At 46.7% G+C, this 118,006-nt stretch overlaps 7 protein-coding genes and 1 long non-coding RNA gene across 13 annotated transcripts in view; 3 read left to right on the top strand and 5 right to left on the bottom strand.

Moving 5' to 3' along the window:
- Positions 1-3,101: 3,101 nt before the first annotated feature.
- Positions 3,102-6,804, top strand: nfkbiz (nuclear factor of kappa light polypeptide gene enhancer in B-cells inhibitor, zeta). Its single transcript, XM_084003936.1, has 10 exons — positions 3,102-3,206; positions 4,000-4,088; positions 4,250-4,521; positions 4,605-4,710; positions 4,791-4,937; positions 5,208-5,271; positions 5,350-5,519; positions 5,631-5,741; positions 5,827-5,994; positions 6,073-6,804. Exons 1-10 carry the CDS (start codon positions 3,143-3,145, stop codon positions 6,109-6,111), a joined length of 1,230 nt encoding a protein of 409 aa, XP_083860062.1. The 5' UTR covers positions 3,102-3,142; the 3' UTR covers positions 6,112-6,804.
- A 107-nt stretch (positions 6,805-6,911) lies between these two features.
- LOC311009635 (protein jagunal homolog 1-B) lies at positions 6,912-8,605 on the bottom strand. The gene is made up of 4 exons (XM_084003937.1): positions 8,481-8,605; positions 7,965-8,062; positions 7,766-7,838; positions 6,912-7,689 (listed from the first exon to the last, which is right to left on the bottom strand). Exons 2-4 carry the CDS (start codon positions 8,051-8,053, stop codon positions 7,300-7,302), a joined length of 552 nt encoding a protein of 183 aa, XP_083860063.1. The 5' UTR covers positions 8,054-8,062; positions 8,481-8,605; the 3' UTR covers positions 6,912-7,299.
- Positions 8,606-9,748: 1,143 nt separating this feature from the next.
- Positions 9,749-20,926, bottom strand: LOC311010212 (uncharacterized protein). 3 transcript variants are annotated; one of them, XM_084004822.1, is made up of 4 exons: positions 20,830-20,919; positions 13,923-14,088; positions 12,933-13,194; positions 9,749-12,836 (listed from the first exon to the last, which is right to left on the bottom strand). In XM_084004822.1, exons 3-4 carry the CDS (start codon positions 13,189-13,191, stop codon positions 10,888-10,890), a joined length of 2,208 nt encoding a protein of 735 aa, XP_083860948.1. In that variant the 5' UTR covers positions 13,192-13,194; positions 13,923-14,088; positions 20,830-20,919; the 3' UTR covers positions 9,749-10,887. The 3 variants fall into 3 exon arrangements, with proteins under 3 accessions (XP_083860948.1, XP_083860947.1, XP_083860949.1); XM_084004821.1 differs by having other exon boundaries at positions 13,923-14,091; positions 20,830-20,909; XM_084004823.1 differs by lacking the exon at positions 13,923-14,088 and having other exon boundaries at positions 20,830-20,926.
- Positions 20,927-29,463: 8,537 nt separating this feature from the next.
- On the bottom strand, positions 29,464-85,507 carry ect2l (epithelial cell transforming 2 like). Its single transcript, XM_084004027.1, has 23 exons — positions 85,290-85,507; positions 84,597-84,709; positions 84,353-84,515; positions 84,020-84,275; positions 83,718-83,907; positions 83,074-83,179; positions 82,797-82,962; positions 82,290-82,418; positions 82,113-82,205; positions 81,772-81,972; positions 81,594-81,697; positions 81,411-81,516; positions 81,253-81,335; positions 81,071-81,180; positions 80,852-80,999; positions 80,705-80,778; positions 80,470-80,626; positions 80,319-80,384; positions 80,037-80,125; positions 79,769-79,941; positions 79,514-79,683; positions 29,586-30,099; positions 29,464-29,505 (listed from the first exon to the last, which is right to left on the bottom strand). The coding sequence occupies exons 1-21, from the start codon at positions 85,389-85,391 to the stop codon at positions 79,550-79,552; spliced, it is 2,763 nt and encodes a 920-aa protein (XP_083860153.1). The 5' UTR covers positions 85,392-85,507; the 3' UTR covers positions 29,464-29,505; positions 29,586-30,099; positions 79,514-79,549.
- Positions 32,830-77,679, top strand: filip1l (filamin A interacting protein 1-like). Of its 2 annotated transcripts, XM_084004074.1 has the most exons (6): positions 32,830-33,179; positions 49,087-49,447; positions 49,527-49,700; positions 49,776-49,954; positions 70,618-73,438; positions 77,336-77,679. In XM_084004074.1, exons 2-6 carry the CDS (start codon positions 49,097-49,099, stop codon positions 77,549-77,551), a joined length of 3,741 nt encoding a protein of 1,246 aa, XP_083860200.1. In that variant the 5' UTR covers positions 32,830-33,179; positions 49,087-49,096; the 3' UTR covers positions 77,552-77,679. The 2 variants fall into 2 exon arrangements, with proteins under 2 accessions (XP_083860200.1, XP_083860201.1); XM_084004075.1 differs by lacking the exons at positions 32,830-33,179; positions 49,087-49,447; positions 49,527-49,700; positions 49,776-49,954 and adding an exon at positions 65,927-66,059 and having other exon boundaries at positions 77,336-77,673.
- Positions 41,012-42,800, top strand: LOC311009887 (cysteine-rich venom protein ophanin-like). 2 transcript variants are annotated; one of them, XM_084004316.1, is made up of 7 exons: positions 41,012-41,441; positions 41,654-41,763; positions 41,856-41,946; positions 42,016-42,158; positions 42,250-42,344; positions 42,447-42,529; positions 42,629-42,800. In XM_084004316.1, exons 1-7 carry the CDS (start codon positions 41,375-41,377, stop codon positions 42,754-42,756), a joined length of 717 nt encoding a protein of 238 aa, XP_083860442.1. In that variant the 5' UTR covers positions 41,012-41,374; the 3' UTR covers positions 42,757-42,800. The 2 variants fall into 2 exon arrangements, with proteins under 2 accessions (XP_083860442.1, XP_083860443.1); XM_084004317.1 differs by having other exon boundaries at positions 41,431-41,573.
- A 256-nt stretch (positions 85,508-85,763) lies between the features above and the next one.
- On the bottom strand, positions 85,764-88,208 carry ccdc28a (coiled-coil domain containing 28A). 2 transcript variants are annotated; one of them, XM_084004099.1, is made up of 6 exons: positions 88,054-88,208; positions 87,693-87,919; positions 87,357-87,544; positions 87,116-87,270; positions 87,005-87,027; positions 85,764-86,884 (listed from the first exon to the last, which is right to left on the bottom strand). In XM_084004099.1, the coding sequence occupies exons 2-6, from the start codon at positions 87,839-87,841 to the stop codon at positions 86,830-86,832; spliced, it is 570 nt and encodes a 189-aa protein (XP_083860225.1). In that variant the 5' UTR covers positions 87,842-87,919; positions 88,054-88,208; the 3' UTR covers positions 85,764-86,829. The 2 variants fall into 2 exon arrangements, with proteins under 2 accessions (XP_083860225.1, XP_083860226.1); XM_084004100.1 differs by lacking the exon at positions 88,054-88,208 and having other exon boundaries at positions 87,693-88,032.
- A 2,725-nt stretch (positions 88,209-90,933) lies between these two features.
- Positions 90,934-118,006, bottom strand: part of LOC311009918 — a 53,950-nt gene continuing 26,877 nt past the window's right edge. Inside the window, exons 2-3 of the long non-coding RNA XR_014596711.1 lie at positions 91,442-91,555; positions 90,934-91,072 (exon numbers count right to left, since the gene is read on the bottom strand). This is a non-coding gene — a long non-coding RNA (uncharacterized lncRNA). The remainder of the gene's footprint in view (positions 91,073-91,441; positions 91,556-118,006) is intronic.

Genomic DNA, 118,006 nt, shown 5'->3' with positions numbered 1-118,006 from the left:
TCAAGTCGCCGTCGTTAGTCTGACAATCTAATTCGGTGTCGAGGGGGGGAGAATTCTGTGACAAAAGAAGCATCGGGTTACAGTATTTTAAGTGTTTTACTGCATTTGTTTGCCGAGAAATAATCACTTCTAATCATTAGTCTCAGCATTCACTCCAAAACAAATCCAAAAAAAGGTGCTTTAACGGTGATTTACTCTCAGTTTGGGATGGACAAATAGATTGTGGCATCTATAAATCAGCAGGAAGAAAGGAGGAGCTTCAGTCCGGAGGGAGCGATCCACTGTGAGGCACGGCGAGGGGTTCAAAGTCAACCTGCTTAGACGGATTAAAATTAAAGGAAGAGGCGCTGCTGAACTCAAGCCTGTCTGAATTTAAGCCCATTAGACTGTTCAAGTCACCATTACAGACCCACTTATCTCCACACTCCGACAGCTACAGTTGCCGTGGTAATATTACCACTTAATGTGAAGCAGTTTTTGTAGGCCAACCAGGAAGCTTCCCTTGGATTTGGGTAATGGTAGAAAATATGTGGGAAACAAACGTTAAAGAACGCCATTGACTTCAAGAGGAGGGGACAGGAAGTGCAAACATGCCGACTCATTTCTGGGCTTAGGACTTTATCTGTCTCCAAATATGGCAAGCTTGTTAGCTTAGCATAAAGAGTGGATATGGGGGGGAATAGCTAGCCTAGCTCCTCGAGGTAGCTTCATATCTACAGATGTTGAAGAAGTGTGAATCTTACGCTCAAGAAGAAAGTGAATTCCTTTAAGGTAACTCTGATTTCAAGTCTAATTAAAGAATTAAACATGACGGTCTCACAGTTTGAGCTCTTCAGGGTGTGAGCAGTGAAAGTGTAAAGTCTAACCTCCCACGTGAGCACCTGGAGGGGAGCCGTGGATCACAGAGCTCATCACTGATTAAGAGAAAAAGCTTTGATTAGTCGGAGACAAAGCTGCTCAGCCCTCCCTCGTCTCCACGTCTGGGTTTTTTTATTTATTCTGCTTTATAGCGGAGCAACTGGGACCGGCCACCGGGGCAATTAACCCAACATCTGCTGGCTCTGTTCTCTGGATGTTCGTCACACTTCTACCGATGACAATGCAACATGTTAAAGGACTGTGTGGGTAAATCTGATTATCATACATTCTTCACTAAACTAGTACCTTTACAGATTCAGGTCAATAATGCAGTTATAATGAACAAATCAATGGAGAGAGAGACAGACACACACACACAGAGAGAGACAGGCAGAGAGAGACAGACAGACAGAAAGAGAGACAGATAGGCAGAGAGAGAGAGAGAGAGAGAGACACACACACACAGGCAGACAGGCAGAGACAGACACACAGAGAGAGACAGACATGCAGAGAGAGAGAGAGAGAGAGAGAGAGAGAGAGAGAGAGAGAGAGAGAGAGAGAGAGACAGGCAGACAGGCAGAGACAGACACACAGAGAGAGACAGACATGCAGAGAGAGAGAGAGAGAGAGAGAGAGAGAGAGAGAGAGAGAGAGAGAGAGAGAGAGACAGGCAGACAGGCAGAGACAGACACAGAGAGAGAGAGAGACAGACAGACAGAGAGAGAGAGACAGACAGAAAGAGACAGGCAGAGAGAGAGAAAGAGACAGACAGAGAGAGAGAGACAGACAGACAGACAGAGAGAGAGACAGACGGAAAGAGAGAGAGAGACAGGCAGAGAGAGACAGACCGACAGGCAGAGACAGACACACACACAGAGAGAGACAGACACAGAGAGAGAGAGAGAGAGAGAGAGAGAGAGAGAGAGAGAGAGAGAGAGAGACAGGCAGAGACAGACACACAGAGAGAGAGACAGACACAGAGAGAGAGATAGACATGCAGAGAGAGAGAGAGAGAGAGAGAGAGAGAGAGAGAGAGAGAGAGACAGAAAGAGACAGACGGACAGAGAGAAAGAGACAGACAGAGTCACAGAAAGACAGAGAGACAGACAGAAAGAGAGAGAGAGAGTCAGACAGACAGACAGACAGACAGACAGACAGAGACACGGAAAGATAGAGTGAGAGAGACAGACAGACAGACAGACAGACAGACAGACAGACAGACTGTGAGACAGACAAATAAAGACAGAGAGAGAGACCTTAACAGTACTTGTGTGGTAGTGAGGACAGAAGTGCACACTAGTCCAGTGTTAGGGCGCCCTCTAGTGACAAACCAAAGACTTGCATTCATTCATGTACTACTATTTAAATTCAGGGACTCAACCTGAGAGTTCAAGTCACTTCTAACATTTTAAATGCTTCCTCAAAGAAACTCACACTCAGAGAGTTCTCTTGGCTTTTTGGTTCCATTTAATTCTCTGAAAAAATACCTCATTCTAAGGGAGAAACACATTTGTTAAACCAATGCCCTTTGCTGTGTGGTCATGGCTTTCTATTAATTCATGAATTAATTGGGGGATAAGTCATCTGTGCTGGAGTGGAATTAGAGAAAGGGAGGTACGATGAAAGCAACGTGCTACAGATAAGAGATTAACTGTGGAAGCGTTGAAATCAACCAGCCTTTATGCTACTCCCTCTGCCTTGAACTCACCGGCGCTCTGAACAGGAAATGATGTGAAGAGAATAAACGGAAACAATACACATGGAAACAGGTTATCTGGGAGGGTCCACGTCATGAAGACTGTTGCACTTTGGTTTCATGCGGTGTAAAGCATAAGTCATATCCAATAGAAATGATAAGACGTGAAGCTCAAACAAGCACTCCCTGTATTCCTTTAGGGGAGGAGCCTCCAACATAATAACACTTCCATCTACTCTACGTCAGGTGACTTGTTCTCCTGCAGATGTTCCAGGTGTCCAGCGAGCCTTTAACAGGTGTGTAAAACTAAATTTTTCCTATTTTTTCTCCAGTTTAATCTGCCAAATGGATAACTAATTATCACCCGCTATCTGCAGTCAGGTAACTGATTCACTTAGAGGCTTTTAGTACATTTGCATATTAACAGTCAGTGGACTTCAAACTGGACCTGACGTTTGTCATAAGGTTCCTTTATTTTGAAAGCTTCACCTTGGCAACCCGTCAACCAGGAAGTGGAGGCGTTCGCTGACATTCCAGGTGTGTGGGAGGAGGGAAGGCACGTCATTTCCCAGCGTGAAGGATTTCAACATGTTTGATCCGAGAGGGAACGACGCCCTGCCGACGAGGAGCCGCTTCAACCAGAATAATAAAGGTCAGTTTTTTATGATAATGGTGATCAGACATCAATACCAGCCTGTAAATCTATCAAGATGGAAATCCTTTTGTTTGGGAATATTTGACTCCGGTTTTATCGTTTTCAATACGCTGGGGAATGAGGAAGTCCACCTCCTAACTGCTTGTGTTTCATGTCTTCCAATATTGACATTAGAGGACACTTGAGCAGAACCAAACCTGTTTGCATATCGCAAACAATAACTCAAGTACTCTACTTAAGTACCGTTTCCAGGTACTTTACCCAAGTATTGATGCTGTTACTGAAGTAGAAGTACAGATACGTGCCAGGCACAAAACTAAAGTAAAGAGGCTGTTTTGAAGAGTAGAAAGTAAAGATGTTTGATTTTAAATGTAGGAAGTAAAGTAAAGAGTACAGATACCTGAAAATTCGATTTAAGTACAGTAACCAAGTATTTGTTCTTTGCTACTTCCTATCTCTGCCTACTACTTATACAATATAACGAATACAAAATAAAATCAATTGATTCCTCTTAAAATGCTTATCAAAAAATGTCCATAACTACACTCACTGGGGCTATTTTTCCACATGACGAGGACGGCTCATACTTAAATAATAAGTACTTCTAGTAGTAATTATGTATTTATATTTCTGACAGTGTATTAGTGTTAGAATACACTATAAATATACCAAACTACAACAACTAGAATATAAAATACACTACATCTACATCAGACAGAAGTGTTTTTGTTTAACGTGTATATTAAACGACGTACATGATATCAGTTTATGACCATTTTTCTCCCCTCAGACCTTCTCATCACTGATCCCAGGCCAGCGGAATATGACCACGCCGTGCACGGGAAGACGGTGAAAGAGCTGCTGCTGATGAGACGGCGGGTAAGTCACAGGTAGAACACGATGAGAAACGCTTGAGATACCTTCTAGGGTTTGGAATCATTCATTCCTGTTTCATCTATTATATAGATTATGTCTTTCTTGAGCATCAAAAACAGAAACGCAAACCAACTCAGGATTCAAACGGCTTGTTTCTCTTTCAGAAATGGAGCGGCTCTCAGGATGACCACACATTTAAACCTGCTAAATCCCAAGCTTTTGCCAGCGACCTGAACCCTCATCTGCTGGGCCCCTCGGGACCAGTGACCTCCGACACAACGCGTCACTTCCTCCCTGCTTCTCCTGCAAACGGTCACGTGACCCCACGGCAAACGCAACAAGCGTCTCTCCTGCACTGGCAAGTCCAGCGAGAGACCCAGAGGGTCGGAGGGATCTCTGCCGAGATGCTGCACGAGCAAGACGCCGATGGGGACACGTGTGTACAACGCAAAACTGTTGAGCATCACTAAGCTGAGTAAATGTGGATTTAACTGGAAACGTGCATTTTCTCTGTGCCAGGTTTCTTCACATAGCCGTGGCACAAGGGAGACGGGCTCTGGTTTACGCGCTTGCAGCCAAGATGACTGAATGTGGCTCTCTGGACATTAAAGAACACAACGGGCAGGTAACACCAACGCGTGGCGAGGTCGTATGACATCATCCAACACGACTACGTTGTTGTAAGAGTCTCCTCTTTGTGCGCAGACGGCTCTGCAGCTGGCGGCGGCCGCCGATCAGCAGCTCATCGTCTCCGACCTGCTGGCATTCGGGGCTGAGGTCAACGTGCAGGACCTGTGGGGGCGCTCTCCTCTGCACACGTGCGCCGAGAAAGGTCATTTCCTCAGTCTGCAGGTGAGGATCGTTTATCTATTTGCCAAAAACAGCCCATGCACCTCGCTGTAACCTAGCAACAGACACCTTTAACGTACCTCAAAAGTCCAGATGTGTTGTTTTCCAGCAGTGTCTCTGTCCTCGATGTCTGTATGCAGGTTTCACCCGTCCAGTCAGGAGTTCACATGCCTGGTCCAAATGAAAACATGTTTAATATTACTCCATATTGATATGATGATGATGCATTGAACCCACAACCTCACATATGTGACTGTATGACCTGCTTTCCAGAGCATCCGGAGGGCCCTGACTGGGAGCTGGAAGCCAATCGATATGGAAATGTTCAATTATGACGGTGAGCATGTTTTATTGAACGTACATCCTGGTATTTGTGAAGCGCATGTGTGATGAAACACTCTTTTTCTGTCTGCAGGTTTAACCCCGCTGCACACAGCAGTCTTGTCTCACAACGCTGTTGCTAAAGAGCTGAGGAGTCTGGGAAATCCCAGTGCACATATGGGGAAGGAGCTGATGCAGAGGGGACAGATGTATGTGGAGTGTGTTAAGACTCTGCTGCTCATGGGCGCCTCCTGTGGGACAAAGGTTAGTATCAACGTCCCTGCAGTCACTTTTGAAATGAACTTTTAGAAATGTTGCATCACCGTTAAGCTTGATATTGTGAGGAAATTACCTTTTTTTTTTCCATTTCTGCAGGATCTGAAAAGTGGAAGGACGTCTCTTCACATGGCTTCCGAGGCGGCGAACGTGGAGCTGTTAAACATCCTCCTCGACCAGCCGTCCTCCCCGCCACTTGTAAATGTCGCGGTAAGCCGTTTAGTCGTACTGAAAATCGAAGTGGAGTGAGGTTTAACACACGGGCTGCGCGTCATGTGTGCTTCTCGCGTTTCAGACCTTCAGTGGAAACACAGCCCTGCACATCGTCAGCTCGTTGCAAAATCACGACACCCAAGTGAGAGCGGTGAAGCTGCTGATGAGGAAAGGAGCGGACCCCGGGACCAGGAACTTTGAGAAAGAACTGCCGTGTCAGCTGGTGCCTGAAGGGGCCATCGGTGAACAGGTAGACCCTTTTACACCAAATAGGAAAACATTTGAAAACAAAATGATTCACAAACTAATTTTGTCTTTTCTCTTCCAGGTGCGGCTGATCCTGAAAGGGAAATATTCTCACGCTTAAGTGAAGCTCAAAAACACTGTCAGTCAGACAGTCCAAACTATCATATTACTATTTGCCTAAACAAGGCAGATGCTGGTTGTTTCTGTGAAACATCACATTGTTCATTACCAAGTAATGTCCAAAAAAAAAAAAAAAAAGTATGATTTGTATTTTTTATTTTTTAGATCCTCACAGTTTAAGTCATGGGTTTTCTTTATTTATAATGAAAATAGTTTAAATTTAATTCCTGTAATTGGAAACACATTATCTGTTTGTTTAAAATTAACTTTCGTGTCTATTAATTAAAGAAATGTATTTTCTTAATAGTGTAGTTCAAGTAGAAATCATTGGTGCTTAAACACCAAACACTACCGCATTTTATTGTGAAAAGCTTATTGTGTACATTTTTAATTGTACAGTTAGTGTAAGCAAATATTCAACATGTCATTTTGAACTATTGTATAATTTTGTGGTTATAATAAGTAACATTTTATTGTGAAACTGACTCAACTAAATCAAAATAAAGTCCCATTCCACTCTAAACTTGAATTTCTTTCCTTTCCTTCACTTTAAATGTGAGATCACTTTGGAAACTTATCTAAAACTGTCTAGATCTATAAATACTCAAAAACAACGCTTCTATGACCTTGTGGGCTTTATCAGCTGTGACCTTTTGACTCCTCAACTCCCTCCCCCACTTCTCTCCCCCACATGTCGCACTACAGGGTGTGTTTTAACCCCAAACAGACAAAAGGGCGCGAGAGAAACGATGGAAACTGTAAAAATAAGAATTACGTTTAGCCTGTTCTGAGATCTTGCAATCCAGTTTAATATTTAAATTTATTTTTTGGCCGTTTCCAAAACATCAACTTACATGTGATTACAGTCTTCCTCCAGTAAGCCTTGGTGTGTTTACACTGTCAGTACCTGAAGTAAGGTACAAACAGAAAACATTTACAGTTCATCACTTTGAATGCTGGAGGATTTAAAGGACAGAGTGACGTAGGCAGTCCAGGGAACGATTTCTGCACACAACGATGTCATCAATGTCAAATAGAAATATAGAAAAAGACAATACTTCTGAGAGTCTCTTCTCTTATTCACGGCTGGCTCTTAGAGACCGGTTTCCTCAGCTCTAAAGATCCTCCTGTCCACACTTGGCCTTCACACCAACAGAAGATCTCAGCCCTGAGCGTCCTCTCCGGGAGCTCATTTCTTCTTCTTGTCCTGCGTGCTGGTGAACCACTGGTCCAGCAGCTTCTTGCTGTAGTAGATCTGCCAGGCGTGCACCTGCACGGCGATGACGATCACCAGGTACATGACCGTCACGGCGGAGAAGCCGAAGATGAAGCGGTAGGCTTTGCCGTGCCGATAGAGCTGCTGTGCCACGGGGAACATCTCCATGCTGCCGTAGATCAGCGGGGCCACGCAGAAGAGCCCGGAGCTGATCATGGAGATGACCAAGTAGCTGATGTTGTTGCGGGGCAACGCCAGGAAGCTAAAGACGGTGGGAGCTATGCTCAGGAGGTAGGGGTACTCCCACTGGTACGGAGAGGCGACCACCTTGTGGGACACCAGGCCCAGCAGGCTCACCGTCACCTGAGAAAGGATTGAGAACACAGATTCACAACGAGCTCAGCAGTTTAAAGCAGTCAAAGGATAGTGTTACCCTTACCTGAGCCGCCATCAGCACCCAGATCAGCACATGGACTATGTTGAGTTTACGGATTTCAGACTTCAGGGCAACACTGTGTTGAATGAACATGTTAACATGGATTCAGTCATTGAAAGAGTAATTAGAATATTATTTTTCCACATTTACAACACATTTTGTGTGTTTTTTCCCCTCATTTATGTATGAAGGGAGATCCTACCTCATCTGGTAGTGAGAGGCGACCCTCTCCCGGTGCTGGAAGTCGCTGCCGTCGGTACCTGCAGCTCTCGGACCTGCTCGAGAAGCCATAGCGGATATCTGGTAGCGAAACATAACACGTTTAACATTAGTGTTTCATATCAAATTATAAACAAGAGAGAGCATTGCCTCTTCAACAGCTTCGCACCTGCTAGCATTGCTAACTGAGCATGGCTAAACTTTAGCAGATGCCTTGCTTGTCATGTCCTCTCAATAAGCATGTCATTCCAAAGATGTTATCGGAAAAAGCTTCTGTTAGCTCCAGGCGTCATAATTAATGTTGGCAGGTCGAGGTTAATTATTTATTCAGGGGGACACGGCAGCCGACGGTTGAGCTAACATGCTAATCCTCGCTAGCTGTTAGCTCGTCATCCAGATGCGAGTCTTAGCTCGGTAGCTTGAGATAAAAGGGGGATTTGCTGAGCTGTCACGTTACATTCGTTTAAAAAAATATGCACAAATGACTCGTAGCACTCACCCTTTACTTGGCGTTGTTCTTAAACACCCTTAAAACATAAATACGATGGTTGAAACGGGGAAACCAGCGTCCTGACTCGTTCCATCCACAGGAGGGGTTGGACCGACAGGCAGCGTGACGTGTCAAACCCTGATTGGCCAACCTCTTTCTCGCAAATTCGCCTCAACCATGGGATTTCACCCGGAAGTGGAAGGAAGCGCCGACGCCGTCATCAATTGTAATGTTATTGCCGGGAGAGTCAAACAGTACCATGGCTTCGAAGAAGTCAACAATTCAATTCTGGACGGACGAGGAGACCGAGTTCATGCTCCAGCAAGTGCAAAAACTGAACATTCTCAATTTTATGGACGGTCGCAAAACGAGGAACGTGAATCTATTCGAAAAAATAGCAGACGCGATGGAAGAGGAAGGTTTTGCCAGGACGCCGGAGCAGGTGAGGATTAAATGGAAAAACACAAGGACCGCATACAACAACGCGAAGCGGAGTGGACAGGGCCGAGTAAGTTGTCCGCATTACGAACTCATGGAGGATCTCATAGGAGGGCGACCTCTGTTCCAAGCCACACAACCCGGGGTGGACGTCGGTGGCGTGGAAGAAGTTGACATAAGTGAGTTGCCTACTTCACAAAGCCATGTCTCATGCTAGGTGGCCCATTGTTTACAGTACAAACCTGTTAAATATGTTGATACATGTGTAGCTAGCTAGCCTTACTGGTGTGTAAATGGTAATCTGTAATGTAACGATTCTTTTGTGTAACCTTTGGTAGAAACGGAGACGGAAGAGAACGACGAGCAGCATCTTGACTCCCTAACAGAAAGGAGCAGTAGCCATATGCCTGGTAAGTTCATCAATATTCTATCTGTCTGCACCAACCACTGCTACATGTCAGGACATGTCATAAATGTAACACCAATGGTTTCTTTAGGGACACGTTACCACCCCACCCAACCCCGCCGGAGACAAAGGAACCCTGACCTCTTTGCTCAACTTTACCAGGAAGTGAGGGCGACAAGGAGAGCTTTGCTCCAGCAGCTGAGGGAGAGCGATGAGCATCTCCGAGAGCTCACCAACGTGATGAAGGAAAGCAGAGCGGACCATAACCTCCACATGGCAGCTGTTCTCGAAGGAATCAACAGCCTGAAACCAGCACCCTCGCCCCACATTCAGCAGTTTGATATAAAACAAGAATCTAACCTGGAGTAAGTGGAATGTGGAGTATGTATATTCTGTATAGTGTGATTGTAATAAAAAATGCAGTCAAGACAAGTGTTTTTATTTCTTTATTAAACCACTATTTAACCAATTAAAGCAACAAAATTCACATACTTCAGGCACAGTTTCCCATTTAATGCTGTGCACCATTGTCCAAAGTGGAAAAAAAAAAGGAAAATAAAAAAGAATTTCATTCCAAAATGACACATCCACAGATTAAAGAAAGTACATAATAAAAAAGAGACTGACAGCTGGTCGTACAAGTCCGAGTATGAGCCGTTTTTTTTTTTTTTTTCAATGTTTGTGTTATGTTTTGCCACAGAACATGCACGTTCTGCATTTTGGAATGAATTCTGTCAACACACGGAAATGAACACAATCCCAAATAATCAGTAGTCAAACAAATAAATTACAGAGAATTCTGACAAACTGACAAAAACCTTTTTTTGTTTTTTTTTAAAGGATTCATGTCTACAAACAAAACAAGACGTTTAAAAGCAAAAAAAAAAATGACAAAAAGAGAGTTCAACGGCCAGATTGTGGACAAAACGGTTCTGTTGTGGACTTCGATATGGTGTGAAATTGGATGAAAAAACCGTCAGATCGACATGTAAATATGTGTATAAAGATTTGATTGGATTAAAAAGCCGCATTTTCAAGATAGCACAAAAAAGAGCTGTGAGTAAATGCATTGTACACTGAAACCTATACGTTGTATGTGCCCTGTATACAGTTTATAACTGTAAAGCAAAATAATAGTGAAGAGTGAATACAATTCTGCTACACAAAACCTCATAGTTCCAGGAATTATTCAAGCCATGACATGAACACTTGATATATTACGTGTGGATGGATATAAGAATAAATGCACAATGTAAACATACAAGAATTATGACAAGTGAGATTTTTTTTTTTTAAACTTCTGGTCTCCACAAACGCCACATCCTGTTTCTCATCATCCTCAATGACCAGACATTATTTCGTCACTATCGAGCCTCCATCGATGTTTGCATACGTGATGCATGTAGCGCTAAGAATAATTCAGTGAAGCGTGTTGCTACTATATATAGAGATTATTCTGCCGCCGCTCTTTGTAAACCACTTGACCTCCGTGGTACCTTCGAGACTGCGAGGTTTCCCATACATGTGATTCCACCATGATGTCATTATCATCGCCTTTGAGAGCCCAAGTTCTTACATCGGGTACAATAAGAATCCAGAAAACGTGGAGTGGACGTATTGACCGGCGTAAAGTCCTGCGGCCTGGTCGGACGGCAGCTGCATATGCACCGAGTCTCCTTGTCTCAACGGGAGCACGGCGCTCCCCGAAGCCTGATCCAGCAAGCCCTTCTTGTATTCGTCGTACGTGTACATCACCGGCTCGTTGTTCTTCATCAGCGCCACCCACACGTTGCCGCCTTTGCAGTGGACGTGGTAGGCGAAGTAGTACACCCCTGGTACGCTGCAGGTGAAGACGCCATTTTGGGGGTTGTAGTCCTGGTTGCCGTTGTGCAGGAGTTTGTCGAAGACGACGGGAGAGCCAACGGGGGGGAACGGATTGGTGAGCTTGGCCGTGAACGACGGCATCTCCACCGCGCTTCCGCCGAGGTCGCCGCCGTTCTTTTTGTAGCCTTGTTGTTGGCCGGTGTACGGGCCGCTAACGGGGAGGATCTGCCCGAGGTCTGGTGACACGGAGGTTAGTCCTGGAGGACCAGGGGGTCCAGGTTGTCCCGGTGCCCCTGGAAGTCCAGCAGGGCCACTCGGCCCGGGGTTACCTTGAAGACCAATACCACCCGTGGGTCCACGTTTTCCCTCACCGGGATAGCCATGTTTGCCAGGTGAGCCTGTCTCACCTTTTGGCCCTGGCATCCCAGGAGGTCCAAGTGGTCCCCCTGGTCCTGTAAGCCCTGGGATACCTTGTGGTCCCTGGTAGCCTTTCTCCCCATGTTGCCCCCCCTCTCCTCTTGGTCCAGTTAATCCTGCAGCACCAGGGGCACCAGGTGAACCCCTAATACCAGATTCTCCTTTAGGGCCAGTGGGCCCTTGTAAACCTCTTTGTCCCGGTAGTCCACCCCCACCAGAAAAACCTGGCTGTCCTGGAAGACCTGGGGGCCCTAAATCACCCTTCATTCCTGGATTTCCTTTAGATCCCCCAACACCATCCTCTCCCCTTTGCCCTGGAAAGCCAAGACTACCAGGAGCCCCTATTGGTCCTGGTGGGCCAGGCATACCACTAGGACCAGTGGGACCAATGACCCCTGGAAGACCTGCATGACCTTTATCACCTTTTAGGCCTGTAGGCCCAGGAAGCCCAGCATGCCCCTTGTGACCCTTAGGACCTGGAAACCCTGCTTTACCATAACCTGGCAAGCCTGGACCTCCTGGTAAACCAGGATGCCCTGAATCACCTTTTCCTCCAGGGAGCCCTGGTTGCCCTCTGAAACCATCTTTTCCTGGTTTTCCAAGTCCTGGCAAGCCTGGCGGTCCTGGTAGACCACTTTCACCTGTTGGCCCTGCAGGTCCTGACTCTCCAGGAGGGCCAGGTTTTCCTGGTATTCCTGGTTGTCCAGGGAGACCACCCAAGCCAGGTTTGCCAACCCCATTCATGCCCGGATTTCCAGGGGGACCTGGTGGTCCGCTAGGTCCTTTCAAACCTGGCAAACCAGGTTGACCATATCCATTTTCCCCCTTGAGGCCTGGAGGACCAGCAACCCCAGGGGGGCCTTTTGTGCCAGGCTCCCCAAAAGGACCTAGCTGGCCGGGCAGCCCCTGACCTCCAGGTTTTGAAATCCCTGGCAGTCCAGGGGGACCTGGGAGCCCTGGAGGCCCAGGAAGTCCAGTAGGTCCTTCTCCACCATTAGGACCAAGATCACCTTTTGGTCCTGTTAATCCGGGTCCTCCAGGTTTTCCTGGCACACCTGGCATGCCAGGTTTTCCAATTCCCGGATACCCTTGAGGACCAGGAGACCCTGGCTTTCCCGGTAGCCCTGGCAATCCCTGCCCTGGTAGTCCGGGGGGGCCTTGTGGTCCTGGCGGTCCTGTTGGTCCTGGGGGGCCCTGAACTCCTTGTGGTCCCTCTCTCAGACCTTCTACACCAGGACCAGGAGGAGGTGGACCTTTTGCCCCTCTGGGGAATGTTTGTCCTGTAAACCAGAGGCGATATTTGGTAGATAGACGTGAATAATTGACTCAATCAGCACGGATCAATAACATTAGTGTGATTAACTAGTTGCCCTCACCTTTGCCCTCCATCAGCGGCCTCTCTTTGGCCATTTGCAAAGGCAGCTGAGGAAGCTCCTGTCCATACTGAGGCAGCAACGGCAATGGCATGTCGTTGCCCAAGAACTGCTGCTGGGGGTACCCGTCGTTGTACTGTGGCAAGGGCTGCTGAGGAGGCTGTTTGTGTCCATAATACGCCCCGGCGTGGGCCAGCTGCAGGAAACACAGCTGGAACACGGCGGCGAGGAGGCGGGACGAGTGGCGGAGTCCAGCAGCCATGTTCTGCAGGAAAATGGGTGGAAACGGTAGAAAGCAATTTAAAAGTAAAGTTTAAAAAAAAACACTACAGTTCCCATAATGCAACATTTGTAGTCTAAGCCATGTGGGTTATTTTCTCCCCCCAGAGCCTTAGGAGACATCTGTGTTTGCACGGCGAGTAAATGGATCTTAATGTGTCAAATTGGCGGCGTGATCCTTTAAATCCAATATTCCTTTTGTCGAGTTCAGCAAATATCTGGTCACGGTCCGCTGGCAGTCCGTGCTGGGAAAAAAAAGATCTGGAGTTCATACACAGCTGCAGCTAATCTGCACCAGGGGGCGTTCACGTTCACGCACAGGCGTGGAGAAGAGGAGCTGTACACCTTTCGTGTTCATCCAGCAGGCGGTGCTCTTCGATCTGAGTCAGGAAACGTGAAACCCACTGTGGTGAAACCCCCCCAAAAAAAGTCCTCGCAGTCTCACAAGCCGCGAGGTGAAATATACACACATGCTGCTGAAACGTATTGGGTAATTAAGAGGCTCCACAGGGGAGGCGGTCAGTTTTGAACATAATCCTTTAAACATGTCTGCTCTAAAGAGATTGGCTAAGTGCTGCCAAGAGCACAGAGGGAAAACAAACAGTGATGGGGCGCTTGTGTGTCCTGAACCAGCACCGAGGAGATCAAAGATGTTGGAAATGTGATCATATTATCAGGTTTTTTTCTTCCAAATATGAAGAAAGATCCTCTTACTTTGGGATTTCTCCTCCTCTCAAGCTGAAGGTCGTCGCTCCCTCCGGCCTGCGCCTCCCTTCAGCCTCGACTTCCCCTCACTTTAGGTCGCTTTTCTGGGTCTCTTCCAAAGGCATGAGTGGGACGCCGGCCATGCACGGGATCCAGCCAGGTGTGAGCTGCAGTCCTGCTGTGAAAATATGAATGTCAGGTTGGATGAATGTCAGCGGGTGACCTTTTTCGCAGAGGCCTGGGGTTTGTAGCACCGAGCTGCCATCTCCACCTGGTAGACATATTTTGGCCTCGATACAGTTATGCCGAGACACACCTCTTTTCCTTGAGGAATGCGGGGACAGAGGTATTAAAAATAAATGGAATGGAACTGTTAAATGATATGAAATGCTCGGCTTTGGGAAGGGGAATGTTATTGAGACGTCTCGGGGCTACAATGTTCAACTTGTCTGTTTAAACGTGGAACGGGAAACCAAATATTCAAGCGTCTTAGTGGTTTCTCCTTATGGCCATGAATATGTATTCATACAGTCAATATACAATGAGCATGTGACTGAATTCAGACGACTGGATGTAAAAGAAGCTCCAAACAACGTATAGATCCAGCACCATGGACAGAGCCTGCACACACTGTCCACCTGGAAGTCTGTACACTCCTGGAACTGACCCCGGATCTGTTTCACTCTTACATAACCACATCAGTGACATGATATGTAATAAATAGTCCCATATTCCTTTTGGTTTTAATGGACTGAATGTGTGCTTTAATTCCCGATGAATGTCTGGAGAGGAAACGCAGCTCAAAACTGAAAGCTCGTCTCAACACAACTACTTGTGACCAGACTAAATCGCCTTTCTGTTTGTTTTCCCAAAAAACCCCAGCGCCGGAGCAGAAACATCTTTGTCGGATATAAAAACCAGCTGGGGGTTGATCTTCATGTATTGATCTCCTAAATTGAACATGATTTCACACATGGGGATGTTAAACGTCTCATCGCTGTGGTCCAAACTTGTATTCCCACAATGCAAGAGGAAATGAGACGACCTCCGTAAAAAACAATGAGGAAAGCAAAAGCAGGAGGACGGAGCGGTGCTTTGAAACACATGTTCCCTCTAACCCACCAACGGATACGTCAGGCCTCCAAGCCGCCGTGGTTTCCAGAGGAGAAGCAGACAAAAACACGTCCGATCCCATCAAAGCGGACGAGATGCATGAGATCATTGTGGAAGTTGGCTGCAGCTTCAGAGCTTCTTCAGAGGCCGCCTGACGTCTTGAGGACGCTGTCAACTGTGGGGCGGCGGAGCTAGAAGAAGCTCTTCTGCTCTTTATCCACTTTTTGTATCTGAATCACACGTTGTTATCATATCATTGATTTTAGGAGTCGAAAACGGCCTCGATAACAAGAGCACCACAGCCCACAGACATCACCTGTTGTGGGTGAAGCTGTGGGGAAACAGCAGGTTTGTCTCATTCCTGCCAACGTTTTTGGAAGTCAAGGCGTTTCCTGTTCCATCCACGCAGCCGGAGCCGTCGGCGTTGCTCCTGATGTGATCCGAACAGCACCAGGAGTTTGTGTTTCTGATCATCTAACTTCCTTCATAAAATCTCTTTATTTGACCATTTCCATTCGGTTTTGGCACACAGGCTCCTCCTCCTCCTCCCTTAACAGGTCATTCGCAGGAAGTCCTTTTTCCAGCGCCACATAAGCTTTCGATTAGAACTCAATGATCAGCTCAGCTTGTAAGATTTGTGGAGCTATTTAAAGTGAAAGCCCCGCACACGGCCAACGTCTGGAACAAAACAAGTCTCTATTTGCAAAACTGGAGGATTTTTAGACTGGGATACTCACATGGTGTTGGAGACTGACCAAAGTGCATCATGATAACCAGATTCCTCATTAAAGTTATTAACTCCACCTGTGATGATGAGGGGACGGATACGGTTTGTTTCTGCACCTGCTAGCCTGCCTCTCTCCAAAACTAAATCTGCATACCAGCAGCTCTAAAGTGTGTTAAATACATACATAACAACCAAAAAGTTGACTATTTCTTGGCCAGGAGCAACAACTGTTGTGTGTATGGACAGGATAAAGTGATTTATTTTAATCTAGATTAAGAAAACATGGTTTCTGAGAGAGAAGATAAAGGGTTTATATGTATATATAGTGATTTTTGCATTATTGGCTGCTATGAAAAGGCATTAGAACTCACTGCAGTTGTACTTTACATGTATATTCAGAAGGTTGAAGTATCTGCAAAGACGGAGCAGACTTCCTGCTTCTTTTTTTCCCTCATCTTGTGTCTGGATGACTTGGACGCAGCCTCCAAGTCCAGGACACCTCCTCGCCCTCGCCTGATGACAATCCCGTGATGGATGCGGGTTCCTCTGAACCGCTCTGCCAACATTTACAACTACAGCCGGGGCCCCGGCTTGGTGATGAGCCACAAGTCTTTTATCACCTCCAGCTTTGGCTTTGAAAATAATCAAATCTCCACTTTCTCCCTCTCCTGACCGATTCCAGATGGGGGGAGTCGACCGCTCGATAAACAAACGAGGAGGAAGAGAGGCACGTTATTGCTTACAGATAAGGGCGCTGAGACGCAACAAAAAGGGGACGAAAAAGCTCAAAAAATGCGACACACACACACAAGTTGCATAAGCACTAAGACAACATCTGCACCTGTGTGTGTGTGTGTGTGTGTTATTGCCGTTATCTACTAAAAGCACTCCACATCTACAACAACAATTTCCTGCTTCCAGCTCTTTCAAAGATATGGATTTGCTGCTTTTCTTTTGAGTTATAAGACACACAAACTACACATATTTGGGATCTGAAATACACAGATTTCCACATGAATCTTGTAAAGTCATCACTTTTATAAATAACAACATTGAACTCTCCATAAATAAATACATACTCTCTGCAAACAAAGCCGGCAGTGATGCTGGTTGTTCAATAGAGGGCGCCAAACTCCCCTACCCTGACAAAAGACCAACCCTTTTGGATAATAACATTCATTTGTGGATGTTTTTAGAGCCACTTCCCATCGACGGTGTCTCGTTAATCCCTCTGACAACCGCTCACATCCAGAGAATATTCGGTGTCGGAGTTTCCCACCACGCCTCGGCTTATCACGGGAAGGGAAAATCGCCGAGTCCAAACTATTTTGCTCTCCTGCAGCATTCCTTCACACCTACTCGACGTCTCCACCTTTCGGAGGGCGTCTGCGGCCTCCGACGAGGGGTCGTCTGACCTTTAGGCGGATCGAGAATCCTGCTTTTTAAAAGGCGGTGACACGTTTCAAACCCGCAGCGAGAGGGGAAGTGGCGTCCGGTTGCAGTGTTTGCTTATTGCCGCTTTAACCTTTGACATACACGTACGTACATGCACGTAATTGCACCTACACCTCCCTCCAACACACACACACACACACAGTCCGACCTCCTCACCCGTCTCATTGACAGATTTTCCCTCTCCTGCAGCTCTGGCAACCACAAGTCAACCCGATGTCTGGCCACAATTTTCATTTCAGGCAAAAATCAGAGCGGGGAGGAGAATTATTTTCCTATTAGCTTCGAGTTCAGTCAAAACAGAATATCTGGTGTCAGCCGACGTTTAATAGCGCTTCAACTAACAGTCGCTTTGAGTTTTCAGGTACTTTTAAATGGTTTGTTCATATGTTTAGAGAGGGAAGAATGAGGAGTGTCTCTGCAGAGAGCTTATCTTCACGGCAGCAAGGAAACTTGCGGTTTTGTCACGTTTTTTTTTTCCTCGCTCCCTCTCATATTTGCACTGGCTCTCAAAGGGACACTCCACTCGCGAATGATTATTTTTATAGGCAATAACAACGTTTGGCCAATAATCAGATCTGATCACTCGCACTGCGCTTCGAACCACAGGCTCCAGTGGGGAATTCTGCAGTTTGCAGCTGCGTAAATATAGTTTATGTACGGAGTAAAGGCCCGTACTGAGCAAGAAGCCACATGTTGTCTTCGTTCCAACGCTGGAAAGTAACTCCAAAGATTTGCTCCAGTAGATTCAGATGATTTTACATCGAAACAACAACACAAGTACATAAAAGCAGCGTCTTTTTTACATTTCCGAGTCTATAAGTCCCCTCTCGGCTGCTTTTATCACAATCCTTGTTCAAATCCCCAAAAAGGCCAAAATATTCTGTTTCACAAGCATTAACAATCTGATTATGTCTTATAATAAAACATACAGTTCACGATTGAACTAGTATTTTTACTGTACTGTATTTGTCCGCTGTGACTTCTGAAGCATTGGCACTCCTACTAGAATAAAGCATCCCAACGCTTCCTGCCAATTCATCTAATAAAAGGCACAAAAATGCCAAAAAAAATCTCCATCGCAAATTGACCACAAATTCCTTGCAGCGTTTCCAACGGTCTACAATGAATGTTTTTGCGATTCCAACACGAGACATCGAAAATATCGTACAAGCGAGCAAATGAGAGCTTCCAGAGGAGTGATTGGTGAAATGTGGAGGGCGAGAGTGTCATATTAAAGCATGACTCAGTGTTGTTTTAGGAGGGTTTATAGCTGACAGTTACACTGGGACTCTACTTTCTCACACAGATACCAATTTCCTGAGCTCATCAAAGTGCAGTTATGATTTAGTTCTCACAACACGCGTGCATCTTCTGACCGGTGACAGTAATGGGATATGACGACGGTCCCCGGGAAGCTTAATGTGTTATACAGTCACACTGTAAAATATGCCACTCAGAGAGAAGAAAATGCGATCCTCCCTTTTCCCCGACTGTCCAGATGTTTTTGCAGTGGAGTATTTACGAGGGATCATAAGAGCTTCCACTCGGTCTACTTAGTAGTTTAGATAAGAGATACTTTTTTTTTTGTCGTGGAATCGCTTACAGAAACATGCATATAATAAAAGACGGCAAAAGCATTCGGAAAGGTGATTTATATTCCGTCTCTGCAGAGGTTTTGCGAGGCCGTGCACGGTAGCAGGAGAGTGCTTGGACTCGAGTCACCGAGGCTGCAGCTGCAGGATCAAGAGACACATTCCCTCTGAGCTACATAAACACTTCCTGTTCACTAGGTGAGAACTGGGAGGGAAAACACCGTCAGGAGACATATCTAGAAAGAAGCGTCTGATTGGCTGACATTTGACACTTCAGCTCGAGGAGACGGTTAGCTTAGCGTAGCTCCTCACGGCTTGTATCTAAAACATCCCGCGGTGATGCTTCTTCTCTGTGCCTCGAAGTGAAGGGTTTACAGTGAAACACGTGTCTGGAGAGGTGAAGCCGATCCGTGGCCAAACCTCAGAGTTCACAGGAGAGCTCCAGCTACTCGCAGGGCCCTGGACACACACGGCAACAACCATGTTTGCCAAAGATCTTTAGGTGAGCGGCTCACCCTATACTTGTTTTCCTGTGTGGGAAAAAAAAAGCGCATGCATGTGTCGTGGTGGGTCCAGACGTAACACCACTGCGGAGAAACGACCCGTAAACTCTTCCATAACAAGCAGACATTCCCCGAATGTGCTGCCCAAAAATCCCAAAGCTCTAGATTTCCTCGATTGGAGCTTTTCGTGACCTCCTCGCGTCTGCAGAACGGTGTTGTGTGTGTGTGTGTGTGTTCCCTACCACATTCCGCCGATGCCAACCGAGGATTACACTTATGGTAATCAGAAACCATCAGCAACTTATTTAACCTCAGCTATGTCAGTTCAGCCACATTTTCCCCTAATTAAGAGTTTTCTCTCGAAGAAAGGGGAAAAACATGAATTCTCTAAATGGCAATAAAGAGCTGGGAGTTAGAAACAGATGCAACAAAAAAAATCGGACAAAGTTCCTCTCAGGCCCATAAAAGCTGATGTGGTGTATCTAACATTTTATGATGACACTTATCACCTCAGCTCATCAGACAGGCTGTGAACCTCATTAGCCATGGAAGAACATTTCTATTTGAACCAAAAACAGATGCCAGTTCCTTTTAAAAGACATTTCCAGCCACTTTCACCGGCAAACCGAGACAGGAGTGGACATGTTTAACATGGGGATGAATCCACATCCGTGTCAAACAGGGATTCCCTGTTTCCTGGCAGGTGCACACTCCCATATTCTGTATCATGAAGAGGACAGAGAGGCCAAAACATCTGGCTCCTTTGGGATTCGTCATTTCAACTATCATTATGGCAGCCGTGTGATGTTTGTCTGCATTGCTGCGTGAATAATGGGCTTTCAGCATGCAACACAAATGGGTATAAATAAGAAGATTGGAAACACTCACTCCTGCATGTTTTCGGCAGACAGAAAGATTTCCCGAACCCCAAACTTTCCATCTCTGACTCATTTCTCAGAGCCAGCGTGCTGCCAGAAAGCCTCTTTCTAAAACGGACTTTAATCCTGCCTTCTCCCATTTATTTAGTAGAGTTAAAACTACGATAACCTCCACACGGAGTCCTTTTTTCTTCCTCAAACCAACAAGTGAAATCTCAAGAAATGTCAAGACATTCCATTAGCTGGTGCTAAATCCTGTCAAGATGCGGCACCGTGCATTTGTTTTAACAAGCTTAAGTCGGAGGTTATTCTTCCCAGGTGTCTCTTTTGGATGTTCTTTGCATTTGGAATAAGGTCAGACATGATCTGAGGAGACTTCTGTCAGCAGTTTTGTTGCCTTGCCTCACGTGCCACCCCCAAAACTTACTCGTGGATCGTTCCAAGAATTTAAACAGGAGGTGATTTGTCCGTTTTTTTTCCAGGAAAAAAAGGGATCCAGGCGAGGCATCGCAATCTGATAACTTTGCAATAAAATCACAATCCACAAGCTAATGAGCGCTGGGTGGAGGTTAAAAAACCTAAACATGGCGGCCTTGCCAAGCACAACACCCACCCAACCCGGCGTGTGAGCGGTGACGCATCACTTACCTTGTGTGTGCTGCTGCTGCTGCTGCTGGGTGGAAGTATCACAGAGCCGTGGAGCGACTGAACAGCAGCTCCGGTGAAAGTTTTGGCTTTTATCTGCAGGTGGGTGGAGCCGCACGAGGCGAGAGAGAGGGAGACGCTCTGGATCTGTGCATGAGAAGGAGGGAAAAGAGGATAACAGGATCTGTGTGAGCGGGGAAACCACTGGAACGGCATGTTTGCGGCATTAGGCGTTATTAGAGGCGGAAAGGCGCCGAGGCCCAATCAGCTGCACGGCTGGATATTAGCAGGAGGAAGATCCTTGTTGGACATTCTTTGCACGCAGAAAGAGTCTTAGTCTGATTGTCACAGATGTTAGAGCTGCATAAAGAACAGCTGATGCTGATGAGAAAGTCATCACTTACTCAACTGTCAGCAAAGACGTGAGGATGTATCCTCTGGGCACCATGAACAGCTTAAAACGATGGTAGTGTCCAAACTGTGTGGAAGCAGCAAGCCGAGGCAGCGGGGAGAAGCTCCAGTCCGCACAGCTGGTTCACATTTGAGGAATTATTCTTTGTGTTTTTGTTTGTGCTGCTTTTTCAAGCTCTTTAACATCCCCGGCGCAGGGACTGCTTAGAAAGAAAACATTTGGGTTTCCCCCCTCCTCCTCCGAGCCATTTCACCGCCGGCCCCTTTGTGCTGAAATTCACCGTGCTAATTTCTGCTTGCGAGAGTCATTTGCAACACAAATAATCATCCGTCGTGCTGTTAACCTCCAGAAAAAGGAGAAAAACAGTCTTTTTTTCAGCTAATAGATGAAGCTAATCTTCATTTGTCATTGTCCAAAGTCCAGAGCAGTTTTCCCAACATGCACCAGAGAACAACAGGCCCGTGCTGCTGCGTGGAAACACTGACCTCATGCCTGTGTGCGTGCAGACTTCCTGTTCGTGTAGTTATTAACCTGCGACTCAGATCTCCACGCCAACATGCACACAGAAAAGCCTGGCGACGACTCTTATTGCTTCCTGTTTCCCGTTTCACCAGCAGCTCGTCCTCATCTAATACAGACAGGTGGATGCTTTGTCACAACCTTTCAATGCATTCTTTTCTGTGATCTGATTGGCTGAAATGCTTTTCAACAAGTAGTCGTGAAACACGTTCATGTTCCAAAAGCAACAAAACACTGAGATGAAGTGAAGTGGACATCGGAAAGAAAGAATCTGTGTGGGCGCTCTTTCTCCATTTCTTTTCCTGGCTCCTCTCTCCAATGATCGCTGGAGGGTAACGGGAACATATATATATATATATGTTATATATAAGTAAAGTTAAGGCCCAAACACTCGATTTAAACCTCCACTCTGTAGTTTTTGTATTTAATGGTCGGTTTATTATGAATGAGCCATGCATACGCTTATTTATAATAGAGAAAGAAAAACAAGAGGCCGACGCAGAAGGGAAGAGAATCTTGGCCGTCGATGGGAGCCGTCTGGTCGAAGGGCATATTAAAGCCCGTCTCTTGGTTCCTCGTTGGAGGACGGAGATCTTTGGAGCGTTTTGGACGAAGACGTGCTCATTTAAGCGGCTGGAAAAGCGTGAGCCAATAACCTTCCCAAGCAAGGCCGTAGCAATCTTCTGTAAAATGACTTGGCAAAAGTAGTTGACTCCACTAGCTCGAGATCGGATGAAATATGTGGCTGCAGCAATCACACGATGCATATGTGGGAAACGGTAAAAAAAAAAAGGCTTGCTTAATGCGTCCCCGGGTCCTCAATCAGACGGACATTAAAGGATTTCCTGTTGCCAGAACAAAAAGGTTCAACTGTTCGTACACCCGGCTCGTATACGGAGAAAAGGGATTTCCTTTTGTCACCTCTTGTTGACGGCCTGCCAACGTGAACACGGGACGACGTTAGCTCATTTTCTCCCTTGTGCTTTTGTCAGATTTGGGCAGATGCTCACTTAGTATGGTTGTAGCTGTGGGCCAGGAGACTGTGAAGATCACCACATCCATACTGAAGAAAGTCAAGGTCACTGCACTTCTACTGATTCCTGCTGGAACCACACTCTCTCTCCCATGACCACCTCTGGATTCTTCTGTCTGGCTGTTAATCCGCCGCCTGATTCGACTCCACCGTTCCTCTCCATCTTTGGTGGACGGTTGGAAAAGTTTGGCAGCCGGTTCTGGAGACGGAGAGCCCTCCGTTAAAGCCGGAAGGGGGACGGGGGGGGGTCTAACCGACAGAGGCGTGAAGTCATGTGATGGCTTAATGGGCTGAATATAGAGCCAAATAACTTCTCAGCATAGGTACCAGCCTTTAAAACTGGACCGAAGCCATGGCAACGCAAAAACAACAGCGAAATAAAAGTCTCCAATTCCTGCTTCATGGGGCTTTTTCCACAGCCACAGCACAGGTGTTCCTAATTACGGTGACGGCGGCTCCCACCCAATCAGGTGCCAGCATGAAACCTGAACCGGAGGCCGCTACGTTCACGTTCATGTACACCTGAGCCTGCAGAGCTTCTTCAATCGGTCTTAAAGGTTGGTTTTAATGTAGCCGAACTGAGAAGCGGCTAGCTAGGCGCTAACGGAGCTTCTCCAGAGTTCAGAGACGGTGTCACAGCTGCCGCTCGCAGGAAGAACCTCAGACAACATGCATTTGATTGAATCAAGAGAAATGTGTTTGTGATGAACAGAACCCTGGGCTTCGCATGTGCTTGTGATATCAGAACGCACTCCGACGCTGTCAGAGTAGCGAAGGATCACATCAGGAATACCTCGCTGTAGCAGTTTAAGGAGTCTTGGACTGGAATACTGGAGCTTTGGGAAACAAAGAGGCCCCTCACAAAAACCCAACCTTTCAAAATGCTAATTGCGCCGAAGGTGAAATATTATCGTTAGCATCTCACGATGGAGAACAGAACGCACATAACGGCGGCCTTGTTGGTTCTTTTTTGTCACCGCCGTGTTTTCTTTCTCGCTGAAGTCAGGCCAATTACGGAGCACGCCAGCTCCACGCCATATCGCAGGAAAAGGCTCATTAGACGGCGGCCGCCTTCGCCAGCGTTTCCCGTGGTCGTTAAGTCTGACGCGAGGACGGGAACAGTTGCACGGGGAAAAAAAATCCCCCCAAAAAAACGGCGAGCTCTCTTTATTCTGGCTTCGTCCGTGTCGCTGCGCTGGAAACATGTGGACGTGTGGAATGTGCATGGATGTTTTCCTAAGTATGACGCAAGCGTCTCGCTTTCAGCAGACCAGGAATAATTAATCATTCTGCATCAGTCCTCTGGCTGCTTGGGTTAGCAGGCAGTGTAATCCAACCTGCAGCACAACCTCACACAAGACGACTAACGGGACACAAACATCAGCCTCCTGGGTGAAAGTCCTGTGTTTTTAGAGCCATCTACTCCTAATGTGGCTATGACATCAGATTTCCTACATTTCCCAGAATGCAGCTCCTTGTTTTTGTGAAAGATTCTGAAGGGTTTTTTGCTTTCAAGCGATTTCCTAATGAACTTCCATGAAGTTTGCCAGAGACGGATTACAGAAATCCCCAGACCCCAGAAAAACCGGCGTCCTACAATTCCCATAAAGCAACTGGGTGGACTGTTTTGCCTACAAACCCCCCCCACAGTGCATTCACACAACACAAGTCTCCATCAATAGAGCCATTGTTCACACTTTTATGGCTGCATGTCCTTGACTTTCTCCCAACAACAGAATTACGAGTAATTACATTCTGAAAAATTATCCATAAATGTTCAAAAATGTTCAACGTCCGTCACCAGCTTCTACACATTACCTGGCCCGACGCTCATATTTCCACTCACACCTGAACACACCGCCTGCCAGAAAGGCCTTGTGAATACACTTTAAGATACTTTCATTTATTGGATGACCTTACGGTGAAATTAATGGTCCATGTTAGTGCAAATTTTACATTTTATGGAGGCTAAAAAACAATAACCATATTAAATTGCAGGGTAAAGGCATTTCAAATCTACGCTGAAGAAGGAGCTGCTATATTTTCCATAACATATGCACAGAATTACAGCCCTTCACTTTCACCCACATTCTGTCAATGTTGTCATCCGACTCGGAGTGCTGCTCGCCGGCCTTGAACATGGAGGTAATCTCCGTCCGTGGAGTTCCTGCATGTATACTAGAGAACGCCGCAGCTGCAGGAGAGCCTCCCTCTCAAAACGTTTTATTTATTTGGCTTTAAGTCGGAGCCAAACGCTTCGGTTTGCGTTTCATTCCTCATGCTGCCCTTGGAACGACGGCCAAATATCTGTGTGGACTGGAAACCCCTGCTGTTTGATGGTGGGAAGTAAATTAATCAATTTTAGGTGGCTCCAAAAGAAGAAAAAAAAGAAAAAAGAGCCTTCTCACAGCTTGAAAAGCTGCTGAGTCATTGTCTGTTTATGTGTTCTGCAGTCTGGCCAAAGTCTGGGCTTACTGGGGTTTGGGGCAAACATTTTTGGGGGCAGTTTTGGGAAGTTTGATGCAGCATTTTTCTACCTTCTTCATCATTTAGATTTTAAGGTTGAAGCTAAACGTCACGCTGGATATTTACAGACACTAACTCAGAGAATTCTATACGATCTCGGCGCCAGTTTCTTTATTTTTTTTTAAAGGTTTCAACACTTTCAGCCTCATATTTTTGCGATCCAGACGCAACATAAAGACCGTTTAACAGTCTAGGGGAGCAAATAAATGTAAAAGAGTTGACATGGCTATAAATAAAAACCTTAATAATAATGTTACCAGCATATATGTGCTTACTTTCTAACGTGAACAAGTTCATATTCTACAGTCAGGAACGGCAGCTGTCTGACATTCATGCCACCGGAGGGCCAGAAGGTATGAAATATAATAAGCCTGAGACAAGGAGCCAGAACCTTGTCTCTTTTCCATGAAACATGGCCGTCAGAGCTGTCCAGACTAATTAAGGGGATCATTTTCACATAAATGATGGATTCATTTTCTCCCTCCTCCTCTATAGGTCAAGCTGAAGTGGGTGGGTGAGAATTTTACAGCCTCCTCCTCCTCCTCCTCCTCCTCCTCCACGGGCAATCTGCAGCGAGCATGACGCGCTTTGAACTCCGGGGGGGGAAGCGGACCGCAGGTATTTCGGCCCCATCTTGAGAAACGGTTGGGAGGATCATTAGAGAGTCTTGTCATGAGTGTGATGTTGAACAGAAATACTTTTACTAAAAAGGGGGAAAAAAAAAAAATTCCTTCCTGCTTGTGTGTCGGATGAAGCCACAAAGCCCTGTTTTATTTCTGCGCTTGGCAAAATATTTGCATTAATATCTTCAAAAAACAGGCTCACTTTCGAGGCCCCCGCCAACCCCCGACCGCTGGCGCGCCGCGCCGGGCCAGCACCAGAAAAAAACCCCACCGTCGATCCCAGATTCTGTCTGTTAGGGTTCGATTCCAGCACGACTTCCAATCCAAAAGCCTCTCAGACACCATCGAGACAAACGGGCTCGACATCAAACAACCTGACGGACGGAAGAACGTCCTGCATCGTGTGCATCCAGAAACAGCACCGCTAAGCTCACTCGAAGCTGCAGCAGACAGTGCAAACAATTCCCAGCATTCCTCTGGGCAGCAGAGTAAACTGACCTTCTTGATGCCTGGATGTGTTCAGTGTTGCGGTGTTTCTAAATATCACACATTTTTGACTGGATTTTTAAACTTTTTTCTCTCTGGATATAATAATCTGGAGGTCCCGGAAGCAACAAGACATGCTGATATTGAAGGAGAAGGTCCTTAAAGGGTACAACATCCTTCACTGTGTCACTGTTATTCATAGTGAATGACTTCCAGACGTAGAAACGGCTGAGGTCGGCGGTCCGCGGGGGACTTTGTCAACTCTCGGCAGAAGAATGCAGGAACGACTACTGTTGGTCTTCGCCGTGGGTCTGCGCCTCCTCAGCGAGCTCCGGCCCCCCGGACCCCCTGTTTGTCCAGCTTCCACTGGACTCTCTCTCTTCCCCCGCCAGGAGAACAAGTTTTCATTGGACCGGACGGAGACATTACACAGAGCGAGGGTGTTGACGGGCCAAGTTCACAGACGCTTAAATCCAAAGTCTCAGTCACATTACACACGACGTCCATAGCAACAGTGATCCAGACTTCCACGGCAATAAAGCACGCTGCTTTCTGATTTTCAAATCTACTACAGCTGAAGAAGTGAACTGGAGTCTGTTACATGAGATACAGCAGGCAGCTAATTGGCTACAGGTGTGCTCGGAGGCCGTTTGCCTCCTTTTTTTGGGTTACTGGTATTTATAGCGTTTTTCATATGAGTGTGTTACTGTGTGTCAGGGTGCAGCAGAGACATCCAGACCCAGACAGGGATCCGTCCTCTCACCCTAGCCCTCCACCAGCAAGCAAATCCTCATCAGGAGAGACGCCCCGTAGCTCCAGCTGACATCATAAAACAACACACAGCGTTTAGTCCCGGCCGCCCAGACCAGTTTGTTGCATGTTCGCCTGTCGGGATCCACATTTCGACAGCGACTCAAGTTCTCTAGAATCCTGGAAAAGGTCGCGACCCTTTCCCGAGAAAGTCTTACGAGTGAGTGTGTTGATTGGTGACTTTTCAGGGCAACAACAGACACAACAAGTGCTTCAGATGACACGGCACACTGCGATGACTTTTGGATGAGAGTACAAATGTATTCCTGCCTTGCTAGACTCTGGTCCCTGGTCCCTGGTCCCTGGTCTCAGGCCTGGCTCGTCGTCTTGGCAGGGTCCCGGGGGACCGTCTCGCCTTGGCGTCCAAGCTAAACAGAGACGGGTTACAGAGAGGACAGATGTTTGGGACGGCACGTAATGAGACAGAAAAGAAGTCATTTCGGTGGAGGCTTTAACAGATGTGAGCTCTCCGTCGCATTAAATCGTTTAACGTCTCCTGAAAACGTATCAATCAAAAGTGGAGCCACGGGAATATTTCTTTAGAGATATTAGATATTGTTTTGCTTTTTACAAATATATTTGATAAAATCTTAGTTTTTCCTTTAACCTTAAAAGGAAAATTTAGAGCAAAAAGAAGCAAAGGTTGTACATTATTTGATAAATAAATAGAGGGTGAACGTCCATAGCACTGCCCCCTAGTGGTGACTTACTCTAGCTGCACACATGTTAAAGTATACGAGGCTACTGATACAATAATAAAGTTCAGAGAAGCATCTAAACACAGAGGGAAGTTTATCCAGCCACAAGGCACAAAATACGAGCAATTTGTGTAGAATCCACGACCCACAATTCCTTGGACCGGGACCCCGGCCATCTGCTTGGACTCCTTCCGTGGAACCAGATCTGATTACTGAGATGCATCCGAGGGAACGTTCCCATGCCTCCCATTTTTCTGAAAAGCAGGAAAGTCGGAGCCGCAGAGAGAAAAAGGGGAAATAATGCAGGAATAGCAAGAAAATAAACTCACTGCTCGTGATTCATTTGCTGGAGAGGTAAGGTTGCCTATTTGGTATCAGACTATTAAACTTAATGACAGGATGTGGAGCCATGATTTCCGCCCTGTGATTGTATTACTTTGGTGTTGGCCGGGGTCGCTGGGCTTGACCGTCGGACCGATCAGGGAGGGGGGAATGGGAAATCCCTCGTCAGGTTCTGGGGGATTACAGCCAGACTGCAGCAGGGGTCAAGGGTCAAGACCCCGAGGTGGGATATCTAACAGGCCGCGAGGAAAAAGAGGTCAGCAGCCACTTCAAATCCTGGCAAATGACGGACAAATCCGACCGTCCGTTCAAACTTAATTTGTAACTCAAGAAGGTGCCTCGAAACATTCCAGCTGTCAGCACAGCGGTGCCGCCGCCGCCGCAGACGCACGGACGGCGAGGTGTTTTTCTTCCTCCGCGCTCAGACCCCGTTGATTGGGAGTTAATGCAAGATTAACAACGTTACACCCAAAATTGCCTCTCGGCCGTCCAAGAACTACTACTCGAGGGAAATTGCGGCGATTCTGCAGCGCTCGGTGACTCATTTCCAACACACACACATGGAGAGAGAGTCAGTCACGCTGATGCCTGTGACCTTTGACCTCTCTGCACAGCCTGGTAAATCCTCTTTTTTAATGTCATGTGTAATTGTTCAGTCAGAATTAAAACAAGAGTCACATTTAGTTGGAAAAGAACATTTAATTTTAACAATAAAAAACAGCCGAGTCATTAAAAAACAAACAGTCTGCAGACTACTACGTCTTGGTGGCGAGCCGCTTTGACCTCCTGAGACCGACGGCGGGGATTTGGGCCTTCTTGCCAGCGCCTGCAGCTGCTTGAGGGCTGATGACGGCTGGATTATTTGGTTTCCGCTTCCTGGATTTCGCCGCCGCTGCCTTTGTAGTCACCCGTTCAGTTGCCACCTTTTTAGCCACCACCTTTGTCGCCGTGGTCGTCACCACCACCACCTTTTCACCCGCCGCCGTCAATTTCTCACTCGCCGTCCTCAGCCTGTCACTCGCCATCTTCAGCGCCTCGCTCGCCACCTTCAGCGTCTCACTCGCCACCTTCAGTCTCTCACCCGCCACCACGCTCCTCATCCTCAGCTGAAAGCAGAAACAAATGAACCTCATGATGAAGAAAACGTGACGCCAGTTGGAGCCTACTCCTACCTGTTCCATGACTAAGCGTCTTTCACTCTCCCCGAGGGCGTCGAGCTCCTGCTGACTCCTGTTTGAAAGAAGAGGAATCAGACGTTCACGGGACATTTAACTCAAGGTGTGGACACACAGCTTCCTCCCCGTACTTACAAGCACGCCATGTGCTTCTTCAGCTGGACCAGATGCCTCTGCTCGTCTCCCACCAGCATGGCGATGAGAGCCGTCGCTGATGGGATCCGGGAAGGAGAATGCTATATGAGGGGCAATATAAAAATATGGAAGACATCCAGAAAAAGTTATCAGGGTTTATTTATTTTTATTTTTAACTCACCTTTTCCTCCTTCACCGACAGCTGGGCGCCTTTCATGAACATTTGCAGAGAAAAATGTATTATTTCAACATTTGAAAGCTGCTTAAATCCAATCCATTTTATTCTTCATGCAAGAACACCAGCAGAGAGAATGAGACAGTATCCACATACATATAAAGTGGTGTGTTGGGTACCTGCACTGACGTCCTCTGGGTTTCCTCCACCTGCCTGGGAGGAGTGAACCACACATGGAACCTCCACCTTCTGCTGCAGCTCCTCATTGTCCTCTTCAGAGTCTTCATCAGGAAAGTCCAGGTGTTTCTTCACACTTGTCAAAGGAGGCGTTCTGGGGAGCTGTCGGCCCGACGGGATGAAATTCATGTCTACAGCTCGGGTGACTTTAAAATACCAAACTGACAAAAAGCTGCAAGCTGCCGGTTCAACACTGTGGAGTTCTTCTGTTAACGCCTTTTATTTGGACAGGTGGGAAAAAAATCACTGCATCATTGGTTTCACCTGTGGCTGAAAGCCGGCTGTTCCTCCTTTTGACCACTAGGTGGTGACAGATGCCTTTAGTTTTAACTTAAAAAAGGCTGTAAAATCTCCCCCTTTTTTTAGTTTGTGAAACAATCTGAATAAGCAATGACTTCGTGTTTGTGATCGGTTTAAACTCCATCACTACCAACACTTATATTATATATATTGTATATTATATATTATATTAAACAAATCCTGTTTACAGCTCAGGTCAGAGGAGGGGCAAAGAGGCTTTAAAGGGTCTGTATTCAGATTTAGCGAGGCGCTGAGAGATGAACTGAACAAGAGACAGACAGGCAGACAGACAGACAGGCAGAGAGACAGACAGGCAGATTGCTCCCGATACAAAATAGCCAGCCAGCCAACCAGAAGCCCGTCTATGTTTAAACGGAGCTGCCGGGTCCCACATGGTTGTGGAGCTCCAGGAACTCTAGAGGAGAGCGCTGAGTCGTAAATACCTCTGTTTTTAAACCGCCCGCTCCCATAATGCCGAGGGCGAGAGGGGGAGGAGGCAGAGGTCGGCGAGTGTGTGAGATAAGTTGGCGACTTGGCATCGGCCGAGTGGAAAACATTTGCGTGGTTTTACGTTGCAGCTAACAAATCATTCCTTAATAAAACTCAAATTTAAAAATGACTTTCCCTCATCTTGTTCATAGCAGGGATGCCTGTGGGGTGTTAGTGTCTCTTTCTGCCATGTTTCTGGTTGTTTGGACTTAGCTGTCACCCAAAACGTCATGAAAGAGGAAGTGAAATGTGTGTTTTTGCTTCGGGGGAAAAAAAATGTATCTCTATAATAAAGAAAAAGAGGCTCCTTTGCTTCCATAACAGACATATCATTTCATAAAACTAAATATCAAACACACATCGCTCAGGCACGTCAACCAAAGGGACGTCGGGGCTCTTTCCTCTTCCTGTTGGACCCCAAACGACCCTTAAAACACCTTCTCAGTACCGGCACGTGTACAAATACACTTAAAACATAAAAAAAACCCCTCTCAGGCCGTCACACACTCTTTGCGAACGACACATAACGGACCCACGATGTCCCGTAAAACGCTCCCCGATGGCGAGAGAAGCCGTTTACAACGTGCGGCGTGCTGAACAGGGAGGGCAGACAGGTCGTTAAAGGGCCCATAGAACAGCAGACGGGCTGAGGAGGGAGACAGGTCTGGTCTTACTGGGAGACTAATAGAAGACGGGTTAGTGGTGCTGCCTGGAGACGGACGGGGCAACTAGGTAAACACTTCTTTAGATAACGATAAAAGTGCTGACGAAGCAGGATTCTGCAGCTTGATGCTTCGTCGTTTTTAACGGCAAACAATCTCTCCGAGGGCTGCGTCAAAACAGCTATGAGGGGAGTTTATAGTGTGGGAAAGAGTTATTGTGGAGCACTGAACAATGGCTTCAATGTCACACACACACACACACACACACACACACACACACACACACACACACACACACACACACACACACACACACACACACACACACACACACACACCAGGATGAATAGAGGTGAACGAGAAGAGAGTTGAGCAGGAGATTTACAGCAGCGTGTCAAAGAGAGGAACCACTGACAGCTGAAGACGCAATTCAGGTCTCTCTCACACACATACACACACACACACACACTCAATCCTTATTTGGTTACCTTGACCTGATATGTTTTTCTTTCTCTGAATAGAAACCTAATTCATTTGAAAGCACTTTATTCCAGCGCCGCATGCCTTCCAAAAGGTGAACAACGGGCCCCTGACTCTGACGTCTGACGTCTGCCGAGAGGAAGACGCTGCCTGTGACTCAACAGTCTGGGCCGTCTGACTGCATCACAAACTAACCCAGTTTTTCTAAAAGGCGAACGCAGCGGCTGGCGCTGAGAACGCTACGTATGTTTGGTGCAACCCCACCCCGCTCCGAGCTGAAAATACATACTTGTTAAAGGGGAACTACGCAGATTTTACACATCCGAGCCCATGTCATCGGGAGTCGTGGAAAGCCTTTTATGGCTGCAGAAGGAGCCGCCTCATGTGATGTCACTTGAGGCGGCGGCTTGGCCGAGTTTGCACAATGCAGTTGCATTGTGGGAAATGTGAAGTTGTAACAATAAAGACTCTTTTTTGTTTTGTCTTGTGACAGGTTGTTTTTTAAAAAAACGCATTTTCCCCCATGATGCATCGCTGAGAAATCCATCAGGTTTTCACATATTCTAGATCATGTGACACGTGGTGTTTTATACAAACAGTGCAAGGGCAAAAGGAATGCATAACGGAGCAGTTTTAGGGCCATTTTTTATTTTATTTTCCCACCACCAAGTGAAAAAAGAGAATCCCTGCCACCCCCGCCCCCCCTTTTCTCTCTCCTCAGGGACACAAGAGACTCCCGAGGGCTCAGTCTTCTCTCAAGGGCCATATGGTACCGTCAGAGCTCTTTGTGTGTGTGTGTGTGTGTGTGTGTGTGTGTGTGTGTGTGTGTGTGTGTGTGTGCTGGAGAAGGAAGGCAGTCGTGGCTCAAGGTGTCAAAAGGGAGGATGGTTTAAATTTAACTGCACCAGGGCTGATATCTGCATGGCAGGTCGTGTCTCTCTCCCCTCTGCTCTCTCTCTCTCTTTCTCACGCACACACACACACACACACACACACACACACACACACACACACGCACACACACAGCAGCTCCCTCAGTCTGTCCTCCCTGCCACTTCCACCGGACCACCTGGATTGTACGAGGCCAGCTGAGGACGCTGCAGCAGCAGAGCGAGCGAGCGGCGGGGAAGCAGAGCAGAGCAAACGTTCACGGGGAGGATAACGCCTCGTCGGAGCCGGCAGGGCTGAAGACACAGCCGGTGGCACTGCAGAGGCACGACGGCACGGTGGGCTGACGCCTCGCTGCAAGAGGTAAGACCGGCTGTGTGTGTGTGTGTGTGTGTGTGTGTGTGTGTGTGTGTGTGCTCAATCCCTGACAGAGCAAATAGTCATCTGTCATTCTGGAAATGTGCAAATGCAAAAGGTGTGAAGGGGAACACATGATGTGGGACTATTTCTTTGAAATCATGGATGTTTAGTCTGGCATTTAAATGCTGTTAATGAATGCTATTAATGAAGACAACTTTTGGATTGTTTTCCCTGCAAACGTTCATTGTGATCATAAGTGCAGATGAAATGGATTTAGCCAACACTTAAGTGAGCGGGATGTAATCTGCCTTTTCTGCAAGGTTGCTGCTAATTAGTCAGAGAGCGAGATTAGACACCAGTCTAGGAGGCTGTGGGGTCACTGCTGATCTAATTCCAATCTAATTGGATCTAATTGGGTTCGATGCATTGTTTGCATTCACAGATATGCTTCGGAGCTCAAAGTCATACTTGTGTTTTGCAATAGAATATGCTGACGAAGGCTAACGTGATACATCGCTGGCGGAGGTGACGCCCCCCTGTGGTCGATCCGCCCGCCACATCAAAAGCTGGCGATAATTCATCCACTCCTGTGCAGCGATATGCCGGCGGGCGCTGGTGTTGCAGCCGGGGAATTTCCAAAGGGCAGCGTGTCCATGAGAACCCGTACCCTTTCTATGAGCAGGGAGGCCGGGTGAGGGTGGGGAGGAGGGGGGAGGTCAAGTTACCAGGCCTGCACTGGTGTCTCAGTTTGGAAGCGGACTGAGGGGGAGTGGCAGAGACAACGGGGAAATGTCAGGCCAAGAAAGCATTTTCACTGGAGTTTGATTGTGAAACCCAGACGTGATCATGTTCTGGACTCTGGCTTAAAGTCACCATGGCTCACTTTGACATCCATCTGATGATGTGTTGGTATGCGGTGGTCAAGAAAAGGATGAGGCTAGAGAACCATTAGCTGCTTAGGAACAGCTGCTTTTCTCTGCGGTACAAATCAAACGTTGTGCTTTTGGGCCGTTTGTCGCGATGCATTTCAATGACCACAAGAAACAGAAAATAGGTCAAAAGGTGTTCCTCCCTCCGGGGGGTAAATATCCGGGCTGGCGGAAGGACGCCCCGGCGCGCTCCAGATGCAGCTTTAAAAGGTTTGGGCTTTGGCGTTGGACTAGAAGTGACACGCTAATCTGGTTAAGTACGTATCATGGCGAGGCGGAGAGCCGAGGCCTTCTGGCGCTCGTAATCTGCCGTGAGCCGGCGAGAAGGCGTCCGACGGTGTCTGCGTCTCTGTAGTGTGTATGAATTCATCTGGACGTGGTCAGGGTTCAGCATGACGGGGATCAAAGGCGTCACAGTTTGACGTCGCTGTATTTTTACGCTTTAAACGAGAGTTTTTGGACTTCTGCTTGGGGCTGGAAGCTCCTTCCCTCCCATTGATTGACAGTTTGAGGGAAGTGGGGCAGAGATCATTAAGAGACACGCATTAGGGCGAACCTCCTGGCACCTTGAGCTTCACCAGCTGCAGGTGGGATTAGGAGGCTTTATCGACACGTTTGATTCATCAATGGGCGGTGTGTATCACGCTAGGATGAGACAGTGTGTGTGTGTGTGCGTCGCAAATCTTCCTTTGAATCGCCCTTTAAAAAATAGATCAAACATGCGTTTCATCACAGAACTTTCCCACAGTTTGTCGTTGCCATGGTTTCTTGACAGACGATCCGAGGAGGCGGCCGGTGAGAAGTTCAGGGATCGGAACTGTCATCCTCCTAAGTGTCCTTGAGCAGAACGTTACATCCAAGAGTTGATCGGTTGTCTAGGTGAGACCGGATCGATAAACCGGATCATATTTGAAATAGTTTAAAAATGGATAATTTCCACTTGGCTGTCATCAAAATTATGATTCAAGGTTGCTGGACTTGTAATCTGGAGAATAAAGACTTTCAAGGACACCAGATTTGAACTCAAGGTTCCCAGTGGAACCTTCTCGTAGAGGATTCAGGGTTCCTCAACACAAAGGCATTGTGTATCCTTGAGCTGAGATGTTCTGGCTCTTGTAGTCTTTTAGCTGAATGTTGAGTTCATCCAGTACAAGAAAAGCGTGGACTGAAGCACACGCTGACTCGTTTCAGTAACCAGGATCCTGTTTCTCTCACCGAATACCAGCCGCTCGCAGCTCTGGGAAAAGATCCCTATATATATACACGCCGAGAGAGAGAGAACCGCGCAATGTTGTCCCACATTAGTCTCTTCTGTATCTCACAGCTTGAGGTGAAGTCAAAATAAGTCCGCTGAGATCAGCTGGTGCAGCCGGGGCGGGCTTTGAAAGGTGCTTTCGCAGAACCTGCTCCCATGAGAACAAGCACACGAGGCTGCGGGACTATAATAAGAGAAAAGTCTGTATTAGGAAGAAGCGTTCTGTCACTTTAAATCCACGTGCAGAATGTTATATATGATGTTATAAAACACAGCGTGGACGTCCAGTCCACTAGCTCGATGTTGCTTTTGATTGCCGACACCGTGCGTTCCCTCAACGCCGACACAGCTCGCATAAATAATTCACACACATATCTGCTGTTTGCCGCAGCAGACAGCCGCTGCTCGCGTCTGAGGAAGTGTAAAAGTGTGATGGACGGCCGCTGGAGGCAACGTGGTGGAACTCAAAAAACCTGCAGAAAACCGCGTCGTTCTTTCGTGGTCAGAGTCCGATTTCTTTAGAGCTGTTCCTTTTAGACGGATGATGATCACATCATGTCTGCATTCACTATTTGAACTCTCGGCGCAGCAGATGCTGTGACAGGAAAAACTAAACAGGAAGAGAGCCAGCGGGAGAATATCAGGAGCAGGACGGATTTAAAAAGAGGGGTTTGTGCGCCCTCTGCATCACAAATGAAAATTGTAGAAGAAGCAACAATGAAGAGACTCAATGAAGGTCACCACCCATCACATACGAATGCTCAGTTTGGGGCTGGTCTGGGGTCAGAGGTCACAGTTTGCTTGTGGCAGCCGATTAAAGTTAGCTTAGCACAAACGCTGGAAACGTGAAACAGCAACATGGTAACGATGCTACAGCCTCACATCTACCTGACAGATGTGACGTGTTGAAAACATCCCATAATAAACATGCAGCGTGTTATTATCACCTTCTCAGCAGGTTGGAGTTATTATACTGTTTGTGAACCAGAGCTCTCCCACCGGGCGACTCGGCTTTGGTAATGAAGTTCTCTGCATTCGCAACGTGATTGGATAAAGTGATGCTAAATATGCACCGGAGAAACAAAGAAGCCCCCCCCCCCATTGTTGCCCCTCTGTGTGTTTGCCGTTGCCACGGCGACGGAGCCCAGCTGAGAGGAGAGGGCTTAGCGTGGCGCTGAATGACAGGGTCAATTATCAGGCTATTTTCTGCTGACCCACTAACATTTCCCCTGCTGCCTGTTATTTAAGAGACACGTTGAGAGCACAAGGGAAGCGAGGGAGGGAGGGACAGGTGAGAAATGTCAGCGCTGCCCCCCCCCGGTGACACTTCATTCACTCCAGCCTGAACACCACTGGACAGGTCTGGGGAAGGATGGGTGCTGCTGGGAGGAGGCCCGGGGTGAAGGAGGGCGCCTTCCACCATGAGTCATAAGCGGCGTGGGGGGGCTTCAGTTCGGTTGCCAAGTTGCGAAGGCTAAACTGTGGCTTTTTTTGAGGCAGCTCACCCTGGAAGTGTTTTTAAAGCTGTTTTCTAGCAGAATCATCGAGATACAAAAACACATCAAAACTATGTTTTCACCTGGAACACTCCGCTCTGATGACTCACACTGTAGCGACGCACTGAAACAGAATCGACTTAAGTACACAGACTTTCTGTGTGTGTGTGTGTAAAAGAAAACATGACTCAGCCCATTGAGAAATGTTGTTTTGCTGCTTGGAAGCAGCACAGCAGCTGAATATTAACAAAGCTGGGGAAAGATGCAGAGAGCTGCATCAGTAGCCTCCATTCTTCATATATATATATATATATATATATATATATATATTCAGTATATATATATATTCCAGTAATGGGTTTGCTGATTAGCGTTATCCCGTCGAAGCTCTAATAAAAGCTCACATATTTGATTGAATATATGACTCACCACACATCTTATCGAGGAGGTTGCTGGGCAACTGGCCTGCAGGGACAAAAAGATGGAAGGGAGCGAAGCTAAGTGGACATTGAATGATCATTCTTAAGATTTTTTGGGGTACGTTGATTGAAATTTCAGGGTTCCAGCTGTGTCTCTATTTGACCATTCAAATAGCTCTGGAAACATTACTCCACTCTTCCAATATCAGACCTCCTCTCAGGTGATTTAGGAACACAAGACGAACCTGCAGCATCTCAAACTCCAGCCTACTGGAGTGGAAAGTACCCCAATGACGCGCTAAGTGAAGGACAGATGGACGAGGTCCAACCACCAGGCCCAGCACTCCGCTTCGCCTCACTTCTACTGTGCAGCGGATTGGATGACCCCTAATTTTAGCCTGGGGGGGGCCATTGGACAGATTAGATTACAGGCAGAGAGGAAGGGGACACAACGGTCATTAGCCGGAGGGATAATAACAAGTATTCTTACACTTTTGACTCATTTATGACTCCATATTCTAAGCCCCTCTCGAGCTAAACTCCTATTATTGGATTGTATTATTATGCTGGTGGCGCTAGAGGGGGAAACAATCCTGCCTATAAGATGGTATCGCTCCTCAACGTAACACTGAAAGATGGATTCGGAGTTTCGTGGATGAATTGAGTGACACTGTGGGTGAATCTGAGTGAGAGGCGGTGTGACGGCATGTGGACCAGCTGATGGATGCTGTGACCCTGTAATCCTCTACTGTCAATCCTGTCTGAGTGACTTACACGTTTTCTCGACAGTTGTTTGGTGAAAGGCCAGAGGTGAGCTGAGCGGACAGACTGGGATATCATTATTACAGATACGGGACTTCTAGGATCATATATAACAGTGAGACATCAGATGTGACATGCTTGTTTTTATCCCAACAAAACACGTAAACAGGAAACTCAAAGCCTCAAAAGTGTCACCGAGCACACGAGGAGGCAAAAATAAGTGCATCAAGATGGAACGGCGGCATTGTTGACGAGTCCAAAAGCTCCAGAGGCCACTCCCAAAACTAAAAAAGCGCTGCCCTCTGCTGGCTGAACAGAGATAAGGCCCCAACAAGGAGCCCTGCAGCCTCTGAACAATACTTAATAAAGTTATTCAATACTGAAGAACACTCAGGTGTGTCGCTGAGATCTGAATGAAGGCGGAGTGTAAAGATGGGTGTGGTTTGAGTGTAAAGGGGTGTGGTCTGAGTGCAGTGACGGCGCGAGGGGGGGGCAAGCAGGGTCTCAAGACCCTCCTGTCAAAGGCTGCGCCCCCCCTTTTGCCCCCCCTCCCCCCACAAATATACGGTAGAACAAATTAAGACACTGAGACATTAACAATCAATCATCTGTAGAAATATTGTTTGTAACGTTCCTATGGTGATTGGGGTTTTTTTTCTCTGTGTTGTGCGATTTGATTGGCTGGTTTGCACGCAGACGGCAGGCTGAATTTGACGTTCACGTTAGCGGTGGTTGATGCATAGCGGCTAGTTGTGTCAACAGAGTGAAATGGACCGATTTGTGATAGCCAAAAAGCGAATAAGAGTGGACGATGGTGGAGGTGATTTACGGACGCAGGACAGAGTGATGACGGACTTGGAGGATGAGGATGAAAGCGAGGATGATGAAGGGGCGGTAGTAGGTGAGGAGAACAGAGAAAGGAGGAGGAGGGGAGAGGAGAAGAGAGAAAGACAGCATTGGAGAGCGAGTGAAGCAGAGTTTAGAGGACAAGAAGGGAGGAAGAGGAGAGGAAGACAGGAGTGGGGAGTGAGTGAGGAGAATTTTAGAGGAGAGGAAGACAGGAGTGGAGAGTGAGTGAGGAGGAGAAGAAGGGAGGAAGAAGAGAGGAAGACAGGAGGGGGGAGTGAGTGAGGAGGAGAAGAAGGGAGGAAGAAGAGAGGAAGACAGGAGTTGAGAGTGAGTGAGGAGGAGAAGAAGGGAGGAAGAGGCGAGGAAAACAGGAGTTGAGAGTGAATGAGGAGGAGTTTAGAGGAGAGGAAGACAGGAGTGGAGAGTGAGTGAGGAGGAGAAGAAGGGAGGAAGAGGAGAGGAAGACAGGAGTTGAGAGTGAATGAGGAGTTTAGAGGAGAGGAAGACAGGAGTGGAGAGTGAGTGAGGAGGAGAAGAAGGGAGGAAGAGGCGAGGAAGACAGGAGAGGAGAGTGAGTGAGGAGGAGAAGAAGGGAGGAAGAGGAGAGGAAGACAGGAGTTGAGAGTGAATGAGGAGGAGAAGAAGGGAGGAAGAGGAGAGGAAGACAGGAGTTGAGAGTGAATGAGGAGGAGAAGAAGGGAGGAAGAGGAGAGGAAGACAGGAGTGGAGAGTGAGTGAGGAGGAGAAGAAGGGAGGAAGAGGAGAGGAAGACAGGAGTTGAGAGTGAATGAGGAGGAGAAGAAGGGAGGAAGAGGAGAGGAAGACAGGAGTTGAGAGTGAATGAGGAGGAGAAGAAGGGAGGAAGAGGAGAGGAAGACAGGAGTTGAGAGTGAATGAGGAGGAGTTTAGAGGAGAGGAAGACAGGAGTGAAGAGTGAGTGAGGAGGAGAAGAAGGGAGGAAGAGGAGAGGAAGACAGGAGTTGAGAGTGAATGAGGAGGAGTTTAGAGGAGAGGAAGACAGGAGTGGAGAGTGAGTGAGGAGGAGAAGAAGGGAGGAAGAGGAGAGGAAGACAGGAGTGGGGAGTGAGTGAGGAGGAGAAGAAGGGAGGAAGAGGAGAGGAAGACAGGAGTGGAGAGTGAATGAGGAGGAGAAGAAGGGAGGAAGAGGAGAGGAAGACAGGAGTTGAGAGTGAATGAGGAGGAGAAGAAGGGAGGAAGAGGAGAGGAAGACAGGAGTTGAGAGTGAATGAGGAGGAGTTTAGAGGAGAGGAAGACAGGAGTGGAGAGTGAGTGAGGAGGAGAAGAAGGGAGGAAGAGGAGAGGAAGACAGGAGTTGAGAGTGAATGAGGAGGAGTTTAGAGGAGAGGAAGACAGGAGTGGAGAGTGAGTGAGGAGGAGAAGAAGGGAGGAAGAGGAGAGGAAGACAGGAGTGGGGAGTGAGTGAGGAGGAGAAGAAGGGAGGAAGAGGAGAGGAAGACAGGAGTGGAGAGTGAGTGAGGAGGAGTTTAGAGGAGAGGAAGACAGGAGTGGAGAGTGAGGAGGAGGAGTTTAGAGGAGAGGAAGAGGAGGAAGACAGGAGTGGAGAGTGAATGAGGAGGAGTTTAGAGGAGAGGAAGACAGGAGAGGGGAGTGAGGAGGAGGAGTTTAGAGGAGAGGAAGAGGAGGAAGACAGGAGTGGAGAGTGAAGGAGAGGAGTTTAGAGGAGAGGAAGAGGAGGAAGACAGGAGTGGAGAGTGAAGGAGAGGAGAACAGAAGGAGAGAGAAAACATATTTAGTGAGTTAGGAGACAGTTGTAAGAGTATACTGTATACAACTATACACTGTGCTACAATTCTCAGTTACACTCTTGTAAATCCACAGATGTTCTCTGTGGTGGATTTGTATTGTTTTATGTGCTTGTTGTTCGGCGCTTAATTTCATTAAAAGTAGTTAAATATGCTTGTGTTTGTTTTATGATAAACGTATTGACGATAACGTGTATCAGCACGGCCACGGGAACAGTACATCTATATCTATTATAGTATTATTTGTTGGTGTCAGAATTCACTAGCACCTCCTATAAACAATCAGACCCCCTCATTGCCCCCCCAATAATAATTTTCTGGTGTCGCCGCTGTCTGAGTGTAAAGAGGGGTGTGGTCCGAGTAACGGCGCCACAGGAAGTTGGGCACCTGACCCCTCTCTCTTTATCTGCGTTACTGCTGGTGTGATCAATCTTATCAATGCCCCCACTGTTAGTTCAACCTTTTAATTATCAACGTCCAGATAGCGTGCCCCCGTCTGATACGGTGCACCCTCGCCTCGTGACCTTGCCACATCCGACGAGCGCGACCCCCCCTTTATCGCGGTTATCGTGACCACGTGTGCTGCGTAAACACATGTCCATACATCGCCAAGGACATTGCACAGGTGTTCGCCGTGTGCGTTGGTCCCGCGTATATAAGCGACCCCTCTGCCTGTCGGATGTCACCCGTTCCTGGACTCAACCATGGCCACGTACACTTTCATCTTCCTGTGCACCTTCGCTGCCTCGGCGTTCGCCTCCAGGCTGGTAAGTGAAATCAAACTCTCTAAAAGTACATTTAAATGTTATGTTACCTTTAAAAAATATATATATTTTTGCTTCAAATGTGCAGTAAACTAACTCTTATTTCTCTCTTCTCTGTGAACACCATACCTGAAGGGGGGTGAGTGTATTTATGAATATTATCATCATTATAAAGCATAATCATACACATTCACTGATCTTGTTTTGGGGTTGATCTAGGATCGCCCGCACAGCTGTCCACAGTTCAAACCAACCCGAGTGAGATCGTGAACAAGCACAACGAACTGAGGAGGAACGTCCAGCCTGCTGCCAGCAACATGCTGGAGATGGTAACGCACCCGTCACCCGTCATGTGAAAAGCATGGGATGTCCTGTGTGTGTGTGGAGAGCTGAAGGCAGACCTGTGCTCCCCTCCCCACAGAGCTGGAGCAGCGAGGCTGCAGCCAACGCTCAGAAGTGGGCCAACACCTGCTCCATGAGGCACAGCCCCGACAGCGCCCGGGTCATCAGCAGTACGTCCGTTTAAACACAGATAGAGAAACTACACTTTGAGTAGAAAGTCTAACGCGTCTCTCTGACAGCGAGCGGCTGTGGAGAGAACCTGTACATGTCCAGCTGGGAGGACTCGTGGAGCAACGCGGTGCAGGACTGGTACGACGAGGTGAAGAACTGGCGCTACGGCGTGGGATCCACCGACGGCGCCGTGGTCGGACACTACACACAGGTGCACTTCTACCTCCGTCTGACACACACACACACAACACTTGTTAAACGAGTTAAAACAGGATGCAACGTGACTTTCTCTCTCTGACCAGGTGGTCTGGTACCGATCCAACAAGGTGGGCTGTGGTGTGGCTTACTGTCCCAACTCCCAATACAAGTACTTCTACGTCTGCCAGTACTGCCCACCGTGAGTACTAGTTTAAAAGTCTTCCAGCTCTACGGACCCAACAGTGTGAAAAACATCATTAGCGCTTGGATTTAATATTTGATGCTTTGGCCTACATTACAGGGGAAACCTCCAGTACGCCCGCCCCTACCAAACAGGACCCTCCTGCGGTGACTGCCCCAACGCCTGCGACAACAAACTGTGCAGTAAGTGAGAAGCACTGTAACAATTTCTACAAAACTTTCTATATTTGAGATCTGCCTTTCGGAGACTCTTGTTGTTGATGTTCTCGTCCTCTCTTGCAGCCAACCCCTGCCCCTACGCCGACAAGTACAGTAACTGTGCTTCCCTGGCCAAGCAGTGGGGCTGCTCCAACGGCGACGTGGCCTCTTGGTGCCCCGCCTCCTGCAAGTGCACCACCCAGATCATTTAAACGCCACGCGGGCTTCGACTCAATCGGTCACTCTCAATAAAATATTCTCACCATGGAAGCTTGTGTCCCTCTAACTGATTCGCACTCAAACAGCTAACACACAATAACAACATCATATCAAATATGACGCCTGAAGTTATTGCTGAAATGTAACAAATAATTCCAGGTGAAGGGGATGTTTTTCTCCTCAGATGTGCATAGAGAGCGCTGTGTGACCAGAGATGAAGCTAGCTTTAGCAGCTCAATGCTCCAGCTGGTTTGCTAGTTGTAGTTTGGTGCAGGTAGAGGATAGCGGTTAAGCTAGCTATACATGAACTTCATGACCCCCTGGTTTTGGTGCTCTTCTCTCCCTCATAATCACCTGCCCCATGCAGACACAGTTACAGTCTGCTGACACGGAGCGTGGAGCACCTGCCAACGCGGGGAAGCCGATACGGGATATTAAATATGTTGGGAACATGCGTCGGGGCTGGGCACAGGGGCTAAACATAGCGCCACAGAGCGGCGGTGCTGCGGCGCGTTCGGTTACGCCGGTGTTTGGATCACAGGATCACAGCTCAGGTTGAACTTGTGTGCTGCTGTTTGTTTTCACCAGCTTGACCTTGTTTGAGTGTGAAGACCTTGGCAGGAGTTACATCCCAGATATACAGTGAAGACACACACACTGGAGCCAGCCATGAGATCATGAGAAAGACATTCTCATGGCAACACTGTTGCTCTTAAGCAGACAAACAACCAGACAAGCGTGTGTGTGTGTGTGTGTGTGTGTGTGTGTGTGTGTGTGTTCAGCCAGCATGTATGCTTGGCTACGTTTCAAGGTTTAACATCAGACTTGGCTCTCCTCCCAGACTGAGGAAGCAGGAGTCCGATCACGTCCACTGTCCTCGAGAGCCAACGGCTTCGTGTCATGTGACCAGCTCAGAGAATACTGAGATGTTTCTACAAGTCAAGTCAGTTTAATTAAGGCGTCGCAACCTGCAGCACATGAGACATTAGGGCTGCAACTATTTCAATTACCTGCCACTTTTCATTTTTTGCCCCTCAATGGGTCTGTAAAACGTGTTAAAGTAGTCTCAGAGCCCGAGGTGTTGGTCTGAGCGACGAGCAAAGAGATTCAGTTTACCGTCATTCAAGACAAAGACGAACAGCAAACTCTCACATTTGAGATGCTTTTGCTGTTTTTAATTGAATCCATCGTTCAAAACGAAAGAAAGGAAATTTGTGACAGAAAGCAGCCTGTTACAGAACCAAAGGGGAATTCTGCTCTGCTTATTGTTACTTCACTTGGATGTTTGAGACTCGGCTTGTGTTTCTGTTGACTGGCCGACTGGCAGCATGGTGCCCCCTGGTGAAACACCCATGTCCCTCTTCTGTGTCCACTGGTGAAATGACTTCACTCCCAGCTGGAAGAGCTCTCTTGACATTGAGCAGATTTTATAAACGTTACTGAATATGATCCCCCTCTCTCTGAGACGTGCTCGCTGGGGGGAAATGTTGCTTAAACTGACCCTGAAACAGTTTCTGGCCAGGTCCAGTGATTTCCTGGGATTGCATCATGTGCGACGGCCGAGCTGGAACATCTCCGTCCGTGCGCAGAGGAACTCCCGAAACCACTTTACGCTCACAGGAAATACCTCCGACGGTTATACGGCACCTCATCCAGCCTCGGGGCCTGAAAGGCAGCTCGCTACCTGTTGCTACGGCAACCGCACTGTTTGTAAACATTTCATTGCCTTTTTTTTTTTTTTTTTTGTTCCCCCAGCTAGATGACGGAAGCCCCTCCGGCACGGCATGATACTCTGAGAGCCACCGCTAGCATTAATGATGTATTTAAGTGACTCTGAGTAGAAACACTAGAACTATATTTATATTTTACAATGGAACAAACTAGTCCCGACACCTGAAACATATTCATGCGTGTGCGTGTCATTACGACACCAAGGTGCGGTTATATTTATGGCTTATCTGCTGCATTAATATGCTGCAAACAACATGTTTTCACTCTGATTCGCCGAATCAATTTAAACTTTCCACTGAGTCGAAGGGAAAAGTGGTGATTTGGGCTTTTTTCTCACTGATTTCATGAATAACTGACGTGATCTTTGCGTCACGAGGAGGCGGGACGCTGGCAGTGAAGCGGTAGCAAAGGAAGAGAGGTGAAATAATGTCCAACACCCACAGCGGAGATCTGATTACACAGTCCAGCACCCGGCTGCGACCTCACATCCATCACACCTGACCTCGACCTTGAAGTGTGACGGATTAGCGACATCTGATCGGATTTTTACACGCTTCCTCTGATATTGATGACGCTGTTGGCTTTGAACAATGCATGCTGGGATCTAACCGAACCCTCTGTAAAACAACCAGCCACAAACGAAGGCTGCTCTTGTCGGTTATTTGACAGAATATACAAACTATACTTCTTCCATATTCAATGGATGATTCTGGTTTGGATCTCCGAGTCTGGCAGCTAATCTTTGCCATTGCTGGCGTTGGTTTCATATTTACTGGAAAGAAATAAGAGTGATATCAAACTTTTGGCAGTAAAATGTAAAAAAAAAAACGTCAAAACCAACCATTCTCACAGCAGAATCGCTCCATTGAAGCTGCCTAATTTGTCCCATCTTTTCGATATTCATGCACACATGCTAAAGCAGAAAAGTGCATGTTCCTCTTAATGCTGGTTGTTGGACAAGCAGAGCGTTACATAATCTCCCCAAAGCACCTGAAAGCATTTAATCCTCACCAAAGTCCCCTCTCCAAAATGATGATTCAGTGCACACTTTGTGTACAGTGAGATCCCCCAGAGAACATACTGCAGCTCCTCCATCTTCCCCTCCCCCCCTGCTCCCTTTTGATCCGCCTCTCTCTCCCCCTCAATCACACTGACAGCGGCGTGATGTCAGCCCGCAGGAATCCACTCTGTAATTTTCAGGGTGCGTGCACGCGATGCGTGTGATCCGAGATGCGTCGCGGCGACCGCCCGTTTCCCGTGCGTTTCAAGTGAACGCAAGCGGAGAGAGTTTATTTCTTTTTTTCGGAGCACACCTGCTTCCTGACCTTTGACCTTCCTGCCTTTTAACGGCGCTCCCTCCGCTTTGCTTCCAGCTCTCATGAAAAGTGAAGTCATCCCTCAAAAAGCCATTTTTAAGCTTCCAGCAAGTGTGAAGAATGTACATGAAGGTATATGGAGTAGTTTGTGCAACATCTGGGAAAGTGTGTTGGTTTAGAGTCACAGAAAAGCTCCGAAATCATAAAGCCTCAAAATAATAAGCATAGAAGAGTTCAGAAGTGTGATAAAATGACTTGATGGCCGTTATAGAGGGACTTTATGAGTTGGTTCCTTTAATGAAGGAGCTTTTTGACCCGGTAGCTCGTCGCAGAAACCCTCGGTGGTCTCGGCTAGACGAGTCCAAACTGCCAACTCTTTCCAGTAACAGTTTTGCTGTTGGCTTCGCTGCTTTATGAGAGTTAATGAAAGGGGAGGGGAGGAGAACTTATGAATGAATAAACTGTGTTTCTATTAATAATGCTAATTTGGAGTGGCAGCGGTCCACCACGCTGGTCCAGACAGAAATTATTCACGTAAAAAAAGTCCATGCAGAACTTTGACCATCACCGTGGCAACCGTTAATACGTGCACTCCTGAGCTGCTGTGGCTCCCTCCACCTCTGGAGGAGCTCCTGTGTGCGTCCACGTCTTGTAAACGCACACATACCTGAAAGGAGAAGTCACGCGACCCACTTTCATTAATCCTCCCTCTGCACATTATCGTGCCGCCGCTTGAGCGATTCCCTTTCAACGTGTTGACTTTATTGCCAACGCCGAGCTAAGCACCCAAGTCCCTTGTATAATATCGGAGCACCTGTTATTCATAACATCACCTCCTGGCACTGATCCCCCCCTGCTAACAAAATGAAAAATGATTGGAGTTTATTCAAGCTCTGACAAAAAAGGCCGCTGGCTGGATGGGATTAGTCGGAGGACAAAGCGCGGTGAAGTCATCCCACACTTGTCACACACCCGATCATTCATGCTGTTATTGTCAATGAGCACTTCAACAGATGGGAGTCATGAGGTGTTATTATTATAGAGGCACAGGTACAAACATGACGGCTGGCACTGAAATATCGAGCAGGCTTCTCGCCTAAAAAAGACATTCATTCATCCGTAAATATGAATATTTCTCATTCTGGTACAAAAAGGTCCCTGTCAGGGTTACGTGAGGTCTGGCGCCACAGATGGCGGCTAATTAAGTTAGCGTTTTTGGCAGTTTGGGGTTCACACCTTCGCCAAGCCACGGCGCCGCCGACAACACGGAGAAAATATGTACGCACCCGGCGAACACGAGCGTTTTAACAGCCAGCGCTCGTCCTCCAGCAGAGGAAGGCCCAGAGGACACACCGCTGCTTCCAGGCGTCCATTTACACCTAACACTGTAAAACCCACAGTCCAGGTTCCATCACATCCACCCTACGTCAGCCCAAACCGTTGCTCTTGTTTTCCCCCCAGCTGAAAAAGTTGATTATTTCGGGGTATTTATCCGAAATAGCTTGATATTAAAGGCTCATTATGCCTGATAAGTAGAGTAAATTAAGTGTAATTTAGGCCGTGGGATTCAAATCTTCAAAGGGCGTTTGTGTAATGAAAGAAAGGTGTTTTTAAAAATCAGCTTTGGCCAGAAGTCCGTTCACAACAGAAACACATGAATCCGACTCCCACCGCGACACCGAGGGGCTGATTTGGAGACCCGGAGCTCCCCTCCACGTCCCCTCGCTGAACCTTTTCTGTGAACTAAGTGATGTATTTGTGATCCATCTCGGAGATTCTGCAGATACGTGATACATGCGTTACACGTCTGTGACCCTTCCATGAGCATGGGTGTCTTTGTCATGGCAACGGGCTGTATCTAGTTCGTTGATCCTGTTCTAATGAGTCGTGGTGAACAAACTACGGTTGTACATTACACCCCGTACACGCTGTTCTTGTCTGCCGCCTGCAGCCCAGATCTCTGAGGAACTGGATGTGGAGTCTGTCTCACTCCTGCAGGGGAATGACCTCAGCCCTGAATCATGTGGCGCCTTGCCGAGAGTGTGCACAGCGCAATCACCCAGCCATCTTTCTTACTCATAAACTGTCAGAGGGCCTCACACAGAGGCCGCTCACACACTGCAGGAGCCCCCGAGCACGCCGCTTCCAACCTCAAATTAGGCAATATCGGGATTTGGAGATTTCCGTAGCAACTCTGGACTCTTTAATAAGCCGTTTTTAGAAATAATAGAATAATAATTTTTCATCCATCGATTGCTTTGTGGGGATTTAAAACAAAAGACGTTGAACTTTTATGACAGGAGGAACAAGAAATCAAAGTCAGCCGCCGTGTAATGCCGTCAGCTCGTGAGCTCAGCGAGTTGGAAACGCTGCGATGCGAGCCCAAACGGATGCATGCTGATGTCATTGCCTGTGGGCAGATCCTTTCCTCGCTCGCACACAAATGAGTCGCAGCATGTTCTCATCTCGGGCCCCGCTTTTGTCTTTTGAACATAATGCTGAAAAGTAATACGTTGCTTGGCAAAGGAGCTCACAGTCTGTATTCATCTATTTATCATGCTTCCATTTATCATAGTCAGGGAGTCATTGAATGGGGCATTCATAAACCAGATGTCACATGTCCAAGCTTTTATGATGTTAGAGTCGATGTTTCCCATCATCCCCCAGGTCCAAACGCATCAGACCACCTATCTGCAAGGTACGGAAGAAGACCGCAGCCTTAATCCTCTGGCACGACTCATTCTTGGAGTCAAACATTTCTCCTTATGGGAAAATCCATCAGCCGTGAATGACGGTCGGCAACTTTCGGTAATTCGCTGCGACGGGACTGGAAGTCCAAGAAAGCTCTGGCGCTGTCAGAGGACTTGTGGCATAATGGCGCTTTGTGGCGGGGCTGGTAGGACGTGGCGGCGACGACTCTATTCTGCTGAGTGACTAATAATAACATGACAGGGCGATGATGACATGTGTGGGATTGGACGCAGTGCGTGGGACTAGTTTAGGGCCCACTTACAGTCCGATGACAGAACAGGTTATATCAGCCCCGGCGTGATGAGGTCACATGTTGTGTTTAAACATGCACAGCCTCCGCCGACGCTGAAAGGTCGCTGACTTAAACATTTCGACGTCATCTTCTTAACAAAACATCATCTTATTTCCTGGCAAGTGTCGGGTTTGTGGGATCCATACCTTCTAATCCCTCCAGAAACTAAATGTGAAGTACAATAGGACATCAAAATAAGGCCCTCATGGTTCCATCTTCCTTTAATCCACCAGGTGAAGGAGCATGCGTTCCCGTAGCAACAGCCTGGAGGACGTGACGAAGGCCAAGCCGGCGCAGCAGCAGCAGGCCGACGCGCGGAAGCGATCGGTGGCGCGAGAGGAGCCCTCCGGGAGGGCCGAGCGCCGCGGGCGCCACCGGGAGCCGCCGGACGACACCGGCACCATTCAGAGGAACCACAAGACGGCCAAGAACGGCACGTGTGCGGCTGGGAGCGGGGGCAGCAGCGTGGGCAGCAGCAGCGGGGGCAGCAGCAGCGCTGGCGGTGCTGCAAAGGGAGGACGGAGGGAGAAGGGCAGGGACCTCTCCCGAGATGACCTCGTCTTCCTGCTGAGCTTGCTGGAGGGAGAGCTGCAGGTAAACACGACTCTCATGCTGTTAAAACCTGCTTCCCAGAGCTGAATCTAACCACGCCCACCTTCTTCTCCCTCCGCAGGCCAGAGACGAGGTGATCACAGTGCTGAAGGCGGAGAAAATGGACATGGCGCTGCTGGAGGCCAAGTACGGCTTCGTCACGCCGCAGACGGTCCTGCAGTCCCTGCAGAGGGACGCCATCCAGGGCAAGGCCGACGTCTTCCAGGAGGACATCTACGAGAAGCCCATGGTGGAGGTAACACCAGCTCCCCGTCACGAGTACAACCTTAAGGGTGATGCAGATGTGTGACAGATGTTGTCCTCCTCACAGCTGGACAAGTTGGTGGAGAAGCAGAGGGAGACGCACCGTCGGATGCTGGAGCAGCTGCTGATGGTGGAGCAGGCGCACAAGCAGGCCCTGTACAAGCTGGAGGACGAGAAGCGGAACCACGGCGAGTTCATGAAGAAGAGCGACGAGTTCACCAACCTGCTGGAGCAGGAGCGCGAGAGGTCAGTGTGCGACCACCGCGGCGTCGAGGTGGAATTCAAATCTGCATCGGGTTTCAAGGGGAAAGTGTCATACGTTGCCTTGACAACGTGCTCCATGAACAGAAAAAGCACTTTAAGTACATTAAGTGACGACACCAGGCAGGAATCCGGCCCCTAAGTGCCGAATCAAACCGGCGCCAACGCACAATCATTCTTAATTTAGCAACGACTGTCATCTCCACCGTCCTGACAGATCAAATGTCAGTCTTCTCCCGTGACCTTGAGATCGGAGGAGGTTGTTAAATTACAATGCCTTGCTCCCAGCCAGTAAAAGAGCCGTTTCCAATCCAGCTCCAGCCATTCAGCGCTGCCAGCATGTCTTAATAAAGCCTGCGTAGCATTAGCCTCAAATTAAACATGTTCTTTGGGATTACCGGGGGAAAGACCACCCTAAAGAGTTTCTGTTTTATTCCCATGACCCGGACCAGGTCCTTTACTTTTTATTATCACCCTTTATTGAACAACTGTGCACGGAGCTGGAGCGCACCGAGTTTTCACTGGAGGCCGTCCAGCCGTGTGTTGACAGATCATTTAGATCTGAGCTCAGATACGCAAACAAGCTTTCCATGTACGAGGATGGATGTTTAGCATTCATAGCACGCTGAAATATTACAAACTATGAGGTGTATGGTCCTGGGGATGAACTTACTCTCCGTCCTCCACTCTTATCAGCTCAAAAGTTGTCAAATATTTCAGGTTTGTGAAGAATCGCCATCTCGGCAGGGTAAATAATGGAGCTGCTGAACATCAACCGTGGGTTTAAAGCATTAGTTCGGCCTCGCACGAACCTGGAAACACACACATGCAGCCTCAGCAATTTATTTCACTAAAGGAAACACAGCTGGACGTCGGCCCGTGACCTATTTGGGTGCCGGACCTTCGTCGCAGCAGAATGTTTGAGTTGGACGGGCGAGCTGCGTGTCACCGGGCGCGTCAGGAAGGAGCGGCTGCCATGAAAAATAGGCGTCCGTCCAGGGTCCGGCTAATTACCGCGTGAGAAAAGGGGCGAGGGATTTATACGACAAAAAACACCAACTAACCTCATGGCTCTGAGGAGCATCAATCACACTGCATGTTAACAAGATTAGCCTCGACAGAGCTGATGCATCATTTGAGTCTTATTTTTTACAGTTTGGCATCATTTCCTTCAGTTATAATCCCAGATCACAACAAAATGGAAGAAAAAAAACAACAAACTTGCAGTCCTGCAGCCAATAAATCTGGGGATGTACTCTGTCTCTCTGTGAAAACTCCCAGCGCTGATCACAGAAAGAGGTTTTAACAAGAAGCCATATTTCAGGCCCCACTAATCCTGTAAAGATGTGGAGGTAGACATGTCATCGAGACGGGCCCTCCAGCAGGAAGAAACAGAGGATCCCCGAGGAGCTTGAGTCAACGACATTTTAAGCCTTCGCCCGAGCACGAAAACCCAACGTTTGTTCAGCGGCTTCTGTTCTGCTCTGCGCTCCTTCCAAAACATTATTACAGAGGGCTAGAAAAAGTGAAAAACACCCAGAATAGCTTGGACTTTTAGAGGAAACGCCACTTATCGCTTGTCTGAGGAGAGCAGAAGCAGCTCTTTGTTGTGAGACTTGTGATGTCATCATGTTAAGATGTCAGAAACTCCTCCTCTCCTGACCTTCTGACCTCGGATCAGAGCAGGATGCCTCTGACTGCTGACTGACCTTCTCCTGGAAGCCCTAAAAAAGCGAGTTAAACCCCCCCCTTCTGATTAATTTGCGTCCGCGAGTGATGACCTCATCGCGCGGCGTGTACTGCAGGAGCAGCAGGGGTGTGAGAGCGAGAGCGGCGTCCTAACCACCAACAGATGTTACTTTAAACATGACCTCACACACACACACACACACACACGCCTTTGTTCTTCTTCAGAAAAATAGATCTATATCCTCCGATTTCACGCGTAGAATAACGAAACTGAAATCCTGGCTCGCGTTTGTGAGCGTGAGGAGGTCAGCTGACGTGGTCATGTGATGCACTGCGTGGAAACATGAGCCTCCTGCTATCTTCCCCATGTAAAGCTCCACACGCCGATGCCTCCTGTGATGTCATGGCAGTAAAACGCTCACAGCGCCCTCGTGTTTACCGAGCCAGCTGGTCTGGGATCATTTTGTACCAAAAGGGAGAAGAACTTGTTGCCTTTTCTAGTTTCTTTAATGCTTTTATTCTAATTCTTAATGATAAACACGATCATTAACAGGGAAAACTGCGGTATTTAAGGTGGAAAATGCTCAGAATTACATCATTATGTCCACAATACGCAAAACAAACACTTATGTATGTTTTTTCCAGACCTTTCCTTTCTGTATGACTCATGATCTCAAGGCCATAATGTGTGAAAACTGCTTATATGGACTGAAGGGCTGCTGTTTACATAAGCTGCTTACACTGAGAGTTTGTTACTCTCAGTGTAACTTACTGCTTTACATATTCACGTAATATTAGATAATAATCAGTGTGAGAAATTAAGACAGATTTAATCAATAAGAATTAATCACCTGCTTATAGAAATCCATTAAAAAATGATAAAAAAATGAATATTGGTCGGCTATTAACATCCTTCTGAGTCACGCTGCTTACACAACATCACGGCCTCCACGAGGGAGCCCATGGAATGATGGGAAAAAAACACCCCGAAGGTGATCCGAAAAACAAAGTCGACGTAATCTCCTGGCACGCCTGCGCCGTAATTACCAGCGAGTGACTTTCAGCTCCGGTAGCTGCTCCGACGTGACACCGCATGACCCTCCAATCGCCTAAGTGATTTGCAACACATCTTCATGCCATCTGGTCCGCTGGTGGTGACATCACTCTGGCGGATCAGATGGGAGAACATTCTTTGGTGATGAGATGCTTATTAGCAAGACCTGCCCTGTTCTCTGGAACTGGGACGGCGTTTGTTACGATTCATGAGGTTATTAATTATGTTTCTGCAGCTCTGAGGCAGGTTTCGAACTTCCACGCCGTGTATCTGCCCTCACCTGTGTTCCTCAGATATCATCAGACACATTCATCGACCGTTACGTCCTCACTGCACCTGTACATTCCTGTTCAAAGCCGGCGTCAAACCTCCGATATGATAAACGAGAGGGATGTAGGAGAAATCGTCTGGCCAGTTTCAAGCTATGAGATATTATACATATCTTTCTGGAAAAAGCAGATTTCTTGTTTGTGGAAGTACACGTGTGCGTCAAACACACTTCCTTTTATGGGAAGGAAAAGCTTCTCCCTGCTCCGACCGCCGCACATGACGTTACACTCGCATATTTGCAGTTGTGTGCTTTGAAGCCCCATCAGCCGAGGTCAGGGATCACACCAACACGACACATTCAGGGACAGCCGCCCGCGTCATCACGCCGTCACGTAACGACGCTCCAGGTCGATTCTCACGCATCAAACGCAACTTTCACTTTTCAGCATCTGTTCTCGCCACTCATTAGTCACCGGCGCTCTCGTTGCCACGACAACACCCCTAACAAACAACCCGCTGGAGCTGTGATTAGCTAATGTGCGTTAATTAAACATTTGCAATTTCACAGTTGGACACTCATTCAAAATGATCCACATTACTAGAAGATGACTTGTGTGTGCGGATGCTCGTCGCCATCGTTCCCACAGTAGGAAACAGTGATCCCAGGCCGGTCTGCCAACTCTCCCTCCCCTGCTTTGGCCAGATAACCGGCAGATTGCTCCACAGACTCGTGTGAATCGACTGAAACGAGGCAACTTTCAGCTCCTTTCCCTTCACTTAACATTCAAGCTCTGTCTGCAGTGATGTACGTGATTTCTCCTCATTCTAATCGCCTTTTCCGGAGAGCATATTAAGTTTACGAATTTATTAATTGTATATTCACTTTAATCCACCTGATAAATACAGTCAACTGTCCTGGGAACGCATGTCGATCGTAACCTTTCCCACTGGAGACAAAAGCCAGATGTTCGTGGGTGTTAGTGGGTTTTTTTTCTTGTCCAGTTGGAAATAGAATCAATTTGAAGGAGAATGATATTCTGGTCAGAAAAGTTGCATTTGAAATGTTTGGGGTCTGGAGGGCTTTTTATGAAATGCTTTGAAGGAAAACAGACCCTGCATCTTCTTATTTCCCCTCTCACTAATGGGGAGGATTTCAGAAAAATAAAGCTTTCCTCGCCGGTATGAACACAGAAACTCTTTTTTGTAAATACGGATGTGGGTTTACCTCGAGCAAAGCAGTTCCTTTTCACTAGAATAGGAGAAATGAGGCTTGTTTTGCTGTAGTTTGTGCTCAGCCTCACGTTTTCCTGCGGTTATCTCAGAGCCTAAATATGAAGGTGAGCTCTAAAAAGGATGGAGACAAGGTGCACTGCAGATGTGCTGCATCAGGAGACATTAAACAGACACCACTCACATGAAAGTGCATGCTGCATGTGTGCTCCCCCTCTTTAAAAGTGTGTGTGAGAGACCGTCAGCGTGTTACTCTGCTACATCTGCAGACTCGGTGGTAATTAGGGCCCCGAGAGTCGTCACCGAATGGCGTAATGTGATTACATCTCCCTGACAGAATGCGGCGATTAGACCTCACCGACCACAAGGACGCAGGCTTGCTTGTGTTTTTCCAACCTTTTTCTCCCGGCTCGCTATAAAAGGAGAGAAAACTTAAAATAGAACGCGAGTGTCGTGTGCTATTCCTGTCAGTGTGAGAAAGACTCTTTTGTAAAGAAGAAAGGTTCGTTTTCTGCATTTAAATGTGGGGGGAAAGTAATTTTTCCAACACATTTTTTACTTTAAAAAGTCTCTGTAAAGGTCTCATATCATTAAAACAGAGATAAATTGGACCACACATGAAATATAAAGACTTATCTGAGGTTGATGTAGGAATCTGCAGGAGTCATGTGTGAGCTAATCTTCTATTTGTGAAAGGAAATAGCAGCGAGGGCGGAGGGCCGGGGGGTCAGCTAATGTGGCGTTAGCATGACATTAGCGCGCTGGCTGTGAACCAGAGCTGCAGACAGCGAGCGATGGCCGGACTCACGCCGCCGCGGCCGACAGAGAATGGCATGTGACCCCCCCCGAACTCTCTGATTTACCTCCTTCTCGCGTTTGTTCTAGCGGACGCCTTCTTGAGTTACAGCTTTGGCAAAACATGGCAAAGGGAAGCCATTTCTTTTCACCTCCCGTCCTGTCGGGCTGGGAAGGAAGCGACGGCGAGAAACATGATGTCGTCTGAACAATGAGCCTGCGCCGGCGCTCGCGGCCAACTCGGTGTCGAGATAGTGAGTGAAATATGGAGGCGGGAGAGGAACCGCCTGGTGAACGGGTGGATCAAACTGGTGACATTTTCTGGTGGAGCTCATAAGTCATATTGACAATGGCTCACTAACTGTTGATACACCAGTGATGGAAGCTTCAAATGCATCATTTAAACACTTAATTATATCATAATACAAAATAATTAGTCTTTTATTAAGAATAATACAATTAAAGAATGTAGCTAAATGAGCTAAATTGAATACATATTGCCGATTCGTCCGAATAGGGGGATAAAATGTATAACATGTAAAAGAAAAGAAGGTAATTCAGTAAAACCTTGGCAGATGTGTTCTCATATCCTGAGCTCATATCCTGTTTCGCCCACTGGGAGGAAGAGTCCGTTTAGGGCCTTACAGGCAAACACAACTCGACCCGTGGGAATTCATTCGGATCGGTTATCTTTGTTTCCTCTCTCACAACATTACACGATGGAAACGGTTGCCTCCTCGGCCCTCCCTCCGGTTTGAAGCGGGATGAGTAGAGCAGAGTACCTGATTTACGCCTCCGTGCGCGTAGAAACGTAAGATTGTCATCCATTTAAAAACTCCACTTGGTCCGCGAGGATTTAACGGGATTTGTGTAAATTGAAAATAGCTCTCGTAAGTGTCTCTGGGTGTGAGACGGCACCTGATTTGGAGGTGCTAACTGGTGATTAGGGATGTTTATAGGAAGCTGGGTTTCATTTAGCCTGGAAAACAAAGCCACCGATTTACTCGCGGTGGAGGGGAGTTGGACGTTTTTTAGCATTTATCATCGCGAAGGAATTCAAAGTTGTCAAAATCGTTGCGTAACGTGCGAAAGTGAAAAAAGAAACGAGAGAAAGTAAAAGTGAGTTTATGGTTGGCGAGGGAGTGAAAGGAATCTCAAGGCTGGAGGCGAGGACCTGTCGAGAACGAGGTGGTCGGGTGTCAAGATGGGATATGGAAACCAACGTTTGGGGATTGACTGTTTGGCGGGGGAACAATACGCTGTCGGAGGGACCACCCCGTCGCAGTGCATCCTGGGCTTTGACGAGACCCTCACACCAACCAGGAAATAAGAGCCACGGCTGGGTTTTAAATTCCCCGGCCCAGGTCCGATGATGATTGATGAGAAGGTTTTCCTGTAAGGTTACGAGGCGGGAGAATAGCTGGCACTGGGCTGAGATACAAGAGTCAACATTAGCTTTTCACACACACCTTTTCCCTCAATAGTAACGATTGTTTTCATAAAAGTCAAGGAAATCATTAAAACTTAATCATTATGTATCTGTGAGTAATGTCGTGAGAAATAGATTCATAAAAGGACGTGGAAGCAATATTCCATCTTTAACAAGCCTGCCGAGTCTCAGCAGAAACGTGATTTAACTCTCAATAATACGAGGAACAGAAAACCCAACGCTGCGTTTTCACGGCGGGAGACGAGAGCGGCGCCCGGCTCGTTAATACGACTCCGATGGCCGATGGCTCCTACGCTTTTATTAAGTTACAAGAATACGCGTTTTCATAACAGCAAAACAAATAACATCCACCTTCCCTTCATCCGCCCCAGAACTCTGAACCGCACTCGTCCTCCGAGTCATTTCCAGAGCAAAAAAAAAAACAGCCTTTTTTTCATCCAAGCCCAAAACCTCAATTGCACTGTATTTTTCCAAGATTGAATTATGCAGTCAAGTTCGTTTTCCTCAGAAAGCTCCCATCCTGATGTCGACCTGCTGAGAACGATGCCCTTGTAACACTCGGGGATGAAGACATCTAGGAGATCAGAGTTTTTGATGGGGCTGCAGCAGGATTTAAGCACTAAAAACTTTTTTCTTCTTTTTTTTTTCAAAGTCCAGCAGCTGATATCTCTGGACAAATGTTTTTTGGGCTTGAAACCGAGCAAATCCTTCTGGCAGAGTCTGGGAAGGGTGGGTGGGTAGTATGACTAAAGGGTGGAAAAACGGTTTTAAAGGGTCTATCCAGTTTCAGGAGTCTCTCATGGCTTAGTGAAGTGGAAGAAAAGGGGAAGTATCCATGTCAGCGAGGAGACAAGTGAGGTTAGATACTCAACCCTGACGAGGTAACTGCAAAGAGTCCAGTTGCTCATCTCGTTCCTCCAGAAAGACATTCATGTTTTGTTATATGTCCCAGTGCCAAAGCAGAGAATTTCTCTTCATATCACCTCTAAAAAAACATCCAAAAACTAGAATGTGTAATCATGAGGAGGAGGAGGAGGAGCCGTATCCGCGGTCCTGGACAAAGAGCAAACACGAGAGAGAATAAATGCTATGCCTCGATCTCTCTAATTTAATGTAAGTATAGCATGAGCTCATTCCTAAGGCACACTCGTGTGTTTTTTTTTTTTTTCAAACAAAGAAAATTATGAGCTCACATTTGGAGAAGCCCGTAAATTACAGCCAGTTTTATGCCTCAACCCAAATTATCATAAAAAATCTGATTTAGCAGCTATTCTTTTGCTCTGTCGGGCCTTGGCCTCTTTTCAGACGGACTGCACAGCGTCCAGATTTTAATATTACATTTGAAATGAAAGCCTGACTCTTTGCTCGCGAAGGGTAAAATTAAATGCAATTTATAGGATGGAATGAAAAAAAAAAAAAAACCATGATTTGGCATTTGTTTTAAGCCCAAACATATTTGTTTTGGTTCTGGATGCCCTAACTGGAGGGATCAGCGCCTTTGAGTCATCAAATGTTGAAAAGTAGGCATGTGATGGGAGGTTACTCTGTAGCTGAAGCCCTTTAAGATGTGTTTGCGCTGCAGCAAAAACTATCATGCAAAATTAAACAAGAATTCTTGAAAATTCACCGAAATCTCCAGCTAAATAATCATCAGCGTTGGCAAAACTTTTGATTGGAAAACTGTGTAAAAAAAGAGGGCAGAAGTGCATGTAAAGATCCGTTCATCGGCGCCAACAGATGCTTTTCATATTTTTTAAATATCTTGTAAAAGCTCTCAAGGCTAGGCGCCCGGCCAGAGCTAACTGCGCCGAGAGAAAATAAAAATCACCATCAATCGTCATCAACACTGGAAGCCAGCGGACGCAGCTAAACCTCGTAACCCTCGGTGCTAAAATGCCTCGCTGGAAAGCCTCCAGATGGGAGCCATCTGTTGTGTTCAGTCACTGAGGTGAGACTGCTCGTGTCCATCCAGACGGTGACATCACCGCGGTGAAATACAACATCCAGGCCTTTTTCATTAATAAGGCTGCCGATCCCCTCCCCCCCCCCCCCCACCGAGGTGTCCCCCCGGTGCACTTCATCAACGTTGATGCTAACGCAGCCGAGAGAGCTGGAAACACACGGGGCTGCACGTTACCAAGGGTCCCGAACATGCTCCTTGCTGTACTCCCCTGAGAGGTTTCGGGTTTTATGGAGTGGCGTCGGGTCGAGTCACGCTTTAAACCTGTTGGAACCAGGTGACCTGAAGACTATTCCTTTACTGGCTTCAGTCTCATTCACATTTACTATTACTTTGAGAAAAATGACATGTAGATACGACAAGCAGCTACTTAGTTCCCTCGTAACAAGACGTGCAATCAAGCATCCATCCATCCTACGAGGGGATCAAGCTCTCAGCATCGTCAACATTTCACTTCCATGAAACGGGACAGCTCACTCCATGACAATCATTAAGTCTTTATGAAATAACTCAGGGGAGACGCTGCCAAGAACAACATGTCTTTTAAAAGGGATGAAAATCCTGAGACAACAACGCAGACGACGGGAATCCATACAGAGAAGTTGAAGCCATGAAGTGACGGCCAACGTCTGCTTCTCCTCACTTTAATTCAGAGACAATTTGAGGCCAGTTGCCAAGTAACTGGGATAATGAAAGCTGCACGCCTGGACAGGAAGTGAGCAGACAATAGAAGGAGCTTATGTTCAGGATCCCAAGCCACCACCCCGGCCGGGGTCTCGTCCCCTCTGTGCGGTCTGGGAGGGGAGTGATGTCATCCCCGGCGAAGGCAGACGAGCACGCAGACTCACAGTCCATCACAGCTCCGTCTCGCTGAAGTAAATTCCAGCGTCACACCCCGAATCACTATCATTTACATTCCTGGTGAACACAAAGAGGTGGGAGGGTCTGTAACGAGGCAGCAGCTGGCTGCTCGTGATGGAAAGGTTGACTGAAGAGCCGGAAGATAAGACCAGAAAGGGAAGAGATGCTTCTAATAAATCATCTGAAAGAAGTTGTTATTATAGGCAGTGGTCGCTGAATACTGGAGCATCCTATTAAACATTGTGTTGTTTCCGATGAAGCTTTTATTCCGGGTCTGATCGATAAGGCCATCAACTTTCAAACAGTCTTTGCGTAGGCAGGGCCTTCAGGGGGATTATTGGATTATTTACTGTAACTGGAGAGCGTCTTTCCAGAAAATGTAACAGATCACCTGTCATTTCTTTCCAATCGCTCTAATCCCCCCACATGTGAGCCATTATTTCTGAAAAATGATGCGTGTCATCTGAGGTCTTGTTCTTCTGCGGAGGAGAACAGAGCCAACGCGTTATGAGAGGCTTCAGATAAATGACGAGCGAGGACATCTGGCCAGTTTGGTCAGGGGCGTGTCATCGGCATAGACGGAGAAAAACCTCTCAGTTTAGATACATGGAGGTCCATCCTCTACTAGTCTAACTATAAAGATAACTGCTAATTATAACATAGTTTAATGTGGTTTAACTTTGAAATAATCCAAAAGGAACTAAGTCAAAAGGTTGCAGGCTACAAAACAATAAAGATGGGGAATGTCTTCCTCAATAACAAAGTTGATGTCAGAAACTGAAGAATGGCTTTTATGTGCCAAGGCAAAGAACAAGAGCTCCTCTGGGCCAGATAAGAGCCCTATAAGGCACACTTTTATAAACTCAACAGCACGAGGAGGCTCACTACCGACATGCTGAAAGTGTGTTCTCATGTTACATTAAGAGCTCATCTCTCCTCTGACTCAAACTGACCCCCGGATCTGGATAGCAATGCGGTGACGGCCCCCCCATCACTATTTCACCGGGCTTTTTTGGATCCCTTTTCTCATTAATGCAGTTGTGAAAGGACGAGCAGATTAGGAAACCGGTTTCCTTTGTTTAAAGACGCTGGACAGTGTTTGTAGATAAGTCAGAGAATGAGTAAATGGGTCAGAAATCCAAGGAGGAGTCGGATACACAGAGAATTTCAACAGAAGTCCGTTTGACCTCGACTGTTCTGAAGACGAGTGTTGAAAATAAACTATTTCCATCCCTCTGGATGGGATATAGTCGTGAAAAGGAAACATTAACAAGCAACCGGGTGAGAAAAATATCAGGCTTTATGAACCCTTGAAACGTGAGCCTCCACAGACGGTTTGAGATCAATGCTAATCCATCAGGAAACCATCACATCGTCTGTAAAGCGGCTCCTCCCTGCTCACCTGACATCTGGTCGGATTAGTGTGTGTCGGGAGACTGTCATTGTTGGGAGTCGGGGTGTGAAGCGTAATGGGATCGCCACCATGTACTTGTGGAAGTTTTAATAGCAGGAGTCGGTCTCTAAAGCTGCAATTACTGTAATAGAAGCCGATAGCCAGTGATTCCCAACAGTGGTGCTTCAACTCCAGGGGGGACGATACGAGCACGAAGATATAAAATGCAATTCATAAAAAAGGGAAAATAACAGGACAGGATCACTACGTCTTGTAGGGAAGACTTTAACTTTATGTATTCATTCTATAATTAGCAGTGTTTAATAATGTCTAGTTATTGGGAATTGGGAATTTAGTCTGGAATAAATGTTTATGGTTAAATATGGAAGGAAATTAACTTGCGTAGTCCTAAAGAATTAGAATTCTATGCAAACAACGATGGGAAAAATAAAATCCTCCTTAAGTGTTTGCTGTTTACATCAAAAGACATGAAGTGCTGGAGGGGTAATGATTATCAGCTGTACCACACACACACACACACCTCCACACACACCTCTGGTACTTTCTCGCTCCACGTGTGCTCCTTTGTTAGGCGATAGCTGTTGTTAGAGTGTAAATTGCAGTCTTCCTGCTGCAGCCCTTCAATCTGACGCTGCCAGATTGATTCCTGCCTATAATCTTATATCACTCCACGGTGGTATGACGTGTCTGGTGTGCTATGCGGGCGGATACGGGGAACTATTTTTTTTCCTATCGCTGGTTTGGGGAAAACAACAACATTACCACGTAGAGTGAAGTGTTCGCACAGAACAGAACAACCAAGACAGCCAATAAAGCCGGATAATACATATGTGTGTGAAACGTAAAGCACTCTAGTTTACGTAACAGACATATGTTTGGATTTTCATTTCATCAAATATTAATATTAGTTGCTGCCTGAAAAGATGCAGGTTTGGTTCTGAACATGAAAGGAAAATAAAGAAACTTTAGTGATGAGTGATACGTATCTGGAGAAGCAAAGTAACGCAGTAAAATCCTTTTTTTTTCCCCTTTGAGAGGGTAGCAGACATGCCTTCAGTGCTGCAAACATCCCCCAGGGTTACAGCTGGCAGGAGAAGAGGGTGAGAGATCAAGGTCACACCCCACCCTCACGTTTTATTGGAGAGAAAGACTGAAATACGTGCTTGTACCTGAATCTTGTGCACGGGCTAAAATGAGATGAAAAGTTGCATGAAAACGAGGCTGAAGGGTTGGATCTTCAGCCATAAAAACACATTTTGGCCATAAAAGGCCAGCAAATGTCTGCATGAGGTAACCATGGCAATCAAACCCGCGTTGCATTTTAACGGCGAAGCCCACGCTGAGATCAGGACGAGAAAAAACACAGAGATGGTGGACAGACGCAGGAAGGTCGTGAGGGACAAGAGAGGAGAAGGGATTGATGAAAAAAAAGGAATGTGGAGACAAGAAGTGACGGGAGGATAAAGAGTCAGAGAATTCCAGTGAAGAGATAGAGACGGAGACATGTGGATTTAATTACAAGCCAATGATGTCATGTATGTCTGTCAGGTAATCAGCCTCCGGGCTTATCGCACAAGCATGTGTGTGTCAGACGCCACGGAGTGCTGGGGGCGAGACCGGGGTGAGACCAGGGAAAGACTGGGGCGAGACGGGAAAGACTGGGGCGAGACTGAGGAGAGACTGGTGAAAGACTGGGGAGAGACTGGGGAGAGACTGGTGAAAGAATGGGGCGAGACCGGGGAAAGACTCGGGCGAGACTGGGGAGAGATTGGGGAAAGACTGGGGCGAGACTGGGGAAAGACTGGGGAGAGACTGGTGAAAGACTGTGGTGAGACCAGGGAAAGACTGGGGCGAGACGGGGGACAAACTGGGGTGAGACTGGGGCGAGACTGGGGAAAGACTTGGGCGAGACTGGGGAGAGATTGGGGAAAGACTGGGGAGAGACTGGGGAAAGACTGTGGTGAGACCAGGGAAAGACTGGGGCGAGACGGGGGACAAACTGGGGTGAGACTGGGGCGAGACTGGGGAAAGACTTGGGCGAGACGGGGGACAGACTGGGGAGAGACTTGGGCGAGACGGGGGAAAGACTGGGGCGAGACTGGGGCGAGACCGGGGAAAGACAGGGGCGAGACCCAGGGAAAGACCGGGACAAGACCGGGGGAGGGACCTGGGAAAGACTGGGACGAGACCGGGAAAAGACTGGGACGAGATCGGGAAGAGACTGGGACGAGACCGGGGCGAGATCGGGAGAAGACTGGGGCGAAACCGGGGGACTGAGACTGGGACGAGACCGGGGCGAGATCGGGAGAAGACTGGGGCGAAACCGGGGGACTGAGACTGGGACAAAACCGGGGCCTTGGCTGAGACAAGGAATCACACCGAACCCAAACTCAGCGGAGAACACACCGCTGCAGCTCTCACAGAGGCAGCAACCCTCTGGCTTCCATCTGGTTTGGTCGTTAATGGTTTATCAGATTCATGCTAGATATCAGGTACCAGCCAACACACACACACACACACACACACACACACACACACACACAGGTGTCTTTTCCTGCAGGCATTCGCAACACCTTAATGCGCTCGTCTCACAGCGGTACTTTGGTCACAGAAACCAAGGATATCTGATATCACGCGTGGGCAAGGTAATAGCAGAGGAAGTCTTCAAGGTCTCAGTGGGCATTCGTACCCAACTCAGTCGTTTGCACTGGTGTCAATTTGAATGTGACATGTGACTGAACAACTACCTCGCCGCACCACACACGTTGCTCACGCAAGCCGAATCCCAAACCTCCACATCCTCCGGCGTGCCGTCAGCGGACAGTCATCCCATTGAGGTCACGGGCTACATCTTCATCTCGCCACTATTTGTCATTTGGCAGAGGCTCGTCACAGCCGACATGTTTGCGTGGCCGGCTCGTGAGTTTGATCCCGGACATCTGTTGCGAGTGTGTAGTACTCCGAGTATGTCCATACCCAGGAATAGAATCTAATCCTGGATGACCGAATTGTTTGTTCCAAGAACAAACAGGGGTTTTTTTTGCAAGGAAATGGGCGAGAAGTCAAAACTAAAATACATCATCGTTTAGCGCTGGAGCTCAGTCGTTGGAACTGCGTGACTGGAATCATTGTGTTTTAAATAGACGGAAATCAATCCTGCTTGACCCAAGTGTGCCTTGTGGCGACGCATTCGCATGCTACTTTAAGGATGTCCGAGTGCTTCAGAGAAAAGACACTCAGAAATCCGGTTGTCATAGTTTCAAGTGGACACAGGAAGTGGAGAAAGACTTCAGGCCCAGCAGGGAGATCCACCATGTGGTTCTGGTCCTCAATCAAGTCTCCAAACGAAATCCAAGTCGGTGTGTTTGCAGAGGCGACGCAAAATGTTTCACACAGCCTCATTCATTATCATCCGACGGCGGTCTCCTCTAATTGGTCGGAAAACGCCGTGATTAAACGGTTATCCCGTCGTGCCACATGTTTTCGGTTTGCCTCTTTTGAGGAATTTGCGGGTCGTGTCTGGCTCCCGCTGCCACGCACGGAAAGCTTTTCCATCTGCCGCTCAACGGCTTTGAGTCGCCGCGTGGACGTTGTATTTGTCAACATTTGGAAAATTCCCAATTAAAACATGTACTTGGTGTCGCCCGGAGAAGTGAAGACGGTTGGTCGATGCTTGTAGACTTAAAGCCTTGTTTCCTATCATTAATGAACAGCTGATATTTAATGACATCCTTTAAAGCTGCAAATGAACGATAGCAAGCGGGGAACGACCGCGGACTTGGCAGACGCTCGTGGTAGTCATGGACGGCGTGCGTTGATTGAGGTCAACGATGTATGCCGGCTTCTTTAAATGTTAACATTAACATCCTGCAGCTTTAAATGAAACCAGCAGAGCTCTTCGTCCCTCAGCTTGGTTGGCAAAGCTCATAACGTTTAGTAACAGTGACCTCAGCCATTGTGAAGTCATGACATATTTAAATTAGTGGGCATGAGACAGGAAGAGGCTTGCCCTTGTTATTGGCTTGCGCGGCTGGAATCGGTTAGCGGCGGCGTAGCGCCCGAGAGCACATCATGACATGCTTTGTGTTCTTACTGAAGGATACATGTGACTAATTTGCTGTCTTATTGCGTGTCACGCATCGTCGCCTCGACAACGAACACGAGGTCCTGCTGCCGCTCGCCAGGAAGTCCCTGCTGGAGCTGCTCGTATGTTTCTGTCACCGGCCTCCCTGCTCCAATAAACCCAGAACAATAGAAACAACTTCCCTCAAAAATCTCCCATCACATGACGCACAATGTTGGCATTTTAGAAAAGATGGATCCAGTCACCAGGTAGAGCCTGAGAAATGTACCAGCGATCTGATAACGAATGACTGAGGCATTGTGAGCTCAACAATATGCCTCTGATAAAGAGCAACGTGTGCTGGATTAAGCAGCGATTTCGCCGCTGTGTGAAAATCCATTATTCTGTTTGTGGAGCTTCCAGCCACTTCAACACCCACAGGTGCTTAACGGGCGAGCCACGCCTCAACGCGCTGGGGAGAGTAACAAGCACATGCACTTAGCTGGTTTTTCCACATCGTAAAGGGAAAATCGTACTTTTTTTTTACTCCTTTGCATTCGTTTGAACACTTTAGTGACGAATTACATCACAATGCACCATTTCATACACTTCTGTTTGTTTGGAAGATACAAGGTTTAGTAGCCTTGATGCTAAGCTAACTTCATGTTTACGGTACAGACATGAGAGCGGTATCTAAATACTTCAGTAAAAAGAGTAAATCTCATGCAAACAGCCAGCTAGATGATTGACCATGATTTCAATCAGGAATACCATTAACAGACCAAGTCAGTGAACCTGTCAACGTGTCCCGTCCGTTGACGGCGAGGAGACGCGCTACAGCTTTAAATCACAAACCCTCATCCAACATTTTCTCATTAAATTTACGAGGGGGGAAGCGCTGGAACCGGAGCTCCTCGCCCCTCTCTCCGCTTCACGCAGATATTTCACACATCACGAACACGTCAAGAAAAATACCTTCCCCTCTCCTCTGCTGCATCCTGAAGTTAAATACTTACTGCGACACACACACACACACACACACACACACACAGTTACACATGTGAGCAAGCACACCCCCTTCTTGCGAGCCTTAGCAATGCACAGCTCCATATAAGGACATGCTGATGACGTAATGGTCCATAGGCAGGGAGCACATCCCTTATTGTTTGGTCTGACTGCAGGAATGCCCACATTACAGCTACTAAGAGAGTGAGACACACACAGAGAGGAAGCGTTGAGGCTCGGGTGTTGTACGGCAAGATAATGAGCTTATGGCAGTGACGCCGGGAAAAGCTCTGGCACAGGTAGGCACACTGAACATTACTAAACTCTGCATTTAGAGGTGTGGATGGGTTACAGCATCACTTCATGTCTACTTTCTTATTCTAACTTTCATGCTGTGTGTTTTAATAGTACTTCTTTTTTTAGTTGTAGTGACTGTTAGACTCCTGAAACACTCTAGGATCATATCGATTAAACAAAAAGTTTTAAGTCGACAGAACCTGAAAGTAGTTTTGAAATCTAATTTAATTTTACATTTTATGAAGGTTTACACATCTGTAAATAATTGCCGAAACACATGTTGGTCTTTGTCACGGTAACATAATGGTAATAACACCGACTAATTCCTTTTGGAAGCACAAGAGACCAAAAATGAAATGTACAAGGATCATGTGGCGTTCAAAGGCAGACAGACAGAGTACGGCAGGCGCTATATTCCACATATTCTTATTATTCTTTATTTTAAATATATGCAGTATGTACAAGTAGTTTTTTAGGGTGTGCAGTACTTTTGATGGCTTTTTATTGTCAGAAATCGCTGAGCATCTCTATTTCAAAATGAGATGTGAAATTAATGACTTCTTCTCTTATTACTACTAACAGGTTTTATTACATTAATGACAGCGACGCTAATGAAATGAGGGGACCTTCTTTACATTAAACAGTAGCTGAGCTCTGAGGAGAGAATGATCTGTGATGTTAAAATAGAAACCCGAGGTGGCTCACATAGTTTAAAGTTAAAGCAGTAATACCACAGTGTAGAATAGTGTAGTGTAATAGTGTAGAAATATATATATAGTTATATGTAAAAATCCAGCCTTTAAAATAGTACTACAGAAAAAGTACAAAAGTATCAGCATCAAATATATTTAACTAAAAGTAAAAAAAAAAAAATAGTATAAATATATTCATTATTATTGGTATATTTGAGTATAATTATTGATGAATTCATGTGATTTTTTTGGGTTGGGTTCACTTTTACTATATACATATTTTCAATATTGGATAGCTTGGCTCAATAAATAATATATAATACTTTGCAAAGTAAGTTATCAAATAATGTAGAGGTGTAAAAAGTATGATATTTCCCTCTGTGTAGTGGAGTAAAAGTAAACGAAAACTAAATACTCTCTAGTGTTCCTTCCCAGCAGGGGCAGCAACAGTTACATAACGTATATTCATGCTTTTTGAAACACACACATCACATGCAGCTCTCTTTTGGCAACACACCACTTCATTTACAGCATCACTCGCAGGAAGTTCATAAAAATCAGAGGTACATATTTAACCCACGTTGATTGCCCTCTGGGGGCATATCACTTAGTCTACACACGGCATCAATCAGCCCCTGTCCCACATGAGGGCCCTCGGCCCGCCATCCACATGTTAGAACGGAGGTGGCCATGTGTGTGTGCGCGCGGGGGAACATCAGTCTGTACATACATGACCTAATCACATGTGGTCAGGAGATGACATATGGAACGTGTAACACGCCTGCGAGCGGCGGCTGAGCCACAGTTTCCAGCTGAAGAGAGGGAAGCCCTCTGTGAAGCTGCGGCTCGTTGTTTCCTTTTATTTTATTAATAGCCTTTATGTGAGATATATACCGTAGAGTCAAGTAATACCCCACCAGATGACCTCCCCCACACAGTTTTCCATGACATATTAACGAGCCGCGGTGGCGGTCGTGCATCCATTTTTAGGTGAGATTGGTGCCTGGTGCAAACGTGGGTGGTAAAGGTGCTTGTGATGTCGCCGGTTCATGTGGCACTTTACGATGTATTCCTCCAAAATGATGTTCTTACAAGCTTTACGAAGCCCTGTTCTTGAGATAAAACATGGCTACGTAGATCAGCTAGTATTTATGTGTTCCCTGCACACACATGGCAGCTGACCATTTGATGGCGAGAGCTGGTCAGTTGAGCTACGACTACTCGTTAAAGTACGGTTGGCCTCCAGCACTATTTCAGGGTCGGCTGCAGGATAATATTTTTTCAACTAACCGTCTACAATATAACATGCAGACTTGGTCAAACACGCTCATCTGTGTGTGTCCCTGATGGGAAAACGCTCAGGAAGAACCGATCTGGACATTTCCTGACGTACCACACACAACAGTGGAATAGAGTCCCATAAAGGGCTAGAAGTGATTTCACTGGTGTGAAGCGAGCGGCGTTTTTTTAAGGCATGTTTCCTCTCAAAGGATTTGTCTTCGCCCTTGGATGCATGCGTAGGGGATTAATATCCATTTTAAAGCAGAGTTTCCACTCCTGCGATGGGAACAAAGTACATTTCTGGTTCTATTCTGGCTTGGTGACATCATTAGAAAAACAGCGAGGACTGAGATAAGAGATTGAATAAACAGTGATTACAGGCGACAGGCTCGTTCTGCTTGTTTCACTTAGCAACCGAGTGTTTTCCGCGTAGACAACCCATTCGGAGAAAATGTAATTTTTCAACACATGCAAGATAAGGCCGCCTGCACGGCCCTGTTATCCGGAGTCCTTGAAAGTTAAGATGATTAAAATAGTTTTATCAACAATTCTGGCAGCCGGTGTATAACAAGGGCAAACTTAATGTCGACGAAGCTAGACAGAAAAACATTCTGCAACTGGAATCCTCACAGGCCTGAAAATAAAACGCCTACAAAAACTTTAGGGGGGATTAAGGTTTGCTTTACAGGTTCGGTTCAAAACCATAATGCTTAAAATAACAGCCTTTAACCCAAACATGTCACATCTTTTACTTCAATTAAATGTAGCAATACCACAGTGTAGAAACAAGTCATGCATTCAAATGTAAGAATAGCATCAAAATATATGTAAATGAGATCAATACAGAAAAATACACTATTAATGTTACATTACTGGATTATAATCACTGATGTATTAATGAGTACGCAGTAACTTTTAATACTGCTGGGTAGCCATATTTACAAGAATACATCATAATGCATTATTGTATTTTGTGTAGCCGAGTAGAAGTATAAAGTTATATAAAATGGAATTACTCCAGTACAAGTTCCTTAAAATTGTACACAAGTACTACAACCTGCATGAATGGCACACAGAACTTCATGTTCAGCCTCAACAGGATTTAGTTTACATCATACTTCATAATGAATCAGAATAATTGACTTGCTGCTCCAACCAAACCGCACATACAACGACTGCTGCGTATACTGATAATATTTCACCGAGCCATGTTTGGTCTGGGTCTGATTGCAACACGTGGATGCAGTTACGTGTGACGCTCGCTCCCACCCGTCGGCAGCTACTGCAGGAACAAGTGACACACTGCTGGGAAGCGACCCACCCTTCCACGCTGACATCGTGGCCCACGACCCAACTGCATGTGGAATTAGTGATGTGTGCGTGGGGATTTCTGTCTAAACTCTCTGGGACTGTAATTGCGGGGGGAATTCCTTTAAATGTATAGAGAATAAAAGCAGGGAGGGGAGGTGCTGGTGGTTTTGGTGAGGGGGGAGGAGGGCTGCTAGTAGAGGAACCCCTTAATTAAAGGATTGTTCCATGCCAGTGGGCCATCTGGGTGGAAATGCCTGGCAGCTGCACACACAGCAGTCATAACATGCCTTCCCTCTGGGACTGCAGGCACCCTGGCGTGGTGATGTATGCATGTCCGACAGACTGACCCCGACTACGCACTGCAACTGCATACGGCAACAAACTACAACAATCTCATTATAAGATCGCATCCCGTCTAAAATACATTTTGTTTTACCGTTTTGAAACCTTTAATTATCCATTTGCTTACTCTTCTGTGCCGGGTATTTATTCAGCACACAAGGTGCATAATCAACACTTGAAAACACTGTTTATGTTTAATGAAAAGCCAAAGGGACTGCAGGAGATTACCATTCAACAACAGCAATTTAGAACATCCTGGTCAGAAATAATCCACCGTTTTTAGAGTACTGCTCTAATCTGGTGGGATCATTATTTGGCTGCATATTATTCTTTTCACATTATTTCCCAGAGGAGTTAATGTGCCATATATTACTCACTCAAATACTATGGAAACGGATTGTTAAACCGAAGGCCGAATATTTACGGCGGTAACTCAGGCTTCCAAGCCATAGGAGAATTAGTTGGCAACATCGGAACAAAAAAAAAAAGCATGTAACCACAGGTATTTCAGACTACCAACCTGAGAGAGTTAAAGTAATACTTTTTATGATGTGTTAAATTTTCCATGACATAAAAATGTTAGTTGGTCTCAGAAAATGCGGGGAAAGTAACAGTGTTTATGATGTGTCAGTGCTCGGAGAAGTGGGCCCGATGGGTAATGACAGTGGGGGTATAGAGTTTATTTTACCCTTTTCATATGTAACACAAGCACATAAAACACTCTGACATTTTAGATTTATCAGTGATCTAAATGCTCCAATATTCATTGCAAATAAATCAGAAAATGAATTTTAAAAAAGTAACTAAATCGAGTGCAACAAAAAACAATTTTGCAAACGTGAACCAGCAATTTCTCTGTTTGATGTGAATTCTACATGCACGTTTTGAATTGTATTGCTCAAAAACATGTTTGCTTTGTTTTTCTCCTCCGCAGGCTGAAGCTGTTAATTGATCAGGATAAGACCTACCAAGAAAGAAAGGACGACGAGAACAACAAGAAGGTCACGAGTCTGAAGGAGGAGCTGACCAAACTCAAGTCGTTTGCGTTGATGGTTGTGGATGAACAGCAGCGTCTCACTGAGCAGCTGAGTCAACAAACAGCAAAGGTCCAAGAAGTGAGTGCCACGGCTTCGCAAGCCCAGGAGGAGCTGAGCTCAGCTAATGCCCGTCTGCAGGAAGAGGAGCAAAAGGTCTTTCGCTTGGAGGCGGAGCTGCGCGATCACGCAGGTCGATACCATCAGGAACAAGAGGCCATGACCGCCAAACTCACCAGCGAGGACGCCCAAAACAGGCAGCTTCGCCAGAAGCTGTCGACTCTCAGCAGGCAGCTTGATGAACTGGAGGAGACCAACAAGACGCTGCGCCGAGCCGAGGAGGAACTGCAGGAGCTGAGGGACAAAATTAGCCGCGGCGAGTGTGGAAACTCCAGCCTCATGTCTGAGCTGGAAGAGTTACGGAAAAGGGTTCTTGAAATGGAGGGAAAGGATGAAGAGTTGATCCGGATGGAGGACCACTGCAGGGACCTCAACAAGAAGCTGGAGAAAGAGGCCAATCAAAGCAGGAGCTTGAAGGCCGAAGTCGATAAACTGAACCACAGAATTATGGACTTGGAGAAATTAGAGGATGCGTTCAGCAGGAGCAAACAAGAATGCAACTCACTCAAAAGTAACCTGGAGAAGGAGAGGACGGTGTCAAAGGTCCTTACCAGTGAGCTGGAAGTCTTAAAGGTCAGGGTCAAAGAACTGGAGGCTGCCGAAAGCCAACTGGGAAAGACAGAGCTGACACTGAAGGAAGATCTGACCAAGTTAAAGACTCTGACAGTCATGCTGGTGGATGAGAGGAAGGCGATGGCAGAGAAGCTAAAGCAGATGGAGTACAAGGTCCAGAACAGCACTGGGAAACTTCAGGCTGAGCAGGACAAAGTCACGTCGGTTACAGAGAAGCTGATTGAGGAGAGCAAGAAGGCACTGAAGTCGAAGGCCGAGCTGGAGGAGAAAATGTGCGGCGCCACAAAGGAGAGGGACGACTTGAAGGCCAAGTTGAGCGCCGAAGAGGAAAAGAGCAACGATTTGGAGTCTAAGATCAACATGATGAAGAAAAGATTGCAGTCGCTTGAGAACGTAGAAAGGGAATATGTGAGAAGCAAAGCTAAAGAGGAGCACATCAAAACCCCCGTTGCTAACCGCTTCCAACAAGAGGACAACAAAGTAAAGGATTTGACGCAGGAGGTCGAACGCCTGAGGCACAAATTAAAGGACATGAAGGTGGTCGAAGGTGACCTCTTAAAAACCGAGGAGTTGGAATCACTGGAGAAACGATTCACCAACGAACAAGAGAAAGGCAAAGCCTTGATGGAGGAGCTGGAAATATCCAGAAAGGAACTTTCAAAATACCAACTGGCTGAAAAGAAAGAGTGCAGCCAAGAGCATGTTCTTTATAAACGCCTGAAGGAGGAGGAGGCAAAGTCCAGCCATCTAACCAGAGAGGTAGCAGCTCTGAAAGAGAAGATCCATGAGTACATGGGAACCGAGGAGTCCATTTCCCGCATGAAGTGTGACCACTCCACCCTCCAAAGGAAACTGACCCAGCAAGAAGTCCGAAACAAGGAACTGGCCAGAGAAATGGAGACGCTCACGAGAGAGCTTGAGAGATACAGACGCTTCAGCAAAAGTCTCCGCCCTGGCATGAATGGAAGGCGCTTTTCAGACCTCCACGTTTCCACCAAGGAGGTTCAGACAGAGCCACTGGACCTCATGTCCCCCAACTGTAAGACCACGCCCCCGCTGGAATGCGCCGTGGTGAACGGGAAGCTGTACGACGAGAGCGAACCCGAAGACAACGCAAACTACAGCAACGAGATTCAGCTCTCTAAATGCAGCCCCTCGCTCATCACTAATAATCTGAACAACTTGAGGAGAGCGCGAGTGCCGTTCCTCAAGAACAAAGACCCCGCCCACCAGGTGAACGGCAAAGTGCAACCGCGGCAGAACGGCAACCACGTTCAGCCCGGGGATGTCGTGCTGACCCACAGTCCCGGGCAGCCTCTGCACATTAAAGTGACTCCTGACCACGGACATAACACAGCAATGCTAGAGATCACCAGCCCGACCACAGAAAACACCCAGTCATTCACCAGCACTGCCGTCATACCCACAAGTGGAGGTCCGCCCAAACAAAGAATTACCATCATCCAAAACGCTTCCATATCCCCGACTGCTAAATCCCTTTCCCCCAGATCTAAAGGTTCCCCGATCTCTGACGAACCGTGTTCACCAGATAGGGCTCTATCCCCTTTCACCATGGCGACGTACTCCAGAACAATGACCCCAGAATCCTGTGGCTCTCTAACACCAGACAGAGCCATTTCACCCATGCAGATTGTGTCGGTCACGACCGGCACCCCCGAGCGCTCCCTCTCCGCGGAGCCGGTGGAGGTCGTCGGCGGGCACGCCGTCTTCCGCGTGACCCCCGAGAGGCAAAGCAACTGGCAGGTCCAGAGATCAAACAGCTCCGGGCCCAACGTCATCACCACGGAGGACAACAAAATCCACATTCACTTAGGGAGCCCCTTCATTCAGAGCATCAGCACCCCGTCGCAAACACTGAGTCCATGCCACACACCCGGACTCCAGGAGCAAAGGACTCAGGCGGTTGCAAACTGCAGTACTCCCGCCGCCAAGGGCAACAGCAAAATCACAAGTAGCATCATGATTAAGCCCACCTCCACCCCAATCCAAAGACCATCACAAATTACAGTAAGTAATGTCTACAACTGACCTGATAACCCCCCAAAAACCCTCCATCCCATCCTTTGTGAGTGAATCCTGCCCATGACATCCAAACCAACCACAGACCCTTATACCCCAGCACTATACCCTGATTCATTTACATGTCTGTTTTACTTGATTCATTATCTTTAATCAGGGCTTGAATGTCTCCGTTTGATTTTTTTTTTGGTTGGTTTGCTTGGTTCTGTGTGATTAATTCAAACAGTTGTTTGCCTGCATGAGAAAAACGATACCATTTGAAAGCACCAGAACGTTTGATTTAATTTGACATAACACCAGGTTTTAACTTATGTGCACTTACTGTATTGTACTCAGTGGCCCATTCGCCATGTAGTCGAGCTCTATTCACACTGATGTATCATACCAGTTTTTATACTTCATATTCCACATACTGCATTATGATTAAGTTGTTTGGTTTTTCTGAGAATTAAAGTGTGCAAAAAGAAGTGTTATGTTTTATAGTCTGTCATCCATGCTTGCCAATTTCATTTATTCACTAAATCCAGCATGTTTTTAATGTGTAAAATTTAAAAAAAAATCATTTTGATGAAAACGCAATTAGATTGGAATCAGTTGTTTGATTTTTTTTGGTTGCATGCAAAGTAACTTTCCAACGCTAGAGATTTCAATCCGTTGTGTTCATGTAATGCAGTCACACGATTACGTTTCACTTTCTCAGATCTGAACACATAAAGACTGTCAAACTTTGTTAGATCTAATTAAATAATACCCAAGTGGAAGAATTGTGTGGAAAAACCTTTGTGCTCTTACTTGAACAGATTAGAAAGAAAAAGAAACCTTCTGGGATTCTCACATGTGTTCACTTGCTTGAGTTAAAATCATAGGCTGATGTCATAGTTACATCCAGTGCACAGGAACCCAGAGACCGAGAATGAGGAACCAGCGTCATCTGAACTTCTCTTAAATGATACAACGGAAACTCTGCTTGAAACCTTTAGACCTCAGAGTGGTGCTCCATGAAGGGAATCTAAAACTAAAGCCTGGAATCACAGCTGTTCTTCTGCACAGGTCTTTCACACATTAATAAAACATGGTTACTGAAACACTCACATTAAGTCTTCTAAATATTCAGATTAACATTATTTCCCTTGGCCGTCAGCGGCCCCTGGATGCCGGGACTCGACTCTAAAAATGATGCTTCCCAGATAAAACCAATTTAACATCAAAAAGTCAGAAAACCTGAGACAACGTGGTCTCAGAAACACCGACGTATTTGTTGATAGTCTAACCTTCCGTGGACTTTTTTTCGCAGAAAGTCTGACTCGCCTTGCTATTCATCGGGTAGTAACCCAAAACGTCTGTTTTATTTTGCTTCCTCCCATGAATCACGCGCTTTGAAGCGGATCATCAGTCCAACTTCCGAACGTTCCTGCGTGTATATGCATTCCTCTACATGTGGTTTCGTGTGCCCACAGTGGAAACGTTACCACATACGTGCAATTTGTTAAATTAAATCTGTACTGAAGGTCAGATGATGATGATGATGATGAGGGGATGGAGACTGAAAGACAGGAATGGGAGGGATGTGGGGGATGATGCAGTGGGACGATTGTGTCTGTTGCCGCACATTCATTAACGTCACGTCTCCATGCAAAGCTAATGTAAGAAGAACAAAAACATCTTCACCAAAGAATCTAAGTCATAATTCAAAAAAGGTAATGGACCCATACTTTGATAGAAACTGTAGATTTCTCAACAAGAGCCAATGTAGCGGAGGCGCTAACAATGCTAGCTCCAAACACTGCAGCTGTCCAAAGACATGTAGGCAAAATGACACAAAAATACAATCAGAGGAGCGTTACTGTCCTCCGAAACCTCCCGAGAGCGCGTCCTGGGTATCACTGAGACGGAGTGAGACAACTGTTGCAGGAAAGCGCTGAACCCTGACCCAAAACACACAAACACAAAGCCAGTGTGACGAGGAGGAGGACGATTAAATGGAGCAGTAAATTGGAAGAGTGTGAAGGAGCGCAGCTGGAGAAACCGGATCCGAAAGCAGTCTGGGCGCAATGAAACCCGGTTCCAGGGGGCTAAACAAGATGCTATTCATTAGGGCCGCTGCTCGAGGAAGCATCCAGAAGTCGGGATTACTGTCTGCGACCTCAATTACCCCCCTGACTCACTCTGGACTCGCTCGATTCAGAAAGCGTAGTGGTCTGGCAGCCGGGGGAGGACGGCGTCGCTGCCAGACAGATAACATGGGGATCGAGTGACACGACGGGAGCCAAGCTGATGAAAAGCTGCAGCATGAGAGAGAAGAACTCATATCCATGCTGCTGATTAAAAGCAGCATTTTTCCACAAAAAACCCAACACCCTGACGTCATCTTAAACACTCAGCGATGTGAACAAAGCGGATTTCCTCCTCCGAGCCCACGATGGTGGTAAATAGCGGAGGGAATGTGCTCACCTTGACCGACGGGCACAATAAAAGCAGGGAGGGATAACAAACAAAAACGGCATGGGGCCGCTCGCTAACAAAAAGGCCTCACGCTGCGTGAGAGGGGTGGACGCTGTGAAAGCAAGCCTCTCTCCCACCGCAACGCCATGCACCAAAACAAACCGCCTGTTTGGTTGCCGAGGAAACAGCGGGGCCGGTACCGCAGAGGAAGTACTTAGTTGAACTCCCGCTGCACCGCTGATGTACGAGAGGACAAAGCCGCACATTAAGGCCTCTTTTCCATGTAAAATCAACAAGCCTCCCATGACGTGGAGCCCGTACAGATTTTCTGGCCCATTAGCGTCCCCCACCACTTATTCTGAAAGTTATACCCTCGTATGAATATTCAAGGATGAAGTTCACTGCAGGTTTTTTGTTAATCCCCAAACCGCACACAAACACGTCCAAGTGCTTTTTTTTTTGTCAAGCGAGACGTTCGGCAGTGTTGCTTGGGAAGAAAGCGAGCGCTGTGATGGAAAAGTTTCACAGTCACTCAGTTGCAGAAGAGTAGAAAGTAGACTTCTTCTCCAGGAGAGGACGTTTTTTGTTTTTTTGTTGTTTCAGACTCAGAAGCTGCAGGAATTAATTCGTGGGATATCTTATTGGCACATTTTGCAAAATCCAATTACCTTTTGCAAGATAACGAAGCCGGTTATATTATGTGCCAATCAGACAGATAACTATCTAATTAAAGCCTACTGAGTGTTGAAGATTCTTGAATGCATGATCATTTAGAAAGACTATTTTTCGGCCAACATGTCCGTGTAGTAGACTTCATATATGTTTATATAAATCAGCAGGATTCCTGTTACTCAGGTTCCTCACATCGTGGTGGAAACATCTTATCACAGTAAACAGGATGTGGTCTCCACCGTAGAAGGAGCGCTACTACCTCAGCGTGCTGGCACGCCGCCGGACGTGTAAACACGCTGATTGAAATGTGATTACGCAGTAAGCGGAGCAGTAAGTTGTTTAAGAATCCGATAAATGTCACGTCCTGAGATTTCCTTTTTCTTGTTTGCAGATTGACTGCAAACGGCAAACACGGGTCTCCAAGCAACAAACTCAGTGTTGTTAATGTGGGACAATATCAGGGACGGCAATAAATAAAGAATAATTTTACATCAGACAGAAAACTCATAATTTTTTGGTAGTTTGTAGCCTCCTTTTATTACAATACATGATCAATTATACTATCATAGATTATTATGACCATCAGACACAACAAAAAGAAGCTCCCCCCCCAGAAAGCCAAGTGCTGCAGTCATGCAGTAAACATTCCACCCTGTGGTCATGTCCTGCCCATTCAATAGGATTTGAGATCATCTAGTGGTCATTGTCGGTACTGCATCACATTTCAGCTTGAGGAGTCAGTCTGTGTGACCTGTCTCCGTTTGTCCCCAGATACCTCTAGAAGCAATCCGGAGACCGGGACCCACAAGGATCCCCAAACCGAAGGGCTACAGCTCCCAGAAAGGGAGCGCCGGCCCGGCGGCGAGCCAGAGTCTGCAGGGCAGGAGTCAGCCGCCACACGGCCATGTGACCTCCGGGAAGGAGCAGCCAGCACACATCATCAACAACAACAACAACAACCCCAATCTAGTCAACCGCAAACTGTGATGCTTTTTCACTCAGCAGAGTTATTAAAATCCTTCTTACATCATCTGAATATGATATTAAACAGAACATCGGAGGTTGAAAGTGACTCTCTGGTCAAAAATAATAATAATAACAGGATAAGCTGTTGATGATGGATGGATAATGATATTTAAAGAAAAAACAAAGTAAAATATAAATGGTCAAAGTACCTTTTTATTCTTTTTTTTATCTTTTCAGAAAATAACTGTTCCACTACCTAATCCTCATCTGTGGTGCTAAAAAATACAAATTATTTTGTGTCAATGTTGTATTAGCTGTAAATAAACATACAGAACTATTTAGGAGAAATGTTCCAATGCCACAGACTGGTGTGTGATGTCACTGTGATCAACTGAAGTAGAATAGTAATGTTACGTATGTTCTGTGTTATGAAAATGAGTGTTTCTTTGTGTTGTCAGCGTTTGTATTGATCTTTAACTATATAATGACACAGTCATGAATCCATTTCCACAGATGGATTTTATTTGAAATAAGTGGCAATAATGTACATAAGTGTATACGTGATGTGTTGTAATGCAGCTCCTTGATAGTGATTATACCTAAAAATGTGACATTTGTGTTATTTTTTGGTTATCAATAAATAATTTTTATACCTGGAACAAGAGAAATGTGATCTATTTATTTAAAAAATTATAGTAATAATAGAGTTAAGCACATTCATTTGGAAGTCAACAGGTATTAAAATGTAAAATATCATTGTAACAAATGTAAGCAGTACAATAACAATAACAATGAATGATATATATTTGTAGGTGAACATGACAGTTGATAAGGTGGAGCAGACATGTAAATGGGACTGAGATAGAGGGATGCTACTGGTGATACTGGGATTTTCCAGCTGGTTTTACTGGTTTTAGGTCAAAGAAAGAATGCAGATCACAAAGAAATCTTCCCTCCAGAGCCGAGACGGGAAGTTTACAGCACAACACAGCAGACGGGACAACAAGGACCGGCAACACAACAACACTCTCTCACATCCGCTGCAACTCAGAAACATAACAACTGCTTTTCACTTAAGATGCAACCTGTCATGACTGTGGGTTTTTGTAGTGTTGGTTTCCTGTTTTATTTTGTAGTCCTCTTGTCTTGTACTTCCTGGTCCTTGTTGTTTCTGCTGTCTTGACTTCAACATGAGAGGGTGGTCTTGTGTTGATTACCTTACCTGCCCTAATGTGTTTCACCTGTCCCTCGTCAGCTCCCTGCCTCCCTGGGTATTTAATCTGTGTCTTCCCTTCACTCCTTGGTTTAATTGCCTTTTTCTTTGTACTTTATCCTGCCTTTTTGTTGCTACTTTCCCTTGCTGTTTTTTTGCTACTTTGCCTTTTGTCCCCTTCGACTGTTTTTTTTTTTTTTTATACCAGACTCCATGGATTTTGTGTTTAGCTTAAATAAAGCTGTCTTTTTGTTTCTCCCGATCCCGCCCCCTCGTCTGATTAACTGCGTTTCGATCCTCCTCCCCTTTCCATAGTTTTCCCTTTTTCCCCCACTGTGACACAACCGGTTAACGACGCAAAGCAGAGAGACGACGAGCAACGTCAGCTGTACCGTCACAGTATTGGGATTTCACAAAACCGTTGATCAAAACACGAAAATCAAAATATAACAGATAAACTGTTTTAATATATATATATATATATATATGTGTGTGTGTCTCTCAAATTACTGACTTTAGAATAATATTATAATAACACTCCCCACCTCCCCAGGCTTCGTAATTAGCTTTTTTTTCAACCTTCAATGGCCCTCACAGGTTGTCATGGTAATGTGTTGCACCTATCAGCTGATAAAAAGCAGTATTGTGCAGAATGTGACTTCATATTTCCCAAAATATGAACACAAAGAAAGTGTTCCCAGGATGTCGTGACTGTGAGAGTCTCTACGTCACATCGTGGTGTGAAGGGAAAACAACATTGGTGTCCCAACCTTCTCTCGTCTCGCTGGAGCGTCGCCACGGCGACGTCACTGATGCTCCGTCAAAGCAGAGGTCATGGCTGAGCGCAGCACGGACAGGAAGTGCTCTCTCTCCTCCCCTCTCTCCGTGGCACAAACCCAGGAGCGCCGCGGCCCCTCCAGGACGAAGGCGTGACTCACATCTACGGGGAGAGAGACGTTCACGTCAGCGAGACCGGAAACAACCAGCAGCGCACGCCGGGACCTTTTTACGCGGCTGGAACTCACAGCGGCTGTGTGTGACCTCTCTGACGGCGAGGTCGCTGAGCGCCACGGACGCCAGGAACGTGTGCTCGCTCCGCTGAGCCGGCGTGAACGGCGTGTGATGCACGTGGCGCCGCGTCAACACCAGAGCATCGTTAAACAGGAACAGGCCCACGTCAGACACCTGCTCATAGGTCCTAATGATGCACGCACACACACACACACACACACACACACACACTTGTATAAGTAAATATAATATGATATAATATGAAATATGAATTTTAATTACCTGAGCGAGTCAGGAATCTGTTCATCAGGGCTCCTGAGCAAGGCAGCTTCCTGGGTTATTATCAGCTGCCTGTTTCCTTCACGGAGGCTCTGCGCGCACACACACACACACACACACACACACACACACACACACACACACACACACACACACACACACACACACACACACACACACACACACACACACACACACACACACACACACACACACACACACACACACACACAATCGTATGTTTCAGATGTTGCTTTGAGAGAGTGAGAGGAAGAAGAGCGTTACCGGACAGCCGTGGATCATGTGCTGCGTCTCCTCCATCAGCTCGTCCCTCTCCGAGTTACGCTTCAGCTGAAACAGAAGGAAACATCCGCTCACGTTCACGGCGTTCGACATGCGACCGCTTCCACGTGTAAAAAGCGACAGGAAGTGGCACCTTGCGTATGACCTGTGTGAACCTCAGCAGAGTGGCGAGGGCGGAGGAGAGGTGTGTGTGGTCCGGGTGGCCGGCGGCGGTGTGGAAACACAGCGCTTGAAGCAGAGTTGCGTACTCCTGGATCCTCCACACGGGACACAGCAGCAGCTCCTGCAGGCTTCACACACACACACACCAGCTCCATGAGTCCATGTACACACACATATAACACCATCGGTGTGTGTGTGTGTGTTACCTCAGCATGTGTGTTGCAAGAGTTCTGTCTGTCCTCTTCAGGAAAGCCCGAAACGGAGGCTTCGTCTCCCTGCACTGACACACACATACATCACACACCTCAGCGGAATGACTCCTTCACTGGAGAGAGATGCATTCTGGGCCGTACCTGGTCGACGGTGCGGAGGGCCGTGGTGTAGTTGTTGAGGTAGTTTGTGTACACTCGGAGTTTGGAGCACAGTTTCACCAGCACGTCTCCGACGCACTGCTCCGCTCCCCACTGCTGCAGCCTGGCGTGTAAATCCGCCTCAAACACCCTGCAGACGACACATACATCACGCCATGTCCACACAAACAGGCAGTCTTCCTGTGTGTGTGTGTGTGTTACCTGTTGAGCTCCAGGATGTGTGCGACCGGGCTGAGGACGACGAGGATGTCGGCGTGGCTGAGGATGGCTCTGTTGGAGTTGAGAGCGGCGGTGAGAGGCTCCTGGTACACCTGCAGCACAGAGGAACGGCTAGCAGCAGCTACATACGGAGGAGCGTCACTTCATGTGTGATGATGTCATACCTTCAGCACCGCCCCCAGCCTCCCCAGGTAGAGACGCTCGCTGTAGTGGAGCTCTCTGGCCACCGCAGCTCTCCAGTCTAACGCTGTCTAACGGCAGAGAGACAGACAGGAAGTGTTAACCTTCAACCTTTACAGCACACACACACACACACACACACACACCTGTGGTAGCTCAGTTATCAGGCTGCTGTGTGTTGTCGCTGCTCCCTCCTTCTCCTCGCTCCATCTCGTCAGGAAGACGGAAAGAAACTCCAGAGGTCTGGTCTGAAGGAACACACACTTAGACATTGCTTTTTCCCGCTCATTCTATTGTGTAAGTGGATTAGAACGGTAAGTCCCACCTCTTCCTGTCTCGCGAGAGCAGCGAGCCCCTCAGTCAGGGCCTCGTTCAGATCTTTGGACACACACAGCTCCTCCAGGCGGATGTTCTCCCACAACAAATGACCTGGAAGTAGCATGAACACTCGGTTTTGCAGCCGTGTGTGAATAGACGTGAATCCGCATGCATGCGAGACCCACCCAGCGCTCGACCCCTGGCCTGGAGGCTGACCCGACGGAGCTGTGTGCAGCCCCTCAGCCCCTGCAGAGCCTCCTCCATCCACTGGGCCTGTCTGCACCAGCCGTGCAGCACGCTCTCACACAGGAAGTGCAGCGCCGGGGCCGCTGGCGGCGCCTCCCAGAGGCCGGAGCACGCACGGCCGTCGGACCACTCACTCAGGACTGGGAGAAAAAAACATTTTCGTGTGGTTTCAACGTGATGCTTAACAGGAAATCTTATTATAGGGATTATAATTTGAAGTATTTCAAGGCGTTTGTGGTCGTTTTGAGGCGGAGTCGGTCTCGTGTGTTGGGTGACTCACTGTTCTGGAAACTTCCGGTGGCAAGACCCATCGGTGCCCGGACCTCCAGACCAGTCAGAGTAGAGAGAGTATGGATGAGAGCCACTCCTGATGCTGAGGAAGAGAGAGAGAGTGGACGTCAGTGTGTGTGTGTGTGTGTGTGTGTGTGTGTGTGCGTGTGTGTGTATGTCTACCTACCAGATGCAGCCAGTGGTGCAAAGATGTCAATCCCGCCTCCTTCCTCAGTTGGTGCCACCCAGCCACACAGTTTTTCCCAGAATTCCCTGTGGTCGGGGGCCAGTAGAGTCCTCTCTGACAGGCTGTTATCTGAAGGGAAAGATACATTAGTTTAATTTTCTTCTTTGTATTGTTTTGTGTGTGTTATATATAAAAAGGTGAATGAAGAATTGAACCCCAGGACCGATCTGGTGTGTTGAGTCTGTGCGTAATGTAAAATCATCGTAAGATTTATGATGATTAGTCTCGGGCCAGCCCTGAGCCAAGGGACCAGGATGGCTATAGAGTTACTGTGAAAAAGAAAAAAAAGCTACTATGATAATAAAATAAGCCATGCAATGGTTTTAGCAGATGTGCGTCTCCGTGTCCTCAGAGATAAACTTTGAGCACCGGAGGCTCCGGTTGGACTGGGAGTAACCCCCGCCAGTGTTTCCACACATTAAGACACACAGGATTATTCATCCTCACCGCGGAGCAGATGGATTTCCTCCGTTCCTCCCGGAGCAAGTAGGCCCAGTCTCCGAGCCCTCTGCCCAGAAATGGCCCTCTCCACCTGGGTTGACAGGGCTGGAAGAGTCCCTCTGTGGTCGTACAGGACCGCGATCACTCCTGCCTTCACGCCACTCAGCACCAGCTACATGTAACACGGAGAAGGAAGGAGCAGACGGGGAGAAATATGAGATCTTCCTCCGCTGCTCACTTCTCACACACAATAGATGATGATTTCAGGCTATTTGTCTTGTACCTCATAGGCAGGGATCCGGTCTGAGATCAGCAGTAAGAGGGCCGGAGCGGTCACACGGTCTGTGTGTGGGGGTCGGCTGGTTGAGGGGTTGAGGAGGAAAGATAGTCTGCGTTCACATTACAGCTTTAGTGCAGAAATAATAAAATGCCTCAATGGGACAAACCTTAAAAAGACACCAGATTAGAAAGTTTTAGAGGATTTATTACAGAGCTCTTTACAGAAGAGGATTAGGGCCACATGTGAATTTTTTTTTAGTTCTGATTTTGAAATCAGAATTCTGAGATTAAAGTCAGAATTCTGAGATTCTGACTCTCTGAATTCGAACTTTAATCTCAGAATTTTGACTTTATTCTCTGAATTCAGACTTTATTCTCTGAATTCGGACTTTATTCTCAGAATTCAGAATTCTGACTTTATTCTCAGAATTCAGAATTCTGAGAATAAAGTCAGAATTCTGAGAATAAAGTCAGAATTCTGAGAATAAAATCTGAATTCTGACTTTAATCTCAGAATTCTGACTTTAAAGTCAGAACTCAAAAACAAAATTCACATGTGGCCCTAATCCTCTTCCGTAGCTCTTGCATGTATTCTATCTTGAAACTGATATCATAACATACATCACCATCAAGTGTGTAGACAACCACCTGCTAGCACTGGAGGAATGGACCCTCTCCAAGCTCTGAGCTCCAGTCCTGGTCTGTCCCCGGTCCAGGCTGAGACAGAGGCTGGGAGGCCAGGAGCTGAATGTTATCCCAGAGCGGGGCCTCCCTGTCTGGGTTAGTCCTTCTGGCTTTGCAGAGCTGCCCCAGACTCTCCTGGTCCTCATAGATTCTCCTGCAAACATCACACATGTGAGCTCTGGTCTCCGAGGGGAAAACAAGCCTCGTACTAATTCTTAAATTAGGACAGATCTTCAACCACCTAAAAATGTGTTGTTTCTACTCACTCTTCTCCTCCTGCAGTCTGTCTCTGATCACCTGTCTGATCCTCCTCTCCTTCCTCCTCTCCTCCTCCTCCTCCGTCCTCCCCGTGCTCTGTTGGTTGAGGGTCCCGTAGCGCTCGGCTGCTTCCCGGGGGGTCAGCCAGTCCAGCGTGGAGACGCAGGAAACGTAGTGGTTCTTCCACGCTCCATATTCCTTCTCTGCTGGAGCGTAGGGGAGGAACCAGCCTCTCCTGGTGCACCGGCCGGCCCAGAGACAGTCCTGTACGGAGAGACAGACAGGTTAATGAGGGAACTGCAGACAAATCAAACCTCTCTCTCTTTTCCTGGACGTCCCACCTGCTCAGCGAGGACGCTCCAGTGCCAGCTGACCTGGGCGGCGGTGCAGAGGTCCCGCGGGGACAGAAATGACATCACGTGCAGGGACAGGAAGCGGGGCAGCACCGCCGTGAAGTCCACTTGGGTCACAGGAACCGCCTCCATCAGCAGATCTCTGCAGCACCTGCTCACATAGACGGAGGTTCACATTTAGAAGAAACTAACTTTGGTTCAAATACATACAAGTGGAGGAGAAGGAGTTTACTTGAGTTGGGACTTGGTGCAGCGGTTGAGAAGAGAGTGCAACAGGTGTTTCCTCTGTCTGTCCGTCCACAGGTCAAACCAGTGGAGCACGAGGTTCATCCTCTCCTCGAATAACTGGGAGGACATGGGGAAAGGACACAGACTGTACTCAAACATAAATTAGTGAGCTTTTAATGCTCTTATTATTCTATAGAACTGGATGTATTAACTGAAATAAATGTTAAAGGCCTTTGTCCATATTATGTGTTAGTTTTCTCAATTATTATACTTTAATTTCACAAGAAATGAACAGAAACACTGTCTGTAAGTAATAAAATATTATTTTATTTTGTATTTATTGATAGATATTTGCATTCTGGCTAACAAGAGAACAGTTGCATGAAAATACAAATAAAAATGGAGGACACGCAAGCCTAAAACCGTCTCTGTACACAACTCACCACACGGTCACGTGGTTGATAATTATATTAAAATATGCCTTTTACTTGTCATTAATATTGGAAGCAGAAAAAGTGGACTCTACGCCGGTTCGCGCGGCTGTTTCACATCAAGCCAATTAACGAGACTTCACCTTCATTGGTGACGTCACCTGACGCGCTCTGCATGGCGCTCATCCCTGCCACCTGGTGGTCGTTCATACGAATAACCTTAATATCACTAAAAGTTGTAGTTCTGGAGTTCCGGCTCGTCTCACCTGCAGGTTGGCCGTCCTGTTGTTGAGGGGGGTCCAGGAGCTGAGCCGGGTCTGGGACCCGGGTCCTCGCTGCGGGCGGCTCCACGTCACGTTGCTCTCCATGCTGCTCTCGCGTGGTTTAAAAACCCTCAAAACGGCGCTTTCAACACGTGAACTTACACGTAAAGTTTGTGTATTAGCTGTGTGAGAATAAGCGACGTGATGACGGACATTCTGCCGTGGAGCTGCCCTGCAGTTCGGTTACCATGGCGACAGGTCAACAGAAGGATGAGCACATTCCTCCACACACAGTAAAACAACAGGAAGTGCATGCATAATATACACACACTGGAAGAAGTCACCAGAGCTGTAATGATATTATATTATTATATCATCAATTAATCACGTTTATTTCCCCCTCACTCTCTTAATTGAGTCCATAACATTTTAATTATTAAAATAAATGGATGGTTAATAAGCCGTAGTCAGGAGATTGAGACGACACATTTATTGGGTCAATAAAAATAAAATCAACAGTTAAAACACTAAAAACCCACATCCCCCTTTAGTTAAAAATAAGACGTAGGATTTACACAAAGCAGCAACAGATGATTATATATTATTTTAAATCACAGATGTCATTTCAGAAAAACCAATAAGGCAAGCAAAAACGATGACATGAATAAATTAAGGCATGGTTGTGATTATTTTGTATTTTCCGGCGTGGATGAGCAGTGTTTCCCACGTCGCATGGATATGTGCAAATACTATGACGACTAACACTGGACACGGTGTGGGAGGTGAGATCAGGCCTGCTCACAACACACAGAATATACCTTTAAATGATTTTAAGATATTTGAAGATTAAACAATTTGATCTAATCGGGGGACATTTCCATCGTGTTTAAAGCTCTATGTTGAGAAAGTGGTTATAAACCTACGCATCTACGTGTTGGATCAGTTCGGCTCTGCGTCTTTAGGCTGTGATGTCACAGTTACACCCGTGACCAGAGATGAGACAAAGTGCAACAAGAAAGTGAGCTTGCAGTCAGTTCACTTTTTCCTGCTGGAGGCTTCATAGCGTTATTACTTTGCAAAATCTCAATTAATGAAGTGAACCGACTACAACTTCACTTTAACAGGCCATGACAGGGATGCCCCGATGCCTGCCTAGTAATTTAAGATCTCAGTGACCTTTAACCTCCAAGAGGAAGAGGAAGGAGAAAACACCATATCTGATTCATCAGAAGAAACCCATTCACATCTGGTTCATCACCGTCGTCTCGCCAGATCAGATCATTTTTAACAAGCCGCCGTATTTACAGTTAGCTGTGAAAAATAAGGCTGTGAGTGCATCCCTGTCGTGACATCATAATACATCCGACCCCGCCGGCGAGACAGGGAACGCTGGTGAACAGCTTTGTCGCCGTTTTCGGCCACAATACTTAAGAGGAAATAGTGCCTCGGGGGGTCGCTTCAACTCCACCGCCGCCGTCGCAGCCCCTCAAGGTGGCGTGGGTCCGAGTGGGACGGGGGGGGGGTTGAAAACAGACGAGAACATTCACATACTGGCAGTCCTGGGGATCTCTTGGGAGTCTGCGAGATTCAGTTTCTGACTGGAGAGGAAGGGTAAAGGCAAAACAGTTTTTAACAACAGGAAACCTTAATGCTTTCCTTACAATTAAGGGCTAATATGATGCTTTAAGTCTGCGGGAAGTTAAATATGAAAAGGATACATCGAAGAACTCAGCTCCTCGAGCTGTGGAGACAAAACATTTTTAGCATGAGGAAAAACACAGTCATGGATTCACTCAGAACAGTGTATGAATGCTGTAAAACGGCCTCACGTTAAGAAGCAGTTTGTCCATGTTGGTGTTGCTGGCGACTTTCTTCTGGTCCTCGGGCATTTCATCCACCTCGCTGTAGAGGTCAAAGTGCAAACGGGCCAGCTTCTCCTGCATCTCTCTCACCTGCTCCATCTGGCCGATGGAGCACTCGTTGCCTGACGCAGAGAGGGGGAAACGTTTACTTTACAGTCACATTAAAAATTAAAAAACACACACATGTGGGATGTGAAGTCCAGACTACCGAAGGCTTGTAGTTTCCCTGAGTGGAAGTCGTTGAGGAGACTGAGCAGGCCGTTCTCCATCTCCTGCACATCCGAAACATCAGTCAGGAAGGAGTGCTGGACGATGGGTGCTGCCTGGCCCTGGCTCTGGTTGGATCTCACGGTGCCACCCAAACCCGGGTGATGCCTGGATTTGTCTCTGATTCCCCTGGGAGGGAAGAGACAGAAATCATAACAGAAAATGAGTGATGACACCTGATAATCACATCTGGGTAGCTAACACATATATTGAGTATTTTATTTCTGATGATGATAAAGTAAATAACATCTAAAATAATTATGAGTGAGACTGCTACCTCCTATTTTTGCTCTTTTGACTGGACCCCGCGTTATGGCCGTGCCGTCCCCCGCCGGAAGCGCTGCTCTTCCGGGCAGAGCCACCGCTAGGAGCCGCCGCGTTGGTGGAGGTCCTGGGACTCTTTCTCTTTAGCTTTCGCTCCTCCATAACGTCATGCTACGGTGCTGTCCCGGGCTAGCTAGATGGAGGGTCTCACACGACAAGCTGACCCCGCATACATCCCCCCTGACGGACACAAATGTGGTTCGTGACCAGAAGCTAACGTTAGCTTGTCAGTTAGCTTGTGGACTAATCTACAGAATGACAAGAGCGCCCGTTATAAGTTGAAAAAAACACAAACACATGACGCATTCACTCACAGTTGCTAATCGTGTTGTCGTCTGTGTCACTGACAGCTAGTCCACACATCCAAACACCTGTTGAAACACGCAACACAAAATAAACTGCGTATGTAGCACGGAGGCTAATTAGCTAGCATGTAAAGTCTGAAAACTTCCTGTTTCGGTGGACGGAGCCGATCATGGCCACATTCCAATTCTCTTAGTATTCACATTACGTCACGGCGCAACCTACAGGACGTCATCTGACTCAACAGGGGGAAGACATTTCTACATTCTGGACGTTTTTATAAATAGGACAAGAGTATTTAATTTCTAATAAATACTACATTCTCTCACTTATTATGCGTTGCGTCCTTCACAGGTCTCTTTACCACGAATTGGAACTGGGTCAAACGTTTGCCGTGTCCCATTACAGTCAAAATAATCACTTACACAAATTATAATATTTTTAATAAATCCTGGTGTCCCCCCTATGGAGACACTGTCGTTATATTGTCCAAAATCTTTGGAATATCCTAAAAATGATTTCCCCTTTGGAACTGAACTGTGGCTGAGATGTCATTGCACACAACGACCACAAGGGGGAGCTAAGTGAACATCCAATATTGAACCCCCTCTCTCCCTCTTCTTAATTAATGAAGTATTAATAAAGTATTAATAGATGACAAACATGCTTGGAGGGGAAAAAAATCAGAATGTTTTCACAAACATAAACTAAATTAAAAATGTTGATTAATTGAATTCCAGAAGAACCATTCAAGCCTTTATTAAATTACACCAAGTATGTCTGCACTGAATGAGGATTAAAATCGGTGTGTTTTTGGGGACTGAAGGTGATGCTGAACCAGTCAGTCTTGAATAGATGCACAAATAGCTGATTTTATTCACGCTTACTGACACCCAGAGGAAAAAATGTCTTTAATTTTTAAGCATTTGTCTTTTTTGTTGGTATTTCTAAGGAAACCTTTATAAGTCTGGATGTAAAAAACATATTAGAAAGCATGAGATTGATCTGTAATAGAAATAATTTTGAGTTTGCAGCTAAAAGCTCTTCCTTTTTGATGGGTCAAGAAAAAAAAGAGTTCCCCAATGAAGACCTCTGAAATAAATAGCATTATAATATAGCTGAAGACCGTTCTGTCTTCCTAAATATTATTATCATAGGCCAGGGAATAAGGCCTCATAGCACGTATCGCTGCTTCCTGTTAAGTGGAACTGTTGCACGACATCCAGACACGGATGGCTCACATGGTGCAGTCCAATGGATTATTATTATTTAAATGGAGAACACTGTCTTTATTTCCCAGTCAGTTGGACCCGATTCCAGCAAAAAAAGAGAGAAAAAAAGAAGAAATCAGAACTTGAATCCAACTTTTTTGTTTTGTTTCCTTCAGCTTTGGCTGTTTCACACGAGAGATTTCTGTATTCACTTCAATTAAATCTGACACACACACTCCTGATAAAGCACATTAACAGATCTTTTAAAAAAATGCTTTATTCACAAATAATCCCTCACATTTTGAGTGATTATTTCAGTGATGAATCATTAATGTTATACATATATTTGAGGTTTCGGGGGCTCCTAAAGTTGTCAAGATAAACGTGAAGGAATTTAAAGTACAGTGATTGATTATTTTCCTCCTGAGTTACACGCCGTGCAGCCTTTTGTCATACTTGTCATCAATCTGTGGACAGCAGCACGACCAACGAACACTAAACGGTGGAAACAGACTCATGTTGCCAGATCACCCCCCCCCCCCCTCCTCCTGCTTCATGAGCCCATGTGTGTGTGTGTGTGTGTGTGTGTGTGTGTGTGTGCGTGTGTGTGTGTGCAGCGTGAAAGCGGCTGAGTGAGGTGAACCAGGATAAAATGTTACAGATGAACACATTTAGACTGTCGCGTCCACACAGCCATTTACACACACACACACACACACACACACACACCTATCTCTCACCCGGTAATTGCCGTGTAGGTGCTGTTTGGAGAGCCGCACTAGTCGCAGCCAGCTCATTCTCTTCCCTCACGTGTCTGAATTATGCGCTGGGTTGTAAAGGAAAGGCGACCCGGTTTAATTACACTCCCCGTCTTGCTGCTAATTCTAAGTTACCTGCCTCTCTAATGCAGCATTATTCCGGCGTTTTAACCGAACGCGCTTCACCCGCCGAAGACACCGTAATCTGTGATTTAAAGTGATTTAAATCCATTAAACAAAGTATTTTTTATGTATTTATATAAATAGGAACTTCTGTGTATTTGTCCATCATATGGATTATTTAAAATGAAACCTTGTTTGTCGTTTTCGAGTCTCTCTCTCAGTGGACTTGACCCATAAATGCTCGGTGGGAGAATAAAGCTCGAAGGCCGCTCTGTTGTTTCTATTCATGTGCATGTTCCATGTACGTCGGTACTCCAACTTCCTTCATATGTCTGTCTCTCACACACACAGTTCAAGTGTTTCCTATTCAGAATGACCACCGTAAATCATTCTCGCACTGTACGAATAAATATGTCTTGTCCTCTCTTTGTCCCCCCATGCAAGGACAAGGAGAACCCATGTGTACTGGGACTGGCAGGAGCAGGGCTGCTCATTCCAGTTCATTTCAGAGATGTTAAACCAGCTACATCACATTGAGTCACCTGTATATTCACGTGAGAGTGACAAATGCATGTTAAATGTGAGTGAGAGGAAAAGTTAACTCTGAGAAAGTAACAAAAAAAAGGATATTCCATCTATTAGATGTTGCCGCTGCTCTGAGGACAGCGAGGAAAAGTTTGTGGAAGCAAATCTCAGAACTTCATTTAAAGCGATGACGTTTCTCCCTCCTTCCATCCACCTGTCCCCCCTCTCTCGCTCAATTCCCTGTGTCCTCCCCTCCCCCCCCCTCCCCCGTTCCCCTCTTCCTGTCCTCCACTCACCCACTCTGTAGAGGGTCCAAGTGACATTTGGCTGTCCCCTGCCTCGAGGGGGTCCAGGAGATGCAGCCGTTTTTGGCAGGCGGGCACAGGGACGCCTAGGGGTCCTGACGGGGACTCCTGGACCGGGAAGAGAAAAAAAAAAAGAGTACACATCACTAAAATGCACCCCACTCTCGGGGTGCATCCGCAGACGCACAGCGGAGAGCTGACGGCGAACACGTGTAAACGCGTGCGTGCACAAGCGCTCGTGCACCGAGCAATCAAACGCACGCCACCAAGACACGGCGGACGGGGAACGTCCCCCCCCCCGGTGTGGAAAAGTGTGCTTAACAGTGAAAAGCCTGGGAACATCAGAGGAACTTCACAGGGATGGAAAGTAGCAAAAAATACAGATATTATTGCTAATAACTCCCAAAAGAAGGACTTGAGATGCAGAGTTCTGGTTGAGACGGACATGTGTGTGTTTTTTGGCTGAGCCGTAATTACCTGCTGGTCGCAGATGTTTCCCCGCCATTGTTGCATGGATGGAGGGATGGATGGATGGAGGGATGGATGGAGGGATGGGTGGACGGAGAGGTCAAACACAAGAGGGCCAAACTTCTGCAAACAAGCAAAGAAACGCTCCCTCCATTAGTCCACCCCTTATTTGGATGTTTTGTTCACCCGATCTTTCATTCACCTCTTTCAACCCATTATCAAGCCAACCCTTTTATATTTGTACCTTGAGTGTTGATAGGTGGGAATAATTATGTGTGTGTGTGTGTGTGTGTGTGTCTGATCCCCTCCAGGGGTGAATTGTTATGGATGCCGTTCTGTTGAAATTACTGTTATTTGTTTCCTTTAAAACAAGCTAATTGCAGCATAGCAGAATGCTGTGTGTGTGTGTGTGTGTGTGTGTGTGTGTGTGTGTGTGTGTGTGTGTGTGTGTGTGTGTGTGTGTGTGTGTGTGCGTGAACTTGTTTGCTTCCTTGTTTATTATTATTTGTTTGTGTCGCATTGCAGACCCCGCTGCTTTCTTTAGCATGGACGCATTTTTCACTCCGCCGTGGAAACTCATTGTGTCGCAGCTGTCGGGCAGTAATTTGACTTTTTTTTTTTTTTCAAAGCATCAATAAAAAGAAGAAAAAAAAAGGAAATTATCTGCACATAAATTGTATAACAATTCACCCGGTGAAAATGATTCATTAAGCGTTTTGGGTGATTTTATCCCACAGTCTTGTTAAGTGCTGCAATCATTCCCTCCACGGTGATGTCTCCTTTCAAGTATTATTCCTGCAAATTATGACTCCATATTTCTACATTTCTATCCCGAGAGGATGCCTTTCCCGTCATCAGTGACAATAAAGATGAACTGCATGTATTTCACGTCACTAAAATGGACGTTTTCCGACTCCTTTACGTTCCCTCGTCCATCCAAACACGTGACACACATTTCCATATCGCCGCCGCGCCCGGAGCCTCTGCCAGAGAGATGCTCAATAAACAGGTAGAAACACTGCCAGAGGATAATAAGCTGCTCGTATTTGATGTATTGTTGACGGAGATATTTAGAAAAACCTGATGATGCATGGAGAAAGTTTTGCAGATGGAAGTTAGTGCCGCCGTGAATGCTGGGAAAGAAAGAAGGCCGCCGGTGTTAAGTGAGTGTCACAGTTAAGTGGGACATCTCAGACAGACAGGCCCCGTCCTCTCACAGGGCCCTTTGTCTGCCAGGCAGGTGAGCCAGTGTCTCTTTATCTGTCTCTCTCTCTCCCTCACACACACACACACCTCTGCCAGCTCCTTCACGCCCCCCCGTGCCAGGTACGTCTACGTCCCGTCTTTGTGTGCGAATGAAAGCGCAGTCAGATCTGACGAGGAAGAAAATACACACATGCATTCTCACGGGGGGGGGGGGGGGGGGAGAAGAGGAGGACGAGAGGAGGAGAGGGAGACGAAGAGGTGGCCTCGCCTTCCCTCTCATCCCTCAATCCAACACCTCCTTTCGTTCGCTTCCATTCGTGGCGTCAGTTCTTCCTTTTTTTTTTTTCCGTTTCGTGCCGTTCCATGCGCTGCCGTCTCCGCTCTTCCCCCCGTCCTCCCTTTCTTTGCGCTCCATCTTTTTTTTTCTTCTCCCCCATCGCAGCGTTTTCTCTTTCTTTCCCATCCCATCCTCTCTTCCCTCCATCGCCTCGTTCCAGTTTCCCAAGTGCTTGGAACGGGGGGGGGGGGGCTGTCGCTGCTCCGGTCACTGCTCGGGGAGTGCGGCGAGCTGAAGTCGGCCCCGGCGTAGAAGAACATCACACGCACACACTTGAACAAACAAACAAACAGAAAAACGAGGGGCGCCTTTCTCTTGCTCCAATTTCAATTGTGTCTTGTGTGCGTCTCTACCTCCTCCAGATCCCCGACGCTTATCTGTGCACGCAGCCGAGAAACGCTCCACCAGAACTGGTCTGACATCATACGTATCCCAACAGCGAGCGTCGGGGAGATAAGCTCGCCGGCTCCTATCTCAATCGGCTGCTCGCCGCCGCGGGCCAAGCAAAGTTCAGCGCGGCGGAACTGTTCAAACCTCCGTTGTTGTCGCATAAAACAGAAAACTCATTCTGGCCTCGAGGACAATGTGGAAGATTTGAAAGAACACAGGAAATGACATTCTGAGCAGGAAACACTAACTTTCCCCGTTTGCTGACGACTTCTATCTCTATATGATTGACCCCCCAAAAGAAAAGGTTCAACTGTTTCCTTCTTTCAGCTTTAATCCATCCGTGTGTGTGTGTGTGTGTGTGTGTGATCTTTAAGATCTGCAGGTTCAAACGACTACCTCTCACCACGCCTTGCTACTGAACTCACCGAGAGGTCGCCGAGACACCCGAGTGTGTGTGTGTGTGTGTGTGAGCCGACTCCCTGATCTCCTGCTCTAATACCCCGAGGACCTTTGGTTCCTTAACTGTAGGAGGTCCGAAGCAACCAGCCCACACACACACACACATAAAAACACACACACACATCTTCAGAGGATATCAAAGATTAGACATCAATCGCTCTCACCTCTTGAAGTCTTGAGGAACGAGCACCTCGTGTGAAAGGTCAGCGAGCGCCTGGAGAGCGACGACGGAATCAATATGCACCGACGGAGGCGACGAAGAGGAGGAGCGACGGGTGGAAGAGCAACAACGAGGATGGCGGCTGTTCCATTATCATGTTATTTCACTCGGGTATCAGATTCGAGAAGATCGAGAACAAACAAGCTTGTTTTTATGAAGCAACAATACTTTTACCGCTCAAAAGTTTCTGCATCCGGGGGAAAGGAATAGTAATGTTGAGATGAAGGAAGAGGAGGGGTGAGGAAGAGGAGGGAGATGAAGGAGACGAGAGGAGTCTTTAATGTGCGGGTCTTGTAAGGTCAGACGGGAGGCTGTGGAGGAGGAAAGGTTACGGGGAAAGGTTAGCATTATTTATTTAATCACTGATCCGTCAGACGCAGCACGCACACACACACACACACACACATACACACACATCCTGTCACGTACACACACTTATTATCTCCCATTCACCTTAATCTTCAGTGGGATTAAAGGAAAGATCCACACAAGATGAAGGAGAGGAACTACAGCGTCTGACGTAGAAATAGAGTAGATTCACTCGCAGTAACTGAACTGAACCGAAACAATGACATATTGAGGACATCATCATCCAAAAACAAGCCATTAATATTAATGTTGAGTTCCTGCATTTCCATTGTTGGATCTGGAAGCTTTCGCCTTAACTTGGTTGGACAACCGTGGAACGTACCAACCGCTGTCAACCCCCCCCCGCCCGCAACTTCCCAAGGTGTTTCTGGCCCCGATTCCCCGTTGGGTTTGATACCCGGCGTGAAGCTGACGTTCCCTGGAACGCGTAAAGAGAGCGCCCGGAAGACTAAAGAGAATAGGAGAGCGCCGCGTTTGTGCATTGCTAAAAGAACACTCATGAAATATGGAAGACTTTGGAATAGTCAATGTAATTAATGTTAGCGCTGTCACACACACACACACACACCTTATCGGGGCAGAGGCGGAGGGTCGGGGAGATGGATGGAAAGGATGACGGGACGATGAAAGTGCCACGCTGCCGTCTGTGGCGGAGAATGCCCCGAGGCAAGATTTAACAGAGGGAAGAGAGGAAGTGAAGGATGGAAAAAAGGGGACGCCAAAACAGGAAAAAAAAAAAGGTGTCTCAGTGACAACGCCAACCCCGGCACCGTGGCCTCCCCCCCTTCTCATCCCTCCTTGCTCCAGGCCTCGCTAGCCCTTTGCAGGGAGCGACCTTGGTGGCCGCTCGGCTGGTGTGAACACGCAAGGAACGGCCATATGGGCGAGAGAATCAAGGAGGGATCTAATCCTTGATTTGTCTCCGCGCCCCCCCCCTCCTCCCCTCCTCTCTGTCACCCACATACACCGTCTGGGCTACATATGTGCTCCTTCACCCCTATCTCTTGGCTGGGGCCGGGGCCAGTGCCCCTGCCACCTTACCCAGGGCAAGGGCTGCATATGTTGGGGAGGTGGGCGCTGCGGAGGGGGGGCGATGGGCAGCAGATGGCTGAGCCCTAAGGCCTCCGCCGGTGTGGCCGGTGGTGAGTGCGTATGCATGCGGTGGGGGTGGGACGTAGGTGTGTGTGTGTGTGTGTGTGTGTGTGTGTGTGTGTGTGGGCTTTCTGCTTGGAAGGATGGACGGAGGAGCACCAGTGCAGAAGAACTTCTTCTGGTCCCGGAGAAATCACCTTCATCATTCTTACCCAACATATTTCATGCTGAATTTCAATGCCATAGGAATCTAAAAAGGAAGCTAAATCCTGTATAAAAAATGTCCTCCGACCATCATTTAAATGTCTTTCTACAGAAGGCGTGAGAGGAATTGCTCACGATTAATACGCGCATGTTTTGTTGCGAGGAATCTATGAAAACGAAATACGTTCAATGGCTTTTTGATGAAATTTCTCATTAAAAGTCACTTAAATCATCTAAATCATTTATTGACAATTGATTTCTTATTTGATTTGCATATCTGTGTGCAGCCGTGTGTGTGTGTGTGTGTAACGCTCCTGGCATCCCGTCTTCATGCTGCCCTCCGAGGAGGCGAGGGAAACGTCCACGCCGCCCCGACCTCGCACGCCGGGACGGAGATACGGAGATATCAGTTTTGTCCTTCAACTCTCCCACAATCCCCCTCTCCTGCACCATGACGGCGTCCCGAAGACGCTCGCAGGTATGACACAGCTGCCACGCTCTGAATCACACACACACACACACACACACACCTTGCAGGTATGGGCCGGTTGCCATGCTCTAGATAATAGGCTGTTGAGGGTGCAGCTTGTTAGCCAGCCACAGCTGACATACCAGACACACACACACACACACACACACACACACACACACTAGCTGGCGGAGCCAAGAACTGAACCGAGTGCAACCTCGGATGCAATGACGACTTCATCTCTTTTCCCTGCAGCTCTCTCTTCCTACATTCCTTTTCGTCCTTCTTTTCTGACATTTAATTGCTTCCTCCGAACCTCCTCGTCCCCGTTTCACGTCCCCCCCCACCCTCGTCTTCATCACGTCCACGTGCCTCTCAGACAGATGGGTCGGCCTGCTGCTCCTGATGTTTCTATTAAAATGACATTACCGGCCGTAAAAAGCGCGCGTCGCGTCGTCCAGCAGCCCCATTCATAACCATTTAGCCCGCACCTGTTTGCCAGCAAGGTGTGTGTGTGTGTGTGCATTTGTGTGTGACGGAGACATTTCAGAAGGTGCTGACTGTACTCAACTCACACCTTCGTCATGCACACACACACACACACGCCCCACAGACTCCCAGAAGGTCATCCCCTCTGAGAGTGTCTGTTTGAAGTAAGGTCTCCTGTCAGCTCGTCTGGTGACGCTTCTCACACACACATGCAGATTTGTCTCTTTAAAGTAGGGGTTTCTCACACACACACACACACATACATACATTGTGTGGACTTCCTGTAAGTGTGCGGGGAGGAGGCGCCACAGGCCGTCCTGGTAATGGATACTAATGGCCCTGGGCAGGCCTCCGTGGAGCAGGGGCGTGGAGTCGTCTGTTTGACCCCCATCCTGCTGCCCTCGCTCTAGGGGAGGGGAGGGCCTGAGGGGCGGGAGGCGCGGCGGGGGGGCGGGTCACCATCAGCATGCATAGCACGCAACATAAACACACATGGCTCGCAGTCTGAGTGACAGCGGAGGCATGCGGGGCGGCACACAGCGGGCTTACAAAAGCCATGATTACAGGAGAACAAGTGCGTCTACTTGATACGGAGAACGGCTCATATCTGCGGCGCATTCAGAGGAAAACCACTCTTCCAAATCATTTTTTTTTTCTCCCTCCGAAGTGTCATTCATCAATAAAACGGAGACGGACACAGAAGCAACGCGTTCCTGCAGCTACACCTGCTGCAAAGAGGCCACTTGTTGTTTTTCATGCCATAACTGGTAAAAAAACACACACACACACAAGCCGCCGGGAACAAAGAGACAAACGCGTCGAGTGTGAATCGTCTCATACGTGTAAGTAGCTTGATGTGAGAGCGTTTCAAGGATGAGGAAATCTCAAACTTCTTTTTTTTTTTCCCAAGTCATTAAAGGGATAGTTCGGGCGTTTTGAAGTGTGTGTTACGTACGTGTGTGTTTTCTCATTCTGTCTCCAAGTAGGTGAATGTCAGAAAGAGAGGGAGCGGTGGAGGTGAACAGGGCTCTCAGGGGAGAGGCGACCTTTGGGTTCGCAGTCAGGGGGACAACAAAAAGGGGAGGGAGGGAGGGAAGGGGGAGGCAGAGGAAGTCGAGGAATGGAAAGGTGTAAAACAAGACGATGAGAGGGGAGATTAACAGCATTATGATATTTCATATTGAGGTTTCACAGTGATTCCTATGAGCACCTTTTAACCTGCCGTGTCTTCAAAATGTATGTTGTATTAGAGTCTGACCAATATATCGGCGGGCCGATATTATCGGCCGATTTTAGGCATTTTCCAAACTATCGGTATCTGCATTTATAATGGCCGATAAATTAATTTTTAAAAATAAAATAAAATAAAAACGGACGAAACACCCTCATAGAACTTAACAGAATTTGTCTCCAGTCTTGTTCTAAGTTATATTTATGAAGGTTACCAAGTCTTTTAATACTGGTAACTCTGTGTTATTGTGTTTTTGTTCAAAGGAAGTTTTATATCTTAAGTTTGTACATTTTATTTATCAGATTTTCAATATATTTTGATGTTCCTCTGTTACATTGTAACAAGTTTATTTTTAAACCGCATTATCATATTATTTTAGTGAAGACTCATAAATAACTACAAATTATAGTTATAAGTTAATGTTTTGTTACGCGTTTCTGAAATAAAAAAAATAAAAAAATATCGCCGATATATCGGAATATCCGATTTTGTATCGGTATCGGCCTTCGAAATCCTTTATCGGTCGGGCTTTATGTTGTATTACAATCCATATCTTCAAAGGCTGTTTGCTGATTTATAGAACATTTAATTCCTAAAACCAGATTCAAACAAAGAGATCCCCCAAATCATTCCAATAATAGATCCCAGACAGGATTCCCCGGCGTTGACTGTACAAGGCGGCCCCCGGTGCATCATGGTCCTCCACAGCAGGGACGGCGTTGTGCCTTCACTCATCAGCGTGGCCACATTCAGATCAATGTCTCCTCTCCACAGGCGGCTGCCACAGCTCATAAGGCCGACGCCCCTCGCCTTCCCGGAGGTCACGTTGGAGGAGAACAAAAAGTGGCAGCTTCTCTCTTTGACTCCTCTCTCCCCGTCTTCATCCCTCGCTCCCGTCCTCCGAGTCCCTCTCTCCGTCGTCCAGCCCTCCGACTCCCGCTCGCTCCCTCCGTCTCCCAGCGTGGCGGGCAGACATCGGTAGCCCTGGGGAAGTGCTTCGCCGTGGGAAGGAGCCTTGGCTTTAAGTGGCTCTAAGTGGCTCTCGCTGTTTGTCTCTTTAGTTGTTTATTTTCTCCTTCGCTCGCCGCGGGCAGGGAGGAGAGAGGGACACTTAGCGTCGGAGAAACCACAGCGCGGGGCCAGGCGGGGAGGTTTAATGGCGCTCAGTCGCCCGCCGAGTTCACTTGCGAGGGAGGCAAAGTGCAAAAAGCCTGCGGAACTTTTACCATGATGATTGTGTGTGTGTGTGTGTGTGTCACTCCATCATTAGGAACGTTATGAATCATCAGCGGGGCCTGTCGGTGTAATTACAGTGCGTGTGCACGTGTGTGTGCGTTCGTATCGACGGAGCCGAAAGGTCCAGGTATGACCTTTCTAAGATGACATTATTTGCCATTGATTTTGCCTCTGTTTTGCTGTTTTGTCTCACTGGGGACTAACTGTGCCAACAATCACACCGCATTGTTCTGCTTTTAAAGACAAACAGCTCCCCTCATGAAAAAGGTGAAACTGTTTTTTGTGTTTTTTTTGGTCAATGCCTCAAATCCTGCCTGAACATTTTGAAGCAGAAACACAACAAAGGCTGAGTTTTTTTGTCCAAACTCGACCCCAAACTCTACGTTATGAGCTCCAAACATATTAATAGTGTATGAAGGAATATTCCTTTATGATCAAATTAAATAAAACTCCATTAAATGACCATTAAAATCCCTCCAACGACTGTACCTTCTCTAGGATTCTGGACTGGCATGACATTTTGGAGTTGATCCCTTGAGGAATTAGAGCGGCTAAGCCCCGCCCCCCACATAACTACGGCATAGCAACCACAAACGGCGACTTCCTTCAACGTGAGGTGGGTCACATGGCTTCCCGGCTTTGAAAGTAACTTTACTTGTTTGGCGGTTCGCGTTCCAGTCAAACATTTAGGGGTTAAATGTCTCGGCGTGAGCCGTGATGTCACGCAGAAAAAGCGCCCGGCGAGCATGTGTTTGTTTAAACGTGTGTGTTTCCAAGAAGCTAAGCGAGTGCATCTTAGTGTGTAATGCGTGCGAGGCCGGGGCAGATGCACGGCGGGAATATCAGAGCTCTCTTAAATACTCACCTCACACACACACACACACACACACACACACACACACACACACACACACACACACACACAAAGTGACCATGCTAATGAGGATTACCTGCATGGCCTCACATTGCACTTCTCGTCCGACCGCAAACACACACACTTGTGCAGTCGCTCATCTGTCCTCATCCATCCTCCCCCATCACTCTTTCTTGTTGTCATCCTTGTTTTCTCTCTCTCTCTCTATCCACACACACACACACACACACACACACACACACACCGTGTCCTCGCCGCCTCAACTTGAGCAGCAAATGAACACAATTAACCACGGCTCCACAAACACACACTGGGGTATTGTTCTGCTCACACTCACTCAGACCTTAATCTGGTGCTCCGGAGGGACCCTGTGTGTGTGTGTGTGTGTGTGTGTGTGTGTGTGTGTGTGTGAAGGCAGTCGAGGGGAAGCGCTGCAGAGCCCAGCTGACAGAAGGGGCTTCCAGGCCTTTTTCCCCTCAGAGGTTTCCACGACGATGCTCAGCTCCTCGCGCCTTAGTCCTTGCTGCGCTCGCCTCAGTGCCCACACACACACACACACACACACACACACACACACACACACACACACACACACACACTCTTTGAGCAATGGCCCATTCGGCTAGAATGCATTTGAAACACACACACAGAGTCACAGCCTTCGGTCAGAGCCAGATGTTATGGGGTGAACAAAGGCATTGACTCACAAGTTACTGTTCTCAACAGCAGGTTGGGCCTCAGGTCATTATTAGCACACACACACACACTCCTTCACACACACACTGAGCCCCGCTCACTACACTGCACCCCGCTCGCCGTCTCTTCCCCTTGAGCAGGCGTGTGCGCCGCCTGCCTAATTAGACGGCAGGTGTCCGCCTGACAAGATTTCTTGCAAGAACACCTACACAAGTGGCTGCCTAATGACCGGCCTTTAAGATGCCTGCCGGGCCCCGTTCCAGAGGAGCGGGGTGACTCGGCAGCCAGCCGCTCCGCTCCGTGGCTCCAGGCCAGCCGCCGCACTCACACCGGCGTCCCGCGGCGCGTGGCGTTCAGCATCAGCACCGTCCCGGGCCCGAGCTTGAGATGCACGGCGGCTCCCGGCGACGATAAACGAGTGTCCTTTTAAACCCGATTAACATTGTTGTTTCAACAAACCGCCGAAGATAAGGAGGAATCATTTCAATTGAATGGTTTTTGGGGCTCCGAGCGGGGAAAACACTGCAGTGATGACTCCACAAACAGCAGAACCGCTCCTCCGCAGATGCTCGGCCGTCATAAAAATATCTAACTAGTGGAAACTAGAACACCAGCCTGTTTGTTATTACAGAAACTCTAATTACAAACTCATATCATGAATTTTAGTGGCATACGGCTCACCGCTTTGAGCGTAATTGACGTTTTTTACGTGATTTTGTGAGACATTAACGTTAACAATGTGATATAAAGCAGGAGATATGCACATTGATGTGATATTAATGTCAAATTATCTAATCTATTTACACTAAGGAATACAGAAATTCAGAATCAAAGAAAAAATAAACACACGGTGATCTTTCTGATTAAAAAAAAATATGATAAAGTAAAATTATGTTACGAATGCAAGCGTTTATTCAGATTAAAAGCTTTTTTTTTATCATGAGCTCTTTTTCTGCCCTCCTGTGAGTGACAACGAGACGAGCTGAACCCCGTGAAGCACCGCAGTGGCATTTGGAGTGGACGCACACACACACACACACACACACACACACACACACACACGCACACACACAATGTCATTACCATCGCTGCATCGAGCCAGAACTCAATCTCAAAGTGCACCAGATGTGCTCGCTCGTGCAATTATTCCAGCAAAGACATTGGCTCAGATGTATTTATGTGTGTGTGTGTGTGTGTGTGTGTGTGTGTGTACATACGGTCTTGTTAGAGCTGTAAATGTCTTCCATTTGAGCTGCTGGCTGACCTTCTAGCTCTGATTTTTCATGTTTAGCCTTTCCCGGCGTTCTCACCTTTCCTGCCAAGACAACTGCAGTTTATCCGTCTCTCTTTCACTCTATTATTTTTTTTTATTTTTGTGTGTGTGTGTGTGTTTCGACATCTTCCTCTCCCTTTTCATCTAAATCACCTGGTTGATCATTTATTTACTTTCCTGACTCCCTCACTGCATGATGCATTAAAAAAAAGATGCTAAATATATAAAAATGCATATTTACTGTGTAGGTGCGGATGTTGTTTCCAGGTCCACACACACACACACGCGCGCGCTGGTTAGCGTGTCCGTTAGCCGCCTCACCTCCCCGTTCCCTTCACTTGGCGTGACAACGGTGCCAGCTTTGTTTGGGTAAATTGCTGCAGAGTCATTTGCATATGTCTGTTCTGTGCTTTACAAGTTCACATTGTTTTTCATCAGAAAAAAAAATATGCTAATGCGTCTGTGGCGCGGTGAACACGTGTGTGTGACTGCAGCGTGTGTGTTGAGGGTGACAGAGGTGAGAGCATGTGTCGCATTAACGCTCACTGCAACTATTATCCCCATTTGCATGAGTCGGCGTGCCGCCGCCGAGCTGGAGTGCATCTTCATTACCCCCGATGATGGATCTTGTGCGGGAGCTGGTTGTTTTGGCGAGGATGGTCAGACGTTACGTTTTCTGACCCGAGACGAGCTGTGAGAAGAATTCCCAGCGTGCCCCTGGGCGTTGGTGTCGGGGGGAGCGTTGACCTCCGTGTTACCGGAGATTACGGGGGCATTAGTCGGGGTAAACAACCATTTTTCTGCCTTTACAAACAAACAAAAAGGAGAGGAGGAGATGGGATTACAACAGAAAATCCCAAACGTGATGATATGATGAACTCAAAAGTTTCCGCATCGCTTACAAACGTCTATTCTTCTCTTCCACTCTCCCTCCATCATGCCTCCCTCCCTGTCTCTCCCTAAGTGTCTCCTTTCTCCTCCTCTGTGCCTCCAATTAAATGCGTAGGCGTTTTATCCTATGATTAGTATCTTGGTTGTTCAGTGGGCAGGCTCATTATCTATGCACCCCGTTAGTAAAAGCCTTAACGATGCCTAACGAGACGTCTAATCAGACTGGTTTTAGCCACAAAGGGCTAATTGCAGCTGTTGCTTCTGTCCTCGGCGAGGCTGGGAGAGGCAACGGGAAAATGTGTTTGGATTGTTGGGTCATTTTTACAAAACGCACACACGCGACACAAAGAGAAACACACACAGCATTACCGGTGGTTTCAGTGTGATGTGTGTCTCACAGAGGGGAGTCTCTCCGTGGCTACTTGTCATCACAGAGCTGCAGGCTTGACATGATGGGATGACGAAGAGGCCCGAGAGAGGCTCAGGTAGCTGCACACACACACACACACACACACACACACACACACACGCCTCATTGGAGGGTGGTACAGGAAGCACAATGGAGTTCTGAGTGCGTGTTTGTGTGTCTGCACGTGTTCACATCTCTTTGTTGATGTTTTCTCTGATTCCGTGCCAGCATCGCATCCATCTGTTTCCATGACACACACACGCACACACACACACACACACACACACACACACACACGCGTACAGGTAATGACTTTTGTACATTTTAAATCAAACCAATAGTGACTAATTTCGCTCGCACACATCTGTGCCGTTGTTTCCTTTTAGTTGCGAAAACAGTATTCTGTACTTTCCTCCAAACCACACACACACACACACACACACACACACACACACACACACACACACACACACACACACACACACACACACAGTCACACATTTGTACTACATTGAGGGTCCAGACCCATCATAAAAACAATTTTACTTCACTTTCATTAAAACGCTAAGAAATTAGAAATATGCAAATACTAAAACCTGCCAAAAAGACATGAATGTGGAAATACAATAACAAAATAAAATAAAAAAATAAAAGGAAATTACCAGCATTTATATGTGGTTTTGAATGCAGTCCTAAATAAAAAATAATGCTTCGAATGTGACAGAATAGAATACCAAATATCCACTTTAAAATATAAATGTCGTTTTATTGTTTTAGTTCATTTTATCCTTTTCTTTTTCCAAGAAAGTGTCATAAAGACAAAATGATACTTGGAGGTAAGAACAAGTTTCTATTATATATTATTTGTGACAAAGTATCTCCATCACCTGTCTCCCCTGTTGGTATTTGTCTTTTACTACATTTCATCTTCTGTTGAATCGTCAAGTTGTAGTGGCCGTGTGTGACCAGTAGGTGGGGACATGTTCAGTCATCTGACCACCTCTCTCCTCCTGCTGCTCTATTCAGATACTTTTCCTTAAATTCACCATCAAATGTCTGATTTTCCAATAGGTTTAAATAATCAAACAGCCCTTTTTAGACGTCGGCACTTTTTTCGTGTTCAAGTCACATCTTTTTTACTAAAATGTTAAGTTTAATGTTGTTGAGTGAATAGAAATGTAGTTCTTTAATTTTATTTGTCCTGCCTGAGAGCGCTGATCAGATGGCATCTCTCTCTCTCTCTATGTGTGTGTGTGTGTGTGTGTGTGTGTGTGTGTGTTGTTCAGTTCAGTAAGTATGTCTACGTGTGTGTGTTGACCTGATAATCTGTGTGCTTTATAGAGTGCTGTTCACACATCGGTGTTCACTCCGATCCCAAACCCAAACACAGCTTCCCCCCTTCCTTTATCAACCCACACACACACACACACACACACGCACACGCACACACACACACACACACACACACACTTTGATTCATAATGGTGCTTCATATTCTAGTAAATCTCAGTTTTTCTGGATTCATTTCCATAGCTTGACCCATCTCTCTCCATCTCTCTCTCTCTCTCTCTCTCTCTGTGTGTGGCTGTCTCTCTCTCTCTCCCTCCCTCCCCCCAGAGGCCAGTTGTGCTGATCACACACCCTGCATCCCGCACGGAGCCCAAACTCAAACACAGATTCTTTATCGGAGAACACACTCCCCCATAATCCCCCGGATCACTCCACCTGTGAGTGTGGGCGATCCCCTGTTTGTGTGTCCTGTGTTAATTCTCGTTAAATACGGCACTGTAGGAATTATCTAGAAGAGTGTTCTTCGTTTTTAGTGAGTAAAAATGTTCTGTGTTTTGGGGGATCTCCCAAGACAAAGGACCCCACAGGGGAGGGTCCAGAGTGATTCACAGACCCTGAATCTACAAGCATGTTGTTGCACCTCAACCAGAACCGGGGAAACCGGGCCCTCTTCTGGAGCCAGACCCGGGCCGTATCCGGTCTCCCAAAACAGCAGGTACTGCCAGGTGTGGGAGGAGTCAGAGAGGCTGAAAGATCTGGCAAACCCAGAAGATGACTTGGAAAGGGAAAGCAGGACTTGGGGGATCCAAAGGATGAGGCCCGCCTTGAGATGCTGAAGCCTCTGGACTTTCTGGGCTGGATTCTGGCCACGTCTTCGGCTTTCACAAATCAGAAATAAGTGAATTAAGGCGAAGCCAGTCGATCACAGCATCGTTACATAAGTTCCAGTTTTGAGCCGCGTTGATGAGAGTCGATTAAATGGGGCGCACCGAGGTTTCCTTGTTGATGTCAATTACATCTTTAATTAGTGCATGTGTAATGTAAATACAGTCTGTTTTGATTGCTCCTGCGCCTCCTGTCCCACGGTAAAAACAGATTTTCTCCCTCATTAGGCAGTCACTCCTTCAAGTGCCTCCTTCCCCCAGGACCTGCCCTGGACGAGCCCGTGTGTGTGTGTGTGTGTGTGTGTGTGTGTGTGTGTGTGTGTGTGTGTGAGCAAAAAAAGAGGGGACATATGGATCCATATGTAAAAGTGCTATTAAGATTTTTTTTTAAACATAAAAATGGACTCAAATTGGAAGGAAATTACCGTAAAAATTAACAAATTGTTCACATTTTTTGTGCTTTTTTTCCCCCTCATTGATGCATCTTTTATCTCGCCCAGGAAATGAGAAAAAGCATGTAATCACGACTTCTTTTATGCGTCCCAGTCTCCTGACCTATTCTCTCCAGTCAAACTCCGGAGGCTCCTTCAGCTGCTGCCATTGTCGAAGATGTCATTATTTATGTCTCGCCATTATTCCCGCGGCCCCGCGTGTGAATGCTGAGGCACATGAAAGGAACAGCGCCGTTTGAATAAGTGAGGCTGAAATGTCCCTCAAAAGCCGTGAAAAGACAGGATTTAGTTGTCCAAGAGTTCGGAGGGGCTTTGATTAGAACACGAGCGGGACGCGTGGGCCGCCGCCGCCGTCTTCACGTGATGTAGGCGTGCGAGTGTGCTCAATGCGTGCTCGCCACATCAACCATTAACGGCCTTTCAAAAGAGAGTTTCTGGTTAAGTACAGAAAGAAAGGTCGTGCAGAATGTTTTGAGAGCAGGGAAAGGGAAAGTCAGCGAGGAAAAACAAGGGAGGGATGCCATGTGTTGCACACCTGAGCCCCTGAGCAAAAGGAGGGAGAGTCGTATGAGGATGAGGAGGTGGAGGAGGAGGAGGAGGAAGGGGGGGATGATGGGAGGGAATCAGTTCCACTACACGCTCATTACCACCTATTCATCTGGAAGACATCTCTGCACAGATCCAGTCCTGGCTAACTCTCACTGCCCCGGTGTGTGTTCATGTGTTACTGTGTGCATTTATGTAGGTCTTCCTTTGTCCCTCTTCCATTCCTTATAAGATAAATAGCTCCATAACGGCCCCATATGTACATTTTCCCTGCCTGGCCTTTTCAAGCCATGACTTCCTTCCCTTACTTTGAAGGCCGTGACACAATTGAATCCCTTTAGCATGAAAAAACACGAGTGGTGGCGTCTTCTTCGGGCAAATGGCGGGAGCGTACATTACAAGGCCAATCTGGACCATTTGCTATGAAATGTTGCATTGAATACGCGTCTTAAGACACAAAAGACCCCTCAAGCACACAGAAAATGAATGAGAGTCCTCATATAATACATATAAGTGCTGGATGCTTAGTGGTAAAGCAAGCATCTATATTTTGGATCTACTTTTTCTCTATGAAGCGTGAAAAGAAAGACGTCAAACATCCTTCCAGAGCGGCCAGAAGCACGGACATGAATCACACCTTTGTTCCGCTCCGTAAATCTGTCCCGGCGCTCTCTTGTCCGCCCCGTTTATGTGCCGACATCTTTGCATCGGGGCGGCCGTGTGGAGGTGCAGCTGGCAGCCTCGCAGACAGGTGGGCAGGCAGCGCTTCCCCTTCCAAAGAGTCGTAGCCTCGCAAATGTTCCCTCCCTCCCCCGGCCTTCCCTCTCGCTCCTCCCCCCCCCGCGCTGCCTTCCTTCTCGTCTCGTTAGCTGCTGTGTTTTGTGTTTTTTTTTTTTAATGCTCCGTCCCAATCTGGAGGGACATATGCACTCGCACATTTCCCACCCCCCCCCCCTCTCGTTTGGGCTCCTAAGAAACTGTCCTCCACATAAACACCGCAAATTAGGGAGACCAAATGGCCTTTTATGAATTCTTCTGTCGCCGAAAAACAATTTCAAATGGCCGCTTTTATTTCCTCTCTGATGTACATCTGTTAATGGAAATAAACAACGGCGGGAGCGTGCGGCTGGACTTCCCTGCATCCAACGTGGCGGCGAGGAGACGAGGAGGCTCTTTGCACGGATGATGGAGTGGACTTCCTTCCCCAAACAGAGCTAAAAGACACACACAATGTCACCCCACCAGCTTGAGCATTTGTCCGTATGAGTGTGTGTGTGTGGCGGACTACCGTGCCAGAGCCCTCTGCCCCTCGCTCCATCTGCTGAAGCCCCCCAGGCTGGACCAAGGTCACTTCTCTCCTCTCCTTCACTCTGGATGTAGATCTGAGTGCACATTTTACTGCACATGCGCTGCTGTGTGTGTGTGTGTGTGTGTGTGTGTGTGTGTGTGTGTGTGATCTATTTGTATTATTAAGGTTTATGACTACTCGTAAGCATCAGAAGCTTCCTAGAGCGTTCGTTTTAGTCACCCCGACGTGCTGCTTGGGTGGGGCTTCCGCGACCCGACGACCTCATGGGAAACCACACGCTGGCGGATCAACGCCCGCGTGTTCCGATGAATAGGAAAAACCCAAATCTGCAGCCGGCAATTACCACCAATTATCATAATCTACCAACATTTTGAATCGCAATATCTTGTTAGCGGAGCAAACACGTCAGACGGGAAAAACCGGTCCCGAAACCTCCAGACAACGCACACCCAGAAACCCACAAACACACACGGGGCGGAAACCAAACATTGACAGAGCGCTGCTCCTTCTCTCGGTCTTAAGACGGGTTTTTTTTCCTTTCTTTTCCCTCCAGAGGGAACAGACTGGGCACGCTGCCAGACGCTGAAGTCCACTTAGCGGCTAATAGCTCACATAAGCACTGCACACACACACACACACAACGACTATTACAGCATGTACACACAGACATGATAAGTATTACACCAAATAAAAACAAACAATCAGGTGTGTTTTAGCATCACTTTAGTAGGATGTACTCGCAGGGACGAGGGAATATAAAAGAAACTAATGGAAAACAAGCTTAGACGCCGAACCTCCGGTTCTCCTTTAGAACCTATGAGGTATGGTGACGTGTTTATTAGTAGTATTTATTAAGATGAACTCCTGATCTTCTCTCGCTTTGTGTCGAGCCGAAGTCGCAGATTCATTGACGTTTTGTTTTTTCCGAGAATAAAAAATAAAGTGGATTTTTGTTTTTGAAGAAACTGATGCGGGGTTAAAGGGTCATTTCGCAGTTTTCCAAGAAGAAAATGTTAATATTCGCATCCATCCGTTTAGTCGTATGTTTAAAGTGAGTGTTAAAGGTGTTAAAGGTTGGAGTCGACAATGACAAACCAGAGAGGAGCCAGAGGTTGAGCTCTTTTTGTGTTTTCTAATTAATCCACTCACAGCACCAGCACCAAGTAACAGCCTTTTTGCAGCGCCGACGCTATTAAAACATGAAAAGCTCGTAAAAAAAAAAAAGACCTTCAGGTCAAAAGGGAACGTAGCATGTAATGTGTGTGTGTTTGTTTAGACACAGTGTGTGTCTCAAGGTGAGACTATCTCCCCTCTAATCTGCTGTGTCTTCAAGGTGGACTGCTGATTGGTCGATACACACACACACACACATTTTAAATATAAAAACTGACCGCTTGTGCAGATTAACCTTCCAGCCATATTTAACGTAATTAATTCCTATGGTGGTATTTTCCTTCCTGACGTTTATAAATACTATTAAAAAAAAAAACTAATTGATATTTCTGGAGGTCGCTGAGCTTTAGTCCAACTTCCAGAGTATTATGTTCCCAATGCGAGGATGTGTGGCTACATTATGATCTCTTCTTTTATCCCCGCCACCCGCCTGAAGCCTTTGTCAGGTCCGAGTGTCGATGGGACAAAAGTCACGCGTAGAAACGTACACAACCTTCTCAAAGGCGGTTTTTAAAATCACCGTAAATGGGGTTGCTATCATTATGAATTAAACGCTGATTGAGTTTTTTTTAATGACATCATCTGCATTTAAATAGTTTCTTGTAAGCCTGGTTTTCACTGTTTTTCAATGTAAATAATAAAAAAAAGGTGTTTTATTCTGCTTTTTAGAGATCTCAAGAATTACAGCGCTGCATAAAACTGAAAAATGATTTCCTGATGATGTCCAATCAACGAGGGCAGTCTGCATAAGGCTTGTTAAAAGTCAATTAACATGACCTGGACCCCCCACTAAAACGTTTCCCCCTCGATCCAGACCGAATGAACCGGACCGGGCCGTGACCCTGACATCCAGATGTGCGTTCACGAGTCAAAAAACGGAGACGAACACGAGCGACCTGCGGAGATCTCAAACCCTCAGACACACCAATCTAGAGAAACACACACACACACACACACACACACACACAGAAATGTCACCTTACTCTTGCAAGCTGTTAGCCAAGCGCTTCCATGCCAAACCACCCTGCCCCACTGGAACGTGGGTTGAGTGTGTGTGTGTGTGTGTGTGTGTGTGTGTGTGTGTGTCCGTTGGACAGCCCTTTAAAGTAGAGAGTTGCCCGAGGCGGAGTAGGTTGAGCGCACGAAGACAGGCAGATAATGGAGGGGCATCTGTGTGCCAAGGACTGTACCTCAAAGTCACACACACACACACACACACACACACACACACACACACACACACACACACACACACTGGTGCATGCAAACAATCACACACACACACGTGACCACCTGAAACACACACACATCCCTGGCCGTACTCATTTCCTGTCCTTGTGTGCTTCTATTTATCATTTCTACATTTATCTGAAAGCTTTTTCCAAGATGTCTCTCTCTCTTTTATTCTCTGAACTCCATCTCTTTTCTCTCTCTCTCGTGCTCGCTCTCTCTATCTCCCATTCTCGTTCGCCCCTCCCTCTCTCCACTCATGTCATATCTCCCTTCAATTTCACATATCTTGAATTAGCTGCAGATAGCCTTAAGTACCCCGCAGTCCACTTCAGATAGGCCCCCTATTCCCCCGATGGCCAGATACACAGTGTGTGTGGGGTGAGGACGGGCGATGTTGTGGAGGACACACACACACACACACACACACACACACACACACACACACACACACACACTCAGAGGGCTTAATATGGACTTAATATGTGAACGTAAAGTATCAGAAGATCTTTTTATGTAGGTTGGACTGGAATGTTTTACCTTTTTTTAGGTAAAAAGCAACATTATGTGAGCGGGAAAGATGCACGGCTATTGCAGCAATTACAGTTCATGAAAGCATAATTTGGAAACCAATGTTGAACCATAAACAAGCTATAAATGCAGTTGTATGCGGGTCCCACATATGACACACATTTCCCTCTGAAAAGACAGATAACATACGGAAATAAAGTTCTTCAAAAATGTTTCAGAACAAAACACAAAACAATGGATAAATATAATGGGTATCATTCATCAGGAAACTGCATCTGTAAGTGGACCGACTCCCATATGGTTTGCATTAATACCGTCCACAAATCTGTAGAGTTTCAGTTCTGATGTGCGGATGAAATAAAAGGCCTTCTGCCATAATTGCCCGTCTGTTGAACAGCCTCCCGGTTTTTGATTCGGGAGAAAATACATTTTACGGCGTGCGTCTCCGTTGGATGTATGTTTATGTGCTGCCAATGTGCTCCCGAACACCTGCACTGAGCCGCCGAGTATCAGCCAAAACGCAGGTTTGATGAACACAAATTGAGGACTAGAGTTAATTCTCAAGAAAGCCCGTTTCTGAAAAAAACGTCTATCTCTTTGTGGGGATTTACAGGAAACGTTAGGGGACCCAGATATGAGCCATGCATGCACAAATGACTGTTAATGGATAAAATCTTCCTGAAGACGCATTCAAACCTCTTGAAATCCGCCACACAACCTGATGTATGTGCCATCTTTACTGCCAGTTGGAGCGCCCCCAACATGGACAGTAAACACCGACTCAGGTGTAGCCTCCAGGTTTGGACGAGAGCCGGGGAGAGAGACCTCCACACACAATATCGGCAGCAGACGCCTCATTATATTCTTAAATTCAGCTTTTAAGATTTTAATTAGCGCTAACACTGAGAATCCGAGCTCCTCATTTTCCCTCCTCCCTACTTTATCAGCCTTTTCTTTCTTTCTATAATTGCAATATCATGGGAGACTTTTTTCAAAGCACATGCATGCTCGATGACATTGACTTCAGGTCCTTTTTTTTTTTTGTGAGTCTGAATGTCTTCTCCTTCCTCGTCTGTCTCCCTCCTCTTCCTCACGTGCTCGTTTTTCATTGACTCCCTCTCTTATATTGCTTTTAGTGCCGCTCTCCTCCTTTGTTGCAGAACCTTTTCATCCGACTTCATCCACGACAACTTTATCCTCAGCTTTTGTCCCGCGCCGGCTGATACGCCGACATATCACACGGAGGGAAGGTCAGCACAAATATCATAAACCGCCATAAACCACTCCGCTCACTATTCAAGGCGCGTGCACGCACGCATTCCTTACGCCGTTTCATTTACCCGCCCGTCCCAACCTTGATTCCCATGGAGGAGCCGGGGGAAACAAAACGGTGGCTCCGCACGTCGCCGGGCCACCGCTACCCAGCATGCATCATTTAGAGGAGCGCTGCCATCAGCGTGCGGTGACAGGTGACCGCCGCGAGACACATTAAAGAGTAACAATAATGAGAGCGCGCTCTGCAGCTGCAATTAAACGTCGCTTTAAAAATGTAGCGCTTCAACTTTGGCGAGATGTCTTCCAGCTTCGCTTAAAGAACCACGACGATCACATGTAGAGCAATTATAAGGCCTGCAGTCAACCAGGAAACACAAAACGATCAATAAAGTTGGACGTCGCTCTGAATTATTTATCGGTTTAAATTTGAGTTGCAAAACCCTGCACCTAACGCCCATTCAGATCACAGAAAGAATCCTTTTATAGGTGAATTCAAGTCTCCCTCCTAGAATTTACATTCTGCTCAGTCCTTGCTATTCTCCTTTTATGGAAGCGATGCCCCGCCGACCTCTGGCCTTGTGCGTATACGTGTCTGTCAGTCTCGCAGCGCTCTATGAACATGCACGTGGCTTTGTCTCCCGCCGAGGAGAGCAGGGTGCATGCATTAATGCTTGTTTTTTTTTAGATTTCTTCCCTACCTGAGCGCGTCTTTTATTCATGCTGACCGTGACGGCCTAATATCTGCCTGTCAAACAACTTCCATTCACTCGGCTAACAGGCTGGAGACTGATAGGCTACTCAAGACACACACACACACACCTAGTGGGTGGCGAAGGAGCCACACTCGGCATTATGTACTGTTTCTGCTCCAATCAATTACTATTCATGTATTCCAAAGGAGGGAAATAAAGAGGTATTGTGTTCTTTTACAAGACTTGGTCTCCGTTTTATTCTCAGCTGTGTTCACTTATTTATCTTGTCTGTATCCCCCCTCCTCCTCCTCCATTTGTTTCATTACTTTACTCCCTCTGAGCTCTAGTGTATGCATGAGGTGTGTTCTGACAACTAGTGCGGCTTTTGTTCTCCACAAATCATTCTTCAAATTTAAACTACGGGGGGGCAATCAGGTCAATGCATATTTACGATTTATACCAAGCAGCTCTCAGTTGTTTCAAAGGCACAGATTTTCATTCCATTCTCACATCTACAGCCGGCAGCCGTTTGTTATTAATTCACGATCACATCATTATTTGAACGCAAACTATGTTTGTTTTCTAAATCTCACTTATTAACACTTCACCTCAAACCAGTGTGGAAAAAAAACTTAAATCTGCCCTATCTTTATTTTATTAAGGCAGAAAAAAACATATCTAGACTTCATTCACATTCAAGGAAACAAACAAATGTTAGTTATGAAGTTGATAGCCGCCGTATTCTCTGTGTGACCCTCTACATATAAAAAAAACAACTAAATCCAGCCACGATTTTGAAATCCCGCAGACTTTCACCCCCCAAAACTCCCGCTGCCCCGTCTTTCCACTCTATTGTGTCCCTGTAAAATATGTAGTAAAGCCTTGTAGTCCTAATAACATCCAATTTTAAGCCCTTCACATCCATTACCAACAATACAATTATCTCCCCTCTCTGCCCCTCTCTCTCTCACACACACACACACACACACACACACACACACACACACACACACACACACTCCATTAGCCTTGGGAGAGAACAATATGTAGTAGTGACATTGGTCTAAATGGACAGCTTCATGGTGTGTCTATGCGGTGGTATTGGGTGTGTGTACGTGAGAGGGATTACCCAGTTAGATCATTAAAAAAAAAGGGGGTCTGATCACGCTGCACTAGCTCATCACTAATCTAATGGCGGGAAGGCCTCCTCACAATTAAGTGTTAGTACGGTCAAAATGACATAAACAAGTTTGAAACATACCGAAGGTGCTTAAACGGCAAACAGACTCCGCCCATTTAACGCCCGAGCCCCGCCCCTTTAAAGAAAGCTGTCATTATTATGATGTGCGTACAAGACTGACATGGATGCATTAGTGGAATAATCCAATTATGACCAAAGGTGTCGCCAAACCCTCCAGGAAGGAGATCTAATCGTCTACGAATAGATGTTTTCTGTTCATCATCATCATCGTCATCGTCGTCCTCTCTTCTTCGACCTTTCCTCCTCCTCAGCGCCGACATAAGATCCCGCCCCCCTCTCTCTCTCCCCCCCTCCCTCCCCATTGTAAGAACCAACAAGTCTGGCAGACAGAAAGAGGTCAGACCTCTTATCCCGGCCTCATAATGGTTTCTGAAGAGCGGAGCACTGTGCATTGCAATAATTACCAAGCCGTCGGACAATAGACGCTGCATAATCAGTATGGAGATGTCTGCCTGTCTGTCTGTGCCTGGGCCAAACCCTCCCGCTTCCTTGGCGTACTCCTTTGTGGAGCTCTTTATGACTTCTCTGCTCCTCTTTAGCTCCTGTACTTCCTGTTTCTGCCTCCCTGCTCCTGTCTTCGTCCCCCCTCAGTGGAAAAAGAACCCAGACGTACTTCAATTCACAGCGGGGTCAAGAGTCGCCTTTGTTAGTGTGTGTTTATATATTTATATATATATCTGCAGGGTTGTGAGTGATTCTTTTGAATGTGTGTGCGTCTATCAGCAGGGTCGAGAGCAGTAAGTCAGCGTCTCTCGGCGCGGAGACCTCAGCAGCTCCGCACTCCAACCTCTTCAGCATCCGCGCTCCTCCTTAAACTCCCCCTTCAAAGTTAGTTTGCATGAATATTCTGCCGCTCCTTGTTCCAATGCTGCACCGAAGTTATGGCGCACTTGCGTTTATTTGAGTGAATTATTCAGAAGCGACGTCTCTGCATAATGATTCATGTTAATATTGCGCCGTTAATAAATCGGAGAGGAGGCCGAGGGTCTCAGGGTCGGGGGAGTCTTCACTGCTGGCAACTCTATTATTTTACTTTTCTTCATTTTTACGTTTCTATTGAACCAAGGATGATGGCTTGCCCAAGTTTAACCATAATATTACTTTATGCAAATTATTTTTGTCAAACTGTATTTAACAAGCAACTGAATGAGGCAGCAGAGTATTGTACGTATCAAAGGGAACATCACTAAAAAAGGAGTCAATTCTCAAGATTTCTGGACAAAACAAACTAATTTGGGGCGAGAAAATGAAAATTATGATGACATTTTAAAATGTGTTTTTGTATTTTAATCCATGTAAGGAGGCGGTCAGGAATAATGGGACTTTCACCCAGGAGAACACTGTTCTTGTCACATGAAGGTTATTTGCTCCTGAACATAACTTCACAGTGTTATCTTGATGTTTTTCCAGGATTTCCAGGTCTGACGAGGCCAACCGACTGGATCAAATTTTTTTTGTCAAACTGTATTTAACAAGCAACTGAACGAGGCAGCAGAGTATTGTACGTATCAAAGGGAACATCACTAAAAAAGGAGTCAATCCTCAAGATTTCTGGACAAAACAAACTAATTTGGGCCGAGAAAATTAAAATTATGATGAAACTATACTTTAAAATATGCGTCAAGGGAACATATATTTCTACCCGATTATGTTTTTGTATTTTAATCCACGTAAGGAGGCGATCTGGAATAATGGGACTTTCACCCAGGAGAACACTGTTCGTGTCACATGAAGGTTATTTGCTCCTGAACATAACTTCACAGTGTTATCTTGATGTTTTCCAGGATTTCCAGGTCTGACGAGGCCAACCGACTGGATCAAATTTTTTTTGTCAAACTGTATTTAACAAGCAACTAAACGAGGCAGCAGAGTATTATACGTATCAAAGGGAACATGGTGTCAAAAGTAGGAGCACAGAGAGCACGTCCTGTTCCACAATGAGCTTTTCTCTCTCAGCTGAGATTAAACTCCACCACCCAGATATAAATATGAAATTCAAAAACGTGAGAAAATTGAAGAATGTGTGAATTCTTGCAACCAAAAAAACGCAGGAACCAACTGTAACAAATTCTATCTCCATATATTCAATTCACAACTTGACCAGGAGGCAAAAAAATGATATTTTGTTGGAAGTGTTAATGAATTGTGGCAGAAATATGATCGCAATTTAGAAATAATTAAGTTGTACCCGAGGGATTAATATGAGGGCACGTTTTCTCTTGAGAGGGAAGGACGGCACTTAATTAAAGAAAACAAATGTGAATAAATAAAAACAAAAAAACTTTTCAAATCACGCTTTTCTTTAAAACTCTGGCCCACTATTTTTGTTTTCTATAGGGATTCCACACAAAGCACATCATTTTTTCTGAGAAGACATTAATAAAAGATGACCTCCGTCCAAACATTGGTTTCTTTCAGGCTGATCGAAGAGCAATTAAGGAATTTGTAAAGTAACATAAAAAAAAAAAAAAACGGATTCAACTATTTAAAGTTAGGCATCTTCCTTTAATTGAATTAGCGGCAAGGATTTAAAAAAAAAAGTTAATTAGTTTTTTTTTTTCATGCGTGTGGTGACTTTTTTTTTTTTTATCAGGCTGATACAATTTGCATAAAAGGCACAGATATGTCTGTTTAAGACCAAACCAAGGTCAGCACCTTTCCAATTCTCTGCACTGCCGGGGGTTTTGTTTCCGCGTATTCACCACTTCCTATTGTGAATTTGAACTTGAAATTTTCTTGAATACTAGCGGGGACGAGCAAGAGCGTGCATTAAGGGGTGTGTTGACGCCGGCAGGGAGGGAATCAAACACAATCCCACACTCTCATACTAACGCTTTACTACTGAGCGGATTTTTGTGATTTTTTTTCCCCCCAATTTGCATATGAGGTCGTTAATTTTCCTCCAAGCCGCGGACTTAATGAGCGGACGGCTGAGAAGCTGAACGGGATGCAAATAATAACATCCGATAATGCAGCGCAACAAAAGAAAGGGGAAGAGGCCTCCCCATTCACCGAGATGGGACTTGAGGTAAATATGCACAGTAATTATATATCAGCGCTATTTAATTATGAGGCTGCACAGCGAGCGGGGAAAGAAATGGAGATGGAGAGGAAGAAAGACGGACAGACAGAAACACACTGAATGAGACGCAACTGCATATAAATTAAACATTTGAAATAAAGACACAATGATCAGACATGGACATGCTATTGCACACATTATTTGCAAACACACACACATTTCGGGAGCATGTGTGCGACTTTAGCTCGATAACAAAGTAACCCCTCCAGGGAACGCCACTTATAAGAGATGAGAATCGTGAATAAAAGACAAATCAATAAACTCAAGGAAGAGCATTTTTATGTGTGTGTGTGTGTGTGTGTGTGTGCGCTAAGTTGTTATATCAACAGCATAAGCCAACAGGAGGCCACATCCATCCATATGGATTTACAAACTGACGTATAAATATGAAATATGACACAATATCTGGTTCTCTCTGGATATTGTTGAGTGTTTTATGTTGACAATCTTCCCTGAAGCATGAATCCTTATCAATAAATACAAGATGGACGTGATTCCGACAAAAGATTAGGGTTTCTGACAAAAGACTCATAAAATCCTGCACTTTTATGTTCATGTATGTAAAATGTCAAAAAAAAATAGCACAAACACACAAAAAGCTCTCTCCCATAACCAAGATATTACTATATCATTTCATAAAGAAGGGATGTGTGACGGCAAATTAAAAAAAAGTAATAGAAACCAATGCCTTTTCATACAGGATGCACTGATGAGACGAATAAACCGTCATTATGATATTCAAGGTTTCAGTTGCATTCATTCAGACACACTGGGTACTGGGTTTCTTTTTTAGCTGTCCCTGCCTTCACCGTACCTTATTAAAGTAATCCCACACAGGAAGGCAAGCTGGTACTGACTATGTACTGGAACTAATACACACCTGCATTAAAACCACACACACACACACACACACACACACACACACACACACACACACACACACACACACACACACACACACACAGGGCCTCTTCAAGCTTCAACCAGCGACCTACTTATGGTTT

Source organism: Eutrigla gurnardus (assembly GCF_963514095.1).
Source record: "Eutrigla gurnardus genome assembly, chromosome: 24".
Lineage (NCBI taxonomy): Eukaryota > Metazoa > Chordata > Actinopteri > Perciformes > Triglidae > Eutrigla > Eutrigla gurnardus.
Note: the sequence above shows the minus strand (reverse complement) of the source record. Positions and strands in the feature narration are given on the sequence as shown.

Excerpts from the sequence above, each read along its gene's own strand:
- nfkbiz (XM_084003936.1), top strand. The coding sequence starts at position 3,143 with ATGTTTGATCCGAGAGGGAACGACGCCCTGCCGACGAGGAGCCGCTTC. Across the intron at positions 4,522-4,604 it reads CAAGACGCCGATGGGGACAC|GTTTCTTCACATAGCCGTGG; the intron begins GTGTGTACAACG and ends TCTCTGTGCCAG. Across the intron at positions 4,938-5,207 it reads GTCATTTCCTCAGTCTGCAG|AGCATCCGGAGGGCCCTGAC; the intron begins GTGAGGATCGTT and ends CCTGCTTTCCAG.
- LOC311009635 (XM_084003937.1), bottom strand. The coding sequence starts at position 8,053 with ATGGCTTCTCGAGCAGGTCCGAGAGCTGCAGGTACCGACGGCAGCGAC. Across the intron at positions 7,839-7,964 it reads GCCTCTCACTACCAGATGAG|TGTTGCCCTGAAGTCTGAAA; the intron begins GTAGGATCTCCC and ends CATTCAACACAG. Across the intron at positions 7,690-7,765 it reads GGGTGCTGATGGCGGCTCAG|GTGACGGTGAGCCTGCTGGG; the intron begins GTAAGGGTAACA and ends ATCCTTTCTCAG.
- LOC311010212 (XM_084004823.1), bottom strand. The coding sequence starts at position 13,191 with ATGGCTGCTGGACTCCGCCACTCGTCCCGCCTCCTCGCCGCCGTGTTC. Across the intron at positions 12,837-12,932 it reads GCCGCTGATGGAGGGCAAAG|GACAAACATTCCCCAGAGGG; the intron begins GTGAGGGCAACT and ends TCTGGTTTACAG.
- LOC311009887 (XM_084004316.1), top strand. The coding sequence starts at position 41,375 with ATGGCCACGTACACTTTCATCTTCCTGTGCACCTTCGCTGCCTCGGCG. Across the intron at positions 41,764-41,855 it reads CCAGCAACATGCTGGAGATG|AGCTGGAGCAGCGAGGCTGC; the intron begins GTAACGCACCCG and ends CCCTCCCCACAG. Across the intron at positions 41,947-42,015 it reads CAGCGCCCGGGTCATCAGCA|CGAGCGGCTGTGGAGAGAAC; the intron begins GTACGTCCGTTT and ends TCTCTCTGACAG.
- filip1l (XM_084004074.1), top strand. The coding sequence starts at position 49,097 with ATGCGTTCCCGTAGCAACAGCCTGGAGGACGTGACGAAGGCCAAGCCG. Across the intron at positions 49,701-49,775 it reads ACGAGAAGCCCATGGTGGAG|CTGGACAAGTTGGTGGAGAA; the intron begins GTAACACCAGCT and ends TCCTCCTCACAG. Across the intron at positions 73,439-77,335 it reads AAAGACCATCACAAATTACA|ATACCTCTAGAAGCAATCCG; the intron begins GTAAGTAATGTC and ends GTTTGTCCCCAG.
- ect2l (XM_084004027.1), bottom strand. The coding sequence starts at position 85,391 with ATGGAGAGCAACGTGACGTGGAGCCGCCCGCAGCGAGGACCCGGGTCC. Across the intron at positions 84,516-84,596 it reads TGCACCAAGTCCCAACTCAA|GTGCTGCAGAGATCTGCTGA; the intron begins GTAAACTCCTTC and ends CTATGTGAGCAG. Across the intron at positions 82,419-82,796 it reads GGAAATCCATCTGCTCCGCG|ATAACAGCCTGTCAGAGAGG; the intron begins GTGAGGATGAAT and ends CTTTCCCTTCAG.
- ccdc28a (XM_084004099.1), bottom strand. The coding sequence starts at position 87,841 with ATGGAGGAGCGAAAGCTAAAGAGAAAGAGTCCCAGGACCTCCACCAAC. Across the intron at positions 87,271-87,356 it reads AGGGAAACTACAAGCCTTCG|GCAACGAGTGCTCCATCGGC; the intron begins GTAGTCTGGACT and ends TCTCTGCGTCAG. Across the intron at positions 87,028-87,115 it reads TGGACAAACTGCTTCTTAAC|CTCGAGGAGCTGAGTTCTTC; the intron begins GTGAGGCCGTTT and ends TTGTCTCCACAG.